The sequence below is a fragment of the Sciurus vulgaris genome (genome assembly GCF_902686455.1).
Source record: "Sciurus vulgaris genome assembly, chromosome: 9".
Taxonomy (NCBI): Eukaryota; Metazoa; Chordata; class Mammalia; order Rodentia; family Sciuridae; genus Sciurus; species Sciurus vulgaris.
This window is the reverse complement of record NC_136469.1, coordinates 24,016,112-24,160,290: the sequence shown is the minus strand read 5'-3', so window position 1 is coordinate 24,160,290 and position 144,179 is coordinate 24,016,112. Positions and strand designations below refer to the sequence as shown.

The 144,179-nt window shown below is 40.4% G+C and overlaps 3 protein-coding genes and 1 pseudogene across 22 annotated transcripts in view; 1 reads left to right on the top strand and 3 right to left on the bottom strand.

The window, feature by feature from the left end:
- ZNF827 (zinc finger protein 827) overlaps positions 1–17,048 on the top strand; it is a 162,292-nt gene extending 145,244 nt beyond the window's left edge. For 2 of the 10 annotated variants that reach the window (XM_079154128.1, XM_079154126.1), the window contains exons 10-14: positions 1,933–2,104; positions 3,175–3,341; positions 10,510–10,701; positions 11,029–11,206; positions 14,530–17,048. In XM_079154128.1, coding sequence (XP_079010254.1) covers positions 1,933–2,104; positions 3,175–3,341; positions 10,510–10,701; positions 11,029–11,206; positions 14,530–15,349 — 1,529 coding nt within the window. In that variant the 3' untranslated portion in view covers positions 15,350–17,048. Of the gene's footprint in view, positions 1–1,932; positions 2,105–3,174; positions 3,342–10,509; positions 10,702–11,028; positions 11,220–12,768; positions 12,836–12,879; positions 13,096–13,116; positions 13,150–14,529 lie in introns of those variants that run through there. The other 8 variants (XM_079154131.1, XM_079154130.1, XM_079154132.1 and 5 more) reach the window with 8 other exon arrangements.
- Positions 17,049–20,443: 3,395 nt separating this feature from the next.
- LOC306669937 (uncharacterized protein C4orf51) lies at positions 20,444–62,164 on the bottom strand. 3 transcript variants are annotated; one of them, XR_013766251.1, is made up of 7 exons: positions 61,905–62,164; positions 52,129–52,205; positions 39,663–39,721; positions 37,505–37,565; positions 37,023–37,096; positions 34,659–34,828; positions 20,444–20,670 (listed from the first exon to the last, which is right to left on the bottom strand). XR_013766251.1 is itself a non-coding variant. In XM_079154173.1 (6 exons), the coding sequence occupies exons 1-6, from the start codon at positions 62,135–62,137 to the stop codon at positions 34,718–34,720; spliced, it is 615 nt and encodes a 204-aa protein (XP_079010299.1). In that variant the 5' UTR covers positions 62,138–62,164; the 3' UTR covers positions 34,037–34,717. The 3 variants fall into 3 exon arrangements, 1 of the variants encoding a protein (XP_079010299.1); XR_013766252.1 differs by lacking the exon at positions 20,444–20,670 and adding an exon at positions 33,725–34,009; XM_079154173.1 differs by lacking the exon at positions 20,444–20,670 and having other exon boundaries at positions 34,037–34,828.
- A 28,918-nt stretch (positions 62,165–91,082) lies between these two features.
- MMAA (metabolism of cobalamin associated A) lies at positions 91,083–120,341 on the bottom strand. Of its 8 annotated transcripts, XM_079154166.1 has the most exons (8): positions 120,228–120,245; positions 106,999–107,076; positions 104,956–105,459; positions 102,561–102,683; positions 99,064–99,234; positions 95,342–95,427; positions 92,416–92,565; positions 91,083–91,396 (listed from the first exon to the last, which is right to left on the bottom strand). In XM_079154166.1, the coding sequence occupies exons 3-8, from the start codon at positions 105,398–105,400 to the stop codon at positions 91,109–91,111; spliced, it is 1,263 nt and encodes a 420-aa protein (XP_079010292.1). In that variant the 5' UTR covers positions 105,401–105,459; positions 106,999–107,076; positions 120,228–120,245; the 3' UTR covers positions 91,083–91,108. The 8 variants fall into 8 exon arrangements, with proteins under 8 accessions (XP_079010292.1, XP_079010291.1, XP_079010289.1 ...); XM_079154165.1 differs by lacking the exons at positions 106,999–107,076; positions 120,228–120,245 and adding an exon at positions 120,299–120,341; XM_079154163.1 differs by lacking the exon at positions 106,999–107,076 and having other exon boundaries at positions 120,228–120,322.
- Positions 111,414–113,546, bottom strand: LOC306670059 (endosome-associated-trafficking regulator 1-like; annotated as a pseudogene). The gene has a single exon. The product of its transcript is annotated as an endosome-associated-trafficking regulator 1-like (transcript).
- Positions 120,342–144,179: the final 23,838 nt, after the last annotated feature.

The window sequence follows — 144,179 nt, the reverse complement described above, 5'->3', positions numbered from 1 at the left end:
CATATTGAAACTGCAGCTTTTAAAATATTCAGATACCTCATGTTTATGAAAAACACAAAAACAAAAGATAAACTTCAAACTAAAAGTTTTGCACATCACACAAAATAAAGGAAGCAAATGGGATATTAATATGACAGGATTAATTGTGTTCTTTTTCTTTTCATATTTTTAACATTTTTAATCTTAAATTTCACCAAAGATGAAGTTTAGTCACATATTTAGTCACAAAGAAAACTAGCATGTTTTAAGAAGTCACGGCTAAATAGGCCACATTCTCTGAGCATACCTAAATGAATTTTAAAATAAAAAAGGAGCAATAAAATGTTCTACTTAACTGAATCAATAACAAGGAAATAAAATGAAAATTCAAATATCAGACATCTAGAAGGAACAAAGAGAACAATTGTACCATGGCCTGAGCAAACAGCCACAGCTGTAGTCAGAGGAAAATTCATAGACTTATAATTTTTTAATGAATTAATTTTCTAATTAATGCTTTAATTAGAAAAGAAGAAAGACAAAAGTAGAAGAACTTAGCACTCATCTGAAGGAGTTAATAAAAGAACAACAAAATCTAGGAAGGAGATGACCAGGAAAGAGACAACTTTACTTAAGTTTAATTAAGAAAGGCGAAAGAAGAAAATATAACCAAAAGTAGGAGAGAAAGAGGTCTAAAAATTCTCCAAGATTATTTCTTTCTCACCTTTCAAGAATTAGAAATTTCCATGTTATTAAATCCTTCCAAGTGACAGAAAAAGATAGAAAGCTCCCAGTTCACTTTATGAAGAAAGTATAACCTTAATACAGAGCAAAACTCAACAGCCTCACTTATACAAATGCAAAAATCCTAAGGGGTCTGTAATCCCTGCCATGCTATAGGACTCCTCCCCAGCTGCAGCACCTTCAGATGCTGGGGACCACCTGCGATAATGGTGATGCTTAGTGTGTTGTAGAAACACCTTCCTTTCCAGGTTCTTCCCCTGACATGAGCAAGACAGGTGTTCTCTTTAACCCAAGCCCAGAAATACCAAGTCGAATTAGGGATAGAAAGGGAGATTGTGCTTTGCTGCTTCTGCTGCCTCTGTCTGAGCAAATGAAAGCAAAGCCTGCTCCTTGTACTTTAATTTGCTTGATTAACCAAATGAATTCAGAATGCCACTCTAGAAACAATCCTGAAACATTAGTCAGTTTTATGAGAATTTCCATTAAGAAATTAATTGAAAATTTTTATTTTATTTATGTAAAATGAAAATGTCCAATTAAATTATTTTATACAAGTCATTTTTTTTTTTAACTTTAATTTCATTAGTTGTTATTTGGTGGCTGACCCAGGCCTGGAGCTGAGGGAAAACAATGGGCCTCTGACTCTCCAGTGCTGCAAATGTTGGTTTCATTCTGTCTGCCAGTCTTAGCACCCCACACTGACGCACAGGGGCAGGAGCACACACCACAGTACCCTTTAGCCCCTGGGGGCTCACCTTGTCAGGAAGAGGCTGTGGGTGTGCAGGGAAAGCACAATCGTAGTGGGGGAAAGACAAGGAAAATAAAGCTAAGAACTCCAAGAAATGGCTCAGAAGGCATCATGTGCTATCCCTAGGTTGTGTGGCACATCAGCTCCTGCAGTGTTACACTTGGCTTCCATATTAGTGTTGTGTCTGTATTTGGTTAATTGCTGCAAACCCCTGAGTGTCAGGCTGTCCATCAAGTCTTGCTCAGAGGTATTGCCCTGAGAACCCTTCTTTTATCTTTGGGAGTATTAATACAGGTGCAAACTGCGGGGTGCTTGAGATACTTACTGTTCCCAGGCGTGACCTTTGTCCTCGTATGAAATGAGCCTCGACTCATCCTCTCCTTCATGCATCTCAGTGATCTCTTGCCAGGTGTCGAGATTTTGAGAGCAGTTTGGGTTGATTCCTGTTTGTTCTCCCCCAGAGGAAAGAAAATACAAATGCCACTTGTGCCCCTATGCTGCTAAGTGCCGTGCGAATCTGAACCAGCACTTGACTGTCCACTCTGTGAAGCTGGTGAGTACAGACACCGAGGACATCGTCAGCGCCGTCACCTCTGAAGGCAGTGACGGGAAGAAACACCCTTATTATTACAGGTGAGCTGAGGACGAGAACCCGAGCGAGAGCTTCCCATACACCTTGTGTCCACGCTCCCTGCCCCTCTGTCTGGGCGAACATCCCCAAGTCCCCTGTCTCAGTCACATGCGGACCTTCACTTTAATACGTTCTTGCTTAGCTCCAATCCTGTGTGGTGGGGACTCCTCCGTGGGCTGGGCGGCCCTAGTAGAATTGATCAAAAGAGAAGTGGTCTTGGGGGTCTGTGTGGAATGGAGCTCCAGAGACTGACAGGGCTCTGGGAATGATCGGCTCCTAGGTCTACGTGGTCCCCACCTTTGTAACTGAGCACCTCGGAGCTGCCTAAGAATTGTAGGAAGAGGAGACGAGGAAAAATAAATCTGAGAACTCCAAGGAAATAGCTCAGAAGACACCCCATATTGTCCCTTGGTTACATGCCTGTTAGTCTCCGCTGTGTCATCTGTTCCATATTCAAAGGTGACTCAATATCAGGTTCAGCCACCATGAAACCCCACGTATCAGACTCACCACCAAAAATTGCCCTGGAGATATTGTTGGAAACTTATTTTTGCAAAGTGTCTCTGTGGAGGGGTGGCTTCTATCAGCCATTGTCACAGATAGGCTGCCCTGATGTTTGGAGTGCCACCGGATGACCTGCATGTGCTTTCGTTGCTGCGCAGGAAGGTTTCCAGAGCCAGAGAGAGGCTCCAGGGCACGCAGCACTCTCCAGTTTTATCAGTGGACCAGCGCCGCTAAATACCTTGGCAACACTGCCCCGCATCTCTTTGCCCAGAGGAATCAGTTGGGCGATGTGCAGCATCTGGACTCTGTAGTTTTTAATTAACTTTATGATTATTTAACATCATTATAGCATGTATGGGATTGTTACATTGTGCTGGCACCTAATCTGTTTGGCACAGTGACCACTTCAGAGGCATCCCAGAAAGCAAAAGAATTTTCTAACATGATACCTTTTGGTGGAGAGAAAATCTGTGTGTAACTAGTTTGTGAGAGCGTACTACATGCAGACCAGCAGCATGCACTGGAGGCACATCTCACTCTTCCTCTTGCCTTTCGTCCTTTCCTGTAGCTGCCATGTGTGTGGATTCGAGACCGAGCTCAATGTCCAGTTTGTCAGCCACATGTCACTCCACGTGGACAAGGAGCAGTGGATGTTTTCCATCTGCTGCACCGCCTGTGACTTCGTCACCATGGAGGAAGCGGAGATAAAAGCTCACATTGGCACCAAGCACACAGGTGACCATTCCTGTCAGTCCCTCTCCCCCTTCTCCTCCATCGCTTGCACCCCAGAGTGCCTGCCGCGTGGCAGAAGCACCCTTGCTTCCACAGGACATTGGCATTTCCTTCCATAGAAGGAAGGACTTTTCAAGAGCGTCAGGGCCACGTGGAGAGGTGTGAGCTGGTTCTTGTGTCTCACCCGAGTCTTCTTTCTCATTGTCTTGGGCAGCAGTCACTGAGGCCTTTCTTTGCCCAGGCTTGTGCCTTTGCACCCTGGATGCCATTTAAGCCTCATACCAGCGCTCTAAGGTGAATGCTACTGTGATCACGACATGCAGGTGGAGACACTGAGGCTTAACAGAGAGGGGTGTCCCATTCAAGGCCAGCAACCCGGACGTGACTTCAGCAGTTCAGCATAGGGCGGTTTTCCTGCCATAGCCTGTGCTCTGTCCCACCAAACACTTGGCAGAGCTTTTGTTAAACCTTTCTGTTGTGCTGTGCCAGGGCACTGAGCACCTAATTCTGCAGGCTCCGTTCCCTTCCAGAGAACTCCCAGCCCTGACGCTCCCCATAATGACACATGGCACCTCTGTCCAAGGGCAAAGATAACCAGATTCTCCTGAAACAGGCCTAACAAGACTTGGCCAGCGCTCGTCTCTCACTGGAGCCTCTTGCCATTCTGGTTAACTTCTTCCATTTAATGATGTTAACATTTTGACTTCACCGTGCAATTAGACTCTCACAAGTGATGGTTACAAATGACACCAGTGTGGAGTCATTAAGTGAGAATGAGGAAGGCCTCCCCGTCACCCCGCATTTGTGGTGCTTACAGATGAAAAGCTGATGCTGCTGACTGCCAGCCCCCGGTGTTGGGTCAGCCCCTTACATCACCGGCTGCTGGAGGATCGGGAAGGGGAAGTCCCTGACATTGTGCTGACGATGTGCACGGCCGATAAGGAGCTCTCTCTGCTTCTCTGGCTGCTTTGGCTCGGTGGTGCCAACAGCAATAAATGCTTGTTTTTGTCAGTAAATTGAGCAGCTATGACTTGGAGGTCTGCAGAGAGTCGTTATGCTGAGTGAGAAGGTGCCATTTTTACAGTCGGTTGTCTGACCATAACCGCATTAGCACCGTGGGCAGCAGGTGAGCTGGGAAACCCACGTTTGAAGAAAATTAAATTCGGCATTTCTGGAGTGGCCAATGGAGGGAAAGGCCAGCCTCCTTTGCATCTCCCCTGGCTCACAGATTCGCTTTCTCTTTTCTGTGAAACCCTCCTTCTTCAACCCTCTTTACCCCAACATGTGCCTGGGACTCCATCCCACCACGCTCCACAGCCCCCTCCACTACCACCCACCTCAGAGAAATCGTGGAAGCATAATGGCTGGAAAAGGCTGGGCCTAGCATCACTTGTCATTGATGGAAAACTCGCATTCCCACTGGCCAGTGCAAGCATGCTCACCTCCTAACTACCAAGGGGCACAGAGGGGAGATTTTTTCCCTCTGGGGTGGCACAGCTTCCTGTCTAGCTAGGGACAAGATTCTCATGTGTTAGTATAGAGAGCCAAGACTAAAATTCATTAAAGAAGTGTCAAGATTAGCATGTGTTTTTCTAAGCCAGGGCTTTGCAAACCTCTTTTTGCAGGACCAGATAAATATTTTAGGCTCTCAGGCCATACAGTTTCTGCCATTATGACTCATGTCTGCCACTGGAACTTGAAAACTGTCATAGACAATACACAAATAAATAGCCATGTTCCAATAAAACTTTATTTACAAGAACAGGAAGCTCATAAGAACCAAAAAGCTATGGTTGGCTGACACCTGTTATAAACTAACAGTTTCACAATGAGCGTCCTATGTTTAGTGCTGTTTTGAGGTGTCTGAACTTGACTCAAAATCTATCCATTTAAATCTGTACATGAATAAGCTGTATTATTATAAAATTATTATAAATGCAATGGTTGTCCTATATGACATTTACTATAATATATATAGTCTTAGAATAGGGAGCTTGGCTAAGTCACTACCCAGAACAGTCCCCACACAGTGTGAGGAGTAACTGTTCATTCAATGGATGGATACATGTGCACAAGTTCCTCTCTTCACATCTTGCATCTTGCACAATAAAATAAGTAGGAACAACACTCAAACGTGGCCCTTGCTCAAACCTTAGGGTTCTTTTGACTTATAAATACGATCTATGCAAAAATTACTTGGCATGGAGGAAAACACACATGCAATTCTAGATCTGGTTCTAGATTCAGGTTCTTTGAAATAGCATCTGGCGAAGGAACATGGTCTAGCATATAATACTACCATTTAAAATGATTAATTTATAAATGCTTTCACATATGTTTCTGAGAGCCAGCTGTATGCCAGGTATATAAAACAGCATGGGAAATCATGTGTTATTATTATTATTATTATTATTATTACTATTATGTTTTTTATAAAAATTGTATGTTAAATTTTATAATTGAGTAATAATATTAAATCTCTGTAATACCTTGACTTGATATGGTTCTTCATGCTTTATAAATAAAAACCCATTTAATTCTCACAACCACCATAGGAGGCAAGTGCCGATATATCCCCATTTTTTTGAGTCACAGAATAACTATCTTATTCAAACTCATCAGCTACTAAGTAATGAGTGGTATTCAAACTCAGGAATTGTGAGTTCTTGTTGTCTTTTTGGGGTGTTGAGGGAAAGGTACCGGGGATTGGACACAGGACTTCATGCATGCTAAGTAAGTGGTACACTACTGAGCTCCATCCCCAACCCTTTCACTTTGAGAGAGGGTCTCACCAAGTTGCCCAGGCTGGCCTCAGCAAGTAGCTGGGATTATGAGTGTGCACCACTGCACCTGTTAAGGTCCTTATTCTTAATCACTGTACGATGCATGACAACAATTTAAAAACGGATGTAAGACTGGAAGAAGTCCACCAAAATACAGCAGTGCTTGTGTTGAGGCAGTAAGATGACTGGCAACTTCTTGGCCACAATTTCTCGATTTGTTTAAGATTGTGAAACATTTAGTTTGGGGTTTTTATTTTTTCTAAAAGTGCCCTCCAGAGGGTTATCCTAATGTGTAAGGGTGCATTACCTGTGCACAAATGTCCTTCACCAAGCATCTTTATGATGCCAATGGTAAATGACCACTTCAATCACAGTTAGCTTTGGATTTAGGTGGCAAGGGCACCCTGGAGACATTGAAAAAGAAGAGGAGGATTGAGAGCAGGTGAGGCTGTTTGGACCAGGGATTATAAATCAAGCGAGCTGGGCTGTATTTCCATTTTCTATCACAGAATGGCTGATGTAGCACCTTGTATCTTTATAAATTTACCAATATTCGTAGCTCTGCCCAGGGCCTTAAGCCTAAGGATACTTGAATGGATTTTCAAAGATAGTAATTGAAATTAATGTGTTTCAATTCTGAAAACATATTTTAATGATCATTGGCAGCAGACTGTCAGTAAGACCAGGCTTAGAACATAGATTTGGAGAAGTAATATCCGGGATTTGAGGCCTCCACTGAAAATGTCCTATTTGTCTACAGAATGTGAATTGGTTGGTTAAATATTTAGATAAGGGACTGACAATTATGGCACTAATTTTAATACTCTTTGACGCTGGGATTTGGACCCAGGGTCTTGCATATGTTAGGCAAGCGCTCTACCGCTAAGCTAGTTTTCACTTAGCTTTCTTTTAAGGGAAGATCGCATATTCTGAAGGCACATACTGTCCCCTCAAGTTGTCAGTGACTACGGGTCTCATACTGTCTGTCCAGAAACCATGTTCAGTTCTGATAGGAACAAGATTTTAAACATTATGAACTGAAGTAAGAATTGTCTGCCCTGGACTCTAAGTGAAATCTCACAGAAGTAGGATTTGAAGACATTCCAAGTAGATGAATATTTTTTCATTTTTCTCCCTCTCTCTCTTTCTCTCTTTTGTTTTGCTTATTTTTGTTTGTTTTATTTTTTGCTGGGAATGGATCCCAGGGCCTCAGGCATGCTGAGCATACACTCTACCACTGAACAGTGCCTGCCTTTCTCTTTTTAACAAGTAGTATATGGTCATTCTAGAAAATTTTGAAGTTCAAATAATAGAAAACAAACACCATGCTAATAATTTTAAATTCTACTCATTTACCCACCGTTACAGCTTTACTTCTTGACTTTCATGCCTATACATAGTGTATGATTTCTTTCTAATCTCCTAATAAAGGAAGTTAGTTCTTAGGGTTTATAATCAATAAGTTGCTTAATTGACTGATTTGAAGGAAACCAAAGAATAGTCTTCCTATATTTTCCACCCTAATTTAAACTCTGGGGTTGCATTCAATCTGTCCATCAGTTTGGGGAGCACTGACATCAACTGTCCTGAATCAGAAACAGTGTATAGCTCTCCCCTTATGTGGGGCTTTATAGTGTACATTGTTAATTTATTGCAATTTAACTTCAGGTGATTATGCCACTTCCTATGTAGTATAAGAAACTCATAATAGTGTACTTCCATTTCTCCCTGCCCAGACTTTATTGTTGTCAAATATTTATATATATATATATATGTGTGTGTGTGTTTTAGACCTTAAAATGCACTGTTTTTATTTTTGTTTCAACAGTTACTTTTATTATCTCTTAAATGTTTTGATAATAATAAGAAAACACAGTTGCCTGTGTAGTTATGATTTCCAGGACTCTCCATTTCTATTATGTAACCTACTTTTGCATTGGTCTCATTTTCCTTCTGCCTCAACAACACCTTTTAACATTTCTCATGCAAGTCTGCTGGTGATTAACTCTTTCATCTTTTTTAATGTCAACCTTTATTTGGTGCTTTTGCCATCACTTTGGAAACATTTCACTGGGTATAAAGTTTCAGATTGACAGTTAATCTTTTCCTTGTTCAGATATTGCCACCGTCTTCTTGCTTGCATTGTTTCAGTGAGAAATCAGCTGTCATCCTTTGTTCTTCTGAAGATGATGTGTTGAGGTTTTGTTTTTGTTTTTTGTTAGTTTTTTTCTTTTCCCTCTCTGTCTACTCTTAAGACTTTTGACCACTGGGTTTGACAATTTAATAATAATGTTCTTTGGTATAGATTTCTTCATGTGTCTTATGCTTAAGGTTAATTGGGCTTCCTGGATCTTGGAGTTTATGATTTTTCTCAAATTTGGAAAAACTTAGATCATGTCAGATATTTTTTATACCCTACTCAAGTAGTCCATCAGGAACTCCAAGTAAATTTACATTAAGCTGCCTGAAGTCCCCCATTCACTTTGGGCAATTTCATTTCACTCTGGGCAATTCTTTTTCCTTTTCATTTCAGATAGTTTCTATAGATGTTACCTTCCTGTTCACTAACCTTTTCTTCTGCCGTGTCTTAATCTGTTGTAATCTCATCAACATATGGTTCCATCTCTGACCATCTGTAGAATTTGACTTGGATCTTGTTCATATCATCTGTGTCTCTACTTAACATTTTAATACATGAAATGTGTTTATAATGTCCTGGTCCATTAAGTCTAACAACAGTGCCAGTTCTAGGTTAAATTTAGTTGATTGATTCTTCTCCCCATTCAGGGTTCTGTTTCTTGTTTCTTCACATCCCGGATAATCTTTGTTTAGACACCAGCCATCGTGATTTTTGTATATTGGTGTTCAATATTTTATAGTCCTATAAGTGTGGTTGACCTTTGTTCTAGGACACAGATAATTACTTGGAAATTTTGATCCTCTTGAGTCTTGCTTTTATGATTTGTTAGGCAGATCTAAATCATGAGGCATTGATCTCTCCAGGGCTAATTATTACCCACTACGAAGAGATCTTCTTCCGTTTTCTGACTAATGCCCTGTGAATTAAGTGTTTTTTGATCTGCCTGATGCAGATAGCTGTTTCCAGCCCTGTGTGGGTGCAAGAACCAGGCACTATTCTCAAGTGGCTTTTCCCCCTCCAGTCTTGGGTGGTTTTCTCACACACTGCTCTGACCCATGCTGTGCTAAAGACTCAAGGGAGACCCCTCTGTGAGTCTCGGGTTCCTCCTCTGTGAGCTGGCTCCTCTCTGATGCTCTCTCTGGCAATGCCTCTTCCTGTGGATCTCTCCAGACACCCAGCTCTGCCTCCTGCATCTGGCAGCCTGTCATCCTCCTCCTCGCTGCTCTGCAGCTTGGAATAGAGCTCAGGGCAGAGGCAGGGCAGTCACAGGACTCACCTCTTCTGTTCTGGTCTCTCAGGGGCCACTGTTCTTCATCACCTCATGTCCAATGCTGTAAAAACTATGGTTAGATGTATCTTTTTCTGGGCTTTTTTTTTTTTTTTCTTCATTGTTTCATAGCAATGCTAGGTCCAGTTCCTGATATTTCAACATGAACAAAAACTGCAGTCTCCTGGCACAGATTTTAATGGCCTATTGACTTGTTTATGCCTGGCTTTGAGGAAGAGCCCAGGGCAGATGAGCATGGACATTGGAGGCAGACCAACTCAAGCCTCTCCTCCACCACTTAGCACGTGAACTAGGCCAGGTTTGCCCCTGTGTCTCCATTCCCTCATTTGCAAAATGGCAATAGTTGTGCTGATAAAATTCCTTTGTTTGAACCCAGGGCCTCATGCATGCTAAATGCATGCTTTGCTACTGAGATACTCTCCCAACCCTTAAGATTTGGGGGGTGAGGCATGGGTAGTACTAGGGATTGAGCTCAGGGACACTTAACCACTGAGCCACATCCCCAGCCCTTTTTTGTATTTTATTTAGAGACAGCATCTCACTGAGTTGCTTAGGGTCTCCCAGAGTTGAATTCATGATCCCCTGCCTCAACCTTCCAAGGCGATGGGATTACAGGCCTGGGCCACCACGCCTGGCTCCCTAGGATTTTTGAGAGAATGAAATGAGATAATGCCTTTAAAGCATAACAGTTCCTGGAACTTAGTAGCATGTTCAGTACATCTTAGCCATTATTGTCATTAGATTTTAAGTATTGTAAGACCTCAGTAAACATCTGTCAAATGCACAAACCTGCTCTCAGCCCTAAGTACCTTGCATGCCATCACCACAGACACTGGGGGAGCTGGAAGCTCAGCAGATCCACGGTGCATCCATGAGACCTGACTCCCCCACCCTCAGCTGCTGTTATTCCAAGGTTTTCATCTCCCAGGTTAACAGATCTGGGTTGTTTTCATATTTCAGGGGAAGACAGGAAGACCCCCAGTGAATCAAACAGTCCCTCTTCATCCTCCCTCTCAGCTCTGAGCGATTCAGCCAACAGCAAAGACGACTCAGACGGCTCCCAGAAGAACAAGAGCGGGAACAACCTGCTGGTCATCTCTGTCGTGCCTGGAAGCCAACCCTCGCTGAACAGTGAGGAAAAGCCAGAAAAAGGTGAGGGAGGAGGTGAACGTGGCCTGCTAAACCCTGTCCAGTGCAGGACGACCCAGTCTGGAAAATAAACCCTGGAGAGGAGCAATGTTGGAAAACAATTATGAGACCCAAGATGCAGAAAAATTGCATTTTCTTTTGGCTCAATTTGCATCCACATGCAAGGTGGAAAGAAGGGGAGGGTGACATTGACTCTGAGGCTGTAAGGTTTGTGTAGAGATGCAGGGAACGGTGCCTGGGAGGGTGCGTATCTGTTGGGAGGTACGGGGGTGGGTACCCCCACTCCTGCCTCCTACGTGCGCCTCTACACCCAGCTTCCGGTCCTTTCAGGGTTCGAATGCGTTTTTTGCAACTTTGTCTGCAAGACGAAGAACATGTTTGAGCGCCATTTGCAGATACACCTCATCACCCGGATGTTTGAGTGTGACGTGTGCCACAAGTTCATGAAGACCCCCGAACAGCTGCTGGAGCATAAGAAATGCCACACTGTCCCCACCGGTGGGCTCAAGTAAGGAAAGCAAGTACAGAACCTTTTACTGCGTTGTTACCAAACACCCTTTCCCTTGCCCTACCCCTTCCCTGAAGGTTTTGGGGATCATGGAGTGGGAGAGCTTTGTCTGAGGGAAGTTAGTCAGAAACCTCTGCTGCCTCTAGCTGGATTGAATTAGACCCATCCCCCAGGGGGGTCAGCAGATGCCAGCAGGAGAATCCATTTCACAAACACCCCTGGATTCAGGGCAAGGAAGAAGACGTGCTGGACAAGCCCAGCTGCCAGGGTAGACCCATTCTGCACTGTCTGAGTTTTGTGCACACTTGATTTTAATGGACTCAGGGGTTAGTGTCCCTGGGTGTCAATCATTACACTGTCACTACAATTCACCAACTTTGTTTTTCAAATGGCTTGCCATATATCTTTTAAATAAGCCTTATGACCATTCCACCCCACCCAAAATTGAAACCTTGGCAGTTTGACCAGGCAGGAGATAACATTTTTCATACAAAGATCATGTGCTTCACGCCTTCCTGCAAACATGCCAATGCCTTCCCCGAAAGATCTAGACAAGGAACATCATCTTTATCCAATATTTGCAAGAAGCCCTCTGGTCTCCAGTGAGATCAGTCAGTTATTATCAAACATACTATGTGTCTGGCTTGATAATAGGTGCTAAAGGGCACACGAGGAATAGAATAGAATTTCCACCCTCAGGTAGTGTATGTGCTAACACTCCCAGAATTCAGTCTTCCCAGTGAGTCTGAGATCAGAATCCCCATCCACAAGGCCCTTATGGTACACTAAGGAGAAAGAAGTACGTGGAGTTGGGCACAGAAAGACAATTGTCAGGACAGAATTATTAAATATTAGCTGAAATGATCATGTAGTGAAAAGAATGGAAATTTGTTTTACTCAATATGGGGAAAAATAACTTTGATTTGAAAAAAATCTTTCATCATGGAGACTCAACTGCCAGAGAGATGGCGTGCCTCCCTGTGTGGGTAAGGAATGGAGAGCCCCAGAAGGACCCTGGTAGTCCAGCACTGGGGGGACCCCAGTAGTCCAGCTCTGAGGGCAGTGCAGGGTTGGCTCCCCTGGGCTCCTGCCTGGTCAGGGGCACCCTCCTCAAAAACCTGCCCAAATGGAAGAGCCAGGGGGCAGCGCCTACTGTTGACTCCACTTTGGTTCACTCTTGGGGGCGCTCACGTGGGAGGGAGAAGGGAGGGGATGGGGAAGGGGGAGGGGGATGATAATTCACTCAACCAGCAGATGGGAAATGCCTCGCAAGAGCTTATTTGGGAATTTGGTTTATTCCCACTGTCCCTTTATAAATAATTGGTATAAAAAGAAAGACGAATCCAGCTTTCTGTGGATGGACTAGTGACATTGCCTTCCCGGTAGCCCAGTGACGCCCATTACTTTGTGGCCTCGCCAGTTGTGGCTTTGCCAGTCGCCTTTCCTCAGGGCCCTAAGCAGTCCCGAGCCTCTGAACCCGTGGGGGAGAATGCACAATGAACCTGATGCATTTGCTGGGTCAGACACTTCCTGTGCGGTGCTAACCCTCCCCTGTGTGATAGTTTATGTTCTAGGATGACCAAGTAGAAGAATACTTTGAAAAAATTGATAATGCCTTCTGGCTATACAGTGAGTCTTTGTTTTGTTTTGTTTTGTTTCCTTCGCCATATCAGGGAATTAATTTGCCTGAGAGAGTGTCTTTAAGATAAACAAATGGGAGCACGGAAAACCCTTAGCGCTTTGCCTGAGCAGCAAGAGAAAGATTGAGCTGTGGGTCACAGAAATGTCCTTAACATGAAACAGACCGCCGACGTCTAAATTGCTTTTCTGTGATGGAACTGCTTGTACTCTATATCCTGTTCATAATGCAGATCAAATAAGATTATACTATTATTTTTCTTTTGCCGTAGCTCAGGACAGTGGTGAGTTTCAGACTCCTCTAGGTAAGGCCCAGCTTGGCGTAGGGGTTGTGTGTGCACCTGACCTGGGAATGGGCTTTATATTTCTCTCGTGTGCACTCTTCTGTGAGCTGAGGTTCAAGGCTAACGGCGAGCTTGGCGCTGAGGAGGCAGTGCACGGTGCACCTGGTTGTGTTGGGCTCTGCTGAACACCTCTCCAAACCCTCTGAGGACAGTCCACACCCGGGCCCTGCCCTGCAGGAGCCACGCAAGAGTTGAGGCCACCATTTGGGCATCTGCATTCTTTTTGGAAAGAGAGCAAACACGCTTCAGTTATCATTTAAGCCACCGACTCAAACCGGGCAGATTCCAAAAGAGAGGCCCTGCAGTTTTTGTAAACACGCCCCCACCAGTCCTCACAGCCCCTCTGGACAGCCGGGAGGGTCGGTGGCAGCCTGTCCGCACTGCGAAGGATGGAGAATGGAGCCACAGAGAGGCCCAGGCTTTGCCCAGGGTCTCCAGCTAGAGCCCCATAAGGTGGTGGAGCCGGGATTCAAACCCACCCTCCCAAATCTACCTCAGTTACTGTAGAGACCACTCAGATAAGGACTCAGCGTGTCCCAAGGGCTTTCCCGGTGCTGAGTGTTCTCCCAGGCACCGTAGAGAATGCAGAAGAGACGTAAGAAATGCTCCTGCCCTCTGAGAATCCACGATCGGGCATAACAACGCCCTGAGAGGTCTTCAAGCTCCAGAGCAGTCCCCGCCTTCCTCCCGGCCCCTCCGAGTGGACAGGCTGCTGGGAGGTCTCCATCTCCCCCAGCCCTGCACAGTCCTCTCCTTCCTGTATGCACACACACACACACACACACAGGGACACACACAGGCCTTCTCATCCTAACAACCCTTTAATAAGCACGACTCTGACCCCTGTGACTTTCTTTTTGCTGGAAGTAGCTCTCCCCTATAAGCTGTTCTTTAAAACCTCTTAGCCTTTCTGCGTGTGCTTGGTGTGGTGCATGAAAAGTCGATTCTTTGTGTTGCTCCCATCTAGGGGGACGGTCAGGAGGTTTAGACCTCTGCCATGTCTGGTTGGGAGTGGGGAGGGCTCCCAGGGGCCGGGTGGGGGGCTGGAGGGAGCGCCAGCTTGTGTATTCCTCGCAGTTTCTCTGGTCCCCTCGTGAGGGCTGGCCTTGGCCCTTGCAGCCAGGAGACCCAGAACAGGCTGAGCGGATCTCGACGGAGCTCCCCACTAGCGGGGCCTGCTCTGTCACCAGTGAAAGCCAAAGAGGGCCATCTCCACCCCTGAGAGGCGGCAGGGCTGGGCTGGGCTGGGCTGGGGCGAGGGCAGGCTGGTGAGGCGGGGAGAAGCATGGCCGCCCCAGACCCCTTCTGGCTGACCCTCCCTTGCATTGCTTCCCCCGGCAGGTGCCCATTCTGCATTTATTCCACCAACCGCCCCGCTGCCATGGAGTGCCACCTCAAGACCCACTACAAGATGGAGTACAAGTGCCGGATCTGCCAGACGGTGAAGGCCAACCAGCTGGAGCTGGAGACGCACACCCGGGAGCATCGCCTGGGCAACCACTACAAGTGCGACCAGTGCGGCTACCTGTCCAAGACCGCCAACAAGCTCATCGAGCACGTGCGCGTCCACACCGGGGAGCGGCCCTTCCACTGTGACCAGTGCAGCTACAGCTGCAAGCGCAAGGACAATCTCAACCTGCACAAGAAGCTGAAGCACGCCCCACGCCAGACCTTCAGCTGCGAAGAGTGCCTCTTCAAGACCACACACCCTTTCGTCTTCAGCCGCCACGTCAAGAAGCACCAGAGCGGGGACTGTCCCGAGGAGGACAAGAAGGGCCTGAGCCCAGCGCCCAAGGAACCGGCCAGCCCCGGGGCCCCGCTCCTGGTCGTGGGGAGCTCCCGGAACCTCCTGTCTCCCCTGTCGGTCATGTCGGCCTCGCAGGCCCTGCAGACCGTGGCCCTGACCGCCGCCCGCGGCAGCAGCTCAGAGCCCAACCTGGCACTCAAGGCTCTGGCCTTCAACGGCTCCCCTCTGCGCTTTGACAAGTACCGGAACTCGGATTTTGCCCATCTCATTCCCTTGACCATGTTGTACCCCAAGAACCACTTGGATCTCACATTCCACCCTCCCCGACCTCAGACTGCGCCCCCCAGCATCCCCTCCCCCAAACACTCCTTCCTCGCCTATCTGGGACTAAGAGAAAGAGCAGAGACTGTCTGAGGGCAGCTGCGCTCTGTACCAAAAACAAAGAGACAGAGACAGGAAAACAAAACAAAAAACCCACAAAACTTAAACACAACCCCAGCAGGTGTATGTTGCTGCAAAACCTACAGACCCCAGGGGTCTGAACCACGTGTACTGTATATCTTTAGTAAGGAATAGAGAATTGGCTGTGTGTGTATACCTATCGCATTACCTACAAGCTGCTTTACCCAACCTTCAGAGAGGTGACCCGCTGCATACTTCTACCTTCAGAGGCATGCCTCCCCAGCCACCCGCCCCACTGCGGCCCTTCCGTACTTCTCTCCGAAAGGAATTCTGTCTCGTTAAGCCCTCAAGAGAGTGTCCTTAATAGCAATCAGCACTTGTAAGCTTATCTACCGGTGCATTGGGTTTTCTGTTGGGTGAATGGGGTGTGTGGGCGTTTGTGGATTCCAAAAGCAAGCCGTGTGTCCCGTGTGCCCTGACATTTCTATTGCACATTCTTTGTACTGGCTTCTTTAACGGGGGATGAACGTTCTCCTCCCTCCTGGGTTGTTCATCCACTGCAGTCTCTCCCTGAGTTCCTTCATCACTCTTCTTTCCTTCTCTCTTTTCCAGCTACAGAGCGGTAGGGCCTGGTGCTTAGTGGATGAAGGGATGGCAGGCATCTGCAGTGCTGCTGGACGTTTCCCACAGAGCGCTGGACTCCTTGAGCTCAGATCTCTGGTTATGAAGTTTCGAGAAATCCAGCGCCTGGTCTGCAAGAAATATCTGGCAGCACTGCAGCTGGCATCGCAGAACTTAAGTGTCGTCATCGTGTGCACCCATGCAAAGACAGTGTGCATGGAGCTCACACAGTGCATCCTTTTTTTAAGGGCAGATTAAATATATATATATATATATATATGATGTATTAATTCAGTGGTTACCATTTGTTTGCAGAAAAAAAAAAAATTTGTATGAATGGAAAACTTTATGGTTGAGAAATCCAGCCAAGGAGATTAAAAGGGGTTTGGATAAATTCTGGGTATAAATGCTCAGACTAAAAAAAAAAAAAAAAAAAAAAAAAAAAAAAAAAAAAAAGAAGCGGCAGTTTTGCACAGTGCTTTTGGCCTTGCACTAGTTTTTGTTTCTTATGGGGGAAAAAAAAAGATAAAAGGAAGAAAATGTACCTTCTTTTTTTTTTTTTTTATGGAACCAGTAGACTGTAGGTTTGAAAATTTAGCCACAACCTCTTTGAATATAACGACACAACAAAAAGGTGCTGTTGAGTCCTTGAGTTCAGTTATGCCCCGGAGAAGTTTCCATTGTGTCTGCAGATCCTCTGGCTGTAGCAGTGTCCTCCGTGTGATTATAACTCTGTATCCCATTTTGTTAACGCCTGGTAGATGTAACCTGCTAGGAGACTAACTTTATACTTATTTAAAGCTCTTATTTTGTGGTCATTAAAATGGCAATTTATGTGCAGCACTTTATTGCAGCAGGAAGCAGGTGTGGATCGGTTTCACAGCCCTTTGCTCATCTTAAAAAATAATGGATGACTTAAAAAGAAAAAAAAATGGAAAAAAATCTTTGGCTGAATATGTTCATGGCTTGGATTTTTAAGACAACAGAATTTCCAGTCTAAAATAGGCTAAAAAAGCGGGAAGAAATGTGCTTTGTATAGTAATGGGAATTTGGAATATAAAAGTTTATGTATTATTTATCTATGGAAGAGCTGGTGTACAGGAGGAACGCTTTCTCACTGTGTTGCTGTTTTCCCAACGTGTGTTATCCTAAAGTTGGGATTTTTTTTTTTTTTTCATCTGTTTCACCAGGGGAAAATAAATGCATCCCTGATTTTCTTCCTCTAGTCAGTTGCTTCACTGAAAACCCCTTGGAAGTTAGTACAGTTCTCCAGGAAGCCAGAAGACTGTACGTCTGTCCACACCACGGTCTCCCCTTCACCCCTCTACACCAACCCTCCTGCCCCCAGCCCCAGCAGGTGCACTACCCTTCCTTCCGCCAGTCACCCAACCCTGGATGGAGAGCCTGCTCTGTGCCCTGGCAAACCTGTTTACACTACGGAGATGTCCACGGGGGCAGGGAGGCCCAACCAGCTAGAGCAGGAAGCTCCCAAACCCTCAGTCATTCTCCAGCAGAGACCTTTGCCCTTGGCCTTGTTTGAAATGTTGTTCAACTCGCCATGTCAATGTCTCAGTAAAAGACACTACAGACAGTCACGGACAATATACTCCAAGAATACGGGGCTCATGGGGGGGGTTCATTTTTTTAAAGTCATGTCTTTATCCCCATATAATGGAGAGTGTGCCACTTGGCTAATAACGTGTTTTCAAAACTACAAGTTCAGTGATGACAGCAAAGAGGGCCATTGTGATGTCACGGAGGCTGGCAGAAAGGTGACTCGCGCTTAAGCACCGGCAGGTTCAAAACCTGAGAGGGTGGCCCTGGCCATGAGCACTCTGAGTTGTACAGCTCGCTGCTTGTGCAGTAAGAGGTCCTAGGGTGGAAACTTTGAAGATGGAGAAGGGTGACGGAAGGGGACATTTACTGCTCAAATGCCATGCATTTCACTGCTTGCCACTGAACTTGTATTTGAATGACTTAGTAATGCTTAATATAATTGGGCAACTTTTTTAGCACTTTGGAAAGAGGCATCAATCTTTCTGGTAAATTATAAAAAAAAAAAAAGTTTTCTGAGTGAGAAAAGGTGTGTTTGGAGTTTGTTTGACTTTTTATATTATTGTTATTAATAAAGAAAAAATCTACAGCATTTTTCAGACTCCACCTAGATAATATGTACCCCTGAATTTGGTTTGCAGTTTGATACTCAGGGAAGGATGTATTCCGTAGATATCCTTTCCGTGTAAAACACTAACATCTTTGAGAAATTCACCTACCAACTAACTTCAATTCTGTTTTCACTATGCATTCTTCCATGAAAGCAAGCTTATTTTTCCATATAGCATTGCAGTTAGGGTTCTCAGCACTTTCTTCTATCTTTTTTTTTTTTTTTAACTCCTCATATTATGTTCGGATGATCATACTGTCAAGGTTTGTGTACATTACTGAAAATTTGTATTGTATAAAGCTTTTTGCATTACAAGGCTGTACAGGGTCATTTTGACAGTAACTGGTATATTCCTTTGCATCTTATGTTGCATTGCCAATTTCTAGTGTATCCAGTTTGAAAGTATAATATACTCTAATTAAAAAAAAAAAAAGGTTGGCTATACTCTGGTTTCTTTTGCTTTCTTGGTTAGCACCCTTGACTACTTGTGAAGTCTCAGGGTTTTTTTTTTTTTTTTTTTTTTTTTTTTTTTTTTTTGTCTTCTTTTGTTCTGTTTTTGTTGTTATTCTGTTTTTTTTATTTTTCCATATGTTTGCATCGGGTTTTGGAAATGCCCTCTCCTATTTATAGCTATTACGAAATGCAATTTTTGAACAGCTGTGGTTATTAATGCGAACTGTTACTGTGTAAGTCATTAATGTCTATTAAGGGCAGGAGCATATCCATCATTCAGGACAGTGGCAGCCAGCTCCTTCCTGAAATTATTTAGTGACATTTAAAAGTGTTCAGCAACCATACCCTCTCCTACTTAGCATTATTTTATTGACCCCGTAGCCAAAGGGAGGGGGGAAAAAAGACAGATGAATAATTCCATTTATCTTAAGTGGAGCAAGTAGGAGATTTTAATGAAGGGGAAATGCTATGTTCTGCAAGCTAAATAATAATCTACCAGAAATGCAAGTAATAATAGTTCAAGGGAAGATACCAGATAAACTGAGACAAAAAAGAAATTTCAAAAGTGGTGGGGGAGGAGAGGAGATGAAAAGCACACTGATAAGTTTAAAAAAAGTTCTTTTTTAATCCATTTTAAAGCTCTATCCATTTGAGACCTTCCCCATGAGTCTGTGGTGATTGATAAAAATATATAAAGCAGCAGATGAGAATGTTTGGCCTGGTTCACAACTTGCATGCTTATAAATATAATGTCCTTTACTTATTTCAAGAGATTGTGAACCACTTCACTCTAACATTTAAAATGATCAAATTTACTTTTTTAAAAATGAGAGAATGTAGGAGAAGCCAGTTTGCAAATGACCAGTCACTAATCAGACACTATTTTCTCCATTTTTTCATTCAATAACTATTTTTTAGATGATTGAAATGTTTTCTTCTTATTGAGTTCAAGCAATGATTTTGTTTTGGGGTGGTTGGCACTTACTGGAAATATTAAAATGAGTCAGACTTGTTTGATTTTTGCTGTGACTACAGGCTTGAGTGGCTTCTCATTTTGAACATACACTTTTTTTTCCTTAACAATTCATAGCTATATCACACGGTCCCTCTGGTTAGGATAACCAACGATTTATCTGTTTGGACATCATTTCCCCTGAAATGGGCTTCCAGTGACTCTGAGAAACAATAAGAAAAAAGAGTCACTCATGAGAGAGGGGACCTTGCGTTTCTTCAGTTATGGCCCTGACATCTTTCAGCCAGTCACCTGGCCTTTGAATTCTGATCCAAGATCTTAGACACCCTTTGTACTGTCAGGCTACATAAATATATTCTAGGTCAAGACTCAAGGGCATGTTTACAAAGTGTCTGTGGCTGATCGTTCATTTGGTGACCACCAACAAACTATCTGACGGTTTGACAGCCATATTTTTGTCACAGGGGAATAAGGAGAAAAGATCTGGTGAGCAGTTTTACCTCCTTGCCCAGGTCAGAAGCCTCATGTTGCAGCTCTGCCAAGGCCATGGGGAGCCTGGTGGACAGTGTGAATGGTGTGCATGGGAAGGTGTGTCTCATTAGTCGCTGGAACACAGAAACCAGGTCCTCCCAGTGCTTTTCAGGCTGTGGGGGAAAGGAGAACCCCAAGAAGCTGTGCATGTAAGAAGGCGAGGAGGGAAGGAAGGGGACAGTCACTGAAGCCACTGAAGGGGTTTCATGCCTCCAGGAGGCAGAGCATGTAAAACTGAAGTCCTGCCCAGACGCTGCTTCAAACTGGTGAGCAAAATCACAAGACACAGGGGGTCCCCTGAGTAGGCTCGGGCCACGTCCTAAGGAGCGGTCAATCGCACATGCAGGCTTACTCCAGTCATCATCCCTCATGCACAAGAGTCCCACACAGAATGGGATTTATTTGGTGAATAATTCCAGTTCACCAAACAGGCAAGTGAATGCCGGGAAGGCAGGCCCTGGAGTAAGTGAAGTGGATAACTTCTGGGATTGAGGGACCCCAACCTTCCCCTGTTCCAAGTCTGGATGGTCTGAGGTTCTTCATTATGAGGTAGTAGATCTCCCATTCATAATTTTTTCTTTAGAGTTGAATCTGCAAAACAGGAAAATACAAATCCTGCTCACATTGGTAGAAACTGCAAAAAGGAAGAAGAAAACAATTGCTCAGTCCCCTTTTTTGAAAAGATTCCTTTTCAAAACAGTTAAGGTAAATGTAAATTAGTTAGGGTTTCCAATACAGTAGTAGACTTGGAGCAGAGAATCTACTTTGATTCACACTTCAAAACTGATTCCCCCTACATGTGGTTGTCCACCCTGTTTAATGAGAATATCTGATTACACAGAACGTTTTCCAACCATGAGGGACATTACCGTGGAGGTGAAGCGTAGCTCAGAAGCAAATGAGGGGTTGATTTTGATGTACCTTTAAGCACCGCGGAAAGAGAGAGGTTGAGCTAAGTGATCTCCAAGACCTATCCCTACCCTAGCAGTTACCTATAATAAACCACATTACTATGGCTTTATAAATAAGAAAAAGTTCACTTTTGAAGAAGTCATTGCAAGGCAAAAGTTCTCATAAGATAATTAGAACAAAAATGGCACCTCCACGTTCTCAAGCCACCACCAGCTCAGGGGAGAGAAAAAAGAAAAGGAGACTAAAATTATTTTTCTGCCCACTTCAGAGTTTGGGAGGCCTAAAATTTTCTTCTCATTAAAACTAAGTCACCATGCTCGGATTGCCTGAGTCATCTTGAGGGCGGCTTAAACATATTTTACCAACCTGTGGGTATTTCATCTAATTTAATGAGTTGGGAGCCAGCCAGATGGGAATGGAGACATCTTGCCCTGCCACTTCATCTAACTCTACCCCCTCCTCTTTCCGCCCCCCTACTCCTTCCAGCCTCCTCCACGTGACAGGTACAATTGTGACCACTGAGTTCTCTGGCAGCCACCTTTAAGTGTGGGTCTCCTGTAGAAGAGTAAATGGCCTGATGTAATCATTTTAGTTTTGGCGTCATGAAATAATACAGTAAATATTTTTATTCTGTCACTTGCTTAAAAAGAAACACTCACCCCAAGAATTCGGAGTACATTAGGAAAGTTTGTTCCTAGGTACTTCCACTGAATGGAAAATTATCTAGTTATCTTTGTCTGTGTACCTACTTGTCTCTGTCTAATCTATCCTCCCTAGTCTATCTACCTACCTCTTTTTATCTATCGCTACTACTTATCTGTCATTGATGATCTATTTTTAACCATCTATCTGTTTCCTGACTCCCTACCTCCCCACCCCCCCCCCAAAAAAAAAAAAAGCCCTGAGCACTGAGATTATGTGCCATCATTTATTTTCGGAAGCAATTCTAAGAACAAAAGTGGGATATTAGAAAAGTGAAACAGGTAAGAAAGGAAAGACAATCCCAGGGTGCATTAGTGAACTACTCATTGCTATGGGCAATTGGATGCAGTCCCTCTGAGGGTCCTCATGAGGAGCTACGTAGATGTATCTCAGAATTGGCAGCCCAAGGGTGGGAAAAGGAGGGGGTCTCAGTAACCCCAGAGGGTGTTCATGTTCTTGCACTTCCAGGTTTGCTTGACAAATGGCTGGGGAGGTCCCAGAGGTAACCAAGAAACCACCTGGGAGAACTGGCTATGGAACAAAAAGCCCAGGTGAGGTCTGCCATTACACCTGACCACAGTGGTTGCTACAGCAGAGACTGCAAGGTGAGTTAGCCAGGTGGGGACCAAGAGTGTCCAAGGCAGTTGCTCTGTTTGTCAGGAAGGTTCCTGTTACTCCTCCCTCTAAGCCAGTGTGGGCTACCCACCCAGTCCTTGAGTTAGCTCAAAGCTCCTTTCCCATCCTCCCACTCCTGAGAGGGACTGGAGGAGTTGGCAGGATCAAGGACATTGTGGGGCTGTGACGCTAGGGAATGACAGAGCTGGCTCATGAGAAGCAGGCGAAGGCTCAGGTATCCATTCGGCAGGGTCTCTTTACAGTCTGCTCTTGCTTGGGGTTTTCCTTTCATTTTTCGTTGGTTTTGGTCTTACTGTTTTGTCTTTGGTTTTGGTTTGCTTTCTTTATGGGGTTTGTGTTTTGAAGTCTTTAATGGGATGGAGCTCTTCTAGGGCTCCTTTAGAAAAAGCACTCAACAGGGAAGTGGGCTGCCTCTTGCCTCAGGCAGCAGCCTTGACCTTGGAGGGCCCACACAGGGCCAAGGGGGAGAGGTCACGCCCCCTCCCCCCAGGCACTGGGACCAACCTCCAGCCCAAGGATAGGTGAGGTGGCTCTTACAGTCTCCACTGACTATGAAGTGGAGCACAACATAAGGTTTGGGAGCTAGGAATTAGAAGGTAACATTTGCCTGTGCAAAGAACTCTCTCAAAAGTCTGGGCTGAATAGGAAGTGTCTGCCCTCATGCTAAACAGATAATTGAAAGTTTAGAAATTTAAGCTATCTCTATTGTTTTGTTTGTATCAGGGATTGAACCCAGGGGTGCTTAACCACTGAGCCACATCCCTAGCCCTTTTTGTTATTGTTGTTCTATTTTGAAACAGGGCCTTGCTAAATTGCTGAGGCTGGCTTTGAACTTGTAATCTTCCTGCCTCAGCCTCCTGAGGCACTGGGATTACAGATGTGCACCACCATACCTGGCTATTCCTTCCACTTTAAACACATAAAACTAGTAGTTCTTTTACTAACCAAAGATTGGAATAAGTGAGGACTGATGGATGTCACAAGACACATAGAACAGACACTTGAGCCAGGCATGTTGGCACGTCCCTATAATCCCAGCATCTTGGGAGGCTGAGGTAGGAGGATTGCAAGTTCAAAGCCAGCCTCAGCAACTGAGCAAGTCTCTCAGCAACTTATTCAGGCCCTGTCTCAAAATAAAAGATAAACAGGAATGTGGCTCAGTTGTTCAGTGTCCCTGGGTTCAATCTTTGCTACCAAATTAATAAAAAATAAAACAAAAACAAAAAAAAGAACATACACATGAACACCTACACATAGATACATGGACACAAACGTAAGTGTGTATGTATGTGCATCCTGAAGGAAGGCCGTTGGTTTTATTATTCTAGGATTCATAGTGAAAGACAACATTTTTCATTTTTCCCTTGTGCTGCTGAAAATAAAAACAGGCTGATGAAAGAGTCTAACATATAAAAGCATAATTAAGGGTCAAAGAAATCTCATTAATCAGAGTACCCCCAGGCCCATCTTTCCTGCAACTAAATAAATGGGCATGGCCACAGGGCATCACCACGCTATCAGTCATGGGCCCATCTCTTTATAGTATTGGACAACAGACGTAGCAGCCCGATAGCTAAATACACTGGAGTCTTGGTGACACGAAGAGGCCATGTATCTTTTTAAATGAGCAGAATAATAATTTCCTGCTGGTGAGGGACTTTACAATTTGCCTTGTCTGCCTGTACACTGGAGGCTAAATATGTGCACGCAGGATTCTGTGCCACAGGATTCTGTGCTTAGACATGACGTTACCCATAATCCATTGCCTCCCTCATCATTATTCTCATGCCCATTCTTCACAATCCAAAGTTTCCATCCCAGCCGAACATACTCTAAAACAAGTCCAAGAACACTTAACCAAACACTTCTCTCCCCTGAGACACCCCACTTGCTCTAACCTGGACCAGCATCTCCCTCTCCTTTTCATTTACTGTTCATGAGCAACAAATGTGTGGCAAGTCATGTGCTGAGAAATGGAAACAGGTAAGATGGAGTTCCTGGCTTTAAGGAACTACCAGTCAACCAAAAAAATGCATACTTGAGTAAACACATCTAACAGAAGGACAAACGCATGAACTGCTGTGGAATCATTGAATAGATGACTACAAGTTCTAACGGGTGCTTGCAAAACAGTCTAAAGAATCAGTTGGGTTTTGTAAGCAGGGAAAATGGGGAGAGCATTCCAGATTGAGAGAACAGCTTGAGCAAAGGCAAGAAGGTGAGAAACTGCTCGGTGGATTTCCATGGTGCTGGAAGATGCAATGAAACCAGCGAGTGAAACCAGCTTCCACTCCCTTGTCAGGGAGACTGAACTCGCCTATTTCTCCTGAATCTTCTCTAATCAGTAAGAGCTAACGAAAAGTGTTGAGGAGAATGACATCACTGTATCTGTTTTAGGAAGATCATTCTGGCAGCAGTAAGAAAGGAAGATTGAAAAGGAAAAAAAAAAAAAAAAAAAAGCAGAGAAATTAGGACTGTTCATAATGTACTAAACTGAGGTCATCACTTTCTCCCTCAGATCAACCCCTTAACACACAGTCTTTTGCTCCAAAGGGGAAACATCCATCCTCCGCATTACCCCAGATACAAAACTTGGTGTCATCTTTGTCCTCTTCTGTCCCTCCTCCTTTTTCTTCCCACCTCTAAACAGGGAACCCATCACAGAGTCCTGTCCATTCTCTCTGCCAAATGTTTTATGACTATCCTGCCTTTTCAGTTCTTAACATCCTAGAGAAGGTCTTTAGCATCCTCACTAGACGTATCAATGGTTTCCTGCCTGAACAGGACAGTCTTGTGCAGAGAAGACTGAAAACAAAAATTCATCCCAGGGCTTAGAAGAAAGGTCATGATCAGACTTTAAGATGTGAAGAGGACATCTGAAGACAGTGGAGAGGTGGTGGCACCATGGTATCAGCTGTAAGGACAACAAAAAAGGAACCAAAGGCAGAACCTTGGGAGATGCCGACTTTAGAGGGGAAGGAGGAGCGACAACGCTGGAGAAAGAGAATCAGCTATCAGGGAAGTCATGGACCAGAACACACTGTCAGAAGCCAGGGAGAGAGAGGCTCTGCTGTGAAATTGCACCAAAGCATGAGTAGGGTGAGGTCGAATCTCACAGCTTTTGCCAATGTGACAGGCCTTGGTGATGACCTCTGAGGACATAACTTCAGTGACAGGTTGGGAATGAAAACCAAATGCCACTAGGTTAAAGGATGGTTGGAGCAGCGCAAGGTGGTGCATGCCTGTAACCCTAGCAGAGCTCAGGAGGCTGAGGCAGGAAAATTGCAAGTTCAAAACCAACCTCAGAAACTTAGTGAGGCTCTAAGAAACTCAGCAAGTCCCTGTCTCTAAATAAAATTGAAAACGGGCTGGGGGTGTGATTCAGGGATTCAGTGCCTGATACCGAAAGAGAGAGAGAGAGAGAGAAAGAGAGAGAGAGAGAATGGCTGGTGATGAGGAGGAAAAATCTACCCTTGTATGAAGATTCATGCTTACCTAGCTCTTGCCAAAAGATGCCAAATCTTCCTTTCCCTCCTAACTTTCTCCCATTACCTAGTTCACATTCCTTCAAAAGGAGAAAAGTAAATTGCTGGCAGTCTAATCTCCAGCCACATTCCACAGCAGGTTTCCATCAGTGTCTCTGGTATAAACCTATCCTTTGTGGTTCAGGCAGTCCATTCGTACACCATCCTGACTATTGCTGTCTCCAAGCACCAGCTTCTGTTGGTCAAAGACATCTCGGGAAACAGGGGTGTGTGGGTGAAATTTAGTACCATTCCTCTTACAGGTGTGCACACACCTGTAATCCCAGCAGCTCAGGAGACGAAGGCTGAGGCAGGAGGATTGTGAGTTCAAAGCCAGCTTCAGCAGGCTCTAAGAAACTCAGCAAGACTCTATCTCTAAATAAAATAGAAAAAAGGGCTGGGCATGTGGCCCAGTGGTTAAGCACCCCTGGGTTCAATTGCCAGTACTGAAAAAAAAAATACAGGGAAGTAAACAAAACAAAACCAAAAAAGTCAAGGAATGGAAAGTCCCCTGCCCCTCATCTTTCTGCTGTGACCAGAATTATAAAGTAAGGATTCCGGTCTAAAAAAAAAAACAAAGGTTTAGAAGAGAATATGATAGTCTTCCAAAGAGCCCAGACTCAGCCACCAGTCCCAGAGTATTAGAGTTAGGAGGGAAACCTAAAAGCTTAAAAGAGGTTGGAGTCCAGGTCCTGTGCCACCCTGTCTCTTTCTGAGGCACTGTAAACCCAAACTTCGTGGTGACAATGGATCTCAAATCTGTCTAGGCTGCTCATCACTTCAGCTGTGGATAGAAGCTCAGTGCCTGTTCCCAGACCTGTTGCCACCTCACCAACAGGAAAAAGAGAAGCCTTATCAGATAGGCTGGGAAGAAAGGTACTGGTTTGTATGAGCTACAAATGAGAAAGCGAGAAAGAGTCTGTTTTTCATTAAATATCATGAGAAAATTATTAATTCATGCCAGAAACACAAATGTAAACATTATCATATTGAAAGCATTTATTCTGAAGGAGACCATCTGGCGGAGCCTCGCAGACCACACTTTGAGAAGCAGAGCGTATGTGTCACTGTGGCGGGCTCTTCCATGAACGCAGCAAATCCCGAAGAAGTGAAAATTCAAGGGTTTTGAGGGGAGTGCTTTGCAGGAATGACATCTGCTTGATATTTGTCACATGCTCCCTAGAGGTGGGCCTGCTTTTACAAATGCTGTTTTGTAAAAACTTCAATTTAGAATCCCTCTCTTTTAAAAATGGATTCTTTCCTTGGGCACGTAAGTCCAGAAGGGTATTGGTGTACAAACTGTGAATTGTTTAACATAAAGGATGGAGAGAACGTGAAAGGGAATGTAGGAAATCTGATATGTGAGCAGCTACAATTAATTACAGATTAACCCAAAACGAGAATTAGAGTTCTCCAGAAATCACAAAGTAAATGCAAGATGCTTTTTTTGTAAAATGCAGTTTCAAAAATCTCACACTGTCACACTTAGAGATAATGGTAATTTGGAAAACATTTCCCTGTCTCAAGATGGAGAGAGCACCAGTTGTGTAGAAAGTGGTGGAAACTTGGCATTCCTGAAGAATGAAAAGAAGAAATACTGGTGACCACCTGAAGTGATGGCCTGGCCCCCCCTGAGGATCCGGCTGAACTGTTTTTCCATCTGGCTGCCCTCCATTGTCAGTGGACCCTGAACTTGATTTTGTTTGCAGCTCTGCCTTTATTTACCTAGAGATGCTACTGATGCATCAGTCCTATGTTGTGTCTTCCCCAAATCTCCCTTCTCTGTTACACATCACCTCCAAGGCATGGACCTAGAGAATCTAGGGAACAAATTCCTCAGTCCAGCATAGTAAGCTTCCGGAGAGGGGCATAGAGTTTGATCTCAATAGCCTTCTCAGCCCTCTTGATTTCATTCCCACCCAAGACCATCAGACACCTGTCCACCCAAGTTCAGTCACTATGCATGGAGTCATGTGAAGAGGGCCACGTTAAATTCAAACCGCATTAGTAAAATACACTGCATTCTACTTCCCCAGGCAGGGGCTACACACACCTGAGGCTCCAGTGCAAACAGCAGCGTCTGACACGTAGGAGCTTAGTATTGGTCAAGGGTGTTTGGGCTGCAGCCACTCAGTTCTTAATTACCTGTTAGTCAGGAGAGTGAGTAATTCAGATTACACAGGCTGCATATGTTTACTGTCTCATCACATCAAACCCTTTAATGTGTGTATTACGAATGGAAGACAAAACATAATCTCCTAGAAGAATATGGACCCTCAATGATTATTCCCATATTCCTCACACTTGGAAAAGTTTGACGACTATTTTTAGTACTTGTCAAAAAGGTGATAAAATAAAAAGCCAATTCAAAAGCTAAATTTCAAAGTGAAAAGAAGCTAAACTGAATTTTGTTTGCATCGTCTGCCTTTTTTTCTGTGTTGGTATTTGAGCCTTTCTCAAATCCTGTCCCCAGAGGCCACTCACCACCCTCAAAGGTAAAACCTAGAGATTCTAGAATACTAAACTTCTGGGGAGGGGAGCAGGATTTCATGTGCCAGATCCCAAGCTGAGTCCTGGCCTGCCCTGAGCTTAGCCACTGTACAGTCTTTTCCATTCAAATTTATCATTGATTTATGGCAACTCATCTGGTAAATTAGATTACTGAATGAATGAACAAACTATTTGTCAATGTTTCTTATAACTTTTAGCCATCTAAGAGAATATTTACGTAGGTAGGTGGTGACAGATGAATAAGATAGAGAGTTCCAGAAACTGTGGGACATCAGTGCACCTGATTCCATTTCTTTATTACATTAAAAAAAAAAAAAAAAAAAAAAGTGTGTCCTGGATAAGGTGTGTGTGGGTGGGGGGAGATAACAGAAGAGAGAAAGATAATTGTTTAACCATTAATAATAAGAATTATTTATATAGTTCACGTTATTTATATAGGCAGTCTTAGGGTTCAGTCTTGGCATTAAATCACAGAAACAATAATGCCACAAAAACAAATATGTATTGAAAAGCAATTGAAATCTTATTCACCAAAGAGGGGAATACATTTCTAATGTACTTCCAGAGATCTTAAAAATCTTCACTAGATACTTTTTTCTTACCAAACTAGCAAGAATCCCTCCAAGCCCACTCTTCTCCCTTTCTCTATAACACACTGAGATATTTTCCCTGCACTCAAGCACACAGTCCCTCCCATCTCTTCCTAAGCCCTTTATTATACAGATCAATTTTAACCTTTCTGGTTTCTTCTTTCACCCCACATCTGAACTAACGAAAGACCTGAGCCCTCAGTTTGAAAGAGCCTATCAGTTCCCAGGGGAACAAACTTGAAAAATAAATTCAATATGTAGCAATGTCAAAATAAAATCCAGAACATCAAGATGAAAAAGATAATTCTACAAAGTACAATAAAATTCAGAGAGATTCCCTACAAGGTGGTGAGAATCAGATCAACAGGAGACTGCTCATCTACCACAGCAGGTTCAAGAAAACAATGAAACAATAGCTTAGAAATGCTCAAATTTCAAACTTGGGGTTCTAAAACAAGGCCAACTAACACTCAAAGAGAGATCAAAATAAATCCTCACACAAGCCCTCAGGAAAATTTATTACACACTCTGTGGAGAAGGGAGAAAGAACAAAAGAAAATCTACTAGAGGATGTACTCCAGTAAGAAGAAAAATGAACCCAAAAGGTAACCACGGGCTCTAAGCAGTAAAGGAGAAGGTGTTCATCTGTGGTTTATTTTTTTGTAATAAGAAAGTAAATTTTCCCAAAGGTTGGGAAGAGAGGAAAACACAATTTAATTTTCTACTTCTACTTCTTTCTATTTTACCTTTGCATAACACGTCATCACAGTTTACAAAATGCTGATGAGATAGGTTATTAGCCAGAACGACAGGACCTACGAGATATGTTTTAAGAGGGAACCATATTCCAATACGACTTGGAAATGCAATTCCTGAGTCTCATCACTCGCTCCTGCCTGGCTGCTTTCGACAGTCATGATGATGCCGATGCTAGGAGGGGGTGGATATGGAACTGAGAAGACTGTCTTTTCTGCTCTCCCTTCCACCTTGAACCAGTGTGTGGATTGATGGGCGAAAAGGTGAAAGGAGGTAAGAACAGCATTTCAGACCAGCTGATGCACTTGAAAGAGACTCATGAGCTGCCAGGATATGGGGTTTGTGGACGAGAGGGCTTTGCCACCAGGAGGGCCACAGCTCTGCTCAGGAGGTCATCCGATGAAACAGTCCAGGCTCCACAAAGGTTTCTGTTGAGAAACTGGTGGTGCTGTTGCCTAAGTCATATGCCATGAATTTAAGGCCTGGAATCTCTCACTTGAGCTTTTTTACGCCATCCCTGGTGTGTGCCAGAAAAAGAGCCGTTGCCAAAAAGCAGACATTTTCCTATCTCTAAAAATAAAATGCTGGCCATGCTTCATGCCCCCGTGCCAAGACCTAACCCTTCCCAGGATAAACAATAGGTGGATAAGCCAATCAGAGGCAAATATGGCGTCCTGAAGTGGGTCTAGGGAAGCCTGTGATGCCCAGGCCAGGGTATGTGCAACTGTGAAACCAAGAAGCCAAGGAGTCTCTTCCTCCCTCCCTCCCTCCCTCCCTCCCTCCTCCACAGCTACTTCCCCCAGCCCAGGGCCAGGTGTGGCTGGGAGGGGAAAGCCTCAGGACCCTAGAGACCTTGACCCTAATGAGGTCACAGAGACCCCCACCCAGAGTCCACTGCTCTTGTCCTGCCCCCACAGCTCTAGGGTGTGCAGTGACAGACAAGAAGACTTGGGAGACACTGTGCAGAGAAAGCTCCCTGAAAAGAAAGGGTTCCATAAGCATCTCTCTGCATTCATCACTCAGGGCCGAGCGCGTCACCTGTCAAAATCCTTCACGCCCTCACCTGCTAAACACGGGCAACAAAACCATCTTCATGTAAGAATGCTCTAATAAGCCCACATTCCCATTCTAATTGCCTCCTGATTGTCAAGTGCTTCCACAGCATGCGTTCAAGCCCCTGTGCCTTGTCATTAGGGTTCAAATCTCCCCTGGACCATACACTTGGCTTTTTGCTGGTCTGGGGACTTAAGAGGGGGTTAGGAGAGGAGAGAGCCTAAATATAGCAACTATTTGCCGGCATAATCACTCCATAAACATGCTTCAGTGGAACAGAGTGTAGGGCCGACCCAGATGACGGATGTCACTCACCCAAGTGTCACATCATAAATAAACCTGAATGAGCCCATTCTCCCTCAGAACCAGAGTGACGCCTGTCCACGCTATAAATATGTATGAAGTCATGGTCCCTAAAAGACTGTGTTTTTCCAGGTAAGTAGACTTTAATGAAAAAGTTAAGCAGAGACTATTATGGAATAGTCGCCATGGGTTTTCAGTGGGTATTCCATGGAAAGGAAAGGAAAAAAAGAAGGTAAGGAAAAACAAGTCCCCATTCCAGGAGGTTGCTGCACGAGACCTCATTTATGCCAGTCAAGTTCATTCTCAATCCAAAAGTGACAGCCTTCTCTGGGATGGTGGACACCAGGAGGAGGACTAGCAGTCCCGTTAGTGCCACCCCGTCCTGTGTAATGAAGGGAGCACAGACAGACCCTTGTCACAGAGCAATTCAGATCCCTCCCACCACCCCTGCTAGGAGAGACGGTCTCCTTAGTGCGCTCGCCTGTCTCTTAGAAACAGAGAAAACCGTACACCTCACTCCATTACTATGCTGATTTGAAAAAAATTCTCAGAACATGAGGATGTGTGCCTGAGTGTCTTTCTGGTGTTTATGCAGAAGTCCCCTGTTCCTGCTCTTAGGTGCTCCTCCTGATTGCATTAGGAATGGCACCCAGAAGCCCCACAAAGCCCCACCAGCCTCTGACGCGCCCTTTCTCTGCTTCATGCTTCACAAAGCAAACACCCCCTGGGCCCCCAGAATGAGGGAGCACTCCTCCACTCCCCTCCTCCCGGCACCAGGAACTCCCAAGCCATTGTCTCCAATACAATACGTGCTAATTTTCATGTCACTTTGCAGCTTACATGTTATTCATCTCCCAAATGCACCGAAGCCCTTGCCCAAGTCCATCAAGCCTGCTTCTTTCCCAGGGATGGCCTTTTGCCTGGCTCTTCCCCTAGGGTGGCCCCTGCTCCGTCAGACTGATTTGGCCTCATGGGGAAAAGTTGATGATCTTTTGGCTCCAGCCTCTAGGAAGCCTTGTTCCACACAGAACAAGAGTCTCTGGTTTTGTGAAGTGAGTCAGAGGCTGCCTTGACCATCCTATCTGGGGAGACCAGGGCTGCCATGTATGGTCTGTGCTCTTTGCCACCCACCTCTCCATGTCAGTCCCAGTTCTTTGCCAGGGCAGCCTGAGTCATAAAACTCAGCACATTCCTTAGGCGTTGGATAGTCTTTCCTTGTTATTACTTTGCCTTTGTTTTATGTAGCACCCGGTTTCATTTTAAAAACCCAAATAAAATCACACGGTTGAGGCGGGGAGGGGGGCGTTTAGGAGAACAGGAAGGAAAGCAAAGGAAATCTAAGAAGGGAGTGAAACCTAGGTTAGGAAGAGGGGAAAAAGGGCTAGAACGCCCCAAACAGGCAAAACAAAGCAGGACAGAGGGAACCGTAGATGGCAGGCAGGGGAGACAGGAAGTGAAGAGGTGCCACAAATGCAGTCAACTTGACCCAAATCCTTTTTGCTGTATTTGAGAGAACACCTGATGAGAGGGTCTCCTCCCTACCCATTTCCCAAACGAGGCTGCAGTACTCAAAGAGTTAGTATTTTACACAAGCCATGCAACCTTCTCTACACCCTTCCACTTTCTGAGTCTCCTTCATAAAGTGGAAGATTTGTCTTTGATAAATTCAAAGGAACTTTCCAGAGATAGCACGCTATGATTCCATAAACCCGTGAGTTTACGGCCTTTTGCTTGGAGTCCAAACCCGAGCCCACGTGAGAGAAAATATTTTTGCACAAGGTAACATTTGTTTTTCCTATGGGGCTAGAGGAAAGGGGCAGAGGCATGGGAGGAGGTACAGACCCAGCCATACCAACTTCTGGTCACATGGAATTTCTGTGGTCAGGTTATTTCTGCAAATTCATCTGTAAAGCCGTTAACCCTGATTTTTAGAATTAAAACAATTCTAACAAGCTAAGTGCTTCACACAATGAAAAACAAATGAATGATAACCATTACCATGGAGAACTGCATTTCCGTGGAGTCCTGAGGCACAGTAATTACCACCTCAGATCAGAATCCTTAGGTATTACACTTGGAACTTAAGCAGAGAAGCCTTTCCTCGCTCTGCCTGAGATTCTCGAACCAGACTGGCCTGCGTGAAAATCCTGGAGGTTCCTGAGTGGCTCCAGGGCCGCATTTTCAATGCAGGGTTTTGGCGAGCTTAATGGAAACCATATGAAAAGTTCCCGGGAATCAGACCAGATGGCTCCTAGGGAGTGTATTTAGCCCAACCTGGGGCTAAAGGACAAAAATAATCACTAGGAGGGGGTTGGGGTGGTGATGAGACTTTTAATTATCTTTTCTATTCAACAGAAATTATAAATTGCACGACAAATCTTGGGAAATGGGAGTGAATGGGAGCAGGCGGCGGGGGAGGGCCGTGGAGGAAGAAGGGGAAGGCAGAGGTGGCTGCTTTCATAAACCAGACCCTGCTCCGCCTCCCCTCCAGACCGCAGCTGCGGGGGCCTCTAGCTGCCCCGGACGGCGGCGGGGGGCTCCTTCCCGCGCCCGGGGGTCTCAGCACCGCCTCCGCCGCGCCTGGTCCCTCCCTCCCTCCAGCGCGCTCCGCACAGGCGGGGAAAGACCCTGGAGCCCGGGAGGAGCCCGGGAGGAGCCCGGGAGAAACCCGGGGGCCGCGTGCGGACCGTGCGAGGGAGGAGGATGATCTGCGCGAAGAGGGGGCGGGCCAGGATGCAAGAGGAGGCGGATCCAGCAAGGAGGCGGCTCTGGGCGGAGAGGCGGAGTAACCGTGGAGGGAGGAGAAGGATCTGGGCGGAGGGAGGAGGCTCGAGGGCCCGGCAGGCGATTGGAGCAGTGGGATGCGAGGAGGAGGATCCTTCCGGGAGGAGGAGGATCGTGACCGGACAGGGCAGCGGGGCAGCTGGATGCTGGAGGAGGACCCTGCAGGGAGGAGGAGGATCGTGGGCGGGGCGGGGGAGCGGGTGTGGCTGCAGCGGGAGGCGGATCGTGGGCGGGGGCGGTGGGATGCTGGAGGAAGAGGATCCTGCAGGGAGGAGCAGGACCCTGGGGAGCCGGGACGCACCCGGGAGAGGAAGGGCGGGAGGTCCGCGGCGGGCGGGGCTGCGGGCCTGGGGCTCCCGAGAGAGCCGGGCGTGAAAGGCCGCGACAGCGGTGTCCCCGCGGCAGGGTCGCCCCTTCGCGATCCCCAGGCGGAGCCCATTTGCCTCCTGGTGGCGTCGGGCGCGAGGAAGCCCCGGCGGTGGCAGGCCCCCCTCCACCAGGCCATGACGCTGAACACCAACAGCCTTTCTCCTGGCCCCGCGCGCCTCCCGGGCTCCCGGAGGCAGGGGCCCGGCTCTGAGCGCCAACGGCCAGGGCCGCAACACCATCTGTGTGGTTGTTCTAGAGGAATTTTGGTTCCAAGAACTTATTATAAAGGAAAATTTAACACATTGATAATGATAATTTTTGTCCCCTCCAATTAAAACACACTGGACAACAGCTGCGAGGGGTGGAGGCAGTGGAAGTCCAGGGAAGAGTCTGAGCAAGCCCACCTGCCAAGGTCCAGATACTGCAGGGCCCCTCGTACCTCAGAGTTGTCGATCACCCAAACTCCAGGCCTCCAGCTTTGTGGCTTCGTCTTCCAAGTCAGTTAAATAACGACAGCAGCCTTCCCTGACCATAACCACGGTATTGATCACTTTCTGAGTCTTCAGAGGATCCACCAACCTTACTTTCAGAATCACATTGTTTGAGAAGCTGGAGAAAAATGGCCTTATTGTCAACACTCGCTCATCTGCAAAGGTCACTTTTCCCACAGAATTGGAAATTAAATTGCTTCTTTCAAGCCAGACATCCTTCATGAACAGGAGTTGGGTTTCCCCCTCTGCATTTTCTTTCATCCTTTTTGACCTTCTCATTTCATGTTTGTGCCTCTAATCAGGAAGGCCAGATCAATAAGCAGGAAAAAAGAAAAGGCAAGAACATTTGGAATCCCTACCAGTCCCTTCTCTACTGCTGCATAATCATCCTTTGCTGTACACCCTAACCACCCTCCCACCCCGTTTCTCTACCACCTCTTCAGTCCCAACATTCCTGGGTGTGAAGTCTCTGCTTTCCAGTTTTGCATCATGAACTTCTTCAAGTTAGGACCCAGAAATATGAATAATTTAGAGGATGGTTACCCAAAACACTAAGCACCAAGCAAATACTTTCAAAAGTTAAGAGTATTGCTAATGATGGTTGGGATTTTCATTCAACCCCTACTTGATGCTAATCCAGGAATATGTACGTTTTACATCCCATGTTTGTTCCCCCTACCCTAAAATATTAGCACCTACTTAAAATACTGATTTTTCCTGTCTCCTAAATAAAAAATCAGAATTCTAGGTCCCAGATTTCCCATAAATAAGATCCCCATATTAAGACTGTGTGTGTGTGTGTGTGTGTGTCCTTTTAGCCTGTTATTGCATCACCAAAACAAGAACAGGGTGTAATGGCACTCAGTTGTCATGAATGGTAGAGTTAAAAGAGGAGACTGCAAGTATGGGGAATTTACTTTAGGAAGAGGTCAGGGAAGCATCTTACAGAGGAAGACAACTAACTTTTCACCAGAACTGCTGGGGACACTGATTGGCAATGGGGTTACTTGGCATTGGTACAACTGCATGTAGCAAGAGGTTTTATTTATTTAACAGTAGTTAATGATTCTCCCAAGCAAGTCCCAGGAGGCCATCTAGCAGTAAATATACTTTCAGGAAATCATTTACCCTTCCTAGAAGTAGGCATCAGCTCCACAGTGAGGGGTGGTCCCTGAGTGTCCATACAGTGTGACTTTTCATGGATTTTCCAGCTTCAAATGCCCCCAAATAACTTCCCCCATAGCATGTACAACCCTGCCTTTTGGTGCTTAAAATGCTCCCTGGGAAAGGTATTATCAGGTCCTAAAGCAGAAAGTTCCTTTTTCTAGAAGCTACTATTAAAATAAACTGGTTGTCTGGGAACTAAAGTGGGCCATCCAACCCTGTCCCTTCAGCCAAATTTATCAGATTTCCTCACTGGTGCCCAGAGACCAGAGTTTTCAAAGTGGTGTGTGTGTGTGTGTGTGTGTGTGTGTGTGTGTGTGTGTGTGTGTGTGCTGGTTCTTGTGATAATGTTAGATGGTACTTGGATAACTTTTTTATTTTCATGACCAGATTTTTTCCCCCCTAGTACACATAATTAGTACACCAGACTCATGGTATTGCAAACATAATTAAGATGAGTCTCAGGGTTTTAAAAAAATCAATTTAAAGAGAAATCTTAACAAAATCATAGGATAGCAAAAATAATAACTTTTGTAATAAATGAAGTCAGTAGGGTATGTGCAGAAACCAGTTTTTATTGTTTCTTTCAGCTTATTCCCTAGGATTCTCTGCCAGGACCTTAAGACATAAAAGGAATTTTGTTGTAGCACTCTTAAAAATTCCTGAGTTTTGATAAAGTGTGAACAGGAAACTCAGAGCCCCTGATCTGGAGGGCCCCATTACAGCAGGGACAACAGATACTGGGTGGCAAGAAAGGCACCTGAGGAGGGTTGGACCCAGGTCACTGGGCACCCATGGTGGTTCCCCAGCAGAGGACAATCTGAGAACTTACTGCTTTTATCCCAAGAAGCAGAATACAACATTCCCTTATATTGCTGATGAGAATTTGGTCAGTACAATGTAAATTCCAATCCTTGTAGGCCTCTTCAAGCCTTATTTCCTAAACAACTGGAAAGATCTATGAAAGAAACCCTTTAGGAAAACTGCCTACTTATCAGAATAACTCACTTCTCCCCTGGTTACACATCAGAGGATTTGCATTCACACTAGCTTCAGGCACACATGCCACCATACCCACTGGCACATGGAGACCCCCAGAAGCCCACTCAGAGATCCACTACCGGAGGACAAGGAGAAAAGAATCTTACATTCTTTGGGAAGTTCTTCCTTCCATGGTTGTAAAGCTTTGGCGTCTCAAAGGAAATTTTTTTCGGTCTCACATCTAGGGTAAAGAAACAGTCAATGGGTCAGAGCTGGTGGTGAGCAGAGTGGGTCACAGGAGGAATAAATGAAATCTATATCCCAAAACGATTTCTTCTCAGTAGTCCCACCCACACACACTTGTACCCACTCCTCTGCCCCCATCTCCCCAGGTCTAGGCTTCCCCCCACCCCCGGCTGCATGACAGATGTATGTGTTGGGCTTCTCCCTCCTGTCCTTTCTTCATTCTGTCTTCCGTGTTGTTAAGAGACGTACAGTGGAGCAACAGGATGAGTGACAGCAGGGAGAAAGTCAACAGTCAAAAGGCCTCAAATGGCCTTAGACTCTGGGAGGCATGAAAATATCAGATGAAGATCTTGATTAAAATCAAGACAAAAGATACAAAATACTAGTTTAGAATGGGACTTACATGAATTTCTGTAACTTAGAGGTGCCTGAGGAAGATCACCATAACCCCAAATCTGGTGTGCCTGTAAAAAGCAAAGTTAGGAATACACAGGACAACTTTCCCAATGCTAGAAAAGGATGAAATTCCTTCTTCAGTGCTGTTCCTTACCCGCTCCATTCAAAAGGCACTCTGATACTGCTGCCCAAAGCCACCATAATAACAGACGATAACAGTAAAATGGCAAGACAAAAACTGAGGGAAATATTTTACAAAATAGGCTAGGCAAAAGACTTTGCTCCCAACATGTAAATGGTTTATACAAATCACTAAGGGGAAAGCTAAACACCCTAACAGAAAAATGGACAAAAGAAATGCATCTGTCTTCATTTTTCACAGATTCCATATTTATGAATGCACCTACTTGCTAAAATGTATGTGTAACCCCACAGTTAATACTCAGTACTTTTGCAGTCATCTGTGAACAGATGTAGTGGAGTGGTCAAAAAATTGGAGTCACCTGACATGCACCTTCCCAGCTGAGGTCAAGTAAGGTGAGCAAGGATGTTCTCCTCGTTGGAGCTGCATGCTGAAATCGAGTGTATTCTCCCCAGTCCATCTACAGCCATATTGTCTGCACTTCTTAAAAAAAGTTTTTGGTGATTTGGCTGTTTTCAAGGAGACTATGACATGCTCACAGAGAAAAGATGTGTGTTAATTAAGCTTTATTACAGTGTTTTGGCCACAAGTTCAATAATAAATTAACAACATGTCTTAAGTAAAGTGTCTTTAAACTGAAACACACACAAACACAAAGTATGTGCTAAATCAGTTGACAAAAATATTGACCTAACCTTCTAGTGCCCTGGGAGCAGTGATTCAGTATTTGTTAATTCAGTGTTTGTGACAACTTTATAAAACACAACTACTGTAAATAATGAAATAGCTAAATAGAAGAAGCTCAACCTAACTAAAAATCAAATAAAATGAAATTAAAAGAAATGGGAATATCTTCATCTCTCAAATTGGAAAACATTAGTTCTAAAGCAGGGGTTTAAATATAGGAAAATTCACTATTGGGGACATGATGCTCATTCACTTGGAGTCAAGTTACTAATATAAAAAATAACCTTATTTTCTGACCCAAGAATTCCACTTATGGGAATATATCTCAAAGAAATTCATTTACACTTGCAAAAACACATTTTCAAATTTTAGTCATCATAACTTTGTAAGAATTTTACATTTGAAAAACCTGAATGCCTGGTGATATGGGATACTTTTAAATTGGTTTGCATCCAGTCAATGGAATTTTCTGCATGTATTATATACAATGACAAATAATTCTGTTTATTAACACTGAAAGATGTCCAGGAAAATATTGAGTGATACAAACAGATCACAGAGGACAATGTCTAGTATGATTTCATTGATATGCTGTGTGTCTTTATGTATACATAACTATGGAGACACTAGAAAGGAAGTTCATTCCAATATAAATTGTGATTATTCCTGTAGGGGCAAGGATTTCAGATGATTTTCCCTTTTGTTTCTATTTCTAATCTCTGTGTTATTTGAAAGCTTACAAGCAAAGAAAAGCTGCTTTTGTCTGAATTGCCACTATCCTGCATGTGGTTAATGCTCAGTGTGGAAAAGGGGGAAAGTTGGTGACTGACTTCTTCACAGTCACTGTGTTAGTGAGCTTTTGTGTTGCTGTGACCAAAATACCCAACCAGAGCAACTAAGAGGAGGAAAAGTTTATTCAAGCTCATAGTACTAGAGATTCAGTTGATGGTGAGCAGAGTCCTTTGCTATGGACCCGAGGTGAGGCAGAACATCATGGTGGAAGGGCCTGGCAGAGGGAAGCTGCTCAACTCATGGTGGTCAATGGTTACAACTCTCATGATCCAATCATTTTGCCTCTGAATATTACTGTATTAACACTGGAGATTTGGGGAGACACCTCATATCCAAACCATAATGGCAACTTTCTATACCCATTGTCTCATAGAAAGCTATACCCGTAATAAGCACTCAGAAATAAACTTTGGAAAGAAGTATTTGATGTAGTATCCCCTTTTAAAACTCAACCCCTTTTTGGTTTGCTTTTTATGAATGATATCCGTTGTGAAGTCACTTAAGTTCTCCACATGAAAAGATCAGTGAGAAACATTGGGCTTACCACTCTGTGCTTGATGTTAAGCGAATTTTTCAAGGGCTCAGTTATATTAGGGAATCGTCCTGCATGCAAATGAAGAGGGAAAATCAGGATTACACCCAGTGTTAAAATATAATTTTTTACACTCCTAATTAAGTATAATGACAACAACGTACACACATCATTTGTTTTCCTTTAGCATTTAACAGAAAAGTAATTCTGTCAGGCAAGACAAAATCATGACTGAAACTTAAACATTTGTCTTCAGTCTTCTGAACTTGGAAGGTGCAGACATTTTTATGCCTAGAACATTGTGATATACAATATATCACAATGATATACTGTGATATACAGTTTGTATTCTTAAAATCAAAAGGAACTAAAACGGTGCTGAACTTTTTCCTAAAATCTTGAGCAGCTAAGGTGCATTTTTTTTTTTTTAACCAACCTTACTGAGGTATATCTTACACACCTTAAAATTGACCCACTTTAAGTATACAGCCCAATGATTTTCAGTGAATTTACCAAGTCATGCAACCATTACCATAATCCAATTTTAGAGCATTTTCATCATCCCAATTGGATCTCTCATGCCTGTTTACGGTTAATCCCCTTCCCTAAACCAGTTCCAGAAAGCCACAAATCTACTTTCCGTCTCTGTAGATTCGACTTTATTGGTCATTTCATATAAATGGAATTCTACACTATGTGGCCTTTCACGTCCAGCTTCTTTTACTTAGCATAATATTTTTTATGATCAGCTATTTTGTGACTGTTCTAATATTCTTTCTTTTTTATTACTGAATAATATTGTATTTAGGAATAAACAGATTTGTTAGTCTGTCAGTAGCTAATGAACATTTGTTTTTTTTTCAATTTTGACTTCTTCACAAGCAAGTCTTTCTTTTTCTTTTCTTATTCTGTGTGTGTGTGTGTGTGTGTGTGTGTGTGTGTGTGTGTGTGTGTGTTGCTACGGATGAAACTCAGGGCCTAACACATGCAAAGCTACATCCCAACCCTTGTGCCAGTCTTTGTAAAGACATTGTGTCTTCATTTCTCTTGGAACAAATTCTAGGCCTGGAATTGCTAAATCCTATGGTAAATGTATGTTTAACTTTTAAAGAAACTGCTAGGTGTTTCCACAGTGGCTGTACTGTTTTACATTCCCTCCAGCAATGAATGAAGCTTCTGGTTCCTCCATATCCTCTACCAACATGTTTTTATCTGTCTTTGTGATCATAGCTGTTCTAATGGATGTGAAGAACTATCATTGTGTTTTTAATTTACATTTCTCTGATGACTAATCAGGTTTAGTTCTCTAGTGCATTTTTATTAAAAATAACCTTGCTTGGCATATTATCACAAGGTCTGGTCATTAGGAATGACTCAAGAGAAAGGAATTGTATTTGTGCTGATAAACTTTTTTAAAACAAGGTGTCTTAAGTCAAAGTCAAAGAGCTTGTCAATTAACCTTTCAAAGCTCTGTAAGATTTTTATAAATCCCATAGACCTGCCGGAAGTTTAACTAGTTTTTGTCACTCTTCCTTCAAGATATATAAGATAATCATTAATTAGTAACTGATATGACTCCACAATATTAAAGCTTTACAGCAAGTAATTTTGAGGCATTAGATGCATTACAGGAAAAATATTTTTTAAAAAAATCCAGACATTAGAATTTTTGTCAGAACATTGCATAAGGTATTTACATATTTTCATCCAACTTTTAGCCAAACTTGGTCATTTTTCTAACTGAGCTAGAAATGTCTCTCACTTTCTGTAGTCTGTTTTGAAGAGCAACACCCATAAGCTTACATGTGTTGGAATAAGGCTAGCCAATGCTTTTGCTTTGTGAGTTCACAGTTGACAAAACAGAGCTCACAGTTCAACTTGACCTTGGCAGTTTCACCTCGCCTTTTAATTAATGACATTTAATGTTACCCAGATTTACTAGCCTGTGCCCCCTCCCGACTTCCACTTCTGAGTCCTTAGAACCATAACCAAATTGGGTAATTTTGTTGGTGAAACTAACCATCTTAGTAACTGCCAAAGAATTCTACCTTTAGAGATTTGGTCTTAAATGTTGTGCCAACCCTGATGGAATGCTTTTAAAAAGTAAATTATCAAGAAAGGCAAGTGTAGGCTGGTGAGAAGCTTGAGTTTGGAAGGATTCTTCTAGGTCTTCTCATCCTTTAGTCCCTCTACCGGGTGTCTATCAATACAACCGTCAGCACTGTTTGTGATTCAGTTTTCTTTTAATAGATTGGAGATCATTTGATCTCCCTCCTACCCATCTCTGAGGTCCTTGAAACTTTGAATCCCTTGAAATGGACACAAAACAATGTTGAAAGGTGAAGACGAACCATTCATCTTTTTGGGGTGCTGTGGTCTTGAGTATAGAGAGGCAAAGAAGGAGAACCTAAATTAAACATTAACAGCACTTAATCTGAAGTCTGTGGACACCAGGAAGAATCCAAGATGCCTACCCCATTGGCTTGGGTAAGTGTCTTTATGGATATTTTTCTGAAGATAGAGCCCAAAGCTTCTATCGGATTTTTAAAGTGTCTCAAAAATATAAGTATTACTGTCTTAGACAGTTGTTAACCATTTGGATAGATTACAGAGCAAATCTCTGACAGATTTTTTAAGAATAAGGCATTTGGTGGTCTGAATACTAGATAACCATTAGTCTACCAATGATTAATTGCTTGAGTATGATAAAATTTATGTGAGAAAGTGCACTTAGTCCTAGAAGATTCATGCTGATGTATTTGAAAACATGCTGTTTTGATGTTTATAATTCACTCTGGATAGTCTGGTAAAGAAGCAAATGCAGGAGTCAGTATGCAAAAACTAAAATAAAGCAAAATGCTTACCACCACAGCAAAACATGAACAATTGGTGAATCCAGGAGAGAGGATCTATTCTTTCAACTTTTCTACAGATTTAAATTTTTTTAAAGTTGTGACTAAAAGAATATACATCCATTTATCTGTTTTAACTTTCTAAGAAAGCTAGTACCATATTTTTTCTTTTTTCTTTTTTTTTTTTTTTTCTTTCTTTTTTATTCCCCCTGGTACTGGGAATTGAACACAGGGGCACTTACCACTGAGCTACATCCCCTCCCCAGTCTCTAAATATTTTATTTAGAGACAGGGTCTTGGTAAATTGCTAAGGCTGGCTTTGAACTTGTGATCCTCCTGCCTCAGTCTCCAGAGCCTCTGGATGTTATCTTATTTTATAAATGGCTAAATCCAGACTCAAAAAGAAATGAGGAAAACCAGGCAGTGGTATCCCAAATCACATTTGAGCTGTAATTAGAGAAAGACCTCAAAGCAGAGCTTCATCCTCTTCCCATCTCCTACCCATTCTACTCCAGCCCCGCTCCTCGGCAGGTACCCCACGGGTCCACACGGCCCCCCAGGATCCCCACAGTGCCCAGGAGAGGGCTGTGTCCTAGGTTCACAGGCAAAATCCATTCAGCCACCTCCTACTGGATGTTACGCTTGAACAGTAAAGTGCACGCGGTAACAGATGGCATCTTGTGACCTTCTTAATAACAGGCTAGGCTGCCAATGTTCCCTTGTGTCCAGGCTCTGCAGGGAATTTGGAAACTGTTGCTTTACACTTGAATATTTTCTGGCAAACACATTTAACCATTTATTAGTCAGTTTCCTAATTTAAAATAGAGCAAAAAAAAAAAAAAAAAAAAAAAAAAAAACAAAACAGAACAAAATTCCCAACACCTGGAAGGGATGCTGGCATTTCCTGAGTCCGGAGGCCCATCCTGGGATTCTCTGGAGTGCGCTGGCAACCGTCCCGCATAGCTGTTACTTTTAGTGCGGTGAGGACCTCAATTCCAGGCCAAGTGCTTATCACTCTGCCTAGATTTATGGGTGGCTGGAGTGATCCTTTTTTTCTTTCTGCAGTTTACAAGGAAGGTCTTCACGTCTCACAGCAAAGCATACAAATGAGCCAGACGACAAACTAGATCTTTCTGTGGCAGCTCACACCCAGAGTGACTGTGGGGATCCCCTGATGAGGGAGGCTGGACTAAGTCACCTTCTTTGCCTCCCCTGGACAGTGGTGGCTGTCCAGTTCCACAGAGGAATGGGTAAGAGCGAGAGTGTGGCGACCGGGTGAGAGCCGCCTGCCCGCTGACCACCCCCACCACCCCACAGGGCAGCTTTCCTCTGTCCACGAGAGAAGGCGGCCTCTGGGGAAAACAGTGAAGACCTTCATGCCTCTGGGAGCCCTCTTCTCCAGAATGAACCAGTAAGGGCTCAGACCAGAAGGGAGTGGCGAAATCAGTCCCTGCCAGGCAGAGGGTGTGGGGAAGATGGTGGAAGAAGATCAGGAGGAGCGTTCCCAATGTCTCCGAGGTGGAGTGGAGACTGTGAGGCCCCGGTGGAAAGAGCTCAGGTGGCAGGTGGGTGCCATGTGGAGTCACACAGCAGGAGGAACGAACTAGGCCTCCTCAGGGACAGGTTCTCCTCAGGTCACTCCCACAGAGCTGATCTTCCAGATTTCAGAAGACAGGAAGTCTTGGGGAGAAGGTGTTCAGGTGCCTCGGCCTGAGAAAAGCTGGGCCTGGAGTGAGGGAGCCCTAAAGGGGAGCTGTGCGTCCTCCCCAGGAAAACTGGTGTGGCTACCCTGTGTCCCTTTACAGGCGACACAGTCTGCCTCAGGTGGACTAAAAAAACCTGCAATAAAAGCCTCCTCTCCTCAGGCATGCTCTAACCCATTTGCCTCCAGCTCCACTCTGGGGCTCCAACCTCCATAAGTTCTGGAAATGATCCCAAAATGGCACAAGAGGACATGTCCCTGAGACAGGATCGAAACAAAAGCAACGCAGCTTGGAAGCCACCAGGCCACAGGACACTCCCCTTACTAAGAAATGGAAGGTGTCTTCCCTGCCTTGGGCCCCAGCTGCTCCCACAGGACCGGCTGCTCCTCCACTCTGGTTGCTCTTCCCCTCTCACCCCAAATCCCACCTGATATACTAAGTATGCACGTGCTTCCCCCTTGGGACTGGCCTGGCGCATCTCCCTAAGCCCATCACAGACCTGGGAGTGGGTGGGGGAGTTTGTGCCTCTCAGATCCTGGACTCATGCCAGCTGCCGTTTGCTCGGTCCTTTTTTAAAGCATTGCAATTTTAGGGGCTGTTACGTAGGATTCTGAAGGCTACTGTTCAAAGAACCAGTTTGTAAAAGGTTGCTTCTGTAAACTACATTCTAATTTTAAAGAGTAATTTATAAATTGCCTTTTGGAAGAAAAATTATAAAGAGGGGACTGCCTCGGTGAGGAAGTGTGTCGTGAGAACAGAAAAGCTAGGCATGGAGACGCAGAAACCACTGATGGCAATTATGGGGCCCTGGCTTCTGGGGAACCCTGTGCCAGGGGCTGCAGGTACCAAATCAAATAAGACAGACAAGTCCTTGTCCTTGGGAGGCTTGTGTTATGGAAGGAGAGATAATGAACAAATAAACAAAAACCATAATATAGAGAAAACAACATAATTAAGGGGGGGAGAGTGTGAAGAACTTAGTCTAAACATGGTATCTGAGGATGACCTTTCTGAACAGGAGACATCTAAATTCACACCTGAAGGATATGGCTCAGCAGAGCTTGTACAGTTGTGTTCCAGAAAAAAAGAATAGCATGTGTAAAGGTCCTGAGACAGGAGATGATTTGACATATTTGAATAACTAAATGGGGCCAATATAATGAGCAAAACTGAGGGGAATAATGAAATGAGAAAGACAGAATCATGTTCATGTAAGACTCTGCAGACTTTGGTACGGAATTGGGACTTTGTTGCAAGTGCAACAGAAAACAGAGATGTGTCATCTTCTTGCTCATGCATTAAGATCTCCCTGTGTCTGGAATGGATTGAGTTGGCAAGACATGACTTATGGGACAAGTCTAGTGAGTTCTTTCTTAATGCTTTCTGAACTTTTTGAGGTATGTAGTTGGCTTCACAGAAGAAAAGTGGAATTGAAGGAGTAGGAGACAGATAAAGATAATATTTTAGAAATTCCCTTACAAATTCGAAGCATCTTTCCCACTTAGGATGTCATTTGGTTCTCATCAATATTTTCCTAGATGTTGCCTTCTTTGTAAAAGGACACACATCCTTGGAAACAGTTCTAGGTAGGTGCTTCAAGACTTGGAATTTTGTGTCTGTGGTTAGGTATTATCCCAAGGACATCTTACACATATTGTCCCACCTGGACTTTGATGTGTTCATACAACACTAACCCCCTCCCAGGACATGCTCCGTTGCCTGAAATAGCAAGAATCAAGAAGACCAGTCTGCCCTTTGCAGGGCTAACTTGGGCCCATTCAAGGTGTGGGACACAGGTATGGAGCTGAGAAGAAGAAAAAGGAAAGGGACAGGAAGCAAGAGTGGCCCAGTGAATCAGTGGGCTTTCTTCCACACTCTCCAGAAAGTTGTTCTGGACAGAAAGACAAACAGAAGCTTTTTCATAAAACAAATCTTGCTAGAATCCATCAGGCGAGAGGCAAGTAGAAAGTTGAACTAGCCATTCATTTGTCACCTTGCAGTTTTATGATACTTGATTTTTATTGATTCTTTTCATTAGTTACATGAAGTTAAGTGTCGGATGGACCATATGCTCCATTCAGAAGACCAGGTCAGGAAAGCCACAGCCAAATCAAACACTCGGAAAGAAAGTTCATATTCATGCCAAAGGAAAATCACCATAATATAGGCAGAATAAAATATGATGGAACTTCTTTGAAAGGCAGTTGTGAAAGACAATTGGAGAACTGTTTTCCTGTGATAATTGTGCATCACACTGAAGACCATCCCACCTGACCTTATGAATCCTCAAGTAGAATACATTACACAGGTACAATCAATAGACCAACATCCACTAGTAGTCTAAAATTTATATTGTTGGCTTCTGTTGACAATGTAATGCTTAGTTTTGTTTTAACTCCCTTCCTTAGGGACTTTCTAGCACAATGAAAACTCATAATCAAAAAATCAGACATAGGAAAGGAAATGAAAAATAAGAGAATTTATCATGTGGCCAAATTAGACCATTTTGTCTTGATGTACTCTCATTTCTCAATGAAGACAGTAGCCATCGGTTATGTTGAAATGACCATTTGGAGAATGAGAAAGACAATATGGGTCAATTAATAAATCACCATTATGAACACACATGCTTATGTCATCCTTACCTTTTATCCTACCAATATCTGACCATAACAACTGGAGAGAAGATAGCAAACCAAGGACTACCTACTGCATGGTGGTAAATTACTGCTTTTCCTGGTCACGTTATCACACCTCAGATTCCCATTCTTCTAACTGTGGGCCTGTGCAGCAGCTCTCACAGACCATAGGTGATTACTGGGGTTAATCAGTATTCTGAAGGATGCAAACAGAAATATAAATGGAATAGGATTGGACCTGGTGTACTCAGATCAAATGCACTGTGTCCTTGACTTACTGTGAGTGATGTGAGTAGCCTGCCTGATTTCCCATACACTAGCTCAGATTTGTCTCTAAGCTATGTAGACTGTTTCAGTTGTTTGCTCTACTGAAAAGGGGAGAAAGAAAAGCTTTGCTGATTTTAACAATAGCGTAAATGGTTTCCTATCCTGTCCTCTTTGCATCAATATACAACAGAGGAACACTCAAAATCCAACTCATATGTACTATTCCCATAAAGTCATATTTCGTTAAAGAAGCCAGTAGGATCATTCAAGACAAATGTTGAAAAACTTTATCTCCGCTAATTGGGAAATACCCATAAGGCTACAGGATAACTTTCTACCAGTCATTATTCCCCCCAACAACACACACACACACACACACACACACACACACACACACACACACACCATGTATATTCAAACTTTAAATACTACAGCAAATGGGTATGCATTACCAAAATATTTTACAGAGTGCTTAAAATTTTCATTTGAGATTATAATCATTAATCTTATTGAACCTTCAGAGATTCAACCATGAGAAATGGAAATTATATGGGAAACCCTATTGCGTTTCCTCCACAGAATCAGTTTGTGGCAGAAAGGCCAGCTGTTCCTTCTATAGTGTGCAGTTGTTGCTGGGATGTGTCGGACCAGCCAAGAAATCCATCTCTGGGCTCTCTGGCATCCCACTGGAATGCGAGCGGAAGAGACGCAGGCTTTTTCCAGGATGAAGGGGTGAAAGGACATGTGTGCCTTCCCTCCCCTGCTCCCCCATCTGCCAGGTGGAGACAAAAGACCTCAAGGCCCAGGGATGAGGGAACCCCCAGAGGAAGGGAACCTGTGTCCCCAAATCTAAGAAACACAACCCCTCCAAGGAAAGGATAATTTTCCAGTTACCGACCCCCAAAAGGTAGCTCTATGAATCACCTGACAAAGAATTCAAAGCAATTATTTTTAGGAAGTACAGAAAGCTACAGTGGAACACAAACAACTCAGTGAATACCAGAGAAACAATACAAGACAAAATGAGAAGTTCAGGAAAGAGACAGAAATAAAAGATGTAGGTCAGAGGATAGAAAGTAGATGATGTGCAGGATGAACAAGTCTCAAGATCTAATGTATGGCCTGAGGACTGTAAGTGATAAAGATTGTACTGTATGCGGCATTCAAGCTAAATGAGTAAATTTTAGCTGCTCTTGCAAAAAAAAAAGGGTGGGGTGGGGTGGAGTGTAACTATGTTGAGATAACAGATATATTAATTATCTCCACTGTAATAACCTTTTCCTTTCTTTCTGTGTTCCTTAGCATCATGCTCTAAACCTTAAGTATACTCAATAAAATTAGTTTAAAACTGACAAATGGAAACTCTATAGCTGAAGGATTCAATGAATGAAATGGGAAAATGCAATTGAGATCATCAGGAACTGACTTGATCACACAGGACAATGCATCTGTGAAGTCGAAGACAAATCATTTTAAATTATTCTATCAGTGAAGCAAAGAGGAAAGTAATAAAAAGAAAAAGGAAAGCCTATGTGGTTTATGGGACACCATACAGAAAATTAATATAAAGATAATGGCAATACCAGAAGGAAAAGAGAAAGAGATAGGGGCAGATTAAAGAACTATTGAGTGAAAACTTCCCAAATCTAGGGAGATATATCTGGACATCCAGTTATTGAAACTCAATATTTTCTAAACAGATTCAACCCAAAGAGGACTTTGCCAAGGCATGTTATAACTAAACTAAAAATTAAACACAAAGAGAATTTTAAAGTGGCAAGAGAGAAACTCATCTTGCTTTCAAATTCAATTATAAATCTCTAGTAGTCGAAACAGTATGGTACTGACATGAACAGACATTTAAACCAGTGCAACAAAATAAAGAGCCCAGAAATAAGCCCATGCACATATCAGCAACTGATTTTCAACAAAAGCACCAAGAATATATAATGCAAAAATTATAGTCTCTTCAAAAATTGGTGTTGGTGGGGCTGCAGACTGGTACAACTACTCTGGAAAACAGCATGGAGATTCCTCAAAAAACTAAGGATAGAACCACCATATGAACCAACTCTCCCACTCTTTGATGTTTTTCTCAAAGTATGAAAATCAGAATACTTTAGCAATGCAGCCACCTCAGTGTTTAGAGCAGCACATTACGTAATCAACCCAGATGCCCGTCAATAGATGAATGGATTAAGAAATTGTGGCATATACACACAATGAAGTTCTACTCAGTCATAAAGAAGAATGGAATTATGGCATTTGCTGGCAAATGGATGAAAATGAAGAACATCATGCTAAGTGAAATAAGCCAGACTCAGAAACGCAAAGGTTGAATGTTTTCTCTCATATGTGAAAGCTAGAGTAAAATAAAGGAGAGAAGGAGGGAAGGATAGGATGTCATAAAGATATAGGGAAGATCAGTGGAGTAGAAGAAGGAGAGGGAGAGGCAGAGTGGAGGGAGCAGAGAGGGGAGGAAATGTGGAATGAATTCTTGAAAAAACTGTTGTGTGCACATGTAAATGTACCACAGGGAATTTCATCTCTGTGTAAGTAAAAAGGACTCATCAAATATAAATAAATAGATGAATGAAAGGAAGTCTAGCAGAGTAGAGGAAGGAGAACAGGGGAGGGAGAGAGGGAGGGAAGGGGAGACTGTGAACTGAAATCAAATTCCATGCATATGTGATTTTGTCAGGATGAGCCCAATGACTATGTAAGACTACAAAGCTCTAATAAAAATAAAATAAAAACTTCCTCACTGCCAGCTGTATAAAAATATAGCACACACCACTATGCCTGTGCATATATACTTGAATCGCCATGTTTCTGGTCTATGCATTTACTATGCTATATCTTTTTATATATTACAATTTTATCATTATTTTAGAGTATACTGTTTCTATTTATTAAAAAAAGTTCAGTGTAAGACAAAAAATATATGGGTGTTGGGAAAAATTTATATCAACATAGAAAAGAAAGAAATTAAACCATATCTGACACCACACACTAAAATCAACTCAAAAGAGATTAAAAACTGGGGCTGGGGATATAGCTCAGTTGGTAGAGTGCTTGCCTTGCAAGCACAAGGCCCTGGGTTCAATTCCCCAGCACTGCAAAAAAAAAAAAAAAACAAGAGAGAGAGATTAACAACTTAAGACCTGAAACTATAAAAGTGCTAAAAGAAAACATAGGTCTTGACATAAATTAGTCTTGGTAAAGATTTGTTGGATATGAAGCCAAGGGCACAGCAATTGAACAAAAAGAAACAAGCAGAACTCGGTCAGTCTAAAAAGTTTCTATACAGCAAAGAAAACAATAAACATAATGAAAAGTCAATCTTTGTAAGGGGAGGAAAGACTTGCAAACCCCATCTCAGGTAGGAAGCTACTACCCAAAGTGCACAGAGAACTCATGCAACTCCATCTAATACAAAATAAAGTGAAATAAATAACCTGATTGAAAAATGGGTAAAGTACTTAAATGGATGTTTCCCCATAGAACATATGCCAAAGACCCAAAGTATATGAAAAGGTGCTCAACATCATAAGCATCAGGGAAAGGCCAATCAAAACCACAATGAGGGGCTGGGGAGACAGCTCAGACAGCTCAGTTGGTGGAGTGCTTGCCTTGCAAGCACAGGCCCTGGGTTCAATCTCCAGCATCGCAAAAAAAAAAAAAAAAAAAAAAACCACAGTGAGATGTCATTGACACCTGTCAAAAAGTACAATTGTGGTATATCTACACAATGGAATATTATTCATCCATAAAGAAGAATAATATTATGGCATTTGCAGATAAATGGATGGAATTGGAGAATATCATGCTAAGTGAAATAAGCCAATCCCAAAAAACCAAAGGCCAAATGTTTTCTCTGATAAGCGAATGATGATATATAATGGAGGTGGCGGGGTGGAGGGTGAGAGAAAAAGGGAGGAACTTTAGATTACATAGAGGGAAATGAGAGGGGGGGTATGAAAAATGGTGGAATGAGACAGGCATCTTTACTCTGTGTGCACGTATGATTACACGAATGGTATGAGTCTACATCATGCACAACCATAGAAACTAAATGATGTACCGCATTTGTGTACAATGAATCAAAATGCAGTCTGTAAAAATAAAAAAAATTTTAAAAAAAGTCCAGGGGTAACGCATTGGTGAAGATGTGGTGAAAAGGAATATAAACTGGTACACCACCGGAAAAAAATATGAAGTTTCCTCAAAAAATTAAAAATGGAATCATCACATAATATAGCAATCCCATACCTAGCTGTATATCCACAGAAAATAAAATCACTATCTTGAGGGAATACATGTACTCCCATGTTCACAGCAGCATTATTCACAACAGCTAAGATATAGAAACAACAGAAGTACCCAACAACGATGAATGGATAAAGGAAATGTGGCATACACCCAATGGAATATTATTTGGCCTTTAAAAAGAGGGAGATCCTGCTATTTATGACAACATAGATGAATCTGGAGGACATTATACTAAGGGAAATTATCCAGGGACAGAAAGACAAATACTGCATGATTTCGCTTACATGTGGAGTCTAAAAAAGTCAAATTTATGCAAACACAGAGTAGAAATGGTGGGTCCCAGGTGTTATGGAGTGAGAGAAATGGGGAGATGCTGGTCAAAAGGTACAAACTTTCGATTATAAAATGACTAAGTTTTGGAGACCTACCATACAGCATGGTGGACTGGTTAATAAAAATGTGTTCTCAAACTTCGCAGAGCAAGTAGATTTCCAGTGCTCTTACCACACACACACACACACACACACACACACACACACAGTAACAAGTGAAATGATTGACACATTAAGTAACTCTGTTGTAATCACTTCACAATGTGCACATATATCAAAACACCCTGTTGTACAACCTAAATGCATACAATTTATATTTGTTAATCCTACCTTGGTTAAGTTGGTGGAAGAAGAACCTAGAAGTGGAGTCACAGCAACCTTGGTGAAAGGGGAACTGATCACGTTGCACTTACCTCTGACATCTGTGGTCTCCTGGGTACCAGCCTGGCAGGGTGGAAGATCGTTGGCAGAGTCTTTTAGCAATAGCGTCCTAAAGAAAACAGGTAGGAAAAACAAGGTATAAATTTATAGGTTCATAAACCACATGGAGCCGTACCTAGAGGAATTTTCATCCACCTTTTCATTTGGTTTCTCAAATGTTTGCTTCTTCTCTTCCTCTCTTTCCACACTCCCTATTATAACCCCACACCCTCATTAAATCAACCCAAGATGGACTTCCTCATTGTCTTTTGGGATTTGCTTGTTCTCTGATTTGTCGTAAAAGGGTAAAATTTCCAACTTCTGCGCGTGAAAAGCTCAAACATTAAGTTCATAATTATTTCAACAGGATTTATGAGTGTTTCTCCAGGGAGCTGCTTTCAAAATAAGATAAGTGCTGTGCATGGAGTAGGAAAAATTACAGTAATTATACTGGCTTCCAAATAAAACTGAAAACTTAATGGCAAACAGGGTAGCTTGGGGACTCACAGATGCTGTGTCTATCCTTTGAAACACATCTGTATCTCAGTTTCCCTGAATTCAGATATGGAATTCTTCTTCAGCAAGCAGGGACTTGCTGGGAAGCACAGGTCCTTTTGTATGGAATGGACACAGTACTCAGTTGCTGGAGTGTAATACGCAGTGGCAGTTGCTATAGGACCTCTGATTGAGGGAGGAGGGTCACCAAACTGTAGGGACCTAGAGCTATGTGTGTGAGCTTGCAGGAGGAAGTAGGGCAAGAGAGAAATTGATGTCAGTCTAAAGAATCCCAAGGCGCTCTTTCTGTGCATGTATTCAGACCAACTCCGGTCATACCAGAGGCAGGGGCTGGTAACCCAACATGTACCTTTCTTCTCCTAACCTAGAGCAGCATTTGATGTATATGAGGGTATTACATTTTAAAATGCAGTTTCTGAGCCACATATATACATATATTTTTTTAAATTTTTTAATCACCAAACACTATGGTTTGGGCTAATTTTTAGTTTTATATAAATGGAATTGTAGTGTGTTTTGTCTGGCTCAGAATACTGAACAGAGTGCTGAATGTTTATGACATTATTGCTCATATCTGTTGTTATATAGTATTCCAATTGTATAGGCACCCTACTGTCTATCCATCAGAAGTAGATTAATACGATGAGCCCTCCATTTCCAGTTTCCACACCTATTGATTTAACAACTGCAAATTGAAAATATTTTTTAAAAGTTGTGTCTGTGCTATGTACAGACTTTTTCTTCTTGTCATTAGCACACTTATTTACATAGCATTGGTATTGTATTATAAGCAATTATAAGTCATTTAGAGGTGATTTCAAGTATCCAGGAGGATGTTCACAGGTTATATGCAGATGCTATCTCATTTCATAGGAAGGACTTGAGAATCTTCAGATCTGGTATCTGTTGGTGGACCTAAAATCAATCTCATAAGGATACTGAGGGACAACTGTAGTACTTATTCTACATTTGACTTGTTTTATTTTTTGCCTAGTATGAAAAATGCTACTGAGAACATTCTTCTGTGTGCCTTTTGATGCACATGTGAAAATGCATTTTGGATGGACATACACTTAGGAGTGGACATGCTAAGTCTTAGGATCCATAGCATTGACTGTAGAAGCTAAGGCCAAACTGTGTTCCTGAGGAGTTACATCAGGTACATTCCCACTAGCTGTTAGGAGAGTTCACAGTTCTGCACCCTCACCAACACTTAGGGTTGAGGTCTCTTAAATTTTGACTCTTTGGAAGGTTTTTAGAATAAGCCCAGTGTGATTTTAGTTTGCATTTTATATGGAAAATAGATACAAACCCTTTGTCAGTCTCTGCATTGAAAAAGTCTTCCTGCTCTCTGGGGTTTGTCTTTTCATACTCTTCTTGGTGTATTTGGTTGAACAGATCTAATTCTAAGGTAGTCCCATTCATCCAACTATAACTTTTTTCTTGGAGTTAGTGCTCTTTGTTTTCCATTTAACAAACCCTTGCCAATCTCAAGGTCATTGCCATAGCACCTATTGTTACATAATGTCTTGCCTTTAAGAGTTAGGCCTTTGTTCATCCAGAATGAATCTCATGGAGTTGAAAGCCAGCCCTTCTCTGCTGCTTTGCCACCTTTTTCATACATCAAGTGCCAGTTACTGGCACGTTTGTTTTTGGCTCCTTCTTCTGTTTCTTTGGTCTCTTTGTATACCACCCTGACTTAATTACTGAGGCTTCATAACAAGTTATCTGTGTGAACAAGCCTCAAACCTTGCTCTTTTTTCATATCTTGGCTACATCATGGTTTTCATTTCCATATAAATTTTAGCATCATCTTGTCAAGTTCTACAAAAACAGCTATTAGAATTGTATTAAATCTATAAATCAATTTGGGGGAAAATGGTATTTTTACAGTATTCAAACTCCCAATCCGTGAACATGGTTAATCTCTCCATTTACTTCAATCTTCTTTATTTTTCTATCACTAATATCTTATAGTTTCCATGAACATGGTTTATCTCTCCATTTACTTAGGTCTTCTTTATTTTCTCTAACTAACATTTATCGTTTTCTGCATGGAGATCTTGTACATCTTTGATTACGTTTACTCATAGAGACTTGACCTACGGTAACCATGCTACATGTGGAAACTTTAAAATTTCATTTAAAAACTGTTATTAATAAGCACATATTATTTCCTGCTTTAATTTAAACATTCATGGAAGTTTTATATCATGTTATACTTCTCTTTATTATAAAAATGTGTATTTCCTTTATCATAAAAAGGTTTCAGCTCTCCATTCCACACATATTTCTTTTCTACTGCTGCTATAAAAAGCTGATGTTTGGTATTTGTCCTGTAACTTCCAATAATCCCTGGAACAGTGCCACTTCATTTGACAACCAAGACCCGACATATTGCTTTTTTATTCACTGAGAGATTGGTCTGTGTAAGTATTAATTTGGAAAGGAAAACCACTGTTTTTCAAACAATTTGGGACTATTTTGAAGGCCCAGTCATGGTTATCACAGCTTTTTATCTTTTCTGGGTTTGTTTTCCTCATAAGCAACAATGAGGCTGACTGGGGAAGCAAAGTGGAGATGGGGAAGAAAGTTTTAAGGGTGTAAAGGAGAATAGAGGGAGAAAATGCCCCAAATATTCAACGTCTCCTAAGAGAGTTACTGAGAAGCCCCAAAGTGACATCAAGTTTACTATGGGGTCAGAACAACTCTTTCACTCTCTTTCAAAGCATCATTTCCCATTGTTTTCTGATCTCCAAAATTCATGTGAAGCACTCAGTATGCATACAAATTCACCAGGGCCTCATAATCATAATTTCCAAAGGGAGTGACTTGGGTTTAACAAGAACTGGTCACTGTCATAGTCAACCAAGGACAGGGACCATTATTTCTCTGAAGGATTCTCAAGCAAATGGTTTAAACTTGATGCTCAAGTTTAAATACACAAACAACACATTTTTTTTTTTATAAGATCAAGTTATTGCAATTTTCCTTGAGGACATATCTTTGGTTGATTTCCAGAGTTTCAAAAATGTTGATTTTTACAGTGTTTGCAAGGAGTAGATACATAACAATATATCAAGGGATGGATATGTAGCAACATATGGAGGAGTGGATATCCAGAAGTCCTCTCTGCATTCTGAAAGCTCTGCCCTTTTCCATTTTTAAATTATTGAGATAAAATGTACATAATATAAATTTACCATTTTAGCCATTTTTAAGTATAATTTGGTGGCATTAATACATTTACAATGTGCAACTTGTCACTATTATCCATCTCCAGAAATTTTCATCATTCCAAGCAGAAATTCTGTACCCATTAAACAATAACCCCCCATTTCCCCTCCCTGCTAGCTCCTGGTAAACTTAATTCTACTTTTTGTCGCCAAGAATTTGCCTATACCTTATATAAGTAGATTCATGCAAAAATGGGTCCTTTTGTGTCTGAATTCTTTCACTTAACGTATGTTTTTCAAGATTCCATCTATTGAAACATGTATTAGGATTTCATCCTTTTTAAGATTGAATAATATTCCATTGTACAGATATACCACAATTTGATATCCATTCACTTGTTCTTGTATATTTAGGTTGTTGCCACCTTTTGGCTATTGCCTACACAAGATTTTTTATAATGACATGTTTTATTTATAATTTAATTATTATTTTTTTAATTTTCAAATTCATTTTAACCCATGGGTTACCTAGGAGTACGCTGTTAAATTTCCAAATATTTGGATATTATCTAGTTCAATGTTTTAGCTTAGTTTCTATCCTATTATTTCTTGTCAAAGAACATACTGTGTATGATTTGAATTCTTTGAAATCTGATAGTTTTTAATGGTCCAATGATCAATTTTAGAAAATGTTCCATTTACTTTTTTAAAAGTGTATTGTCTGCAATTAGTGGGCAATGTAGGAGTGTCAATTAGAAGGAATATCATAATCGTATTGTTCAAAGTTAGCATGAACTCACCAGAAGTTTGCTTGTTCTACCAGTTACTGTGTTAAAATATTCAATTATGACTGTGGTTTTGCTTATTTCTCTTTTTTAGCTCTTTTAGTATTATTTAGTAAATACTAAAAGAGTATTAATAACATGCTTGGAGAGCATGTTATTAGATACAGAGAAATCTGGAATTGTCTTATCCTCCTGTGTGATGGACTCTTCTATTATTATCAACTGTCCCTCCTTCAGCTGAATACTTCTTACCTTCTGACGGTCCCTGGAGAAGTCCTCTTCCCCCTTTCCCCCTCCTCCCTGCTCCCTATATTTTAAGACTTTTTTTTTTTTTTTTTAAAGAGAAGTTGTAAGTTCACAGATAAATTTGGAGGATAATACAGAGGTTTACTACCTACCAGACATGCACAGCTTCCCTGTTATCCACACCCCCATCAGAGTGGTATATTTATTACAATTGAAACATCATAACCGTCCAGTTCCAGAGCTTACATTAGAGTTCCCACTCTTGGTGTTCAACAGTCTATGGGTTGGTACAAATGTATAGTGACATATACGGATATAGATGTATATGTATATGTGTATATACCTAGACATATCTACATATGTGTATATATATATAGATAAAATCTATATATATGTCATTATGTCATGATATATATGATTTTTTATGACACTCTAACAAAGGATACACACACACACACACACACACACACACACACACACACATATATATATAAATAGATCTATAACATATTTTCACTGTCTTAACCAAACCTCTGTGTTATTCATCCCTTCCCCTCTCTGCCAACCCCTGGAAACCACTGATATTTTTACTGTTCCAATAGTTCTGCCCTTTCTGAAAGACAAGCATACAGTATTTAGCCTTTCTTACTGGTGTCTTTAACTTAATAATATGCATTAAGTTTCCTCCATGTCTTTTCATGACTTGACAGCTCATTTCTTTTTATCATCAAATAATATTCCATTATATGTATGTGTGATATTTTATCCATTTACCTTTCAAAGGAATCCTTGGTTCTTTCCAAGTTTTGGAAATTTTGAATAAAAGTACACGTCTATGTAGAGGGTTTTGCATGGATATAAGTTTTCAGCTCCGTTGGGTAAATACCAAGGAGTGCGATTCCTGGATTTTATGGTAATACAGCTTAGTTTTGTAAGAAACTGCCAAAGTGCCTTCCAGTGTGGCTGTACCATTTTGCATTCCCAGCACGTGATGAGTTGTTGTTGCTCTACCTTCTCACCATCGTTCAGTGCTGCCAGTGGCCTGGATTTTGGTCATTCTAATAGGTGTGCGGTCTTACCTTATTGTTGTTTTAATTTGCATTTCTCTGATGACATTTGACATAGAGCATTTTTCATATTCTTATTTGCCTTCTGTACATTTTATGTGATGAGGTTCTGCTCAGGTCTTTAGTTCATTTAAAAATCAGAATATTAATTTTGCATTGTTGCATTTGAAGTTACTTGTGTATTTTGGATAATAGTCATTTACCAGATAGATCCTTTGCAAATATTTTCTTCCAGTTTGTGGCTTGTCTTCTTGTTCTTTTGATATTATCTTTTTCAGATAATGTTTCAACTTTAATAAAGCCTAGTTAATCAATTATTTCTTTAATGGGTCATACATTTGGTGCTGTATCCAAAAATTTACAAGTTGCTGGGCATGGTGGCACATGTCTGTAATCCCAGCAAATCAGGAGGCTGAGGCAGAGGAGAATCACAAGTTAGAGGCCAACCTCAGCAATCTAGCAAGACCCTTAGGAACCTGGTGAGACCCTGTCTCAAAATAATAAATAAAAAGAACTGGTGATGTACCTCAGTGGTAAAGCGCCCCTAGGTTCAATCCCCAGTATCAAAAAAAAAAAAAAGTTAATCTAACCTTTCTCCTATGTATGTATATTCTAGAAGTTTTATAGTTTTGCATTTTACACTTAGGTCCACGATCCATTTTGAGTTCATTTTTGTGAACAATGTGTGGTCTGAATCCAGATTAATTTTTGGCAGGAAGGTGTCCAGTTGTTCTGATACCATGTGTTGAAAGGAGTATCTATCTTTCCCCATTGCATTGCCTTTACCCGCTTGGCACACATCAGTTGGCTGCATTTGTGTGGGTCTATTTCTGGGCGCCTGTTCTGTCGCATTGATCTCTTGGTCTGTTCTCTTGCCAACACCACGCTGTCTTGATCACCGGAGCTGAGTTGGTAAGTCTGGAAGTCAGGTAGTTGTCAGTCTCAAACATTATTCTTCTCCAATATTGTGCTGGTTGTTCTGGATCTTTTGTCTTTCCATATAAACTTTAGAACCAGCTTTTTAAAGTCCACAAAACAACTGGCTAAGATTTTGAATCAGGTTCCACTGAATCTATAGACCAAGTTGGGAAGAACTCACATTTTGACGATGTCAGTGTCTCCCTAACCACGAACGTGGGACCACTCTCCATTTAGTTCTGCTTCCATTTCCTTCATTGGAGTTTTATAGTTTTCATCATATGGGTCTTGTGAGATTTATACCTAATTATTTCACTTTTGGGGAGTGTAAGTGGTATTATGCTTTTTATTTCAAATTCCACTTGCTCATTGCTCATATATAGGGAAGTGATGACTTTTGTACATTATCCTTATATTCTCTGATAATCTCTTCTTAGTCAATTCACCTATTGAAGGACATCTTGGTTTCTTCTATGTTATGACAATAGGGAATAAAACTGCCAGACATTCACGTGGACATAAGTTCTCAAATCAGTTAGGTAAATACCTAGGAACATGAACTCTGGACCATAGAGCAAGGTTTTGTTTAGTTTCGTAAGAAACCACCACACGGCTATTTGCAACAAGGCTCTATTTGTTTCCTTCAAGGAACGAATGGTTTATATTTCTGCCACAATTCTTTCCCTCATCGGACCATAAGCTCTTCAAAGGCAGGTACCACTGATGTAGCCTTGGCATTTGACTTCAGACTGTATACACAGAAGGACTTTAAATAATATTCGATTAATGAATTAAAAGTTAATTAAAGTTTCAAGACCTAAACATTTATAGTTGAGGAGCTGGGAGTATAGCTCAGTGACAGACCTATTGTGACAGGGCCTGGGTTCCATCCCCAGGATGGCAAAAAAATGCACACGTGTGCCAGGTGTGGGGGCATACACCTATAATCATAGCAATTCTGAGGCTGAGGCAGGAGGACTGCAAGATTGAGGCAAGTCTGGGCAATTCAGTGAGACCCTGTCTCAAAACCAAAAAATAAAAAGGACCGGTGATGTGACTCAATGGTAAAGCACCCCTGGGTCAAATGCCTGGTACTGAAACAAAACAGCAAAAACAAGCAACAAAAACTCTGTGTGTGTGTGTGTGTGTGTGTGTGTGTGTGTGTGTGTGTGTGTGGATTGACACTGACATCCCATAATATAAGTTCTGTACCACACTAATCTCCATTTTCCCATCACAGTATCCTTCTTTATGCACAATATATATTTTACCTATTTGTGGTTAAAACTGATTTAGAAACAAAAAATCAAGACTTCCACCAAGTTTCTTCGGCCTCACATGATTCACTGTATATAGTGAGTGTTCCTACAAATAGTGTATTGTGTTTTGGATACTTTATTATTTTTCTGGTTTAACACATTTGAAATGATCACTCATTTCATTTTTTTATTCCAATAATAATCCTTGGACCATTCATCAGCTCCCATAACTATACTGTGCAACCACACCTATAGAATTCTCACATAAGAGACTTATAGCAATGTAAAAATCTCTCTCTACAGTCTTACGAAATTTTAATCAAACAGCTTTTGCTTGGAATTTAAAAAGACATTTGTCCTCAGGGCTAAAATTAGTGGAGAAAAAAAGATTAAAAACAAAAGCAAATATAGAATGTAATCACTACTTTCAAAATGAGCTCAATCTGCCCTTCATCTTCATTTATAACACTTGCTTCTCCTTACCCTTTAATGGGACAGGCAGTAGTTGTGCAAAGAATCTATTTATGAGTCCGAGGTCTCCAAACAGATAAACTTCGCAAGCCTGTGGCCTTCTGTGGTTTGCAAGGTCATAGAGTTTTTGGTTGGAATGATGCCTATAAGGATCACACTCTGAATACACTCAGTCTTGTACATTTTTACCAGATGTTGTATGTCTGGATTTTTTTCAGGATTATTAAATATAATTTTTCCTACCATGGTGAATGGATCTGTTTGGATACTAGCTTTCAAATACAAATCAGATAATTTCAGAGAGGTGCCCAGAAGTGTTGGAAGACCCCGCTATCTGGCCCAGAGATGCTTCAAGTATCGTAGAATTACCAAAGGGACTTCCAATGTTAATAGACGTGTCAGCATACTATGGAAAACTCAGACTGTAGGTTGTTGGAATAGATCAAACAAGGTACCCAAATAGAAAGTACCTCTAACACCTATTGGCTTCAAGCCCTTTGTTTTGATGGTTTGGAAAGACCTGGAAGGAAATGCAACTAATATTTTTTTAGAGCAGTATCCTTCATATCTGAAGGTGGAGCCAGCCATCCCATTGATTTTCAAATAGGTTTCCAGATCTGGATAAGATATTCACCAACTAACAAGGAGAGGGACAGACGGGCAGTTTTCACATCCCCACGTACACTTGCTGTCTCATGCTTACCCAGTCCTGACAGCTCCCCAGCAGTGCTTGGGTTAAGTGCTTCTTTGCCTCGGTGCTCACTCTTTCCTGGGGCCAGCGTGTTTTTTCATTCCCCACCCTGGAGGAAACCTGCTTCACTTAGATCTTTCCGGAAATACTGAACTCCTCCCCAACCTCAGACACTGATCCTCTGCTTCCCTTGAACTTACTTATTTCTGTAGTTACAGTTATTGTATCAAACGGAAATTAGGTTTCGGAAGGTGGGCCTATCCCAGTGCCTGGCTTCCAGGAAGCACTCAGAAAACTGACTTCCGGGCCCTTGACACCTTACCCAAGTGGGGAGGACAAGGGGATGGACAAGTTTCTTCCTTGCTGAAAAGACAACAGAAAGCATCCACAATTTAGTCAATTACTCATCTGCATTTCCTTTCAGGAGTTGTAGTTAAATGCCATTTTAGGAGTAGTAAGGAGAGAACAGAATCATCATTTCAGCTGGTGACTGACGTTTAGCTCTCCTCCTCGCTGACATTTACAGAGGAAAACGTACAGGGTTAACATCTACGAAGTTCCACAACGCCCTCGTCCTCCTAACGGCGCTCTTGTCTATTTATAGCGACACATCCAGGTGCAAATTACAAAGGGATCTTACTGTTTACACTCAGGCTCGTGCAGTCCCGCGATAAAAGAAAGTCTGCTGCACGTGAACTCGTCCAGTTGTTTTTTCCGGTAACTGCCTTCGTAGGTGGTCATGCAGGAATCAGACCACCGCGTTTCATTCTGCCAAGATACTCCGGCCTTGTGTCTGATCAGCTCAAACTCTTGAGAAGTAAGAGGGCTGAAGGGCAGAAGAATTTGCGGAGTCAAGTACAAGATGTGTGACATCGGGCCTGCACTGAATAACAACTTTTTAAGACCTCTACATAAGGAAGAATTAATTTCCTCCCCGTCAGGAAGCAATTGACCGGCTCACCAAACTTCCTAACTCTGACGCTCGCAGAGTGAGGAAGAGTAACTCTCTTAGGTACAGTTGCCAAGCAACAGGTCCCAAAATTCCACAAATTCTACTCCTCACATATGCACAAGTTTTAACAAACAAATTTATTTAAGTTATATAACTGCTGGGCCCTGCTCTACGAAATATACACTGCTTTGCAGTTACATCAAGAAAGCACTCAGCAGGATTATTTGGAAATTACTGCTTCATAAATAAAGCAGTGAATCCTAATGATGTTGGTTTAAGAAGTGGGAACCAGGCTTAAAATGATAGGCCAAGCTCCATCTCCCTTAGAGACCTAGCCTCCCAGTGCCCGCCCAGGAGAGAATAGGAGCTGCTTGTGATGTCAACAATAGCAGGTGACTCAACAGCTTCTCATGTGTCACAGAGCAATGGTACTGACACTAGAGTCACTCCCAGAGCTGTTAAAAAAAGCAGAAGTTCAGGACCCAATCCCACAGATTCTGATTTAATTGGTCTGGAGGAAGGCACTGACATAGGTTGTTTTATTTTTTTGAAAGCTTAATTCTGGAGGATTCTAAAGAGCAGGCCTGGATAAGAATTGAAGTCACGGACATGCTTTTGTGATTACATCAGGGTATATCCTGGGGTTCGCATAGAACTAAAAATAATTTTTAAAAAATTTTTTAAAAGAGAATTAAGGTCTTGGCAGTGCCGTGGTGAACTTCTGAAAGGTGGAGAAGTGATAGCATCAGATCTTCTAAACTCACCTCCCCCGCACTGATAATGACTCTAAATCTGGTTCACCTGTTTGCATTCTCACTTCTCCAGATGAACAAACAATTCTTTGGCAAATCAAAATGAAACTGATCTTTTGACAGGTGTCCTAAGGCCTGGAGTAGCTGTTCTGCTGCCACCCGTGGAATTCTTTTTTTTTAATTGTAAACAAATGGGATACATGTTGTTTCTCTGTTTGTACATGGAGTAAAGTCATACCATTTGTGTAATCATAAATTTACATAGGGTAATGTTGCTTGATTCATTCTGTTATTTTTCCCTTCCCCCCACCCCTCCCACCCCTCTTTTCCCTCTATATAGTCCTTCCTTCCTCCATTCTTGCCCCCCTCCCACCTCCCATTATGTGTCATCATCCACTTATCAGCAAGATCATTCGTCCTTGGTTTTTTGAGATTGGCTTATCTCGCTTAGCATGATAGTCTCCAATTTGCCTGCAAATGCCATAATTTTATCATTCTTTATGGCTGAGTAATATTCCATTATATATATATATATATATATTCTTGCTTTTATTTCTTGTGCTATAGGAGTCCTGTTAAGGACGTCTGATCCTAGGCTGACATGTTGAAGATTAGGACCTACTTTTTCTTCTATAAGATGAAGGGTCTCTGGTCTGATTCCGAGGTCCTTGATCCATTTTGAGTTGAGTTTTGTGCAAGCTGAGAGATAGGGGTTTATTTTCATTCTGTTGCATATGGATTTCCAGTTTTCCCAGCACCATTTGTTGAAGAGGCTATCTCTTCTCCATTGCATATTTTTGGCACCTTTGTCTAGTATGAGAAAATTGTATTTATTTGGGTTTGTGTCCATGTCCTCTATTCTGTACCATTGATCTACCTGTCTATTTTGGTGCCAATACCATGCCGTTTTTGTTACTATTGCTCTGTAGTATAGTTGAAGTTCTGGTATTGCAATACCTCCTGCTTCACTCTTCCTGCTAAGGATTGCTTTAGCTATTCTGGGTTTCTTATTCTTCCAGATGAATTTCATGATTGCTTGCTCTATTTCTATAAGGTACATCATTGAGATTTTAATTGGAATTGCATTGAATCTGTATAGCACTTTTGGAAGTATGGCCATTTTGACAATATTAATTCTGCCTATCCAAGAACATGGGAGATCTTTCCATCTTCTAAGGTTTTCTTTAATTTCTTTCTTTAGTGTTCTGTAGTTCTCATTGTAGAGGTCTTTCACCTCTTTTGTTAGATTGATTCCCAAGTATTTTATTTTTTTCGAGGCTATTGTGAATGGGGTAGTATTCCTAACTTCTCTTTCTGAGGATTCATCACTTATGTATAAAGATGCATTAGATTTATGGGCATTGATCTTATATCCTGCTACTTTACTGAATTCACTTATGAGTTCTAATAGTTTTCTGGTGGAATTTCCTGGTTCCTCTAAATATATAATCATATCATCAGCAAATAGGGATAGTTTGAATTCTTCTATTCCTATTCGTATCCCTTTAATTTCTTTGGTCTGTCTAATTGCTCTGGCTAGAGTTTCAAGGACGATGTTGAATAGAAGTGGTGAAAGAGGGCATCCCTGCCTTGTTTCAGTTTTTAGAGGGAATGCTTTCAGTTTTTCACCATTTTGAATGATATTGGCCATGGGCTTAGAGTAGATGGTCTTTACAATGTTAAGGAATATTCCTAATAGGGATAGTGGGAACATTCCGTGGAATTCTTTATAAACGCTGATCCCCTGTCTCAGCCTAGAGGAACTGATCAGCAACTCTACTGCAAGTAGGGCCATTATCGGTGTTGAAGAGAGAACCTCCACCGGTGATTTTATTGGCATTGGTGGGGCATGTTCAACCTAAGACAGCAGCCCTGCCTTCAGAGATGGGTTCTGTCTGAGGCAAAGCCCCAGCATCTGCATCTCTATAGTTACCGATTCTGAGGCTCTCAGTCTTTGAATATGGGCAACAGTGCTCCGGGGGTTAGAGTTTAAGTCTTAAGCTTGGCACAGCATATGGTCTGTTTCTCTCAGAGTGAAATTATTTGCAAATACTCCTTAGTATTTTACATTAGGGGTTTCTTTCCTTAAAATGTGAAAACATGGAACATAAGCACCTTTGCCCTAGGAAAATGATCTGGACAGATATCTGAAGACTCCGCTGCTTTTCTTCATGGCATTGAAGTCTTCTTACAGAAATCCAGATGAACTAAAAAAATAAATAAAGAAGGGAAGGAGGAAGAAAACTGGGTTGTCCAACTCCTTTTAACACACCGGGTTTCAGGAAGCAGCTGTTTAATACATGAAGCTTTACCTATTTAAGTAAATAAGGGCGATTTTACTTAAAACAATGCCAGCAATATGTATTGTTTTGTGACAGGAAAATAAGTAGAACAAATTATGAAAGACTATTGGTAAAAACACTTTTAAATTTCTTGAATTATATGGTGGTCTATAAACCAATGTGCAGTAAAAGAAGTTCTTTTAAAAATAAATTGCAGTATACTTTATCACTTCCCTGTCCTCTTCTTTCTCTCAGAATCAATTATATTGTTTTAATAATTATAACCTCAAGAGCGGTGACAGAGAATGGGAGAGCAGTGACTGAGATTGGTCTGTTTCTGAGACTGGTCATCATTCTGATGACCTCATGGCTGTGCCTTGCCCGGTGCCTGGGAATGTCCCTGTGCAAGGGCACAGGATGCATAGCTGCTGTGGCAATGCCCTGCATGAGGAGGCTCTGTGCAAGAGTCTTGTCAGCTCTGGCCTTGATCTCAGGCACACAGCTCCTGAGAAAGAAGGAATTCTTTGCTAGACAACCACAGTGTTTCACCAGATCCATGCTTCTCTGATTCCAGCCTGCTTTACAGTAACTTTTTTAAAAAAATGTATTCTTTTAATTGTAGGTGGGCACAATACCTTCATTTATGTGGTACAGAGGTTCAAACCCAGTACCTCACACATGCTAGGCAAGTACTTTACCACTGAGCCACTGCCCCAGGCTTACATTAAACTTAAACAATGGCCTTTCTTGAGAACCACACAAAGCTCCTAACATTGCACTTTACAACTGTGGATTGCCACTGCAGAAAAACTACATAGATGTCCTAGTTTCTGTAACTTTTCTGAATACAAATAATGCTTGCATAGTCTTTAACCTGATAATGAGACATATATAAATAAAGATTGTTGGCATAGCTCTTTAGAACTGCATCTCCATCAGAGAGCAGAACGCCACCTGATCCCAGCTTAATCTTCAAAATTACGTTTGTGAGTCTTTATTTTTCTAATCCCCCTTTGTCCCTCACTGGAACCATGAGTTTGCCCCTGGGGTCGCAGCAAAGAACTGAAAGGAATAACATTTAATTTGAGTGAACATGTCTACTATTATTGAGTTTATATGGAGTGATGGACTAGTTCATCAGCCTGATGTTGAACAAGCCTGTTAAAAATAAGTTGGACTTGCTGGGGATGAGAGAGAATGAGAATGAATAATAGAGTAGACTAATCCAATTTATTACCACTAGTGTTTATAAGAAGTCTAAAGGTCCTCGGGCGCATTCTCTGTTCTCATATTTTATGATGCGTTCTTCACTTCTCATGGTCGCTGGCTTTCAGCACTGAGCTGGATGATCTGGCTTCGTGTTGGAGAGTCCGCCCTGAAAACTTCTTTTCATAACTGCATTATGGTGAGTTGTGTTCTTCAGTCCCCAGCATGTAAACTGAGACCAGGAATCTAGTCAAGAGCACTGTGCTGATGAACTCTAGATTGTGAGTACAATTAAGTGAAAACAGAGGCTTCTGAGTAACTGACCAAAGACCAGTCAAGTGCATGCAAACCAGCTAATGGCAAGGGAGCCTTTGGTGGGCAGACCTGGACCAGGCTTAAAAACGTAGCTGGGGATTCAAATGAGGTGTTGGTAGACATTCATCAAAAGGGCTTCATGGTTAAGTTTAGAACAAACTGGGAGTCTCAGGTGTCTCTTTTTTTTTCCAGTTGTTGATGGACCTTTACTTTTATTTATTTATATGTGGTGCTGAGAGTCAAACCCAGTGCACACGTGAGGTGAGTGCTCTACCACTGAGCCACAACCCCAGCCTCTCGTGCATGTCTTTGCTGTAGGACTTCCCAGAGCTTTCAGTACTTCAGCGGGCAATGTGCATCTTGCAAAGGGGCCTAGCTTATGCACATCTCCTAATCTTATTTGACCACGAAAATCATGGTGAGGGGTCAATATCTCTGGGAACTGCTAGTTTATGGAAAGGTCAGGAGCTGGAAAGACTAGTTGTCTCCATAGCTATGATGACTGGCCTGTGGTCTCCAAAAATTATTAGAGCTTAACTAGATCTCTAGCCTAAAGCACTGGCAACCTGGCAAGAAGTTGACCAAGCAGGGTTTTGTTTAAAAAATGAGAGATAACATCAAGCAGTAAAATATACATACACACCCATGTAACTATAAACCCACATCCCACACTCTAGAAGGCTCTTCCATGTCCCTTTCCAGTCAAAACAACACACACACAAACACACACACACACACACACACACACACACACACACACACCCTGCTGTTAACCACTCTTTTGATTTCTATCCTAAACAAGATGTCAGTTTATATTCTGTGAAGGCAGAAGCTTACTGATGTCATTGAAAGATGAATCCAGGACGAAACCAATGTAAAGAGCAGGGAAGACTAAATTTCCCTGGAGAGAAAAAGACCCTATGTGAAGGTGAAGCTTCCACCTCAGCCTGAATCTGCCTCCTCCTCTAAGGTGCCAAATTCTGCTATTTGCATGAGTGTGGCTAACGTCTGCGTCAGCACACGTAATGTGTGATGGTAACCAAATCTTTCAGTTATAATATTTATTCTCAGTTCTGGATTTCGGAGTCATTTCTTTATACTTAACAGCTGTGTGATTTGGAAACTTTTAGTAACATATCAAAGACTGTGGTAACTGGTCACAGGAAACAAGGAACCACACATAACAGGGGTTATAGATGAAAGTAAAAGAAGGGTAAACTGCCAAAGAACAAGGAAAGGAAATTGATAAAATAAGTGAGAAGCCTCAAAGGAAGGCTATTTTTAATTTGCTCTCCTGAAGTTTATTTTTGGTCATGTTTACTATTTGAAAACCACAGCTGATTACAAATAGTGTCTCCATTGAGCTCAGTTTTGTTTAATAAAAAGCATGTTCGCATGTGTATTTATGCTGAAGAGGAAGGTCCTGGAAGGCTAGACATACAGTGCTAATGCTATAGCTGAGTAAGAAAATATACATGATTTTTATATTTTATATTCTTTTCTTTATTTTCTAAACTTTTTACAATGAACACATGTAGCATATAATCAGAGCCAAGATGTTGTTTTATAAAAACTAAAACAAATTATGTGTATCCACATGTCGTCAATCACGTCGCCTTGCAAGGAATCTCTCTTGGATGTGTTTGGATTTACTTTTTCACTTATGTCTAAAGTCTACGCCTTAAAAAAATAAATCAAAACACCGAAGCAACAAGACTGGAAAGGGTTAAGGCATATATTTGGACCTCACAGGGAGGAAATGTGAGTGAATGAATAGCCCTTTCCAGGAGCCCCTGTCTATCCATAGATACCCACAATAAGGTCGTCCTCAAATAGTGTCCCACATCCTCAAACAAAACAAAAGGCTTATTATAATAACCAAAACTAAAAAACAGAATGAGCCATAATAATGGTCATGGCTTCATGGATTTCACAGCGTCACCTCCTGGGATAAACAGCTGGTGATAGGGACTGACATCTTCAGCTCATCCCGGGAGAGAGTCGGGAAGTAGACTCCCAAGCGGAGCCATCCTATTACATTCCATTTGGACAACAATCTGTCTTGTATACAACACATTGTTAGGATAATCAAAAGTCATTTGAAAGGATATTTTAAAAGGTATTTACAAGTTCAGTTCTTGCTTAACTCCCACATACATAATAATAATAATTGGTAAATATAGAAGAAAGCACTTACATGTTTAAGGCACTATCCTAAGCACCCTGCATTAATTAACTCTCTTAACCCTCACATACACCTTATGAGCGAGTACCACCATAGTCCCAGGGGAGGAAAACATCCAATGGCATACTGCTTAGGAAGTGGTAGAACTAAAGCTGAAACTCAGGCCAGGTGGCTGCAGTGTGATCTCTGTGGACTACTGAACCCTGGTCTGAATTCTGCTTCACCCTCCTTATCCGTCATTCTCCGCCTGTTGCTGCCCAGTGCACCATTCTTCCCCTTTGGTCTTACTTTTTTGTGGTACTAGGGATTGAACCACTAGTCCTAAAGCCACTTAACCACTGAGCTACGTCCCTAGCCCTTTTTTTCTATTTTATTTAAAGATAGGGCCTCGCTAAGTTGCTTAGGGCCTTGCTAAATTGCTGAAGCTGGTTTTAAATTCGAGACCCTCCTGCTTCAGCCTCCCGAGTCCCTGGGATCACAGGCGTGCACCACGTGCCCAGCTGGTCTTACTCTTGCGGACTACTCCCCTCCTTCTTAGTCCAGTTCAAGATCATCCCTAACAACCTACACATGACTCACTTTCATGTTCCAAGAAGCTTCTACTCATGTCCTAATAAGCATGCCCTGCAGAGAAATACCAAATAATTACAGCTTTTATCTTTTCAAACGTACTGCTGGCTCATGTTCCCAAGCTGAGTTTCATAGAATTGTTTATAGGAAAGAAGCATATGACCTCCTGTTACATGCATTGTTGAAATAATTTAAAGATCCAAAAACCAAGTTTAAGAACCATGCATTAAATATTAAAGGTTAAATATTAATATGCAAAACCCTCCAGCCTCAAAATTATCCAAGCCATGAAGAGATTCTAAGAAGTTATCACCCATGGCATATTTCCTAACTGGGATTCCAGAAAATTCTCTGCTAAACAGAAATTAATCTTTGTGGATATCATTTATTTCTTCCCTTCCCTTCCCTTCCCTTCCCTTCCCTTCCCCTTTTCCTCCCTTCCTTCCTTCCTTCCTTTCTTTCTTTCTCTCTTCCTTCCTTCCTTCCTTCCTTCCTTCCTTCCTTCCTTCCTTCCTTCCTTCCTTCCTTCCTTCCTTCCTTTCTTTCTCTTTCTTCCTCCCTCCCTCCCTCCCTCCCTCCCCCCTCTTTCTTTCTTTCTTTCTTTCTTTCTTTCTTTCTCTCTCTCTCTCTCTCTCTCTCTCTCTCTCTCTCTCTCTTTCTTTCTTTCTTTCTTTCTTTCTTTCTTACCAGGGATCAGACTCTAGTCCTACACATGCCTGGCAAGTGCTATACCACTGAGCTACAAACTCAGCCCATTATTATTATTATTATTATTACTACTACTATTATTATTATTTTATTTTGAGACAGGGTCTCGCTATACTGCCCAGCCTTGAACTGATCTTCAACTTGTGATCCTCCTGCCTCAGTCTCTGGAGTAGATAGAACTGCAGACATGCATCACCTCACCCAGCTGGGTGAGTTTCTGAATGCTCAAAGATAAATCATTTAGATAGATGAAGTTCTCAAGCTTTAAGTTAGGAAAGTCATGGTCGGGGGAAGGAAAAGAGCACAAAGTTAAGTTGCTAAAATGACCTGTTAATATATGTATGTTGATGAACAAAGGCCAAAGGCTAAATCCTTTCAGGATTTAACAGGCAGACCCTTCATTCCCTTCCGGTTCACAAAGCGGAGTTTACTTGCTTTTGTTGGCTTAGTCCAATACATACCAAGGCTCAACTTCACTTTACTCTGTTACTAGATCTCATATTTGGGTCCTGGAGTTTAGAGGTGCGCTGGAAGGAAGGTACACGGGACCTGGGAACAAACCACCCCAGGACAATCGTGGTGAAGCTCCAGCCCATCTCCTTTGGATACTTAATCTACTTGATGGCAGCTTGCGGAGCACAGAGTTGTTTGCAATACTGCTTCTGTATTTCCACAGTTAATGCTGAAAGATACTTTGAGCTAAAAGATGTTCAGCAGTGTTTTGTCTACACAAATGTGGGAATTCTGACAAGGGTGGTTTTAGGGACCTCTGGAGAACTGTATTAATTCAACATATTCCTGTTCTTTGACTTGCCAGTCTTGGAAGGGACTGTTCAATTGGTGGCTTCGTCTCTTTGTCCCTGTGAATTGGTTTTGCTCAGAATTTATTCATTCAACCTTTCATTCAATATTTTTGTGCATCTACTTTGGATCACTGAACAGAACTATTACTTTCTACCATATTGATCTACTTTTTACAAATATAGCTGATGGATATTTACTGTATATAAAACCTTTTGTTCTTTTACTGTCTCCTTTGCTTAGCATTACTTCACTAATCAAGAGCCATTTAAGTAGGACACTATGTAAAAAGGCTACATAAATCATTTTCATATTTAATTGGATATCATTTCTGGACATTGGAAAGTGGGTAAACAGTACACAGGGAAATATTTTTGGTTATTTTGAGATACTATGCAAATATCTAGTAAAATCTGTTAGTAAATTATGGAGGTTAAATTACTTGAGATTAAAATTTGTATTGTGAATACCATATGACAAGTCTTGATGTCATACATATTTAGTACATATCATAAATTTAGTACATATAATAAATTATAGTACATATCATAAAACTGAAGAGTATTGGAAGGCATTTTAAATATGCAGAATGTTTTATATATTCTATCCCTTCCCTGCTCTCTGGAGTATGAGACCTAGTCTCCTCAGGATAGTGACAGTGGCATATTTTGCTATACATTGAAGTGGCCTTACATTTCACAATGATTTTTTTGTCGACCATGGCTAATCATTTTAGTATGCCTCTCTGAGTTCCTGAATCCCTTTCATAGGAACCCAATGCTCAGACTTTCAAAATTTAGGTCCTTTGGGATATTCAAAGCCCAAAACTTACTTCAAGGCCAAGGAATGGTATAAATTGTGGAATAGCAAAGGAAGTAATATAAGTTGACAAGAGAAACACCAGAATGGGTCATTGATGGTAAGTGTGGGTAGGTGCGGCTAGAGGATGTAGGTCACCGAGGACATGGCCTGAACTCGATCGATAGCCCCTTCCTCTATGCTGTGTGCATCCCATTTGCCAGGAGCTGATCAGCCTTCCTCTGATACACCCTTTCACCATGACATCCCGCCTCACTTGGGCCCAGAGCAATGCAGCTGGTCACCATTGCCTGAACCTCTGAAACCATGACCCCTAAATAAACTTTTCCTTTCAGTTGTTCTTGTCAAGTATTTTGGTCACAGTGATGAAAAGCTGACTAATACATAGGGGCTTCGAGGTACTGGGTGAAGACAGAACCGGGAAGTGAGGAATATATTCTTATTTGGGCAATGAGGATTGGGAGTGGATTTTAAGTCTTTGTAGAAGTTTCCCTCTTTGAGTCAGTTTCAGACAGAAGGGCAATGATTGTGTTAGTTCCTAGGGCTAGCCTATCAAAGTATCACAAACCAGGTGGCTTAAAACAACAGAAATTTGTTGTCTTACTGTTCCGTAGGCTAGCAGTCTGAAATCAACAGATTGTCAGGGCCTGCTCCCTCCTGAACTGGTAGAAGAATCCTTTTCTGTCTCTTCCTACCTCCCGGCTGTCTTTGGCATTTCTTGACTTGCCACTACATCTCCAATCTCTGTCTCTGTCATCATGTGACATTTTTCTGTATGTTCCTGTCACGTGGCTGACTTTGTATAAGGATGCAAGTCGTATTGGATTGGAGCTCCCCCACGCTGGCATGACCTCATATTAACCACTTGTATCCACAACAACCCTATTCCCAAAAGTTGTCACAGTCTGAGATATGGGTGTGGGGTAGGAGCTCAACATATCTTTTTTGTTTTTCTGATGGCATAATCCAATTCAAGATGACAAAGATGGTACAGGATGGGCAATAAAATTTCTGAGACTGAGTAAAATGGTCTCTGTATCCTCTTATTCCAAGAGCCCCAAGGAATGTAGTCAGTGGGAAGAAAGTTTTTGCAAACAGGAACACTATGGTTTTAAAAAAAAGAGGTAGTATGATATCTCAGATTCTTGATCAGAAATAAAGATGTAGTATGTGTAGTAAATATCTAGGAGATGATAATATTTCTAAAATTAAATAGATTGAGGCAGGTGCAGAGGTGCACACCTGTAATCCCTGAGGCTCAGGAGGCTGAGGCAGAAGGATTGCAGGTTTGAAGCCAGCTTCAGCATCTTAGAGATAGCCTGTCTCAAAATTTAAACAAAATAAATAAATAATGAAGGACTGGGAACATGACTCAGTGGTTCAATCCCTGGTACCAAAAAAAATTTTTTTTGAAGACAGATAAAATTATAAAGTAAAAGAAAGAATAATTCACAAGTTCATGTGCAAACCATATGTCAAATTAAGGTTAATATCTGGAATATATAATGAACTTCTACAACTTTATAACAAGAAAACAATCCAGTTAAAAATGAGTAAAGGACTTGAATAGAGATTTGTCCAATGAAGATATTTAAATGGCCAATAAGCCCATAAGTACATGTTCGATATCACCAATCATGAAAATGCAAATCAAAACCACAGTGGGGTATCACCTCAAACCCTTTATGACAGCCAACATCAAAACAGAAAGTAGTTAGTGTTGGTGATGATGTGGAGAAGTTGAATCCTACTGTACTAGTGATAGGAATGTAAAATGGTATAGCTGCTGTGCAGTACAGATGGAGGCAGTGTTAGTCAGCTTCGTGTTGCTGACATCAAAATGCCTGACAAGAACAACTTAGAGGAGGGAAAGTTTATTTGGGGCTCAGAGTTAGAGGTTCAGTCCATAGATGGCCAAATCCATTGCTCTGGGCCCAAGGTGAAGCAGCACAACATGGTTGAAAGGGCAGAGCAGAGGAAAGCTGCTCACCTCATGTCAGGAAGCAGAGAGAGAGAGAAGGGAGGAAGGGACCCCAAGGAAGATGACCCCCTCTAGGCTACTCCCCCAGGGACTCACCTCCTCCAGCCATGCCCTACTTATCCACAGTTACCATCCAGTCAGCCCATTCAAATCAGGATGAACTGATTATGTTACAACTCTCCCAATCTGATAATTTCACCTCCAACATTTTTGCATTTATACAGGAGTTTTTGGGGGACACCTCATAACCAAACCATAATAGAAGTTCTGCAAAAAATTAAAAATAGAACTACCATAACACTCAGTAATCCCACTTCTAGATATATATCCAAAAGAATCAAAAATAGGATCTCATAGAGGTCTCCGCATACTTACCTTATTCACATTGCAGCTGTATTCTGAATAGCCAAGAGGTAGAAGCAACTGAAATGCCCATTGACAGATGAATGGATAAGGAAACTGTGGTATACGTATATGTATAATAAAATATTATTTGGTCTTTAAAAAGAAGGAAATCCTGTCACATGCTACAACATGGATGAACCTTTAAGACACTGTGCTAAGTGAAATAAGCCAGTCATGAAAGACAAAAGCCTCATGATATCTAAAATGGTCAAACTCACAGAAACAGAAAGTGGAATGGTGGTTACCAGGAGCTGGAAGAAGGTTGGGAGTTGTCCTGTGGATGTCTTAGCCTATTTTGTGCTGTTATGACAGAAAACCACAGATTGGGTAATAATTCATAATTCTGGAGGCTAGGAAGTCCAAGGTCAAGGGGCTGGCATCTGGGAGAGGCCTTCTGGCAGCATCCCAGGGTGGAAGAGGGCAAGAGAGGAAGCAGGAGGGTGCCAAACTTATCCTTTTACAAGGAATCTACTCCCATGATAACAATATCAATCCGTTCATGAAAGGCAGAGCTCCCTGGCCTAATCACTTCTTCAAGGCCTCACCTCTTACAGCAGAGGTCCCTGACTTAATGATGGCTTGATTTCCTTGATTCTCCAACTTTATGATGGTGCGAAAGTGTACTCACACAGCCATTCCATTTTTCACTTTCAGTACAGTATTCAACGAACATATGGGCTATTCAACACTTTAGTACAAAGTAGGCTTGATGTGAAATGGTTTTGCCCATTGTAGGCTAACAGAAATGTTTTGAGCCTAGGCTACATGTAAGGTAGCCTAGGCTAAGCTATGATGTTTGGTAGGTTTTGAGTATTAAAAGAATTTTTTTGTTGTTGTTGGGCTTAGATGAGTGTCCACTAAAGGTCCCTATGTGAATGCTTGGTTCCCAGGATGGTGGAATTGGGAGGTGCTCTGAACCTTTAAGAGATGAGGACTAGTAGGAGGACTTTTGATCATTGGGGATATGTTCTCAAAATTTATTGTGCTCTCTGGTCTCTGTTTCCAGGCTTGAGTTGTGACTGTGTGCTCCAGTGTGTGCTCCCACCATTGCCCTCTGCTGTACTCACCAGAACTGGCAGATGCAGGCACCATGTCTTTGAACTTCCAAACCTGTAAGTTAAATATATATTTTCTCTTTATAAGTTAGCTGTCTTAGGTATTTTGTTGTAGTAACTTGAAGCTGACCAAGATACTTATGATATTTTCAATTGACAATGGTTTTAGAGATTTCTCCAAAGATCTGAAACTAGTATAAGTTGAGGAGCATCTGTACTATTGCAATGGCAACTAAGTCCCCAACACATGCTGTCTGGGGAACACATTCAAACCATAGCAGTGGGCATGGCATTTCAGTCATACAAAGCAGAAGTGTTTCTGGGGAATCTGTTGCACAACAAAGTCTGTATGGTGGACAATATTGTACTTGTATTCTTGGATATTGTTAGGAAGGTTAATTTTATGTTGTATGTGTGTGTTGCCACAATAAAAAAAATATTGTGGTCCATAGGCAATACGTTTTTCTTAACAAATTGCTTCTAATTTACGTAATAACAGACATCATTGAGTAAATAGTTAAGAGAGACATGTTTCATACCCACGACTTAAGCAAAACACTCCACTCATTTTGAAAGTCGTTTATCTACCAGATAATTCATTCTGGGGTACTCCATTTATAAATTTCATAAAAAAGTGCCTTTAAAACTGTTCTTCGTGAATAAGCAGGGACTGTATTTATATTTTATCTCCTTTCCCTACCCAACTCAGATTGAGGTGGGTGTCAGATTCTGGGCAACCCTTTCCATAGATTCTCCCTCAGTGACCCTTGTCTCCAAAAGTGGAGCAGGCCACTCAGAAGTCTCTCAGGAATTTGAAATCAGGAACAAAGAAACTGAAATATTAAAGTTGAAACCAGGAAGCAAGGAGAAAGAGGGAGGTGTCAGTGTCCATGTCCAATGACCCCTCCAAGGGCACAGTCTCAAAATAGTTCAGCAGGCTGGCAAGCAAGTCTTTTAGCACATGTACAATATTTGGGGGGACAATAACAACCAGCAATTTTTGTTGTAAGAATGAGATAAATAATTTTCAAATTCTTTACAGGATGCAGTTTAAAATGGAGATCCTTGTTGCCTTGATACTTGAAGACTGATTTTGATTCTTGCCTTTGGATTTTCATGAGATTTGCTGTATTTAAGATAAATCCATCTTTCTTGAGTTGCCTTGAGTAGGTCAACCATGCAATCAAAAACCTGTGTCTAAAATTTATTGCTTTCCATGCGTCACAGCTTCTTCTACTATATAAAAGGGGATAGGCTAAAATAACTCTAAAATTTCCTATTAATCTGTTAGACAGTTTTAAAAATGCCTAAAGGATACCATTTTTTTAACCATTTCTCTTTAGACTCTTGATCCTGACTTGTTTTCAGATGGATCTTCACTCTAACAAAGAGTAAATCATATTTTAATAAATGTAAAAAAAGAAAAATATTCTACTTGTAAAACTGGATCAAAATTTCCAATAAATAAGAATGTTATAGCCACATAAAATTTGAACATGAAACAGTTGACTATATGAACTTCATCTGTGTGTGTTTCAATGGTATGATACCAATAATTAATTTCTTCATGAAGATCAGACCTTTTTTCCTGTGCTGGAAATGATATCAGGGCCTTGTGCATGCTTGGCAGGCACTCTACCACTGAGCCACACCCCAGCCCCCAGATCTTTTAATATAATACAATTAATAATACTTATTTCTATCTTACCTTATTCAAAACAGATGAAGACATCTGTACTAAGCATTTGTTTTGTGTGCGTAGAATCCTATATTATTCTGTGGCTGTCACCAACTGATTTTTGGAAACTGGTCTTTCCCCAAAGTCAAGTATTTCCAGTCCATCACAGAACCCCCAGCCTTGGCCCTGGAGAACTCTGGCTATCAGACAGACCAGTATGATTGCTTCTTTAAGACTTTCATAACTGGGTCTATGGAGATAGGGGAAGTCCTTCTGGACCTAAGCACTCCTGGTCGCGACATATCCAGCTACTCCGAGGAACGTAGGCGAGAAAGGAGAACCCTCACGGCATTGTGTTCCTGAAGCTTGCTGCAGCCTCACCTTCTCCCTGTATGATTAAATGAGCCAATAAATTCCTCTTTTTGCACAAGTTAATAGATTTCTGCCACTTCTGGCTAAGGGTCCTAGTAAATACTTAATTGATATTATAAATATTTGTTTGGGTTTACATTGGTTTTTAATGTCTTAAACGTTATCTTCAAATACAAAAAGAAAAGTAACCTGGAAAAAATAGCTTGAGGCACCATTCTTCAAAAGAGCAAAATCTAGGAGCTAGAGTTGTAGCTCAGTGGTAAAACACTGGCCTAGGACACATGAGGTGTGTATGTACGAGGTGCATATCCCCAGCACCACTTAAAAATAAATAGGATAAAGGTCCATTGACAACTAAAAAAATTAAAGATAAATAAATAAATAAATAAATAAAATAAAGGTACCAGGCTCAGTGGTGCAAGCCTGTAATTCCAGTGGCTTGTGAGGCTGAGAAGGGAGGATCAAGAGTTCAAAGCCAGCCTCAGCGAAAGTGAGGTGCTAAATAACTCAGTGAGACCCTGTCTCTAAATAAAATACAAAATAGGGCTGGGGATGTGGCACAGTGGTTAAGTGCCCCTGAGTTCAATTCCTAAAGGTATGGTGTCCATCTACAACTAAAACAAAAAATTGAAAAAGAGCAAAATCTAGAATATTAGGTTACAGAAGCAAGGTTTAAAGTGAAAACACTGAACAATCTAAATTATGTACAAACCCCTTATTCACTCTATACCACAGAGGAATCTATAAGTGAAGATAGTATCTGTTTGTGAAATGAAGTTCATGTTTTGAGCAACTTGGAAAATAGTATTATTTAAATCTAATGTGTATAATGTATCACATTTAGAAGTAGAGACCTTAATTCCTTAATATCTCTGATGCTCAATTCTTTTGCTTTAAAATGAGAATGATGTCATTTTTGAGGGGTGGTTGATGAAAACAGCAAAATATGTATAGATAGATATCATTGTAGATATATATACATAAATATTATATATATAATTATAAGGTATTTACATATAGTTATATATATTTATAATAATTATTCTTATGTATAATTATACACGCATACACATACATACACATACAAATAAAGCTAGCAGATCATAATTCAACCTAAGGTGTGCAAACAGAAAAGGAAGAACTACCAATGACCTGGGCCTCATTTGCAGAAGTTGACTTACATTTGAAAAGTGGGCATGTGTGGAGACAGCTTCCGCAGAGATCAGGGAACCAAGATCCCACAAGACATGTTGGGATACTGAGCCAGCAAAATTTGTGTAAGAATAAATGCTCATGTGACTTTATTCATAAGAGAACAGCAATCTTTGAAACAGTTGGGTTTCATATATAACAAGACCTGGCATATTCATATGAGCCAGATAAATGACTTTACTGTTTTTCTAAGATACTTTTCTACAGAATTTTCTCCATACTTGAAGATGGGCCAGGAGGATGTTATGTTTACAGAGCTTTGAGGATGAAGTCCTGTGATTTCCTCTGTTAGTTAAAAGCAACATTAATTTAGATTAAGTGTTTGACCTTGCTAAGAGAGAGTAGCTTACTGACTTACATATGCCCTCATCTCACTCCACCAAGAAGCTGAGATGGCTAAGCAAAATAAATTGCCCTAAGGTTACCTTTATACTGTCAGTTTTTCAGGTAAATATGAAAGCACTTTGGCTCACAGCCTCCTCATTTTGTACTATAGTTAATTTTTTTCTAAAAAACCCAAAAGCACCCAATGTAACTACTTTTGCACCATTCTGATATTTTTGTTATCAAACATTCCAAGAATGACAAAACAAAACAAATACATTTAAGTTTTGTGGGAAGGAATAATCACTAAGTATTCATTTCCGGGTGGGGGGTAAAAAAGTGCATACATTTAGTTGGTTAGTTACCAACTAACCCAAATACTATAGTAGAAATAAAAACAAATAGGTTAAAGAGAAGTTCTGATTGTTCTTTCACAAGAAAAATGTCAACTTTTGCATAATTTTCTTGGCTTTTACAATATCAAATCTTGTTCAGATTACATAATACTTCAATATGCAATCACTCAATTACTTCAGTAGTTAACATATGCTAACTGTTGAAGAATAACATAGTTAATGTTAATTATTAAAGAATAACAACACGAAGGGAATAACACTAACATTTAGTGAACACTGTTCTGACACTCCACTTGAATTATAGAAGCATTATTATATAACCACTTGGGTTATAAGGATTCAACTTTAGGAGGAGTTTCCTAAAGCCGGCCTAGGAGTATTTGCATTGATGAAGCCCCATATAGATAGATTTCTCTGACTTCAGGAGGACCAATGTTCTGTCATCTGCACAAATGTATGAGTTACTTCCTTTCTCAGAGTCCTTGTTGTTTAGTAGTTCTTAGTAGTAGCACCATGATGTCCACAATGGCAGTCTATTGGATCAATGCAATGTTTGAATGGCTTCCATTGATTTTTCTACTTTTTTTTTTTTGCATTAAAGATTAAGTATCATAAATAGGTTGTTGATGAGCTATTTTCTCTTGTGTAAACTTCTAGGAGCTCTAAGAGCTCAGGGAAATCAGGAAAGTAGAGAAAATGCCTGGTTATGTTGGATCATGATACCTAGCATATTATCCAAGTAATTGTCATTTTAATGCGATTTGATATTGGTTTAGCAAAATGTCAACTTTGGAACTTAGTTTGTAACAGAGCACATTTTTTCCTACCTACAGAAATGAATGGTAATTATGCTTTTTGACTAATGCAAAGTCAAACTGTGAGTTTTTTTTTTCTCAGAAAAGAATAATCTTTTTAAGATGAAGGGAGACTATAACTCATTTAATCCTCACAACTACCGTAAGAAGTAACTACTGTTCTCTAATATTTATTTACCAATTACAATTTCGAGACACTGTATCTATGTTAACTAAAATACTCCTTTCAACAACTCTGGGTAGATATTAGCATCATTCCCACTTAGTAGTAAGGAACCTGCAGAAGATTAAGGAGTTTGGCCAATCTGAAATTAAATGCCAGTCTATTTGAAGAACAAAAAACTATTATAATTGTTTGTGCATGATATTTGTAATGACACCTACTAATTGTTGACTGCCAGGCACATCACAATTTTTATTTAATTCTTTCAATAACTCTGTAAAGTAGTTATCATTACCCAAATGTTACAGATAAGGAAATTAGTGCACCCAAAGAAATAACTTGCTCAAAATCATATGGCTGGTTAGTGACAGAGCTAAGATTTGATCCCATATGTAGCTTTTGACCAGGTCAGGAATCCCCAGTACAGTAGAATCACAAATGGGGAAGAAGGGATAGGACTTTTGAGCTTAACAAAAGGGAGCATAGATTTTTAAGGGGACAAAAACACACACATTTTGCTGTATTATATGGTTTCCAGTATAGCAGATAACAGAAATAAAGGTGAAAAATACTTCAGAATTTGTTCTCTATATCATAGCCAATGGTACAATAATGACATAAGAACCAGGGGTTTTCTAATGAATTTTATGATTATCTACAATAACATTTAAAAGTGGTTCAAACTGATAAGAAACAGTATTCAGAGCATAACAGAATTCAGAGCTAAAAAAGTCACCCCCGCTCTTCTACCTTCTTTATAAGTCAGTGTGTGCATTACTATGTCATATATTGTACCACAAATGACAGGAGGTTTGCTATTCCCTGCAACAACTTACCAAGGGAAATTATGAATGCCTCCTCTGGGAGTTTCTTTTCCTTTTTTTCAATTAATTAATTAATTAATTTTGGTACCAGGAATTGAACCCTGGGGTGCTTAAACACTGAGCCACATTTCCAGCTCTTTTTAAAAATCTTATTTAGAGACAGGTTCTCACAGAGTTCCTTAGGGCCTCCCTAAATTGCTTAGGCTGACTTTGAACTCAAAATCCTCCTGCCTCAGCCTCCTGAGCCACTGGGATTACAGGCGCATGCCACTGCAACCTGGCCTCCTCAGGGAGTTTCTAAACGCCAGTTTTTCATCTGATAGGTTGGTCACAATGGTCTTTTCTGAAATCAGGTAATTCTGCTGAATAACTTCCAGTTTCTCTTCACTGTGATACACAATGTAAGCAGGCCCTGTTAGTCAGTTTTTCATCACTGTGACCAAAATATCCAACAAGAACAACTTAGAGGAGGTGAAGTTTATTTTGGATCATGATTTCAGAGGTCTCAGTCCATGGTGGGCCTGCTGCATTACTGTGGGCCTGAGGTGAGGCAGAACATCATGGCGGAAAGGCATAGGGGAGGAAAGCTGCTCAGCCCATGCCAACTGGAAAGCAGAGAAGAAGAGTTCACATCCTCTCCAGCATTTATTATTATTTATATTCTTGATGACTGCCATTCTGACTGGTGCGAGATGAAATCTCAGTATAGTTTTGATTTGCATTTCCCTAATTGCTAATGATACTAAACATTATTTTTTTCAGGTATTTGTTGACCATTTGTTTTTCTTCTTTTGAAAAGTGTCTGCTTAATTTATTTTTCTGTTATTAATTGGGTTATTTAATTTTTTTTACTGTGAAGTTTTTTAAAATATATTCTAGCTATTAATCCTCAGAAGGGTAGCTAGCAAAGGTTTGCTCCCATTCTGTGGGTTCTCTCTTCACATTCCTAATTGTTTCCTTTGCTGTGTAGAAGCTTTTTAATTTGATACTGTCCCATTTATTAATTCCTGGCATCATTTCTGAGTTTTAGGGATCTTATTGGAGAAAGTTGTTGCTTGTGTCTAAAAGTGGGAGCCTTGAACACATATTTTCTTTAAGGAGTTGTATAGCTTCTAATCTAATTCCAAGGTCTTTAATCCATTTTGAGTTGATTTTTGTGCAGAATGAGAGATGAGGGCCTAGTTTCATTCTTCTACATATGGATAAACAGTTGTCCCAGTATCATTTGTTAAAAAGGCTGTCTTTTCTCCAATGTATGTTTTTGGCATATCTGCCAAGGATTAGATGACTATCTGTGTGGATTTGTCTCTGTGTCTTCTATTCTATACTATTGGTCTGTGTGTCTGTTTTTATGCCAGTGCCACACAGTTTTTTTTACTATACCTCTGTAGTATATAATATGAAGTCAGGTATTGTGAGTCTCCAGCATTGCTTTCTTGGCTTAAAATTGCTTTGACTATTCTGAGTCTTTTATTCTTCCAAATGAATTTTAGGTCTGTTTTTTCAAGTTCTGTGAAGTATGTCATTGGTTCTTTGATGGGGATTGCATTAAATCTGTATAACACTTTTGTTAGGATGGCCATTTTGATAATACTAATTCTGCCTATTCAATATCATTGGAGATCTTTCCATCTTCTAAGGTTGTCTTCAATTTCTTTCTTCAGAGTTCTATAGTTTTCATTGTAGAAGGCTTTCACCTCCTTGGTTAGGAGGTGAAATCTAACCACCTCCTTGGTTAGATTTATTCCTAGGTATTTTACTTTATTTTTGAGGCTATTGTGAATGGAATGTTTTTCTGATTTCTTTTTTAGCAGATTCATTGTTTACACGTAGGAAAGCTACTGATTTTTGTATACTGATGTTGTAATCTGCTGCTTTGCCAAATTTGTTAATTAGTTCTAGTAGTTTTTGGTGGAGTGTTTTTGCTTCTACGGATAGGATCATATCATCTGAACACAATGATAATTTGACTTCTTCCTATTTTTTATCCCTTTTATTGCCTTCTCTTGCCTAAGTGTGGTGGCTAGAATTTCTAGCACTATATTAAATAGGAGTGATGAGAGTGGACTCTCTTGTCTTGTCCCAGATTTTAAAGGAAATGCTTTCAGTTTTACCTCATTTGCTATGAGGTTAGTGTGAAGTTTCACATATATAACCTTTATGATGTTGAGGTAGGTTCCTTCTATTTCTAGTTTCTTCAGGGTTTTTATCATGAATGAGTGTTGAATTTTGTTGAAGGCCTTCTGTGTAGCTATTCAGATTACTAAGTGATTTTTGTCCTTAATTCTGTTATTCTGTTAATGTGATTAATTATATTTATTGATTTCAGTGTATTAAACCATCCTTGCATCTCTGGAATAAAATAAACCTGGTGACAGTGTACACTCTTCTTAATATGCTGTTGAACTTGATTTGCTAATACTTCACTATTTTTGCATCTGAGTTCATCAGGGATATTGATCTGTAGTTTTCCTCCCTCGATGTGTCCTTATCTGATTTTGGTATGAGTGTGACACTGGTTTTATAGAACAATTTGAAAGTGTCTCATCCCTTTCTATTTCATGGAACAATCTGAGGAGTATTAGCATTGGTTCTTCTTTAAACGTTTGGTAGAATTCAGCTGATAATTCATCTGGTCCTGGGTTTTTCTTTGTGGAAGGATTTTTACTATTGTTTGTAGCTCAATACAAGTTATTAGGTTGTTTAAGTTTCCTGCAGCCTCTTGATTCAGTCTTGGCAGATTGTATTTGTCTAAAAATGTAACCTTTTCTTCTAGGTTCTTCAATTTATTAGAATATAAGTTCTCAAAATAGTTCCTAATGATTTACTGAATTTCCGAGATATCTATAGTGATTTCTCCTTTTACATCTTGAATTTTATTTCATTTTTCTCCTTTTTCTTTTAGTTAGTGTGGTTAAGGGTTTATTAATCTTGTTAATCTTTTTCAAAGAATTGGCTATTTGATTCATCAATCCTTTATATATATATTTTCATTCTCAAGTTCACTGATTCAGTTCTGATCTTAATTATTTCCTTCTTTCTTTTTGTTTTGGAATTGGTTTGTTCTTTTTTAAGGGTCTTGAGATGCAACATTAGATTTTTTATATGGGATCTTTCTGATTTTCTTATGTAGGCACTCAGAAAAAGGCTATAAACTTTCCTCTTAGAATGGCCTCCATGTATCCCAGAAGTTCTGGTATGTTGTGTCATTATTCTCATCTGAGTCTAAGAAATTTTAAATTTCTCCCTTATTTCTTCTATCACCAATTCATCACTCAAAATAGTATTGTTCATTCTCCATGTGTTTACATAGTTTCTGTAGGGTTTGTTCATGTTGATTTCTAATTTCATTCCATTATGATCTGATAAGATGCAAGGAATCATATCAATTTTTTTTATATTTGCTAAGACTTATTTTGTGGCCTAAAATATAGCATGTTTTGGATAAGGCTCCATGAACCAGTGAGAAGAAAATGTATTCAGCTATTGTTGGATGAAATATTCTATTGATGTCTGTTAGGTCTATTTGATTTATAGGTCCAATGGTCTTTACTGAGTTTATGTATCAATGAACTATCTATTTATGACAAATGTGTTTTCAAATCACCCAGTATTATTATACTGGGGTCCATCTGGGGCTTCAATTAATTGCACCCATATTTGGGGCAATAAATATTTATTATTTGTTATGTTTTCTTGTTGAATTATTCCTTTTGCTAATATGAAATAACTTCCTTGTCATTTTTTATTAATTTTGATGTGAAATCTGCTTTGTCAGACATCAGAGTAGCTACTCTTGCTTGCTTTGGGGGGCTCTATTTGCATGGTATACCAATTTCCATCCTTTCACTTTCAATTTGTGGCTGTCTTTGTCTGTAAGATGCATCTTGTGCAAACAACATATAGTTGGGTCTTGTTTTTTAATTTATTCTGGCAGCCTATGTCTTTTTATTGGAGAGTTGATACCATTTACATTTGACTTTATTACAGAGAGATGTTTATTAATTCCTGCCATTAGGTTTATTTATTATATTTAATTTGGTCTTTTCTTATTTGCTTAGCTACTCTTCAAATGAGTTTTGTTCTTTTGTGAGATTCTGAGGTTTTATTATTTCTTCTGTGTGAAATATTTAAGTAAGTTCTGTAGTGCCAGTTTAGTAGTCATGAATTCTTTTAATTTCATCTTATCTTGGAAAATTTTTATTTCATCTTCAATTTTGAATGATAGCTTTGCTGGAGATTGCAGTCTTGGTTGACAGTTATTCTCTTTACACATCATTCCAAGCCCTCCTGGCTTGTAGAGTTTGTGCTGAGAAGTCAGAAGTCATACCAATTTTCTTGCCTCTAAATGTGACCTGATGTTTTTCTCTTGAGGATTTTAAAATTCTATCTATCTATCTATCTATCTATCTATCTATCTATCTATCTATCTATCTATCTGGTAGTAGATGGACACAATACCTTTATTTTTTTAATTTTTGTGTGGTGCTGAGGATCAAACCCAGTGCCTCACACATGCTGGGCAAGCACTCTAACACTGAGCTACAACCCTAGTCCCCAAAATTCTATCCTTTTTCTGCGTGTTAGGCATTTAAATTATAATATGTTTGTGGAGAGGTGTTTTTTGTCTTTTTTTTTTTTTATCTTGTTTATTTGGGGTTCTGAATGCATCCTATATCTGGATGTCCATCTCATCCTAAAGGTTTGGAATATTTTCTGTCATTATTTTCCTGAAGAGCTTATCCATTCCATTAGTTCATATCCCACAGTCCTCCTCAATTCCAATGGTTCTTTAATTTGGTCTCTTCATGTTGTCCCAGGGTTCTTGAATATTCTGATCATGGTTTTTTTTTTTTTTAATACTGTCTAAATAGTCAAAGCTGGCCACTTTGTCTTCCAGCTCTGAGATTCTGTCTTCAGCATGGTCTACCATATTAGAGAGACTTTCAACTGAACATTTTATTTGATTTATTGTTTTTTATTTCCAAGATTTGTTTGGTTCTTTGTATTTCTAACTCCTTATTGAATTTCTCATTCATGGATTATAATTGGGAGATCCAAGATGGTGGTCTAGAGGGAGGCTGCATTCCTTGTCGCTCCGCAACGCCAGATTCAAGCAGAGGATATCTGTTTCTCGGTGAAGCAGTTTTTGCTGCTTATCAATCCCCTGCTCTTTACCCCATTTGTCTGCTGTGATCACTTGCAATCTGCCAACATATCGACGCCTTTTTGAGAGTAGATTGCTCACTGTCAGGCGTTTGTCATCCGCCATTTGCCTGCCTCTCGCCTGTCCATCGCCTGCCTTGCCTCTATCCATCACCCAACGCTTGAGGTTCACCTCCCGATCCTCCGACAGCTGCCAATAGATTGACCGCAGACTGCCAGTGGAGAACCAGCTGCCTGCTGCTGTATGGAAGTTCACTGTTACAGTACCTGTAGGTTTGATTACACGTGGCTGCCGCCATTTTGAGACAACAGCCAGGCCCTGTAGGACCCCTGGCCGGACTGACTGAGTCCTGTCTCCAGGATCCCTCAGCCTGACTGATCACTCCCTGCCTCTGGGGCCCTTACATCAACTGACTGCTCCCTGCTGCCAGGACCCCCAGACCAACTGACTGTGCCCTATCACCGGGAACCCAGACCAACTGATTGCACCCAGCCTCCAGGATCCCACAACCACACCAAACACACCTGACCTCCAGGACCACTGCCAGACCAACTGCCTCCTGTCTCCAGGAACTCCAGCTGACCACGACCACCCCTGAGCTGCAGCTCCCCATTTGCCAACACATTTGGAAGCCAGAGCAGCCATCTTGGATAATCCTGGAAGCCGTAGCTCCGATCTTCGGGTGGGGCAAATCCCATCTTGCGACGCCTGCTGGAGGCTTGAAGCCCATTGTCAGGTACCTCTCATACATCAGGAGGTTTCATTAGTATATGACTGTTATACAGTAGATTTTCTTTTTTCTCCTTTTTTAAAAAAATATTTGTTTTTATTTCTTTACGTTTCTTGCTTTCTTTTCCTTCTGTTTACCTGTTCCCTCAGAGTCACTTTCTCCCTTATTTACATGATGTTATTGTCCCCATAGGGGCTATTTGATCTGGGATTGCATAGTGTCTGATTTGGGTACTGTTAATATTGATCTCCCCTTAAAGAAAGGGTTTTGGACACCTATAGGACCACTATAAGCCTATAGGGGGAAATCTGCAATACCCCAGATCTGCAGCACTAGAGGGGAAGATACATGAACAACATGAAAAAACAAGGGAAGAAAATGATCCAAACAAATCTAGATTCTATAGTAATAGAATCCAATGACAGTATGAATTTCTCATTCATATTCTGTACCAACTTCCTTAATTCATTCAGTTGTTTTTCTGTGTTCTCTTGAAATTCATTGATCATTTTTACAAAGATTCTTTTGAATTCCTTATGTGGTATTTTATCCACTTCACTATTTTTGGGTCATTTGCTGGTGAGTTATGAACTTTGGAGGTGTTGTTTTAGCTTGCTTTTTCTTGTATTCATGCATTGGGTTTTATGCATCTGTTTGAAGAGATTTCTCTTCCACTCTTATGTGTGGACTTTCGTTGGGCACAGTCTTCACTTACCAAAGTGTGCCAAGAGGTCTGAACTGAGACACCCTTGTAGATGTGGTGTCCAGTGCCTTTGTGTTATTTCTCTGTCTTTGCTATAGCAATGGAGGTCTGTAGGTGGGACCTGGGGGCTCACCTCTAGCTATTTCTACTGGAGGCCTGGTCATTAGTCTGGGTTTTCATCTTTTCTATTCTCCGCATTATAGGAGAGTTGAAGATTCAGTGTCATTAATTTGAGTGTGGAACAAAGTGCACTGTCTTTTGGTTGAGTTTAGTTCAGCAGGAGAGTTTCTACCCCGTGAACCTGTAGTGTCCCTGTAGGTTTCCAGCACCTCACAGAATAAGGGGAAACAAATAATAGCAACAACCATAGAAAAGAATATACAACATTAAACCAAATACTTGGTTCCTAATATGACATCTACAGTGTTAATTGCTACACAAAACAGAAATGGTAGGGTCAGCAATTGCCAACAGCAAAAATAATAAGTAACCATGAACTATATCTGGCATTAATGGAAACAACAGGTGTCAACTATGTCATCCACAGCAATAATAACTGCAACAGCATTAATGGTGGGAACAGAAGTTATATAAACTAATTAGTGAAAAAAGATGGTAAGAATACAGTTAAGAGAAAAGAACATGTGATAGGAAGGTAGAAAAGAGTTCATAATTTCAAAAAGTGATCAGAGAATGCAGAAGAGCTATAGAGTGTGGTGGTTATAAGAAAGGAGGAGAAAAATTGACATAACAAAGTAAAGGGAGAGTGAAAGAGAACAATAGAATTTGGCTGTTAGCAGAAGAAATGAAAGAGAAACTAGAAACAGATAAATGAAAAAACCTATAAAACAAAACCAAAATATAGTCATAAAAACCCCTAACCCTCAAAAGACAAGGCAAAGAAAAACAAATACATTTAAAAAATGCTAAATATGAGAAAAAAGGAACAAACATGCATATATATATATATATATATATATATGTCTATGAACCAATTAACACAGCAAAACATACACAAAAACAACAAAAAAAATTCTTAATGAAAAATTAAGGAATCATTTCCACTGAGGTGGTCAAAATAATCAACAGGAGTAGATGAACACTGTCCCACTGTCTTTGTTTCTGTTTCTTATGGGGCTACATACTGAGAGCAAGAGCAGGTGGGGGTCATTAATTCCTTCCTCTTCTGGTGTTGCTCTCCAAGCTGCCATTTGGAGTGACCTAAGACTGAAGCCAGTTCAAACATTTCTCAGCTTCTCTTCTCCCCAGTATGAGGTAGGATGGGATGGGAAGTACCACTGGCTAGTTATGTCTGCACAGACCAGATCGATGCATTCCAAGGGTGGGGGCACTGCAGAGTTTATGAATGGAATTCCAGCAGATGGGACTTAGGTTTAATAAAGACTCAGGAGCTTTGTTGGGTCTTATCTGCTTTAGAGAGATTAGATCCACACACCCCTAGAGTCTCCTAGTTGCCGATATCTGCTGGGAGTCTGGATCTTGGGAGCCTCCCAAGGATTCTACTCATGGGGTTGGAAAGCCAATCCTTCACTCCCTCTGCTGCCCATGAACATAGATAGTGTTTTCAGGCTTCCCAGGCTTAGTCCCTGAGTGTATTTATACTGCCTGTTCAGACTCCTGACCTGCTGCAGCTGTCCACTTTCTCAAAAGGGGACATGACTTGGGCTCCCTTTTGCTTTTCTGACTTGAATTCCCGAAGGTAAAATATCATCTGTGCCTGTTTCACTCCTATTCTGTTAGGTACACCCTCGTCCAGGACAGCTGCAGATCTCCCTGCTCCTGTAGCAGGAGCTGCAGCATGGCCACCTCAAGATGGCTCTGTCTCAGTTCTGTCGTCAGTTTAGAAAGAGAGCACTTTTCAGTACAGCCTCTGGATCAGCTAAGGGCAGCCTGCTTTTCTGATCTCAGGTTTCTGTACTAATTTTGTCTGTGTTGTTCCTGTGTTCCCCCTCCCTCTGCTGAACCAGTACCACACTGCTATTGCTGCTGCCGCAACCGGCTGAACTGCAATGTACACTTTCTTCTTTGTTTAATGTGCCCAAATTTCTGAGTCTCTAAGACACGTTGACGGCCCAATAATGAGTTTTAATGAAATTCCTCTCCCACTCACCTGGCAGAGCAGTACTCTTGCTGTCTGAACACCGAATCACAGAGCAAGTAGGAATGCAGCCTTCCTCAAGTCCGCCATCTTGAATTCCCTCAGGTATTCAAAACTTTAATGTAATAATGATAGTAATTTTGAGTATTTCCTATATGCCATCATGATAGCTAAATAATTTTCCTGGGGCATCTCATCAAATCCTAACTTGGCAGAGTTGTAGCCCAATCTCATTTTACCTGTAGGAAACTGAAACATAGAGATGTTAGGTTAACTGTCCAATCGAAGAGTAAGTGGTCTTGTTTGAATTTAAACTCACATAGTCCAGCTCCAAAACCCAGGCCCTTAATCACTGTGCCACACTTCCTCCATAGGACAAAACTTGCTGTTTATCATCAAGAAAAAAGTAGATCTCTAAAATGCTGATATGAAGTGAAATGGCCAAGAAGATCAATGAAAGTCTTTGACAATCTTCACAGTGAATCACCTTAAAACATTCTGATCTCACCTGGGTCCATTTAGGTTGGACATTCTGCCACTTTTTTAATTGCAATTCTCAGTTCCCTTCTGGTCCTCCTTCCTATCATTGGTGGGGGTCTGCCAGTCCATACAAGGAGACTTTAAAATCATGCCCACCCCATTAATCATCCCAGCTGTCTTGTTACTAGTGGACATGGCTACTTCAGAAATTTCTAGAATAGTCTGGTATACTAAATGCCAATCATGGTTTTCAACTCTTAAAAACCTGCTATATATTGTTCTGGCCTCAGGTAAGACTTCAAAAGTGTGGTCACCCTTGTTTACATTTTCTCTGGAAACTCAGAAAATACAGAATCAAAGCCATTTTTAGGTGTGTGACCTTTTCTTTCCGCCTCAGCTTTTTCTGCTCCTGACTGATAAGAAGAAAGCATCCTATAGGCCACTATCCCAGGGTGTAAGAATAGAAAGAAATGGAAATCAGTAACCTACAACAGGGTGCCTAATTGCCCTATCTTGCCATCCACATCTAACTTCTTTCAAGTTTTCAAGCACAGTTTACAAATAAAGAAGCCAAGGCACTATAAAAGAATTACGGTATAAACATACAAGTGATTTTTTGAATATTAAAACACTTTATGAGGGGGCTGGGGTTGTGGCTTAGAGGTAGAGCGCTTGCCTAGCACATGTGAGGCACTGGGTTCAATCCTCAGTCCCACATAAAAGAAAGAAAGAAAGAAAGAAAGAAAGAAAGAAAGAAAGAAAGAAAGAAAGAAAGGTATTGTGTCCATCTACAACTAAAAAAATTTTCAAAAAAAAAAAAAAAAACACTTTATGAAACAATATGTAGCATGATGGTATAGGATGTATTTATTAGTCTCTGCTTTTGAAAGCTTTCAACAACAAGTCTGCTGCTAGTCCTGGGGACAAGGCCCCACTGAGAACCTTTCTTTCCAGAAGGGGAATCTGTTCTTGGATAGAAGGATGGGTCCTGAAATGTTCTAACACGTTTTCCTGAATGAGATTCCACATCCAGACTTTCTGCTGCTTCTGTCTTTTGGCAGTCAGCTCCCCACTGGCAAGCATCAGATCCTGGAATTCTTTCATTTTATCCCACATTTCCGTGATCCCCTCTCCACTTCTGGCAGAAATACGGATCACCTATTGGAAAAGAAGAAAATGATAGAAAACATTTTCACTAAGACTCTGATGTTTACCAATTAATTTTTGCAATTTATAGAAATAGGCAAGTGACAAAAATGAGACTTTTCTGTTGTGTCAAGGTAAATTTTCTGACACATATGCTAGTGTAATGAATCTAGGATTACTAAGTGCATAGCAGAAATAAGACATTGATTCAAGGTCAAATTCTTTAGCTCAGAAATTTATTTTAATTTGGGATTGTACAGATAGATGGTCAGGGGCACCCTGGAGAACTCCCAAGAGAGTCACGGATGAGAAAGGCTACATCAGGGAAGTTTCCCTGAGGCCTGAGTGCCAGAAAATAAAGCCAGGTGGAGAGAATAGTTCCATTCTCTCTGTCAAATTCATCTGACTCAGCAAGGCTAACAGCTAAGCATCCAGCACCTGCATGTATAAGGTGGCTCTGGACTCAACACAATGTGACTATGGAAAACGGGAGCTGACAGTAAGGTAAGCCATCATCCTCATTAGAAGGACTACAGCTTATTCTTTAATAACACAGTGTCCTCCTAGTGATAAAACTGTCGGAATCAATATGATTGCACCACTTACTACAGAATTTTTCTTTGCTTTTTGTCACTATTGAAAACAGCCTCCAACAAACATAATGGGAATGGAAGTATCACATTGCAAGTCTCTTCTCTGGTACTCAAATTCCAATACAGATAATCAAATTATTAATTGTTCCATAATCTTAAGGATGGCTCCTTTCAGGATGGATTTGCTCTCACTTCGAAATGGCTCAAGTCAAGCATTAAGCAATCTAATCTATCACCCTGCATTCTAGTTTCTGACACCCAGTGGTTGAAAGATCATATTTAAAATCATGGCTACATACTCTGGCTTTGTCATATTTTTAAAACTATAATCTTCACATTCAAGCACAGATTGATTATGTGTCTAGCTGGAACTTATGTCCTCTCCTAATGTACACAGTCCACTCAGGGTGAAAAGTATAGAATGAAATGCAAACTAACCTTTGGTCTCCAAGCTTCTGAGCGCTTGCGGAGCAATTTCAGTGCGCTCACATACTCTGCTTGTATCCTTCGAGCTGGCACGATCAAGTCTCCATCAGATTTAGTTATAGCTACCAGGTCTGCCATCTCGATTATGCCCCTTTTGATACCCTAGTGTAAAAAAAGGGAAGAAGAATGAGATTATCAGAAACATTTCATTTAGTGACAACTAGCTTGAAAATAACAACCACTTAATGCTATGATTTTGAAAGTCAAACACTTTGCTTTTTTTCTCTATTTCTCTAATCTCTGGATGACAGGAATCACAATTACTTGATAAAAATTACTTAAATCCACCAGTTCTTGGGATTACAGAAGTCATTTTTAACATCTCTTCCCAACTTACAGACTAGTGTAGTGGAATACATTCAGAATTACAGTAAATAGATCAAAGACATAGCACGATTGAACGGCAGGAGACAGTTCACACCGTCTCAGATGGATTCTGATTCTTGTGAGCTACAGCGCAGGATACAAAACCATCCATCAGAAGGATGCTTAAAAAGAAAACACACATCACTAACATCTGCATTTCTCAAAACAACACCTTCAAAAGTTTTCTTAAATGTCTATAGCATTTTTCAAACTTGCAAATAAGAAAAAATAACCTGATAGCTAAAATTGTCCTACCTCTTGATTTAAATTATGTTGCATAAAAATATCAGAAATAAAGGATAATATTCAAGGACCAAATCTCATTTGGAAAATATATCTATCCATCTAAGATTAAAATTGCTTTTCAGGGGCTGTGGTTGTAGCTCAGTGGTAGAGCACTTGCCTAGCATGTATGAGGCACTGGGTTCGATCCTCAGCACCACATAAAAATAAATAAATAAAGGCAAAAAAAAAAATAATAATATTATTTAAAAATTCCTTTTCATGTACTTTTATATATGTTACTTTTTTTAAATTATACACAGTTCTTTAATACAAGTTTTATCTGACATGGAAGTCTTATCAGGAAAAAAGCCTGAAGAGGCAGAGTTGAAAACATATACTGAATCAGATGAAGTAAGTTGTAAGATGCAACTAGAATACATTCAGGGGCTTAAAAGAAAATAATTATTTTAACAAGATCTGTAAAGAATTACTTCCTCCTTAGTAGAAGGTTCTTGATCATAAGAATCTTGTTGTCTTTCTAACTTTAGGAAGACATTTTTCACGTGGGAATTCATTCTCCGCTTCTAAGACATTGAAAGAAGGCCAGAGGAATATATCTGCAGTTTTTCAAGTGCCTTTAACTCAAAATAGTCAATTTTCCCAAATGGTGTATTTTAACTCCTTCAGTATTTATTTATTTATCTATTCATTTATTTATTTGGTACTGGGGATTACACCCAGGAACATTTAACTGCTGAACCACATCCTCAGCAATTTTTATTTTTTTATTTTGAGACAGGATCTTGTTAAGTTGCTTAGGGCATTGCTAAGTTGTTCAGGCTGACTTTAAGTTGCAATCCTCCTGCCTCAGCCTCCTAAGCAGCTGGAATTATAGGTGTGCACCACCACATTTGGCCCTCAATAGGTATTTAATAATTGTTGGTTGAACAGAAAAATAAAGTACCATTATTGAAATAGGAATTTTTTTTGAACAAAAGGAAAATGAAGTTTTATTGCTTTGCTAACAAAGGAGAAACACAGAGAACTCCTGTTCCAAAGACTGTGATTCTCAATTGGCATTTATTGAGAATTTAATCTGTTTTACACATGTGTATGTAAAAAATGTAGTGCAGAGAATCCTCAACCAATATATTACTTTTAATTATTAAATTCTAATAGTTAATGTTTCTAAATCACAACAACCATAGTCTGCTATTGCTTTTTTTTTTAGGATTATGAAATTGAAAAGGAAATTCTACATCACAAGAAAATATCTTGTCTTTGTCTGAAGTTGCTGGGAAGGACCTCTAAATTCTGAGTATTTCTTAAACTATTTGTTACTCATGGTGAGTGCCTGGGACTCAGGATGGGGGCCTGATCACACTAGAATGACCAACTGCAGGATTACAGGGTTGGAACTTCATATCAGATGATGTGGGCTCAGCCTCTGTGGGGGAAGGGAAGTGAGAGAATGAGTTAAATTATATAGCCAGTGATTCCATCAATCATGCCTACCTGATGAAACCCCAATAAAAACTTAAGAACAGCAAGCTCAGGGAAACTGCCTAGTTGGTGACAACATGTTGATGTACCTCGAGGGAAATGTGTCCTGAATTTTTATGTTTGGGACCCTCTTGGAACTCTCCTCTGTGTCTCTTCATTTGGCTGATACTGATTTGTGCCTTTGTAATAAAACTATAATTATAATATAGTGCCTTCTGAGTTATGCAAGCTATTCTAATGAATTATCAAACCCGAGGGGTAGTGGGAACCCCCAAATTTGTGGCCATTGGTCAGGGTTGGCCTGTGAACCCTGGAGCTTGCAGTTGGTGTCTGAAGTGAGGGGAAGCATGGGGAAGACTTGTGAAGTCCACACTAACTCTAGGGAGTTAATGCCAGGACTGCACTGCAGAAGGAGAGTAAGACACCTATTGCATGATATATAAATTGTGATGGTGGCATCCCAGTTAAAAATAACTATTTGGTAACAAACACTCATGTAATGGTGTCTCTTTTAGCCAGAGCTATCCATTTATTCCAGTCACTTCCATGTTATAGGTGGAAAAATTTAAGTTGTATGAGTAGCTCAAAGTCATTCATTCTATTACTGTAAGTTGGAGAAAATACAGAAAGACAATCTGCCTTTGATTCAGGTATTGTAGCCAATGTGAATGGTGTTTCTTTCTTTATACTATTTTCAACTTAATTTACAAAAACACGACACTAGAAATTTGTATCTTAAGAGATACGTACTTTGTATTTTGAGAGGAAACATCAAAATAATTACCTGCAATTCATCTCCTCCTGCTGGTGGCAGTAGCAAAACAAACATGTCAACCATGTCAGCAACAGCAAACTCCGACTGACCTACACCTGGAATTTAAATCACAACTATGTCCTAAAATATTCACAGTTATTACACTTTCTCAACTTTACTATCATTTCCATTCCACTTTATTCACTCACACTCATGGTCACACACTCACTCCTTTGAACATCCCATGTCTTAGTCCATTTTCTGCTTATGTAACAAAATATCTGAGACTGATAACTTATAAAGAATAGAAGTTTATTTGGCTCACAGTTCTGGAGGCTGGGAAGACCAAGAGCCTGGAGCCAGCATCTGCTCGACATCTGGTGAGGGCCTCTGTGCTGCATTGTAACATGGTGGAGGGCATCACAAGGCTAGATAGCAAGCACGGTAGCTCAGGTCTCCTTAAAAAATCACTAGTACCATCATGAGGGTCCCACCTCTAAATACCATTCACATACAAATTTGGGGATTAAGTTTCCAACATATGATCATATGTGGTTTGCATATGAGCAAACCACTGTCCCCCACCTCTGAAGAATTTATTAAATGCCACTACCTAAGTAAGCTGGTTACCTTTCTAGCTCTCCCTCCCTTTTTCCCATTAGAGCTATTCCTCGACTGAATGGAGAGCTGAGGGATTTCTACTCTCTCCTACTCTCAAAGCTTTCTTGGCTTGTCTTTCATCAGTGAGTAGCTGGAACCCTGTGACTCTAATCTTAAAGCATGCTGCTGATACTTCCAGTTTTTCCTTCTTACTTGCATTCTGCAAACCCCCAATCACAGATCAATCCAAATGTGTGTACTGTCTCTTTCCAGGCATGCTTGAGAAGTCACTGCACTGTGGACAGTCACCACTACAAGGTCATGGTCTCCAGCATCTGCCACATCTTCCTCACTGCCTAGTAAAAGCAATCCCCAGCAGGGCCCTCGGTCAGCCTCCTTCCCACAACAGTGATCTCCCACAATCTCCGTACCTGATCACTGTGGCACCCACTTCACAGAGGAATAAAGGGTGAACTTCTCCAGCTTCTCCCTATCCCCTTCCACAGAAAAACAGATAAGATACAAACTCAGTCCGGCTGCCTGCTCTGCAGCTGGTGGAAGAAATATTGAAGGGGAACCTTCGTTCCTTCCTACTTCCTGGCCCTCGCTCTTCCTTGTCTTGAACCTGCCTGTGCCTACAGGCTCCAGTTCCTTGACACATCATATGAACTGTGCTCAAGCCACTCTCATCTCAGACCAAGCAAAACCAGACAAATCACTCAACTTCTCACCATATTTCCCACTTTTTCTTTGGAGTCAAATTTCTGGAAAAAGCAATTCGTGCTCACTGCCTCAACTTCACATTAATCTCAACCCTCTTAAATCTGGTTTCCACATCCCCCGGCCACTAAAACTCCTCTGGAAACTCCCTCCTTCGTGGTTGCCTGTTTGATAGCTTTCTTCCCTGTTTCCCTGCCCTGATGTTATTGGGAACATCACTGTACCAGGTGAAAGGCCATTCATGAGGTCCCCTTTAACAGGGATGGGACTGAGAGAAAGCAAGAGTCAAGAGAGGGGGCTTCCAAGAAAGTTCGTTAAAGAAGACAATCCCACCCAGGAGGTGCACCTCTTCTGCCTACCCCTTCCTGACTCCTTCCACCTCCTTTCCCTTCCTTCCATCTGGAACACAGACGTGACAGATGTGACAGTCAGAGCTTCATCAGATATCTTTGAACCATGAGCAACCTTGAGCATGCAAACAAAGTGAAGTGAGGCCAGACAGACCGAAGCAGCCTGGGCATGACATCACTGCAGAGCCAGCACCTGTTCTGGACTGCCTGTTCCCAGAATTCTTTCATTTACAAGAAAAGAATCTCTCTCTTACTTGAATCACTAGGAAAAATTATTTAAAGCCTCTAGGATAAGTGGTTAAATACAACTTCCAGGGAACATCCTTGGTTTTCATACTGCCTTCTCCTTCGATGCCCCTGTTTCCACTCAGGCAGCTCTTCTGTCCAAGCTCAACTGATGGAGTTGCTAAAGCCCAGACCTGGCTAGTGCGAGGGATTGAATTAGGCTACCTCTACCTTCCCAGTTCCTTTGTTGAGGCCCCAAACCTTGAGGTGACTGAATTTGAAGACTGGGCCTCTGAAGAAATTAAATGAGGTCATAAGGATAGAACTCCTAATCCAATAGGACTACCGTCTCCTAAGAAGAGGATGAGACACCAGGGGAACATGTGCACAGACAAAAGCCCATGTGAGGACACAGCAAGAAGGCAGTCATCTGCAAACCCAGAGAAGAGGTGGCAGAAGAGACCAGTCCTGCCAGCATCTGGGTCCTGGATTTTCAGCCTCTAGAACTGTGAGGAAACAAATTTCGGTTGTGTAAGCCACCCAGTCTTCAGTATTTTGTCATGGCAGCCCCAGAAAACTGATGTTTAGTTTCCATTTTTGCCCCATATTTTCCCCAGGTGAGCTGAACCAAACTTACAGCTTGAAATATGAAACTCTGAATTATACTGCTAAATCTGTCTTTCTTACTCAGTCCTTTCTCAAGACACACAGTCACTTGTACACCTAATAAGCATCTCATACTTAATATAGTCACAGTTGAACTTATGATTCTCCCCCTCCAAATCCCTCTTTCTGCAGCATTCTTGATTATTCCATCTTCTCTTCCTTCCTCATCTCTTATACCTAATCATGGAAAAAGCCCCGCCAATGTATGCTCACTGCTTTTTGAATCCCTCTCTTCTCCATTCCCAGTTCCCCTGTTTGGGTCAGAGCCCTGCCATCTCTTTCTCTGATTAGTACAAGCGCCTCCTCACTGCTTGCTGCCTCTGCTCTTCTAATCATTCTATGCTTTGCTGCCAGGAATATTCCAAAATGCGTATCTCGGTTTCTCCCTTTCCTGCTCACCCCGAATGGCTTCCCACTTCTTTCAGGACAAACTCTGAATTCCTTGACATGGCACACGAGGCCCCTGACACTCAGCTCTGGATCTGGTTCTAACCCCTCTCTTCACACTTTGTGCTGTAAGTACCCGAGTGAGCAGCACTTCTGAGTGAGTCCAGCTTTCTCCCTCCTCAGGGTCTTTGCGAATGCCTTTCACCCATATTTTGATTCACTCCTATTCTTTCTTCAAAATTGAGTCCAGCTGTCACCTCCTTTAGGAAGCCTTCACTGAGTCCCCTAAATCTGAGTTAGGTTGCTTCACAAACATTTATGATACCGTAACGTAACAGATGGTCTTCCACAAGAATGTGACTTTCTTGGAATTTTCATTTCAGTGTCTTCATTGCACATAACTTTGGGCTAAGGATATAAATATGAAATAAAATGGCCCCCAAAATAAAAAAATACCTAACTGCACTACTTTTCTTAATGAATACTATAGACATGAAATGCGCTTACACAAAACGGGCGGTGGCTTTGCTTGTACAGTTCATACTAAGTCTACTGCTCTCCTCTGGCACTCGTGATAATAGTGATCCAGCCAGTGGCTCACTGTCACACTCCAAATGACAAGCTCTTTGAGGTTAGGAAGTGTAGCCTATATGCTCCTATTTCCTGTGGAGTCTGGGGTAATCTCTCGTACTTAATTACAATTTTAGTAAGTATCTGCTGAATGAACAAAATGTAATTAGTTGTCACTCATCTTTATATGGCATTCATTATAATAGTACCTTTCTGAAAGAATATCACACTCACCTACAGTTTCAATAAGAATGATGTCATACCCCCCTCCTTCACATAACAGAATAGCTTCATTTGTGGTCCTTGTCACACCTCCTAAAGTCCCTCTGGTAGGAGATGGCCTGATGTATGCATTCATATCTCTTGATAACTCCGTCATTCGGGTTTTATCACCTAAGAGTGATCCTAAAACACATAAGTACGTTTTGTAATCATGAAGCAGTTCTAAGGGACAATTATCAATCAGCCAGTTCCAAGCAGATGTGCTGTATCTCAAGACATATTTCATATTATTGAGCTTTCCTCTAACTCACTATATACAATCATGCAGGATTAATTTTTAAAACATCCTAATTCCCTTAAAACCTACAAGGACTTCCCATTGCTCAAAGACAGATCCTTCAGCCTGGCACTGGAGGCCCTCAGAACCCAGCCCCACCTTAACTGTCCAATATCGGCTCCCACCAGTGGAAAACCATCCTCTGATACAGCTGGGTGGTTTCTTTACTGCCATCTTAACATTTTCCCCTCTTCCTTTGTGCTCTCATGCCAGAGACATCTCTTCTTTTTCTCACTGTTAATTTACAAAGTGTCCTGCCCAGGGTCTGCATTTTTGGAACTTTTTCATCCCATGCCTCCCTCTTGTGAATTTCTATAGTCCACCAGTTGCTCTGCAGAGCATTAGAGAACTTCACTGTCCCTCCCCTTCCCATCATTACCTGGGGCACCCCCTCCTCATTCATTTATTTGTACAAATGGCATTTTCTCAGCCCTATGTAAACACTATGCAAATGCATCTTGATGCTGCCCTTCCCCCAATGCATGTTGCTTCTAATTCTTTACCAGTTAGAAATTTTAGCCCAGACTGAATGTAAAATAAGTTAAATGAATGGATGGAAAAGTATCCACACAGCTTATTTTGGATTTCAAATCTATATATCTTATCTCTTCCACATAGTGATTCTTAACCAGGAGTAATTTTGTCTCCCCTACCTAGGACATTTGGCAATGTCTAGAGAAACATTTACTTGTCAGTGTGGGTGGGATGCTACTGGCATCTACTGGATAGAGGCCAAGGATGCTGCTAAGCATCCTTCAGTTTACAGGGCAGCCACCTACAACAAAGAATTGCCTGGCCCCAAATGTCACTAGTGCCAAGGTTGAGAATCATGCTTTAGCAAAAATTCCTTGCCTATGAACCTTGTCTTATAGATATTGCACACCGAGGGCTGGGAATATAGCTCAGTTGGTAGAGTGCTTGCCTTGTAAGCACAAAGCCCTGGGTTCAATCCCCAGCACTGCAAAAAAAAAAAAAAAAAAACACGAGATATTGTACACTAAATGCTAAACAAAGTGTTCACAGTAGACACTCAATTTAAAACCTGTGGAGTGGAACTGGTTAAATTGTTTAGATTCTTGCATCAATACTTGTAAATTCAAGAAGAATGAAAGCCCTGGAACTACTATTAGCTTTTCTTAATTTTCTTCAGTCATATAATGTGAAGGCATATTGCTGTTCTATTCTGAATATTTATTTTCAGTCTGCCTAAGGGCTATTTTTTCCACAGAGTTGATGCTAAAGATTAAGATGATTGAAGATATGCTCTTTTTCCTTATGATTACAATTTAGGTCTTCTCATAAGTCCCAATTCTAGAGCACACAGTCACCATGTTCCTCAACTACTTTATTTACTTCACATAAAACTTCTTCCTAAAGTAATTTTCTGCATGAAATCATCCCTGTGGAAGTCAACAATCTGCCAAAGTTATACTTCAAATTATTATCCTATAGATCCTACCACACTGAACTAAATATTATGAAATTATTCTCCCAGGTAATTGTCTTTGCCAGTGAATCCAAAACTGTTAGCTGTAGACCCCCAGAGAGGTCTCAAAGGTGTCACAGGGGGTCTGTGATCCAAAGTACCAAGACTGACTACAGACCAAAAAATGCTTTTCAAACTTTAGTGCTGTTTTTCCAATGTATGTATTGTAATAAGGTAGAAATGTATAGTTCTAGTGTCCTATGTATCTTCATATACTATTTTTTCCTTCAAAGTCTATAAATTTTTTTTTTTTTTTTTTTTTTCGGTGCTGGGGATTGAACCCAGGGTCTCGTGCTTGTGAGGCAAGCACTCTACTAACTGAGCTATATCCTCAGCTATAAAATTTTTTTTAACCTGAAAAAGGGGCCCTCCTTTTTGGTTTGAGAAAGGTGAAGAACCACACATCCAGGCAACTTTAACACAGACTACTTTATAACATCATTTCTGCTATCAATTGCAATCTCAAGCTATTATTTTCTCTGAATTGCAGATAGTCTAGGATATTAAGAAGGTAGAGGGGAAAAGGACTTCATACCTATATGAAAATGAGGATTGCTTATTACAAAAAAAATCACCAAGGTGCTTACCTTAACAAAGTTCTAAACATAAAATAAGACGATGCACTGACATGGATATAATCTTGAACTTTGTACAGTTAACCTCTTTATTACAGTGAATCAAAAACTTTTGAGTGCTCTGAGCTAGATGTCTCAATGAGTGCTCTAATGATGACTATTGAAATAATATTCCATCTGCAGAACACCACAGTATACACACCCAACACTTCCCAAAGTCCCTTGTATCCATCCATTCACAACACACACTTGTGTTGATTCATCTGTTCTGAAACCTCCTAAGATGCACAGCTCCACAAGGCCAAGAGCACTGTGTCTTATTCACCATTACTCAACACAGTACTTTCTGTGCACAATTCTTTGCCTGTAGTAGGTATTCACTGCTTAAGTAAATAACTGCAGTATGAGAAGCTTAAATTATAAAGAGGGGTAAGGGAAGAAAGACCTTTCCTGAGTATTTATATGGCATGCTTTATGTTTTCTTTAACTGATCCTTTGGGGAACTACGTTTATATTCATTTTATGTCTGATGAGCTGCAAATTAAACTGCGAATGACTGCATGACCTCAAATCAGTAAGTAATTGCTGAACCCTGTACTGTGCACAAGATACTATGCTAAGTGCTTTGGGGGAACAGCAATATATTACATGATCCCTCTAAGAGCTTTCTGTTTAACTAGTCATATAAACAGGTGACAAGTCATAAACAGCAGTAAATTTGTTTTGTTTTTTTAAGCTTACGAGAAGTTACAACAATAGGAAGGAAATAACAGATGGGTAAGAACCATTTTGTAAGTGGCACAGCCACTGATGCAGCCTACATAAACAAGAGAGGACCAGGGCCTAGACTTAGGCATGATTGCCAAGGGCTAAAATCTGTTTTTGATCATCTTCCACTTCTGGCACCTATAATCCTGGTTCTCTTAAGTGCCCACTGAGCTAGCCACAAGCTGATCTTCTCAGCAGAGTCCAATGCTCCCCAACCACCTCCCTCTGCTTCCAGCCACTCTGCAGAGCTCCCTTCCCTCAGCTAGTAGTTAGAGGTCACCTGACAGTACAAAAGGAAAAAAAAAAAAAGTTCTACGACCCAAAAAGAACTAGCCATACTCACCACCACTAGTGCAGGAAGAAGGGTCCACAGCTAGCACCGATAATCTGTGCCCTCGCTCAGTAAGCATTTTTCCAAAATATTCTATAAATGTTGATTTTCCAGCACCAGGGGGTCCAGACAATCCTATAGTGAAAAGAGACCTTCTAATTTACTAGATAAATAAAATCAGCACCACAATTAGTTTTACTGAATAAAACATTAGACTATCTTCTATTGCTTATTTATTAAAATATCATTAATATATTTTAACATGTCCTAAAGCAGTAAATAAAAATTCATCTTTCTATCTAATCCCAAACAATGGGGATATATAGGACCAATTCTGAGTTTCATGTGTTTATACATTCACTTTTTAAAAATAAAAATAATGCTTGACTTTTTACTATAATGTAGGTTTTTGAAGACACACTTCTGTGCCTATGGTTTAATGTGCTGAATTTCTATATCTGCCCAGGTCTCATCATGACTGGCAATTATTCCACCTGCCCCAATTCTGTCTATTTTCTCTGTCCACTGGAAAAACAACTCATTACTCTAGAAATTCCAAGTGATCGAGAAAGTAATTTTCTATTCACAAAGGATCATTCTTTTCTTCATCTCACTTGTAACTCAAAGAATATCATAAACAGAGTCCTGAAAAAAAATAATAATTTATGTTAAGAAAGAGAGAAAAGCTCCCTCCTTGGAGAGTTAGTCAAGCATGGGCAACCTCCAGAAGGTCATCAGGTTCTCTCTCTAGTTCTCCTCTTAGGAGATGCAGAATCCAGGGCTCTCAAAGTTACTTAACCTCTATGTGTAATCGGATCTACCTCTTTAGGTTGTTTTAAGAATTAAATGAGTTAATATCTGCAATATGTTTGAAACAGTGTGTGGCACACAAGACAGAGACAAGTTTTGTCCAATGAGTATGTAAAACCCAGGAGTTTAACTGTATTCAAAACTACTGTAAAGTATATGGTATGCTTTGCTTCTTAATACAATTCTCAGGGCAGCTTCCTGTTTTCAAAACCTTTGCAGATGCCAAATAAACATTTGCTGCTTTTATTTGTGATGGTGATAAGATAACTACAACAAAGACAGAGGTTTATCTGGCCTAAAAAGATGAGGATGGAAGAATCAGAATATCACTTCAAAGTTATGTATGAATTGCTATCACTTCAAAGTTACATATGAATTGCTAAGTTAACTCCAGACATTTCTGGACCATTTTCTCTTCAAGAATTCTTTAAAACATAGTAGGCAACACTACATTATAACTAGAGTTTCTTTTGGCGAATTTGCTATTTTTCCTGTCTACAACACAAAGATTAGTAACACCCAATGGAGTACTCTCCAAATGAGAGTCCCTCTATGAGGGCAGAAGAAAAAGACATGTGAAAAATGTGAACTGGTACAAATATTAGTTGGTGAGCTTTTTTTGAACTTATCCTTAAAGCATTTATATCTGTAAATCTAAAAACTAGGTTTGAGTCCCTATATTGCCAATAAACTAGGATATAAACGTCTACTGTAATGTCAACTTTAACATGTATTTACTCATTCCTCCCAAATTCTCTGTACTTTGGCCACAATTTCAAGTGGTTTTCAGCAGAAGGGTTAGTATAGATCACTGAATTCGCCATCATGGGACATTCTCTTTCTACCCAAACTGCCTTGCGTAATTCCTGCTAGTCAAATATGTCTAAATTTCCAAAATATAAGCTGATTTACAATTACAGAACCAGGTTAATCTGCTCCAAATAATCAAATGATTATTTAAATGCAGTTGGCAAGTGAATATGGTCTCTCCTTTAAAATACTTTTTTTTTTTTTGTGGTGCTGGGGATCAAACCCAGGGCCTTGTGCTTACAAGGCAAGCACTTAAACCAACTGAGCTATCTCCCCAGCCCTTAAAATACATTTTAATATTGAAATGGCTGGGTGTAGAATCGATCCCTGAAACTCAACAGGAAGTATTCGAAGAAGTGAAACTTGCCTATGGAAAGACCAATGAAACACCAAAGAAGCAGAATCTTTATACGTTATGAGGATAATTATAGTTGATATACCACAAAACAGGAATCCACTTTAGACTATTAAATAGGACTACCGAAAGCAAAGAGTAAAATGGTTACTGGTTCTTCCTATACATGTTTCTCTTCTGGAAGCTGTAGAAAAAGGCCCAAATGTAAATCCTATATTATTATATCAAAATACTGACCCTTGGTTTAAATGATCATAACAAATTTCCAATATATCAAGATAAATATTTACAGAAGAAAAAAAGGCATTTAAAAGTCATCCAACAATTCAAGGAGAAAGAATAATTCCATGAGATTGCAAACTATTTGACTTATTTTAAAATAATTTAGAAAGTATTTACTGACAAAAAATAAATTAATTATAAAAGACTGACCCACTCTAAATGCTAGTGGTTTTCCTCCATTTAATTGTTCTTGTTCTCGGTGGTAGATTAATACTTTCTGAAGAAGCACCTGGGCTAACTCCTTTTTCCTGCTGTGAGTTGATTCTACAAGAGTTATGGCCTCTGCTAAGCAGGCCCTTTGCCCTTGGATTAAGCCAGTATAAAGTTTATCCACAAATCTTTGTTCTTTATCAGAAAGTCCTTCCATGTGGTCCTTTAAGGTTGCTTGTACACATAATTTCCTCCTTAAGCCATTTGACAGTAGCATCCACTTGGTACAATGGAGTCCAAGCGACTTAAAAGGCTGAGCACACAGGATTCCTGGTAGGAGATGAGCACTTGAGTGAAAGGTGAAGTGGTAACCATGGAAAGGTGTTCTTAACAGGCCTTTTAGGAAATGCTGGTGAGGAAGAGGCAGGAGCGCAGGAAGATTCATTTTGTTTGTAACTGAAGAAAACTCCGGGTGCTTTTGACTCAATGTGATTCCAGACCTCGCTAGAAGAAAGAGAAACAAATTTGGCCACTTTAACAGACAACTAAGATATGGAAAAGTGAAAAGTAGAGTGCTTTTTCCACATTCTAAAATACACAAAATCAGCACTCTTGGCTGTATAAATGGGTGAGTTTTCTTACTAAATTTAAAAGAGAAGACTCCCTCCTTGGCCAGAGTTAACATTCAGAGTAATCCCGATCCTGAAACTATCTCTATTGTGAGGTGGAATTTACATTAAAATTTCCTTATAAACAAAAGCCAAACATACAAAACCTCATTAGTGTGGACATTTTCTGCTCCACTTTTTCTCACATTCATCTTCACACTTTCCTCAGGTCAACATACCCAGTTCTGAAGCTCATACAAAAGATTCTTTAAAAACAATGCCTCTGCAGCTATCCTTTTATTCATTCTCTACGAAAGAAATGTGATTAGTGGTGTCGCACTGGAGGCACAAGATCAGACCCGTGTGCATCCTCAACAGACTCACCCCGAATAACCTGGCTTAAGCACACAATCGACAACAATAAGCCTTAATGCGAGTGAGCTGTGTGGGTTGTGCAGTAACCAGATGAGTGCATCTCAAAGTATGGTCAGAACCACCAGGTACTTTCTAAAAATGCACATTCCAGCCCCACTACTCAGAAGCCCTGTAACCAAGCACACAGACGTTTGAACCACTCAGGAATTGGAGAAGGAGTCTCGGATTCACTGGTATTCTCAATATAGTAAATCAGATGATGAAAGCTGACAACAGTACACTGAGTCAGGACAGGGCAGGGGTTATAAGCCACTGCCTTTCAGTTGCTGCTACTTAAGCTAGTGACCTTGGGCTAGTTACTGATCCACTCTGTGCTTGATGTTCTGGAGTCCAGAGAGCAGGGTGGTTGTGAGAACAAAATGACTTAATTCATGTAAAAAGCCTGGAGCCTAGCACAGAGGAGGAGCTCAACTAACATTAGCTTTTATTGTTATCATACAAATTTATAAAGCATTAGTAACAATTAGGTCACAGACCTAACTTCCGATGGCAAACTAAGACTTATAGGTATGTATGTCCTATACAGTTTGGGTTCATAATTATTTGGAAATTTTGGTTTTCCTGGGTTTCATGGCACACTGAAATTAATTACTTTATTGAGCCAAGGTACTTCTCTAAATGGCCCTTTAAAGCCAATGATATGATATTAATTTTAGTTAATAAACATTCTATTCAGGTCAAGGAAGTAGTCTAAGATTTTTTTTTTTAACTTGTAGAAACTATAACAGTTCATCTATTTTCCAAAGGCAACAATTTTTTTTCTAGTTTGAGGGAGGCACTGTAACACTTATTTGTGAAAGTCTTATTCTAAAAGAATAATTTATTTAAAATGTATAAAAGTATTTCTAAAACACTTTTTTCTAAAACATTCATTCACCAGCTCTCTTCGTACAAACACACAAAAGGACACTTAAAATATATAAAAGGGGATCTATTATTGAAGGTATCTTTCAACTCAATGCACATCACCACCACCACCACCAGCAGCCTGGACACTCACAGGAAAGAACTGGATTTCTATTCAGTCCCTACTTTCCAAGCATATACTACTTTCCAGGTTGCAACATCAGGGCTGGATCTGAAAAAAATAAAAGAGCTGATGAAGGATGAAAATAGCTTTCTAGGCTAAGGACTTACATGTGCAAAATCAGAACAGGAACTTGGTCTCTTCTGTGCCATATTAGAGAAGACTGAAAAATTTCAGTGATGCAAAAGACCCGTGTATAAGGAACTAATAATAGGAGAAATGTCTGGACCAGTATGTAAATTGGGGCCAAGGAGCTAGTTTTGTCTCTGGCAGAGGACAAACAACAGAGACCTTTATGGAGGTAACACAACTGACTTTGCTTATTCAAGAGAAAAGTCTAGGAGCAGTGGTGAAAGGTTAAGAGTGATGAGACCCTGGAAATACAGAGCCCAATTGAGGAAACCTAGCAAGGACCGCTAGCATGGAAGCAAAGGAGACAACGAGGACCTGGACTTCAGCAAGGCATCAGGGAATGGACAAGATAAGCCACATTCAAGACCTTCTTGTCCCTGTTAGAATCCTTAAAGCTTGACATGAAGCCTGGCACACTTCAACTGCTAAGGAAAAAAAAAAAAAAAAAGAAAAAAAGCTGATGCTGATCTGATTGGAGTTTATTTTATTACCCACTTACCTCCACTTACCTGGAACTTTAGAGTTTATAAACCACTTTCAAATACTTTATTTCACCCTATACACCAATTCCATGAGGACACTGTGCCAGTTATTAACCTCGTTTAACAGAAAGGAAAACCAAGCATGAGTTAAGCAACTATAGTCACAACCAGAGACAGGGCCAGGACTCAAATCCAGATCTTTCAGATTCTCTATGGCATTTCCTCTTAATAAATTATGCTAGAATAAAAGAGAAGTCCTTTGGCTAAAAGGGAAATAGATACCAGTATAGAGACCATGTCTCTAAATTAAGAAATACAAAAAAGAGCTGGGGATGTGGCTCAGTGTTTAAGTGTCCCTTGGTTTAATCCCCAGTACCAAAAAGAAGAAGAAAGAAAAAAAAAAAAAACAAAAAAAAAAAACAGATGGAGTTGTCCTTCAGTGAGGTAGAGAAGACTGTCAGAAGTGAGGTTTAACATGCAAACAGGAGTTGTCTCCAACACATTAAATGTAAGAAGCACACTATTAAACATTACACCATGTATACCTGCATCAAAACATCACATGGTATCCTATTAATATGTACAATTTTTATGTTTTTATGTATCAATTAAAAATAAATTTAATCAAAAACAAAAGAGGGCTACTAGATATCCAAGTGGGATACTGAGTGGGCAGTTGAGAGGTCAGAGCTTTGGCATAGGTTTGGGAACCATTATTGTTCAGCTCTCATTTATATATGTGAGACCAAATAAGTTCACCAAAAAAGGGATTGGATGGAGAAGGTGTGACACCATTTTTGATAAAACTACACACACATGCAGAAGGAATACATATGTTGAAGTGTATGTAAATCCACCTGTAGATAAGTAGTCTTGTGGTCTCCCATGTTGTTTTGGGCACACTGTATGTTTCTGATTTTTTTCAAGGCAGCCTATTATTATGGTGGTAGACAGAGTAATGCCCATCCAAGGATGCCCATGTCTGAATTCCTGGAACCTACGAACATTTTGTATCACATGGAAAAGGAGGAGTGAAGTATGCAGATGGAATTCAGATTGCTAATCAGCTGGCCCAGATAAATAGATTAGTCTAGTTTATCCCAGAAGACCTACTACAATCACCAAGGTCCTTACAAATGGAAGAGGGAGGCAGAAAAGAGTAGAGCAGTGTCCTGTGAGGACTCAACCCACCTCCACTGGTTTAAGGGAGCAAAGGGGCTAGAAGCCAAGGAATGCAGACAACCCGTAGAAGACAGAAAAACCAAGGAAGCTGTTTCTCCTTGAGACCCGCCAGGACCGAATAAAATATTATTAGTACCTTAATTTTAGCCCAGTGACACCCATGTCAGACTTGATCAAAATAATTGTAAGATAATAATTTTGTGTTATATTATGCCTTAAGTTTGTGGTGACTTGTTACAGGAGTAATAGAAAACTAATACAATTGCTAAGACAACCCAAAAAAAATTTTTTTTTAAGATAAAATGTTAAAAATTCTAGAATTTTAATAGAAATATCTAATAACTACTCATGACTTAATTATCTCTGTCATAACTTGTACCTTACCTCCTTCTTCATTTGGAGTTCTTCCCTAACATGAGAAGTGAACTTGATGAATCCTTAATTTTATCACTTATAGTGACCATCAGTGTTGTATCCAATATATTTCTATATCGATTTCTAAATTAGACATAAAATTAGCATACGTTCTAAAAAAACAGTAAAAGGAATTATGCTTCTGCAAAGCTTTCATCAGAATCATATTAAGATTAGAAGTTCAAAAGTACTCCAAATTAGCATGATGTGCATGGCCTAGTCACCAGTTCTGAGCACGGTAGCTTTTATTAAACTATGCACAAACTAACATAAAAATCAGGAGTCCAGAATGCCTATCATTCCACATTTTTACCTGAAAAACACCTATTCAGTTCAACTAACACCTCCTTTGAGGCACATTTTCCCCCAGCTCTTCCAGGCAGTAATTGTTCTATTCAATGTTCCATTGGCTTTTGTTCACATCACAGGTAGTTTTCTTTCCTTTTCCTTTTTTTTTTGACAGTGGGAATAGAACCCATGAGCGCTTTACCACTCAGCTACATTCTGAGGGTCTTGCTAAGTTGCTGAGGGTTTAAGTTGCCCAGTATGAACCTTGAACCTGTGAGGATTCAACCCACCTCTGCTGGTTTAAGGGAGCAAAGGGGCTAGAGGCCAAGGAATGCAGACAACCCGTACAAGACAGAAAAACCAAGGAAGCTATTTGGCCAGGACCGAATAAAATATTATTAGTACCTTGAGATCCTCCTGCCTTGGCCTTTGAGTCGCTGGGATTACAGGCCTTGTTTTTTTGTCTTCAAACTCATTTATTTATAGACCTCTCCCCACCAATTCTCATCCCTCACCTTAGTTGAGATCCTCCCCGAGAAATGAGAAAATATTATTCCTTATTTCCTCAGAATCTAACACAGTGCCCGGCACAGAGTAGCATTTCAATATTCAACATAGATATATATATATATATATATATATATATATATATATATATTTTTTTTTTTTTTTTTAAGGCCCATGAGTGGATAGTTTATCTACCTGCATTGACCTTCCATAGTATGAAGAAACGCTTGGGTTACAATACTTACCTGTGTAATCTGAGGACCTTTATCTAAAATATTCTGCCTTTTAAGTTCCCTGTTTCAAATCATCTAACCAAAACAGAAAAGGTTTTAAGGAATCAAAACACAGCAGCAAGAAATTAGGAGATGAAAATATGTCCATTTATAATATTGCAAACAAATAACATTTCCTAAATGAGATGAATAAAAATGGCCTTATTAAAAAAGAAGTAGCATAGATTAGTCTAACATTTAAAATAAAGGTGAATAATTTAATTGCAATCTTCCTCAAAAAAATCTGTGCCAACTATTTGAGAAGTTTAAGGTCTATTCTGCAGGCACAGTTCTTTGTTCCTTGATGTCAGTACAAATCTTAAAAGGCTTTCAAGAGAAAGAACCAGGAAAGGCTAACATTTACTCCCACCCCCTTTCTCTTTCCCAAACTAAAATAACAAAAACGAAACCAAAAAGCAAACAAATAAACAAACAAAAAAACTACCCAGATGTATAGAATTCTAGGTTTTGACACCTTCCAAACTCTTCCTGGGAACTGAGTTTCTTAGTTCCTCTCTGGACCATGTGAATGGCAGCCAGCAGCTGCTGTTTTTGCAGGGAGTTGATTATGTATGAGGTGTTGGGCATGCATTTCCTCAGCTAATCTACAGCTGAAAAGGCTCAGCAATGTTAGGTTGATTGAACAAGGCCTCACGATGAGTTGAAGAACTTGGGAAAAACTTGGATCTCACAAATCTATTATCTATGTAGTGTGAACTCTAGAAACGATCAAATAATCCTTTACATTTGAATGTGTATAATTATACCTGGCTGTTTATTTTTCATTTTTCTGCTTAGACTAAAATGAAAAATTAGTTTACATCTCCTGTGCAAACCATATTGGTAGGAATTCTGAATGAAGTATTAGGTGACAAAAGAGACCAAATTTTAAACATTTTAAATGTTTTTCATTTCATAGGAAATTGATAACTGATAACTAAATTTATTAACAAATCACATTAATTTATATAATTAATCTGATTTTAAAGGACTCTACAAAATTTTTAAGAGTTATCTAACTCGGCCTTATGAACAACATTCTACCCACAGATACATGTCAGAGGCAGAAGATAAAATTAAGTTTGTTAATTTATTTTATTTTATTTTTTTTTTGAACTTCAGAATTTATTTAAACAAGAAACCTGTAGATTTGAACAGGAGGGAAAAGGAAATTAAAAAATAGCATCTACAGGAAAACAGCCCAAAAGGCACAGGGTGCCTGTTGTGCCCTCCCCAAACAATAAAGCAGGTAGGAGGAGCCAAAGACCTCATGCCAACCCAGGGAGGTTCTGCACACTCTTTAGACTACTGAACCCTAAGCTTCATCGTACAAATGCACTTGAAACGTGTATCAAAATCCCCAGCCAAAACAGCTTTTCAAAGCTGAAGGCTCAAATCCCCAGTTTAGACACCTGGGAAGTGTGGAATGTCTGCAACCTGTGTCCCTGTGGGAGGATAGCAGTGTCCACCAAGTGGTGCCTCCACACTTGGGCCACTGACCACAGAAGCCACCCCAGGAAGGCTATGACAGGCACTGAGTGACAGCAAAAAGGCACAAGTCCCTGTTAAGCTGCTCACTCCTGGGGGCTCTTGGTGTTCTTTCTACTTACATAATCAAGACAATTAACTGAATTTATCAGTGTTCTGGGATGAAAATGGAAGAGCACTTATTACAGAACTGCCGTTTTCATGTTTAGTAATTTAGAAACTCACTGGATTTTATAAAAATTTCTTCCAACAGATTATTGGGTCTATAAAACAGTGACAATTTCACCAAGAAGGAATGCACATAAACCACAAAAGCAACTCATGGAGAAGAGCTGCTCCTGTTGCAGGTGGCCAATAACACTGCTTTAGGTCATGAAATTAGTATCTAATGATAAATACTCTGGGTGAAGACTGCATAGATTGGGATACAAATGCACATTCAGAAGAAGCACTGCTGATCAGGGCACATGGAGCGAGGGACTGGAAGCATCCAGAGGTCCTTAAGACTTCTCCTCATCTTTAATTTCGGAAATTCTGTCTATAGATTTAAGAATTTCAGCAACAAAATTCAGTGTTTCAGCTCCAGAAACCAGTTGCTTGATGGATGCATGTGCACTGTTCATGACAACATGGAGATTCTGTAAGGCCACGTCAGTGTTCTGCTTTACCACCGATAGGCTGGCACCCTGGCCTGACCTCAGGGCTTCATTCTCACGCTTGAAGTTGGAGACCTGTGCCTGGAGCAAGTTTATTTCCTGTTTCAGCTTTACAACGTGATTTTCTGCCTTTACAGCTCGTTTCGTCATCAGCTCCAGGTTCTGCTCCACCTGCTGGACTACTGACTCCAGGTCGTGATAGTCACTCTCCTCCTTGATCATCTTTGCTTCTAGCTTCCGCTCAAGCGTCCTTACCATTTCTGTTTGAGTTTCAGAGAAGCTCTGAACCTCATTCAGCTTTCTTCTTAGCTTAGAATTTTCATCTTTCAGTGCTTCGTAACTTATCTGCAGCGTCCGCAGGTGTCTGTCTCCCAGAGACTCCCCATGAGTTGTAAACTCTGCACTAGGACTCCCTGCTGGAGATGCCAGAGAGATGCGTGAATCTGTGTCACTCAGTGTCCAGGGGGGCAGAGACTCAGGCCCCGCCAGCTCCGATGGGGTGGAGAAAAAGGAAAGGTACGTGCCACAGGGTGATGTGCTGGCCGTGGCCCTGGAGGAGTGAGTCTTCTCCACAGCAGACAGCAAATAGGCCCCATTCCACCCACTGTCCTCATCTTCCTCCTCCTCATCCAGGACGTCACCAGCCCCTGTGGGGTCTTCAAAAAATGGCTGCTGATATTCCAGGCCATACCCCACAGTCTGGGGAGAGGGGAGCTGTGGTCCAGTCCCATTGAGTGCCTCGAGGCTTCCTTTGGATAAATTCTGCTATTGGTCGTGTCCTCTTTCGACAGACCGAGGTTCTTGGTTTTCAGAAATTCTTTAAAGGAGAATGGATTTGCCTCTTCAAGGTCTTCTAGTTTGTCATCTGTGTCTCCCACGGAAGCCAGCACCGGGCTGGGGACATAGCACATAAACGTCAGCCGAATGCCGAAGAAGTGCGGGTGCAGGTCCCCGCCGTGGGGGCGCTCACAGTCTAGCTGGGGGAGACAAGACCGGCGCTCATAGAACGCAGGAGCGTGGGGAACGACGAAGCTCCGGGCCCGGGACAGCGGTGGCGCGCCCGGGCGGCGCACGTAGCCCGACATCGCCAGGGCGGTCTAGCCGGGCCGCGGCCCCACGGCCCACCGCCGCGTCGCCGCAGCCAATCCCATTCTCTGGCCGCCGCTTCCGCCTCACGCGCCGGAAGCCAAGTTTGCTAATTTATTTACAAGCAAAATCATGTAGGATGGGAGAAGGGTTTCCTACTCCTCATATAACAAAGCATATTTTTTTTCCTGCTTTCTTACGGAAAGAAAAAAAAGTTGACCAAAAATCAAATCAAACTGTTTCAATTTTCATTCTGAGTACAGTGTCATACAATTTATAAGCTAAGCACTTCCAAAATGCAAGAGAAATTCTGCGGCATTTACAATGCTCAGTAAGATAACACAAAGCATCACCATTGCTAATATACCAGAATGTCAATTTATTAATATATAATGAAAAACATCAAGTAGGCAAAAATAATGAAATGGGTTTGTAAGAGCATTCCCTCCTTGAATGTTCCCCAATGGTTCAAGTATTAAAGGCTTGATCTCCAGCGGTGGTGCTATTATGGTGTAACAGGTAGAGCTTAGTGGGAGGAAGTTAGGTCATTGGGGACATGCCCTTGAAGGGGATATTAAGACCCCAGCACTTTCTTCTCTCTTTCATTCTTGGTGATCATGAGGTGAGCCACCAAACACTCCTGCCACCAAACACTGCGCTACCACAGGACAAAAGCAACAGGGCCAATCTGTCATGGACTGAAGCCTCCAAAACTGTAAGCCAAAATAAATCTTTCTTACTGCCTCAGGTATTTTATTACAGTAACAGAAATCTAATACACCTCCCCTGCAAGAAGGTTCACAAGAACAGTAGCATTTTAAGACGCACATCTGTGCTGGAGAGGACACTGGGAAAAAGGAACTCTTTTATACACCATTGGTGGGAATATAAAGTAGAACAGCTTCCACAGAAATTAGTATGGAGGTGTCAAAAAACTAAAAACAGAAGTGCCACATCATCTAGCTATATCACTCCTTTGTATTTATTCAAAAGAATTAAAATCAGCATACTTTAGAGATACATGCATACCCATGTTTATCAAAGAACAATTCACAATAATCAGGCTATGGAATCAATCTAGGTATTCAGCAACAGATGAACAGATAAAGCAAATGTGATATATATACACAATGGAGCTTTATTCAGCCATAAAGAACAAAAAAATTATGTCATCTGTAGGAAAGTAATTGAACTGGAGCAATCATGTCAAGTGAAATAAGTCAGATTCAGAAGGACAAGTATCATGTTTTACCCCATATGTGTAAGCTAGTGGGGAAAAAGAGGATTGAGATATATACCTAAAAAAATAAAAATAAAATACTTGGGACTCAATCTAACAAAAGAGGTGAAAGACCTCTACAATGAGAACTACAGAACACTAAAGAAAGAAATTAAAGAAAACCTTAGACAATGGAAAGATCTCCCATGTTCTTGGATAGGCAGAATTAATATTGTCAAAATGGCCATACTACCAAAAGTGCTATACAGATTCAATGCAATTCCAATTAAAATCCCAATGATGTACCTCACAGAAATAGAGCAAGCAAATATGAAATTCATCTGGAAGAATAAGAAACCCAGAATAGCTAAAGCAATCCTTAGCAGAAAGAGTGAAGCGGAGTTATCGCAATACCAGAACTTCAATTATACTACAAAGCAATAGTAACAAAACGGCATGGTATTGGCACCAAAATAGACAGGTAGATCAATGGTAGAGAATAGAGGACACAGACACAAACACTAATAAATACAGTTTTCTCATACTAGACAAAGGTGCCAAAAACATGCAATGGAGAAAAGATAGCCTCTTCAACAAATGGTGCTGGGAAAACTGGAAATCCATATGCAGCAGAATGAAACTAAACCCCTATCTCTCACCCTGCACAAAACTCAACTCAAAATGGATAAAGGACCTCGGAATCAGACCAGAGACCCTGCATCTTACCGAAGAAAATGTAGGTCCAAATCTTCAACATGTCGGCTTAGGATCAGACTTCCTTTAACAGGACTCCCATAGCACAAGAAATAAAAGCAAGAATCAACAACTGGGATAGATTCAAACTAAAAAGCTTTCTCTCAGCAAAGGAAACCATCAGCAATATGAAGAGGGAGCCTACAGAGTGGGAGAATATCTTTGCCACTCATACTTCAGATAGAGCACTAATTTCCAGAATATATAAAGAACTCAAAAAAACTCTACACCAAGAATACAAATAATCCAATCAACAAATGGGCTAAGGATATGAACAGACACTTCATAGAAGAAGATCTACAAGCGATCAACAGATATATGAAAAAATGTTCAACATCTCTAGTAATAAGAGAAATGCAAATCAAAACTACCCTAAGATTCCATCTGACCCCAATTAGAATGGCGATTATGAAGAACACAAGCAACAACAGGTGTTGGTGAGGATGTGGGGGAAAAGGTACACTCATACATTGCTGCAAATTAGTGCAGCCACTCTGGAAAGCAGTGTGGAGATTCCTCAGAAAGCTTGGAATGGAACCACCATTTGACCCAGCTATCCCACTCCTCGGCCTATACCCAAAGGACTTAAAATCAGCACACTACAGAGATGCAGCCACCTCAATGTTCGTAGCTGCTCAATTCACAATAGCCAGATTGTGGAACCAACCTACATGTCCTTCAATTGATGAATGGATAAAGAAACTGTGGTGTGTGTGTGTGTGTGTGTGTGTGTGTGTGTGTGTGTGTGTATACACACAATGGAATATTACTCAGCCATAAAGAATGATAAAATTATGGCATTTGCAGGCAAATGGATGAAACTGGAGAATATCATGCTAAGTGAGACAAGCCAATCTCAAAAAACCAAAGGATGAATGATCTTGCTGATAAGCAGATGATGATACATAATGGGGAGGCAAGAATGGAAGAAGGAGGGACTGTATAGAGGGAAAAGAGGGATAGGAGGAGTGAGGGTAAGGAAAAAATAACAGAATGAATCAAACACTTACCATATGTAAATGTATGATTACACAAATGGTATGCCTCTACTTCATGTAACCAGAGAAACAAGTTGTACCCCATTTGTTTACAATTTCAAAAAAAAAGGGTATCATGAAAGTACAAGGGAGACCAATAGAATAGAAGGAGATGAGAGTTTGGGAGGAAAGGACATATCTGGGAGTAAAACTGATCCAATGATGTTGTAGGTTTGTACCAGTAGGCCACAATGAAGCACGCTGTATAATTAATATGCACCCGTCAAAAAAATAAAAATAGATTCACATCTGTTTTTCTCAAAAATAACTTTTATGCCCATTCTTTCCTCTCTACCACACTCCATGTTTCTACTGTACTGTTTCTATAAGAAATATGCTTCCATTATTCAACATAACCCACATACAACTGCAACAAGTTTCACTAAAAAAAAGACTTACCCTAATTAAATGTGATAAACACTCTAAGACTGTCTTTTCTTTTTTAATAGACAGCAATGTGCCAATGGGTACAACTTTGAATCTAAAAAACCAATCTGCTATAGCCACCTCTCCAATCATTATTAACTCATTTTCCATACTTATCCTCATGATCATATTACTCCTCTGCTTAAAACACTAAAATAGTTCCCTCTGCCCTATCTGAAATAGAAAAGAAAAAAAGAATTTTGCATGTACAATTAAGTCACTCAGTAAATATTTATTGAGATCCTACCATATGCTAGGCACTGTACTAGGCACTGACAGAAGAACTAGGCGTGATTCCTGGTATAATGGAGTTTACATTAGTCATTACGTGTGTGTTTCATATTCTTTGAGTGCTTTTGTTCACCTCTTTTAATTCCTTTCCTTCTTCTCCTCAACTTTTACCATGCTGCTATAACCACTCTGATCTGTACACAGGTTCCAGAAAAAGCTACATTCTTTCATACAGTGTGGCTATCATCTATGTTTTTGTCTAGCCAGGATGTCCTTCTCACCTTTAATCAGATGGCAGATTCCTTAGTCTTCAAGAACCAACTCAAGTGTCTTCTCTATGAAGCGTTCCCTGGCTTCTTTCCCTCACACCCTCAGTTCACTCATATCTCTTTGCCATGAGTTCTAGCCCCTCTTACAGTGCTCATCAAACTGTGCTGTGGTCATTTTTTAAGATGGCAGTCTTCCCTAGACTGAGTTATCTTTGTCTCCACAGCAGTTTATTACTCACAGAATAAATGTATGAATGCAAGCTCTTATTTTGCCTGGGTCCATAATGCCATTACACTTATTACTTGATGTTTTGAAAACACATTTTTCTAGATTGTGCAGTAAGTATATATTTAGGAACTTTCTTTTCAAATTCTGATTTTAACATATGGATGTTTTTCTTCGTTAAAAATTAGCTCAGCAGCAGTCAGTCTGACTTGGGATATTTATCTTGAAACTGATCCAATGAATATTCTCAATTTCAATAACTACTCTGGCAAGAAAACGCACACAGGATTTCCAAAATCAATACATTAGGTCAGTGTCTGCAGTGCAGCACAATTCATGCAGGCAATTCAGTGTTATCCCATGTGTTTCCATTTTTCAATGCTAATCACTTTTGATTTGAAGATAAGCTGTCAGATGCCATGAATCTATTCACCATCTCCCACCACTCCTACAGAAGGCTTTGCTGTCTCCTTTTCAAATAACTTCAGGAAGTTTTTGTAGAGTAGGATGACTTTTTTAAATAAGGAACTTTTAAATAGGCTTTAAACAGTCATCATTATGTAAGAGTCATATGGAACACATACTGAATTCATGCAGAGATTCTCTAAAGTTCTATGTCCACTTTACCTTTCATCATGTTTCCAGTAAGACTCAGATTTCCCAATTCTACTTCTAGGTCTCCTATTAGCAAGGGAAGTCTCCTGTTTTCCTAAATTCCATCACCATTAAATGTTTGGATTCATTCCCACTGCTACCAACCTAGTTCAAATCTGCATAGTCTTGGGGGGCTCTGAGACCAGTTATGGTTCCTGGGCAATTTCTCATACTCTTGCAATTTCTTCATGCCCAAAATGAAGACAATCAGACGTATACATGAAGGTAAGAGTAAAGATGAAAGAGAGAGAGTGTCATGAGTGAGCCTGGCACAGGGCCCAGTATCATGCAGATGCTAGTTAAACTCTAAGGAACTTTTCCTCTTCTTTTCCATCTCTCTCCTTCCCCAGTTCCCCTCTCAGACTTCACAGTAAGACATCCTAAAATAAGCATGTGATGTCCTCACTCTCCTCCTCAAATTCCTCCAGAGTTCCCTACACCTTAGGATGGTGATTCTCCACGAGTGACCAGGGAACAAGTAGCACCAAAGAACTGATGAGAAAGGGAAATTCTTGGCCCTCCATCTCAGACTCCTGAATGGGAGCGGGGTAGGGGGGGACCACTGACGTTCTCATAATCCCTCCACTTGATTCTGGGTGTTTCATAAACCCTTCAGATGATTCTGAACTGCTACCCAAGGGACAAAGTCCAGTCTTCTTAATCTGGGATTACACAGCTTCTCCAAAACAATTTTCTTGCACTCACCTATCCAAGCCTCCTCTAAGGAGAGTTTATTTATTATCTTCCAAACCTACCACTTACTTTTCCAACTCCAAGATTTTTCTCTCCTGTTGTACCTTTCCCTGTGTATAAACCCTCTCCTATCCTACCCTGATTAAATTTCACTTTCTTTCTGAATGATCCCAGTCTTTGGAATTTTTTCCCATCCTTTAATTCCAATTATTTCTGAATATTGATTTAGATGATTATCTGCACAGATCACAAACAAGATACACCTGGCCATTCATATTTTAAAAATCAAGAAAAATGCACATAAAAATAAATTTTTCCCTGTGTTGCAGAAAATAAGATCTTTATAAGAGAAAACCACTGTTCCACAAGGCAACAAGCAGTTGAGTCACAAGTTTCAAGAGCTCACCAGCAATTTCCATTTCAAATATATAGGTTTTGTTTCATCATCTTCAACTTTCTCAGTGATTTTTATTTTTTTTCTCTCTCCTATTAGAATTCAGTACTCAAAAGGGCCATTAAAAAAAAAAAAAAAAAATCCTGTTTTCCTGAATGCAAAAGAGTATTTAGTGATTACTATCTAAAATAACATTCTGGACATTGTAGACAGGCTCAAAAGGTTTAAGTTCTCCCAGAAGATTTGCCACCTAGTTGGGAAAGTTTCATTAATAAGTTTATTTCTGTTTTCCAAAATATATGTATTAGAGCACAGCTTTTTCATTTTTTCAATGGGAAATACTTATTTGAAGGCAATGTCCTCTGCTGGAAGACATCTAGCCCCTTCCTGGGCACAGTATTCCACAGAACCGAGACACTGCTTGTGACTTTTAATCTGAACCCTATTTTTATATCCTAGACTTTATCCCCCACAAAATGCATGTTAATTTCACTCTGCAGTGGGCTCTTGCGCCCTTCTCCCACCCAGCCAGATCTGGTGGCGACAATGGAAAGCTGCCTTGCCAAAGCCATCTTGCTACGGCACGAAACTGCCCAAGATGACGACAATTTTAAAACAATATTCACGAGGCCTTGCTTCTGCATGAAAAAAAGGAACTTTCCTTTTGAATCGATCTGCCGGCCGCTGCTGGTTCACACGCCCCCCCCCCGCGACGCCCCACAAATCATCCCTTCTGTAGCCTCCTTCTCCTGACCCCAATCCTCCAGGGGGCGCCCCCAACGCCGGGACTGACCCCAAGCTGGCAGCCTGAAGACTCTCCAGCCCCGACTCCCGGACGATTCGCGTACCCGCGCCCCGACTCACCCTCCCGAGGCCACGGAATTGCCGCCCCGCCCCTTCCTGCCCTTGCGCCCCGCCCCTTCCGCTGGGCAGTGGCGCGCAGACGCATCGCCGACCGCAGGCGCGGGGCGGGGTCTGACCAGGTCTCCGCAACGTGGCCGGGGAGTTCCGGTGTGTGGTGGCGGTGGCGTAAGGGCGCAGGGAAGTCCTCTGGGAAGAGAGCCCGGGGGAAGTAGGGGTGTCCTTTGGGATAGCGTTTTCTTTTCTCGGGTCCAGTTCGAACCTTTCGACCCCGGCGTTCTACGACTATGTGCCCCCCATCCCCCGGGCTGGCCCTTCACGCTGCCGCGGGTCGCAGGCCGAGCACGGTTCGGCCCATGGAGGCGGCCATCGGCCCACGGAGGCCGTGTTGTCCAAACACCTTTCCTCCCTGTAAGCTATAGTGTGGTGTAGGGAGCGAGATGCTTAACGATTGGCAAAGTGGTGCAGTAAGATTTCATTCTGCAAAGCAGTTGGCAACCTGTTGGAATAAATGCTTAGTGTCCAGACAAACTATAGTTTTTAAATTTTTAAACCATAGCGTGGTTTTAAATAGCTGAAGGACTCCCTTTTTTTCTTCTTAAGAGTCATCCATTCATATTAATATTTTTAAACATGCACCGGACGCAATAACCTGCACTCTCTGCCACAACTATGCCCTCGGGAAGTCCCGAGTGGGGATGGCTGACATGGGAATTGAAATCGAACATGCCTAATCGAACATGCCTAAAATTTGTCATCTCACTGCGGGGCGGAATGGTAACTAATATTTTTTTAAGACATATTAAATGATGTAATGGGTACTAAGACTGTTGTATACAAATTAGAGTTTTTAGAGAAAACTAATTCTTCTAAATGTTCGCTATAATCTGGTAAAGATAGCGTCTATGTGCAATAGGCAGGATCAAATTACTACAAGTAGAAATGCTCACAAATGGAGGCTTTGATAGTATTTGGAACCCAGACCTGTATTCTCACATGTGATTTGCATATTTCATGCAATTGGAAATTTTAAACCTTCTCAACTATGTGATACAAAATGGTTCTCATTGGGTATAGAACAGTTTTTAAAAAAAAGGCATTATTGATATTCACTACCATCTTCCTTATTAGTCTTACTATTGGACTATAAGACTGCCAGCTTTTACCCCAAAGAGTATTTGGAGACCCAATAGTAGTCAGGTACAGAAAATTAAAACAAAGTGAAGCAGAAGATTGGAGAGATTGTGGAAGTGGTCAGACCACATCTCAAAGTTCAGCTACTGAACACAAATATAGTAAGGACCAGGACAGTTTAATTTTGTTTCTTTAAGCTTGGGCTTGTTCATCTGTACAATTTTTTTTTTCTTTTTTTGATAAATGTTTAAGTTTTTAAAAGATTAGTTTGCATTGTCTAAGTAAATGACGAAGTTTGTTAATTAAAAACTGAGTTTTTAATCCTTAACTCCTTTTTATTCTACAGACTAATGAAACACTAGTGCATGTAGCTTTTTAAAATTATAAAGGTGTTCCTGAAATTGTATTCTTTGCAAAATGTTAGTAGGTGCTTCAGGAAAAAAATAGTTGGCGTCACCAATACTAGAGGAAACATGAACCTGTCTGAGACCAAGAAGTACATCTATGTAGCATTCTTCCCTAAATGTTTAGTCAGATCTCATCTTGAGAAAACATTTGAGGTAAACTTAAAATGTGATCCATTTGGACTTTGCAGTAACATCAGTATCATGAAAGACAAGGAACAACAGTAGCAAATGGGGATAAGTATATTTAAGGCAACTGTAAACTCTCCTGGTTAGAATTAAAGATTTAAAAAATTTGAACATGAAGCATTATATATTATTGACTTAAGGAATTTACTTATAAGGAATAATTTTGATAATGATTTTAGAAGAATCCTTTTGTTTTTAGGAGATGTATGCTCAAGTTCTTAGCACTGAAATCGAAATGTCTGTGAATTTCTTTTATATAATCTAGACCAAAAAAAGTGTGGAGAGAGAAAATAGGGCATTATGTTAACAAATTGGTAGTCCAAGTTCCTAACAAATGGGTGTTCTTTTAACATGAGTTTGAATTTTTTTCAAAATAAAAGCTGGAAACAAACTGTATTAGCATTATGTAATAAAACATTATGTTTATTCGTAAGAGTAAAAATTTCATCTGTACAATAGTTTTCTTATAATTTTACCTTAAGAAATGTTCTTCATGTCTAAGAACATGAAGCCACTTGAGAAATGACCTCATTCTTAAAGGCATAATATTTAATCTACACCAAGGCTATTTATCAACAAGTAATGTTAATGTATGTCATTTGATAATCACTGCTTGGTGCAGTGTATGTTGCAGAAGTTTAATAATGAATTGTTGTAATCTGTTGACAAATTGTAATTTTTTAAGTGTCCATTTATTTCCATAAATATTGGATGGTTATGATGTGCCATATATTATACAGGTTCCAAGACTCACCGAGGATACCAAAATCCAAATATGCTCAAGTCTCTTATATTAGATGACATAGTTGCATATAACATACACACTTGCTTCTGTGTACTTTAAGTCACATGTAAATTACTTATAACACCTAGTGCAATGTAAATGCTATGTAAAGACTTGTTTGTTGAATAAATGACAAAACGCGTGTGTACGTAAAGTACAGGTGCAGGTTTTTGGATACAGAGGTCGATTGTGCTGTTCTGGAGATAACAACTGTCACTAACAGATAGTCCCTGCCCACACAGAGCTTACATTTGGGATATGAGAAAGCAGAGTCAAATGAGTAAAGCTGCGTGTGGTGGTGCACACCTGTAATCCCAGCAGAGCCTGAAGCAGGAGGATCACAAGTTCAAGGCCAACCAGGGCAACTTAGCGTGACCCTGTCTCAAAAAATAAAAAAGGACTGGAGATGTAGCTCTGTGGTAGAGTGATAACTGCTATGTAGAATAATGAGCCAGGGTTCTAAGGTCAGTGCCAGGTAAAACTGGGCCTATTGTATTCTGCACAGGGTGAACAAAGAAGGCCTGAGAAAGTGATGTAGTGAGTTGTGACTGAGGAAAGAATATGCTATTTTTAAAAAGGGACAGCAAATACTGAAGTTCAAGAGCATTTTTGATGTTTAAAGAACCGCCAGGAGACCAGAGTGAATACTATAAGCAAGGGGGGAAAGAGTAGGAGGTAAGTCAGGAAGGTAATCCAGAATTGGATTATGTGTTATGCTCAGATATGTTTTAGTTTTCTTTCTGAAGTAAGATGGGATGTTCTTGGTGTAATGCTGGAACATGGTAACTACTCATTATTTTATCACTGCTATAAAAAGTTGCCATACATGTGAGGTCTTTTGTTCACAGTGATGAAAAGCTGACTGACACTGTGGTTTAAAAGAATACAAATTTATTATCTAACAGTTCTGTAGGTCTGAAGTCCAACACAGGCCTTAGTGGGCTGAAGTCAAAGATGTTCCTTTCTTGAGTTGTAGTGGGGAATATTTCTTCGCCTTTTACGACTTCTGGAAGCTACTTACGTTCCTTGGTTCATGTCCTTCTTCCTCCATCTTCAAAGCCAGTACCATTAGTCAAAGATTCTCCACTTTTACATGTTGGTATGATTAAATTGGGTTCACCTGGGTAATCTTCCCATCTCAAAGTCTTTAATCACACCTACAAAGTCCCCTTTCCCTTGCAAGGTGACTCATTCACAGGTTCTGATGATTAGGGTGTGGAAATCTGGGGGCAAATCTCTTCCATAGTCTTAACTAGTCCACCAAGATTCATGTCTGTTCTCATGCAGCATTCATTCACTCTCCCAAAACCCCCTAATTCTCACACATTACAGCATCTCATCTAAATCTTGAACGTTCCAAATTAAAGTTAGGGATGGTCAAGGCCCTGAGGTAAAATCTCCATCTGGAACTGTGAAACTAGAAGATGAATTTTCTGCTCTCAAAATACAGTGGTAGAACAGGCATGGGATAGCAGTTGCAGCCATTCCCATGCAAAAAGGAAGAAAACAGAATGAAAAGAATGACTAGCCTTAAAACAATTTTCCTAGTCCAAGCAAACAGTCTCTCCTGAATATCAGTAATCCCTACGGTTCTTGGTTCTACTCTAAGCAACAGGAATGGGGGCATGGAGGTCTTTGAAGGGCTGTTATTCTGTCTACCACAATCATTTTCATTCAATTTAGTATTACTTCATAACTCATCTTCTCGTAAGAGTGGTTCTTTAGCACTTAAGTTTCTCCATTAGTCCCAGTCAAGTAGTTAATTACCTTCATTTATCTTTAAACAAATACTTTATCAGTACTTGTATGGCACATCATTTAAGGAATTTCATTGTAAATCATTTCATGGAATATGCAAATATGCTATCTAATTTCTGTTAGATGGGAAAGAATACACTCTTCATTTTTATAGACTCATCAGACTTTCTTATATACAGGTTTTTTATTCTAACTTTTGATTTATTTCAGACCCCAAAATATCTATAGTATGTTTAGGTATATGACATAGGCAAAGTTTACAACTTTTAAGTCATCGCTCTTCACCTTTTAGGACGCTGGGAACCCATTTCTGGTTCCCAGCAGGTGGCAGCAAATCAGTACCCACTAAGGTACAGTAAAATCATAATTTTCTTGTCCTGGTAAATGTTTTGGCTGTTGCAGACTGGCTTTTCTTAGGGGGAAGACTATGAGAATCTGAATCAATTTGTTGAAAGAGTGTATTTGATTTATGCGACAAACCACATTTGGTTGTGTGATTATATTAATGTTCTTCTTTGTTTGACTCACAAAAATCTAGCCTATTTGTAGCCATTTTGTTGGAATAATACTTAATGCTCACATGTTATCTCTGTAGATAAACACATATTCTCCATAATCACTAATTGGCTAATATTCCATCAACATGATATTTCAGAATTTATGGAATGTAACCAAAGTATTACAGAGAAATTTATAGTTTCTTAATGCCTTTATTAGGAAAGAAGAAAGAATTGATGATCTAAAGACCAGAAAACTGGTGCACTAGCCAAATCCAATTCATAGTACAGTAGACATCCTGCTTCTATATAGTCTACAGAACTAGCAGAACAAGACAGATTACCAATGATCTGAAAGGGAGGAAGACTAAAGATTCTACAGACATTAAAAGAAGAGCCTCTGTTTCTTAACAGTGGTGGCCTGCCCTGGTCACATTTGGCAATGCCTGGAAACCTTTGTGGTTGTCACCGTGGATGAAGCCAGGGAAGCAGGGAAGCACTCTGCAGTGCACAGAACAGACCCCCCCCCTGCAACTTGCTGGCCTCAGATATCAATAATGCTAAGGCTGAAAAAATCCTAATCAAAATCATAAAAGAATATAACAATTTTATACTACTAAAATCTGATAACAATTATTTGAAAAGCAAATTACCAAAACTGAAGAAGTGAAATCTGAGGACTTGCATATCTGTTACAGAATTTGAAGTCATAATTTAAAAATACTTTACAAAGAAAACTCGGCCCAAATGGTTTCTCTGGTGAAACCTATCAAACATTTAAAGAACATATAATGTTAATCACGTAAACTCTGAGAAACAGAGGAGGAGAGAACAATGAGAGCACAACCCTCCAAGGAAAACTGACAAAGGCATTAGAAGGAGAAAAAAAATCACAGAGGAAAATGTCCTGAATAGAGATGTAAAATTCCTATACTAAATACCAGCAAATTGAATGCTGCAATATAGAAGATAGGAAATGACTAAGCGGGTATTATCCCAAAATGCAAGATTTCCCAAGTTTAATAAACCATGTAATTTACCACATTAATAAAGGAGAAAAAAAATCATATGATCCTTTCAAAGATGCAAAAAAATAAGCATTTAACAATTTTTTTTGCCAACTTTTGATGAAACAGCCACAAAACTGGAAATAAAAGAGAACTTCATTTTATAATAAAAACTTGAGAGAGACTAGTAGTTCCTATCATGCTTATTATGAAGTGAAGTATTCCCAGGACTGGGAGCAAAGTGAAACTGCCTTCTCTCACCACTTCTAGTTAACTTGGTTTTCACAAGTCTTTTACTTGGAAAAATTATAAAGATTAGAAATAGTTAAACTGTATTCACAATGCTCTCTGTAAGGAAAAAAAAATTTTTTTGTTTTAAAAGACTACCGCCAGGTGTGGTGGTGCACACCTGTAATCCCAGTGGCTGGGAAGGCTGAGGCAGGAAGAGTTCAAAGCCAGGCTCAGAAACTTACCAAGGCCCTAAGCAACTCAGTGAGACCCTGTCTCAAAATAAAAAATAAAAAAGGGCTGGGGATGTGGTTCAGTGGTTAATCCATCATATGGGGAAAAAATACTAAATTGTCTTTATAGATTGTCCATGTAGAAAATCTTCAAAATCCGTAAGAATTAATAATTAAAATGAGTGAAGTCATAGGATAAGAACTGGAAAATCCCCAAATCTCAGCAATCAAAGGCACAAATTTTCCAGATTGCTGACCTCAGAAGCTCAGGGTGACACCAAGGCATTTTTCCTCTCTGTGCAGCCAGTTGTTACACTTGGGAAATGATTATGGAAACATTAGTGCCACATTCTAACCAGCTGCACTAACCTGGCACTGTCCTGTGATTGGACTATGCTGGAAGCAACTGCAGATGGCTGTTCTGTCCTTGAACATTGTACTGAAACAGTTACAGCATATTTAAAATGCATGAAATTGTTCCCATTTCTTGCTTCCCTCACAGACTGAAAACACTGAGGAAAAAAAAAATCTGGGAACAAGGTGGTGGGTGTAGTTGACAAAACAAAAAATCTGTTCCTGGACAGCTTTTGATGAATTTAATAAGTAGAAAGATAATGAACATAGACTACATTTGCATAATGGCATACAAAAATTCATTGAACAATGCTAACTGGGGACACTACAGTTGGGAAACTGAACGTAAGACTCTGGTTCTGGCAAGATGACTCATTCTGTTTAATGAAGATGCAAGGTTTTAAAGAAAGGGAGGGGGAATCTCTATGCTTTCCTCTCTGACTTTAAATATTTCATCCTATTATAAGAACAATAAAAATTCATTTTAATATCAAAGTTTCCAATACCCAGAGTTGCCCTAAGGATTTAGGCAAAGTTTAAGTTTCTCTTTAATAGACCTTCGGGAGGATTTGGAATTCTAAATCATTTTTTAATATTAAAAATATTTTTGAAACTTGAGAAGTTCTTAGGTTACTTTTCCCTGTATTTTGATGGTCAATTATACTTAATTTAACAAGACAAATTTTCAACTTTAACTTTGTAAGTAGAGTTCAGAAGACCCATTTTTCTAAAAAAGCATTTTTATTGAATTGATTTTTTTCAGTCTCTGTTTTGCAATTTTAAAACTTTATGCTACTTTTGATCATTCTGAAAATAATTATAAAATTTGGCATAATTTTCTAAAATCTCAGTGAAAGTCTTCTTTTCTGAAACTTTAGTTTGAACATAAAAGGAAAACCAGATGTGACGGTTTGTTCACAGTTTATTACAGCTAAGATTATTGAATCATTGGACACCTGCTTTGCTCACAAGAATATCATACTACTGTTTGTTCCTCTCAATATCCCTGTGAAATAGATGCTACTGGAACCCCCATTTTGCATACAAGGAAACCAAGGCTCAAGGAGATTAACCAGGGTATCTGAGATCATGCGATAATTAGTCTGGCTTTGAGCTCAGCTTGACTCCAGTGTCCTTATGCTTAATCACTGATGTTTACTATCTCCCATTTTATCTGTGCATTTACTAAGTAACAGGAGTATTTTGGATCCCCCAATGCAATCTAATTTCTCTAACTTCAATATTATCTATCAATGTCATATACTATAATGGCACCACATAGGCAAATTTTCCAATGCAATACACAATTTCACCACATGATGGTGCCAACGAAGTGAGAAGCTGTGTGCTGAGAGTATTTGACTGTATATTCAGGCTCAGGCCTGACTATAAATGTCAAAAGAATGTAATTAAAGGTGTTTAAAATATAAGAATTCAAAAGCAGTCATAAGGAATTGTAGTCTGTCTTTCAAAAACAAAAGATCACCACTACAAAAAAGGAAATTGACTCATAAAAGTTAAAAAGATAAAAGATGAGCCTTTGTATTCATAAAGAAGCATATGGGACAGATGTCAAAGACTTTCCACAGGAAGGAAAACACCAAAGGAAATGAATTAAATGACAGCAGGTGACTTAAAAACAAAGTGAGACCAGCTGTATAGGAATGTAGCCCAGGGTCAAACGGCTAAGTGCTCCAGTAAGATTCCACAGTAAGTGCAAATGGGTGAGCAAAAACCAGGGACTAAAGGATTTGAGAACACTTCAAAAGATATCACTACTTACTTTTCTAACTAGAATAAGCACTATCTCTTCCCCTGCAATATCGAGCAACTAGGGAAGGAAGCATTACTTTTCAGAAATTATTGAAGCAAATCATTACACATTCTGTTATTACAGCAATGCTCAAAGTTTGATCCCAGGACCAGCAGTGTCAATTTCACCTGAAATTGTTAGACATGCAAATTCTTTGGGTCCCCACCAGATTTACTGAATTAGAAACAGGGAACAGGGTTCCCGGTATGTCAGATGCACCCAAAAGTTCAAGATACACTGTGTAATGAGAAAACTCATTGAAGCATCATTAATAATACAAAGATATGAGAAATTACAACCTAATATTAAAAGAATATTAAGTGATGAAATTATTATCCAACAGTAAAATGAAATCGGACATAACTTTCCTATGTTCATATACAAACAAAAGACCAGTGTAACTCTGTACCATATACAACCACAAGAATGGGAAGTTATACTACTCCATGTAAGTAGGATATGTCAAAATACATTCTACTGTCACGTATAACTAAAAAGAAAAATTAAAAAATTGTATAAAGAAATTATTATTCAAGCATTTACAGGTAATTTTGTTGAAATTTTTTTTTTTTTTTTTTTTTTTTTTTTTGCGGTACTGGGGATTGAACTCAGGGCCTTGTGTTTGTGAGGCAAGCACTCTACCAGCTGAGCTATCTCCCCAGCCCTGAATACTTTTTAATAATAGAAAATATCTATAATATTGTAGTATAAAAGTTAGAATATAAGTGAGGTCAGTTATCTCACTTATGTAAAACAATTACAGAAAAATATGAAAAGAAAACAAGCAAAACTAATAGTGGTTGGCCTTGGAGTGATGAAATTATGTGCTCCACCCCCACTACACGCACATTTGTTTACACACACTGTTTTCAAATTTTCTGAGAAACTATCTTACTTTTCCAATCCTAAGGCTCCTATTAACTTGCTGAGATCTGGAAAGATTTATTGCTTACTAATGATCCCCCCTCCACCCCTGCCGCAACAATCATGTTTAATGTATAATCATCCACCAGCACCAATCTGTTTGTTCCCAACAACTTGAAAACTAACAGTGTCAAAAGAAAATGGTTCAATCTTAAGTTACTTCACCTCTCCCCATTGTCTCCCTTTTTCCATTTAAAACTCCAGTCTTCCTTCCCTTGGTGGAACACTGACTTTCAGCTGAACCTGTGTCTCCCAGTATGCAAAATCCATTCTGTACCCAGGTAAAAACCACCTCTACTTTTATTTTAACCTTGTTTATTACTTCTTGATTTATTAGAGTGACAGAGACAATTTCCAAAGTCCTACTTAGAACTACAGTCTTGCCTGTTTTTCTTAAATACACGATGGTTGGAAAGAAATTGACATGAGTGACAGACCAAAGCTTTAAAAACAAACAAAGCACCCCCATCCTGATTCATACCAGAGAGACAAGGCACAGAAAGACATAGTTAATATGTATTTAGCGTAGGAGAGGGGGGGAAGAAAAATTTGACAGAGAAAATCTTGTAGACAACAACCATATGCTTTACTCTTTCAAGTATCATTAGTAAAAATATTATGTATTCTTTTTTTTTTTTTTTTTTTTTTGTACCAGGGAATGAATCCAGGGGTGTTTAAGTACTGAGCCACATCCCCCACCCATATAGGTATATTTTTCTTTTACTTTCTTTCTTTCTTTTTCTTTCTTTCTTTCTTTTTTCTTTCTTTCTTTTCTTTCTTTCTTTCTTTCTTTCTTTCTTTCTTTCTTTCTTTCTTTTCTTTTCTTATTTAGAGACAAGTTCTCACTGCGTTGCTTAGGGTCTCAACAAATTACTGAGGATGGCTTTGAACTCGTGATCCTCCTGCCTCAGCCATCCAAGCCATTGGGGGGGAAAAAAAAAAAAAAACTAAGCATCCTAAAGTAAGGGAAATATCTTCACATTTAGAAAATAATATGCTTAGATATATTACTCCTAAGAAAGATTTTTACTTTATACCTCTGTCATTTGGATTAATGGCCTGACAGATCCACTGGCCATAAGACTATACTTTTAAAAGATTAATAATATCTATCTACCTACCTATGTTTATGTCTATCTTGAAAATTAGAAACTACATGTGATTCTTTTTGAAAAGAATCTACAGAATATGTGGTAAAATTGATAATGTATTTGGGCATGTAAAACTCAGCCATTTAAAAACACAATTGAAAACAAACCACTTTCTTTAAAAATAATAAAATGTAATACAAATTAATAAGAAATTATTAAACAAGGGGAAAAGCAATCATTTGAAAATTTGGGAGGGGCACTATGTCATGTAAGTCTTAGGACAAAAAGGAAATAAAAATTGTAATTACCAATATTCTAGAAAAAGAAGATTAAAATAATAAAACTCATTGCACTTAAAACCAAATCCATTATTTAAATATTTCCATTGTTTAAAAATGAAAGCCTTAATTGAACAAGTATTCAACTCAATAAGTTAGGAAAAGTAACCCCTACCCCCCCCCCCCGAAAAAAAGAAAGGAAATAAGAAATATAAAAGTAAAAATTAAAGAATTATGAAGTAAAAGCCATTTGAGTTGTAAGTTGACCAAGTGTTGTTTTCTTTGGAGGAAAAAAAAAAAAATAAGAATGCTCTGGAGGGCTGGGGTTGTGGCTCAGTGGTGGAGCACTTGCCTAGCATGTGTGAGGCACTGGGTTCGATCCTCAGCACCACATATAAATGAATATATAAAATAAAGATTCATCAACAGCTAAAAAAATTTTTTTAAAAAAGAATGCTCTGGAAATTTCTAATTAAGAAACACACAACAGATACCTAATACTTAAGGAAAGAGAAAGGGAATAAAAACTCTTAGATGTAATATTTTAATTATAAAAGCAGACCTCCATTTCCAATAATATGGCGGGCTAGGTTTTTCAAACCAACCCCTTCTGCTGAAAGAAAGAATGACTTTGAAATGATTGGTAGTACATACTAACAAATTCTTTAAAGCCATAAAGATCTAATGAGATAGTAAGGGATTTCAGGATGAAATCTAAATGGAGAAGGGTCCCCAGAGATGCTAGCCAAGTGCTGAAACTTTGGAAATGCCCTAGAAGCATTTGCTAAATTAGACAAACCTTGGCTGTGGTCCAACCTTCCCCAAGGAAATACTTTTCTTGTCAGAGTGTTGGCTAGGGAATAAGCGCTTGCTTGAGTTTGCTGGAGAAGTTTGGTAACTTTATATTGGGTCTTGGTTTTTCTAAAGCATCATGGTTTTTATTCTGTGTGGGCAATACATAACAAGCAAAGTTCTTTGCAATTAGATCATCATTAACGCAAACTCCACTTCCTATCACTGCTTTGAGGATGTTTTAAAGATACTTTCCCATTTCATTTTTAATGAAAGCTCTCAGAAATTGGCAGAAGCAAGAGTCAGAGGCTTGGCCATTGCACTGACAGCTGTCAAACCCCTCCCAGATGCTGGCTGCTTGCCTGCAGCTCTTGCCACCCTGGGGTGCAGTCAGACAGCTTAGCTGGACCTACAAGATCAGGTGGAGATAGGTCAGGAATCAGATATGGGGCTGCACCACTGGCAATACTGGATGCCAGCCCCAACCACCTTGGAAGGATAAGGAAACATAGCCACAGGGAGTCTGCAGTTGCTCCTGACCTTTGTGCTCACTGCTGCAGCCACCTGGCCACTGGGGTAACAACTGCCCCAGGCTGGGTAGGAGTGGGGGCCACTACTGTTCTCCTGACAGCCCCGAGCCCAGCCAGGCTATGACTGACACTGCCAGGGCTCCTGAAGTCCTTTAGGAGTGGGAAGCAGAACTGACTTCAGTCCCTCCAACCCTCCCCATAGCCCAACATCTCCCATTTCTGTGGAAACCAGGGTCTGGATGAGCTATTATCATGATAGCTATAGCCAGTACAGGTGCTTTGAGATAGTTCCAGATGATTTTTCTTGGCTGAAGAAGATTTGAATGTTCCATGAATGTCCCTGAATGACTCCGCTTCCCTCCCCAGCCAAGCTGGATGTTCCTACCCACCTAAGCAGCTGTTTCAGATGTCTTTATTTGGTTCTGATAGAAGAACCTCCCCCATGCAGACTGCACACGTGCAGCAAATCTTCTTTGTCTGTAAAACACAATACACCTCTCATCCTCATTGGCCCATCCTGGGACTTCTGTCCTGTGCACTGACAAATGCTCCTTCCACCAGATGCTGCAGCATAGGCCCCAGTGAAGACTTGTTTAAATACTTTATTGCTTATTTGTGATTTCTGTCTTGTGCATAGTGGGTTGAACTGGTTGCACTAAGAACTGGTTACACCAAGGGCTGCTACCTCCGAAAATACTTAGCAGCCAGAAAGCTGCAGAAGAGCTTCAGAGAGTTACATCCAGAAAGCTGCAGAAAGCTGCTGAGAGCTGCTAGCTCTGACTGCTAAGGAGCTGCCAAGAGCAACTGTGAGAGCTGTCCCAGCTGCTGGGAGCTGTTGGTATTCAAAGCTCAGAGCTGTGACACTAAGAGCAGAGAACCATTAGTCCTAGGAACTTGGAACCTCTAGCACTAGCTGCATGTTGCCTTTTCGTGATTTCTATCCAAATTGAACAAAACAGCCCTCAGCGGATTGGTCACAGTTTCATTAGAAAATCAACATAATTTACAACAACAAATTATAGGTGAAACACTAGAGGCTGACATAAAACTTATAATTTATTTCAGAAATACAAAGATATTTTAATTTTCACCATTAGTTTAAGATATATAATCTTCATTATGTTAGGATAGCATCTCATTTCTTGTTCACTAAATGTTTTAATTTAATCTAGAATGGGTAGTAACCAGGTACAGTGGTGAGTGACTGTAATTCCAACTCCTCAGGACACTGAAGCAGGAGGGTGACTTGATCCTAGGAGTTTGAGGCCAGCCTGGACAACATAGTGAGACTGTCTCAAAAACACACAAACAAACAAACAAAAAAATTATAATAGGTGGTAAATTTTACAAAATATTTTTTGAGGGCAGGAACAATGTTGGGGGTCAAATGAATGGGAAAAGATACATTATTTAATAAATGGTTAAGGAAAATTGTTACTGAAGTGAGGGAACAGCACCATGTGCAGCTGAGATTGTCATTGGACTTACCTTTGAGTACCTAGGCAGGCGCTGAGATCAGGGCAAAGCAGCTTTTGTATTTGTGTGTGTGTGTGTGTGTGTGTGTGTATTTGTGGGTTAACAGAAGTTGAACCCAGGGCCTGTGCATGCTAGGCAAATACTCTACCACTGAACAACATCCTAGCCCTTTTTATTTAATTTTGAGACCCTAGGGTCTCCCTAAGTTGCAAACTTGCCATCCTCCTGCCTCAGCCTCTGGGTAGCCATGATTAGAAGCATGTACCACTGTATCTGGCTAAGAAAGCAGATATGAGAGTTCTGCTTTCATTACCAAGCCTCCTAGTAATGTGTGATTCCTAGATCACCACCTATCTTTACTTACTTATTTACAGATTGGGAGGAAATATACAATGCTAGTAATAACTATCTCCTAGTTTCATATTTTAATCAAATATGCAAACAGCACATTTTTATTTTTTTGGTCAAAAAAAGTAATGATGGGACATTGGATCAAGGGCACTGCAAGGTCAAGAGGCATCTCTAATGTCATCCATGCTAGGCTGAGACAATAGGGCTCCCTCCACAAAAGTTACCTGGTTTTATAAACATTTTCATAAATCTGCATGCAATTGTCTATTTATGGGATAATTATGTGTATATGTAAAAATATTCATGTACATATGAAGTTCTTGCTTCTCAGGAGTGCTTCACCATATCAAGTTGAAGAAAAACTATACACTTTTTAAGGAAATTGTATACAAACATGTAGAAACAAAAATTTTTAAGAAATACAGATTTAAAACATAAATATTGAAAAATAATAACAGAGGCACAGTCTGCTTCTAGTCCAAGCAGGATGACAGAGCCTAGTTTCTCTATCTTCTCTGTTAAGGACCAATATAAACCTTGAACATAATGAGGCAAAAGAGAACACAAGGTGAATTCCAAAAGTCTGAAGGACAAGTGAGCTGCTTTGGGACCCCAGGACCAGAGAACCTCTAACACCTCTACATAGTTTTTGATTTGTTTTGCTTTAAATCACAGATGTCTTTGTTTATCTCCAATAGTAGGTAATAATAATTTTTTAATTAAAAAATGATAAATTAGCATTGCCAGATTAGGCAAATAAAACCATAGGGTGCCTATGAATGTTGGAGACATATTTATACTAAAAATGTAGTTGTTGTTTACCTGAAATTCAAATCTAGTGAGGCATCCTCTATTTTATCTGACAACCTAATCTAAACCTAAACGCATTTTGATTTTCTAGAACTTTTTTGGCAGGGTGGGGGGTACTAGGGGTTGAATCCAGGGGTATTTAACCGCTGAGCCACATCCCCAGCCTCTTTTTTTATTTTTTATTTTGAGACGGGGTCTCGCTAAGTAGCTGAGATTTTCTAGAACTTTGATGATTTTATTTCCATAATTATTGAAGGACAGTGGGTTTTAACCTCCATCAAAGATTATAATCAAGTGGGCAGCTGAAATCTGAGGGATGAACTCGGGACTCAGTATTTTTTACAGTGACCTCACCATCCCTCTCATGATCTTAACATGCAGTCAAATTTAGGAAAACTATCATCAATATTTTTAGATGCTTAAATAGTCTCCATTTTGCTACAAATTTCTAAAATAATTGCCATAATCTCATTTAACGTCTTTGACACATTGTCCTTCCTTGAGAGCAGTATGTACAATATATCTGACAGGACCACACCATTTTATAGACAGCCTATTGTTTTAAACTACATTTCTTTGGATATGTTCAAACTTTTTCCCTTCTCATTCAACAGAAAAATTGCTCAAGGTTATGGTATAAAAGTAGGCAAAAGCTCTTCCCTATGCTGAGACGAAGAACAAGACAGCATATTTTAAAAATTGTACTTTGTGATGGACTTCAATTTCAAAGATTCTATTAAAAAATGAGCTATTGGCCCTGAAGGATAATTCAATATTTATCAAATGCTTTGTATATTTTTGCTGAACTTGGCAAGAGTTGCTAGCTTTGTTCTCAGATAACTAATATTTAACACTCTGATAAATATTCCAAATCCCCTTTATGCCAAATTCAAATGTACTTATCTGGTTTCTTTTCAATTTTGCAAAAAAGGGAGACAAGACTGAATAGCTGAGTGTTTCTGTTTTGATCTTGCTCACTATTTTACCTTTATGGAATAAATGAGAAATGACTGTTGATTTAATTTAAAAACCCCCATTGGGCCAGGAGTGGTGGCACTAGCCTGTAATCCCAGGGACTTGGGAGGTTGAGGTAGGAGAATTCCAAGTACAAAGCCAGCCTCAACAATCTAGTGATGTCCTAAGCAACTTAGCACCCTGTCTCAAAATAAAAAAAAAAAAAGGACTGGGTGTGTCTCAATGTTTAGGTGTCCTGGGTTCAATCCCTGGTAACAAAAAATACCCAAAAACCACTGATTGGCTGTGCTGGCCTGTCTTCCTGCTGACAGCGTGGGCAACTGTGCGGGTCCTCTCTGCCAAGTCCAACGTGGAGGAGGAAAGGGTTAACTGCCAGAGGAGGATGTTGGCGGTTTTTCTATCTATTGCCCAAAAAACTTATCCACTCAATAAACACATGAGAGCCAACAGTCTTTTTATGAGGGGGGTGTGACAGGGTCGGGCCATACCAACTCTGGCCTCTTTATAACAACTGAGTGGCCCAACTGTCCTTTATTTATAATATGCAGGTAAAAGGGGGCAAGGACTGGGAGGAGCTTCTTCTGTGATGGACAGGATAGGGTGGAGTTAGGCGAGTCATCCTGTTAGAGGGAAAATTCCAGAAGGAGACAGGGAACCACTCCCACGCAGCGCCACATACTTCCCTACAGTTCCTAGAAGCCAGGCCTCTGCATCCCATTGCTCAACCTAGTCTAATTCTGCTAAATAAGGACAGCTTCCCAGAGGCAACTGCACTTACAAGAGGATCAAAAGTTGTGGGTTTGATTCTCCTGCACATTTCCAGTCTGTTCTGACAGCTATGTCAGCCAGTTTTAAAAAAATGATTTCTTATAAGCCTTGAAATGTCCAGTTCCTATCTGACATCTTAAATCATTAATATCTTCCTATGGATAGTTAAAGAAATGTCTCCAAAATATCTTGTGATTATTGATGAATTCAAGTTCCTGATTGGAAAGAGAACTTTCCTAAAGCCATCCATCTCGTGGGCAAAGTCTGCTAGCCACCCCCATCGAGTCGCTGGAGTCACTCTATGGGGACAATTGCCCCATACTATCCAAGACCAGTTTCTTGCCCCACAGGCACACAACTCCATTTACAATTTCTGAGGTAAAGACTCATGTTAGGCACACTCATGGACACTCATGTTTGTGACCAGAATGACAATAGCACATCTTTATCAGTAACTCTCCCACAGGCCAATCTCCATTAGAGGCCAGACTTCCCTCAGAAGAGGAGTAAGATGCTACCAAGGGCTCATGTCATCCATCTGTAACACCTACTCACCAGCTCATTAGGGGTTATTTCGTATATTGCTGATCACCAGTTCCAAATGATATGTACCTTTTAAAAATATTATTAAATATCCAATCAGGCTGTAGTTGAATGTTGTTGGGCAACAGTATCTTTCCATATTCCCTTGGTGATCTTCACAATATTTTCAATAGTCCAAGGTTTAGCCATATTTTTCTATTTTGTATCCTAAGGAAGAACATTGCATCTCTGAAACAAAAGCTACATGAGAACAGAAATCTACCTTGGTCACCAGTATCCCTGAGGGCCCAGAAGAGTGCCTGTAACACAGTAAGCAGTACTAAAAGAAAAAGGAAAATGAAGAATTGAATGGAAGAACCGACAAATATCCCCAGTATTCTTATACTAGACAACTATTATTAGAAAAAGGACATATGGAGGATCCAAGATGGTGGACTAGAGGGTGGCTGCATTCTTTTTTTTTTTGAAGAAGGTATTTCTTTTTTTTTTTTTTTTTTTGTAAACAAATGGGATACATGTTGTTTCTCTGTTTATACATGGAGTCAAGGCATACCATTTGTGTAATCATAAATTTACATAGGGTAATGTTTGATTCATTGTGTTTTTTTTTTCCTTCCCCCCCCCCCCTCTTTTCCCTCTATACAGTCCTTCCTTCCTCCATTCTTGGAGGGTGGCTGCATTCTTTGTCGCTCCATGTTTTGGGATTCAATCAGAGGAAATACTGTTTCTCTGTGAGGCACTTTTCACTGCCCACAAATCCCCTGCAGTTTACTCCCCATTTGTCTGCCATGATTGCCGACTGTCTGCCAGCACATCACCTGCCTTTTGAGTGCAGAAAGCTTGCTGACCAATGCCTATTGTCCACCATTTGCCTGTTTGCCTGCCTCTTGCCTGCCCATCACCCACAGCAGGACATACCATCCAGTCATCTGGAGGTAGTCTGCAGACCACCCAAAGACCTCCATCAGATCTCCAGTGGCCCGCTGTTGCCTGGAAGTCCAGTGACATGTCACAGTACCCACAGGTTTGGTTACACACAGCTACTGCCATCTTGAGACACCAGCCAGGGCCTGCAGGTTTGCCTCTGCCACCACTGCCATCTTGGGGCGTGGTCACCTCGGTCTGGGGACTCATGCCAGGGCCTGGAGATATATTGGGGTACCTGCAGGTCTGGTTGCATCTGAGTTCTTTCTGCTCAGTGTGGTAGTATCTGCCATTTGGCTGCCTCTTTGCAGGATCGATCCTCTTTGTGAGCACTTTCCTGGTGGTCTCTCTGCAAGCTAAAAGGGCATTGAGATCTTGGGACTGCAGAAAGGTGGGGCCTGGGGAAGCTGAAGCCCAGGTACATCAGATTGTAGCTGGGTTCTCATGGGTTGGCCCACCCAATGGGTCCAGTACCCACTGGAATGGAGCTAACATCAAACTTCAGACAACCCCACCTATTGGTGGAAAAGGAAAACAGAAAAATTTTAAAAGTCAATGGGAGCAATCATTCAATTTTCCACTGAGACTTTCCTTTCTTTTTCTTTTTTTTTCATCTTCTCTCTCACACTTCTACCATCTTTGAAGCCAAATATTTTTCATGCATCAATTTATTGAGGAATGGGATGTCTGAATAGTATATTACAGTTTTGTTGTATATTCTTATATTTTTACTTTTTTTTTTTTTTTTTTAATTCTGTGTGTATTTTTTCTCTCACCTGTCTCCCTGGATTCTCTTTTTCACTTCTCTCATACTAACAGCCAACCTCTATAAATTCCTCCCTCACCCTCACTATAAACTCTTACCTCTATCTTCTTCCTCTTAAACATCACATCTTTCACTTCTCCCGTTCCCTCATCGTCCATCATTTGAAATGGTAAACCCTTTTAGAAAACTTACTGTTTATACTATAGATAGTAATTGAACACTTCATTTCTGTTTATTGTGACAAAACTATAAACGCCTTAATAGGAGCCATTTGGTTTAAGGTGACATATTGTTTGCATTGGTGCTGTTAATGTTGGCCTCCCCCTTAAAGGTGAAGAGCTGGAAGCCTTCAGGGACACTATAAGAATACAGGGTAGAATCTGTACTGCCTCAGCTTCCATTCCGCTAGATGAGAAGACACACAAACAATATGAAAAAACAAGGGAACAGAGCACCTCAAACAAACCAAGATATTCTAACAATAGAATCCATAGACAACACAGCAGAAGAAATGTCAGAGAAGGGATTTAGAAAATGCACAGTTAGATTGATCTTCAAAATAAAGAATGATATCAGAGAGAAAATACCAGAAGTGAAAGATCACTTCAATAAAGAGGAAGAGATTATAAAGAAGAATCAAGCAGAAATTCTTGAAATGAAGGAAACAATAAACCAAGTTAAAAATTCAAAGGAAAGTATCACCAACAGACTAGACCACTTGGAAGACAGAAACTCAGACAATGAAGACAAAATATATACTCTTGAAAATAAAGTCAACCTCACAGAGAAGACGGTAATAAACCATGAACAGAACTTCCAAGAAATATGGGATAACATGAAAAGATAAAATTTAAGATTTATTGGCATAGAGGAAGGCAAGGAGATACAAACAAAAGGAATGCACAATCTTTTCAATGACATAATATCAGAAAACTTCCCAAATCTAAAGAATGAAATGGAACATCAACTACAAGTGGCTTATAGGACCCCAAATGTACAAAATTACAGCAGACCCACACCAAGGCACATTATAATGAGAGTGATTGACATACAAAATAAGGATAGAATTTTAAAGACTGTGAGATAAAAAAATCAAATTACATATAGGAGGAAACCAATTTGGATTTCAGCTGATTTCTCAACCCAGATCCTCAAAGCCAGGAGATCCTGGAATAACATATCAAGCTATGAAAGAAAATGGACACCAACTGAGAATTTTATATCCAGCAAAATTGTTTCAGCTTTGAAGATGAAATAAAAAACTTCCATGATAAACAAAAATTAAAAGAATTCACAACTAGAAAGCCTGCACTACAGAACATTCTCAGCAAAATATTCCATGAGGAAGAAATGGAAAAAACAAACAAACAATGAAGACCAGCAAAGGGAGGAACTACACTAAAGGAAATATCAATCCAAGGAGAAACTAAGTCAAGTTAAAACCCAAGAATAAACCAAAATGGCCAGGAATACAAATCATATCTCAATAATATCCTTGAATATTAATGGCCTAAATTCATCAATAAAAAGACATAGACTGGCAGATTGGATTAAAAAAAGAAATCCAACAATATGCTTTCTTCAAGAGACTCACCTCCTAGGAATAGACATCCACAGACTGAAGGTGAAAGTTTGGGGAAAAACATATCACTCACATGGACTGCATAAACAAGCAGGGGTTTCCATCCTGATATCGAACAAAGTGGACTTCAAACCAATGTTAGAAGGTATAAAGAAGGACATTGCATACTGCTTAAGGGAATCATACATCAACAAGACATAACAATTTTAAATATATATGCCCCAAACAATGGAGCATCTATGTTCATCAAACAAACTCTTCTCAATTTCAAGAATCAAGTAGACCACAACACAATAATACTGGGTGACTTTAACACACCTCTGTCACCACTGGATAGATCTTCCAAACAAAAACTAAACAAAGAAACTATAGAATTAAATAGTACAACCAATGATTTAGACTTAACAAACATATATAGAGTATTTCATCCATCATTGAGCGTATACACTTTCTTCCCAGCAGCTCATGGGTCCTTCTCTAAAATAGACCATATGTTATGCCACAAAGCAACTCTCAGCAAATGCAAAAAAAATAGAAATAGTACCCTGCATTCTAGCTGATCAAAATGGAATGAAACTAGAAATCAACAATAAAATAAAAAATAGAAGCTACTCCAACATCTGGAGATGAAATAGCATGTTATTGAATGACAAATGGTTAGCAGAAGAAATCAGAGAGGAAATTAAAAAAATGCTTAGAGATAAATGAGAACACTGATACCACATATCAAAATCTCTGGGATGCTATAAAGGCAGTACTAAGAGGAAAGTTCATTACATTGAACTCATACATGAAAAGAATCAAAAGTCAACAAATAAATGACCTAACATTACATCTCAAAGCCCTAGAAAAACAAGAACAGATCAACACCAAAAAGAGCAGAAGACAGGAAATAATTAAAATCAGAGCTGAAATCAATAAAATTGAAACAAAAATAATTGAAAAAATTGACAAAACAAAAAGTTGGTTCTTTGAAAAAAAAAATCAATAAAATTGATAAACCCCTAGCCATACTAACAAAAAGAAAAAGAGAGAAAACTTAAATTACTAAAATTCATGATAAAAAAGAAATATCACAACAGACACTACTGAATACCAAAGATAATTAGAAATTATTCTGAAAATTTATATTCAGATAAAACAGAAAATCTCAAAGACATCAACAAATTTCTAGAGATATGATCTACTCAAACTGAATCAGGAAGACATGCTGATCAATTTGAGCAATGAAATTGAAGATGCCATCAAAAGCCTACCAACCAAGAAAAGCCTGGAACCAAAAGGATTCTCAGCCACGTTCTACAAGACCTTCAAAGAAGAACTAACACCAATACTCCTTAAATTATTCCATGAAATAAAAAAGGAGGGAATCCTTCCAAACTCATTCTATGAGGTTAGTATCACCCTGATACCAAAATCAGACAAAGACACATGAAAGAAAGAAAACTTCAGATCAATATTCTTAATGAACACAGATGCAAAAATTCTCAATAAAATTCTGGCAAATTGCATACAAAAACATATTAAAAAGATAGTGCACCATGATCAAGTGGGTTTTATCCCTGGGATGCAAGTTTGGTTCAACATATAGAAATCAATAAACATAATACATCATCACATGAATAGACTTAAAGATGAGAATCATGATTATCTCAATAGATGCAGAAAGCATTTGATAAAATACAGCACCCCTGCATGTTCAAAACATACTTCAACATTCTAAAAGCTATCTATGTTAAACCCAAGGTCAACATCATTCTAAATGGAGAAAAATTGAAAGCATTCTCTCTAAAACCTGGAACAAGACAGAGATGCCCCACTTCACCACTTCTATTTAACATGGTCCTTGAAACCCTAGCCAGAGCAATCATAGAGATGAAAGAAATTAAAGGGATATGAATAGGAAGAGAAGAACTCAAACTACCACTGTTTGCCAAAGACATGATTCTATATTTAAAAGATCCAAAAAAATTACACCAGAATACTTGTGGAAATCATAAATGAATTCATCAAAGAAGCAAGATATAAAATCAATACCCATAAATCAAATGCATTTCTATACATAAGTGACAAATCCACTGCAAGAGAAATTAGGAGAACACCCCATTCACAGTAGCCTCAACAAAAATAAAATAATTGGAAATAAATCTAGCAAAAGAGGTGAAAGACATCTACAATGAAAACTACAGAACACTAAAGAAAGAAATTGAAGAAGACCTTAGAAGATGGAACAATCTCCCATGCTCTTGGATAGGCAGAATTAATATTGTCAAATGGCCATACTACCAAAAGTGTTATACAGATTCAGTACAATCCTATTAAAATCCCAATGACATTCTTCATACAAATAAAAAAAAATTAATCATGAAATTCATTTGGAAAAATAAGAGACCCAGAATAGCCAAGGCTTAGCAAGGAGAGTGAAGCAGGAAGTATCACACTAGCAGACCTTGAACTATATACTACAGAGCAATAGTAACAAAAATAGCATGGTACTGGCACCAAAATAGACACGTGGACCAATGGTACAGAATAGAAGAAACAGAGACAAACCCACATAAAGACAGTTATCTTGTACTAGACAAAGGTGCCAAAAACAAACATTGGAGAAAAGATAGTCTACTCAAAGAATGGTGCTAGGAAAATTGGAAATCTGTACGTAACAAAGTGAAATTAAACCTCTATATCTGGCCCTGCACAAAAATCAACTGAAAGTGGAGCAAAGACTTAGGCACTAGAACAGAGACCCTGCACCTAATAGAAGAAAAAGCAGGCCCAAATCTTTATCATATCGACTTAGGACCTGACTTCCTTAACAAGACTTCTAGAGTACAAGAAGTAAAATTAAGAATCAATAAATGGGATGGATTCAAACTAAAAAGCTTCTTCTCAGCAAAGGAAACAATAACATGAAGAGAGTCTACAGAATGGGAGAAAATTTTTACCACACGCACCTCAGATAGAGTGCACCTCAGATAGAGCACTAATCTCCAGGATATATAAAGAACTCAAAAAACTTAACACCAAAAAACCCCAAATAACCCTATCAATAAATGGGCAAAGGAACTGAACAGACACTTCACAGAAGAAACACAATTGATCAACAAACATATGAAAAAACATTCATCATCTCTAGCAATTAGAGAAATGCAAATCAAAACTACTCTAAGATTTCATCTCACTCCAGTCAGAATGACAATTATCAAGAATACAAGCAATAAGGAATCCAAGATGGCGGACTAGAGGGTGACTGCATCTCCCGTCGCTCCAGAACTCAGGATTCAAGAAGTGGTATTGAGAGACTCGGACCAACATAGAGCTACGGGGTGAGTCTCTCCCACCGGGTGAAGCTCGGCCTAGATGGCAGGCTGGACAGGGGCAGCTTCTCGGAGCAGGGCAGGGCAGCGAGAGTATTCCCCAAGCAGTCCTGAGATTCACAGCCAGCTCCTTGGAGCAGGCCCGCCCAGTGAGAGCTTTTCCACACAGAGCCAACCCCAAGCCCTGAACCCAGCGGAGGGCCCCAGCCCGCAGGCGGCTTCTGGGACCAAGGCAGGACAGGGAGAGACTTTCCCCGGGAGCCTGGCTCCCTCAGGCGGGGGCAGGCCCTGTCTATAGCCAGCTTCTAGGAGCAGGCCCGCCCAGTGAGAGGATTTCCAGGCAGAACCAGCCCCCA

Excerpts from the sequence above, each read along its gene's own strand:
- MMAA (XM_079154162.1), bottom strand. The coding sequence starts at position 118,537 with ATGAAGAAATTGCAAGAGTATGAGAAATTGCCCAGGAACCATAACTGG. Across the intron at positions 99,235-102,560 it reads TTCTTCCTGCACTAGTGGTG|GATCACTCTTAGGTGATAAA; the intron begins GTGAGTATGGCT and ends TATGTGTTTTAG. Across the intron at positions 92,566-95,341 it reads CAGGAGGAGATGAATTGCAG|GGTATCAAAAGGGGCATAAT; the intron begins GTAATTATTTTG and ends TTTTTACACTAG.
- LOC306669937 (XM_079154173.1), bottom strand. The coding sequence starts at position 62,137 with ATGTCACACATCTTGTACTTGACTCCGCAAATTCTTCTGCCCTTCAGC. Across the intron at positions 52,206-61,904 it reads CACGAGCCTGAGTGTAAACA|GACGCTATTGCTAAAAGACT; the intron begins GTAAGATCCCTT and ends TGTTTTCTTTAG. Across the intron at positions 37,097-37,504 it reads TCTAAGTTACAGAAATTCAT|ATGTGAGACCGAAAAAAATT; the intron begins GTAAGTCCCATT and ends TCTTTACCCTAG.